This window comes from Parasteatoda tepidariorum, chromosome 6, assembly GCF_982258835.1.
Source record: "Parasteatoda tepidariorum strain Cologne lab strain chromosome 6, Ptep-v5.0, whole genome shotgun sequence".
In the NCBI taxonomy this organism is placed as follows: Eukaryota; Metazoa; Arthropoda; class Arachnida; order Araneae; family Theridiidae; genus Parasteatoda; species Parasteatoda tepidariorum.
The window spans coordinates 24,443,176-24,587,354 of NC_141760.1; the positions used below are offsets into that span (position 1 = coordinate 24,443,176).

Below are 144,179 nucleotides of genomic sequence, written 5' to 3' on the forward strand. Positions count from 1 at the left end.
GTAAATAACTTGTATTTTTACGAGTTGATTTGCTATTTTCCTTTTAAAAATTTACTCTAAATTCAGAACCTGAATATAAGTGAAAAAATAAAAAAATCCAATTATGTTATAAGAACTCACCATAAATTCAAGTTTATTTGCATTCTGAATAGGGAATTATACAAACTTTTTGAGAGTGTGGTTATTTTGTAATATTTTATTTTAGTGAGCCTGAGACAGCTTGGTACTGTGCCATAGGTGCTAATTGAGAGTCTAATCCAAGAGGATCTTAATCCCCTTTTCTGCAAAATTCACTCTCCCTAGTGATACAGTTAAATAAATATAGGGTATAAATAAGCTTAGAAACAGTAAAATATCTTGAGAATTTTACCTTTGGTTGAAAAATTTGAAATAGAGGCATTTTTAAAACTATCCTATGATACTAAACTTGATATTCCATCTGCACCACCTGTGGGAAGGTAAAGGGGCAACTCTGAAATACGAACCCCTGTTTTTTTATTACAGATTTGGATTCTCCAGAAAAAAGTATCTACAAATGGATTTAAAGGTTTATGCATTTTGCTTCTTAGGTGGCACTGTAACCAAGAAAAATTAAATAATGCAGTTTGTCTCTTCTCATTCATGCCTGGCAAGCCTTGAAAATGGGCACCTATTTTTGATTGCTTGAAACCTGTCAACTGTTATTTACAATCTATTAATTTTTGAAGTGAATTAACTTATTAAATCAAGTAATACTTTACCCCTTCAGTTTCTTTAGATTATTTATTTAATGTGTACAAGGTGTTTGAAATAGCTGTTTAGAAATTTTTTCCTTTGCAAAATTGGTGGTTTGTTCTACTACAAAGGTTTGAAACTGCTGGTTTTGGTTACTCCTATTATTTCATCTGGTATGTGTTTTCGTAGCTTTTTATTAACTAGGCAAATCCATAAACATGATGTTTTATAATTACTACCCTTTATACATATTTTTACAATATTTGTTAAAAAAATACGCACTTTAGGGATCATTGAATAATATTTAAATGAGGAAAAAACGACAACACTATTAAAATTTAAGGAATCACTGAGAGAGGTTGAATTGCAATTGTCAATTCCTGTTTTATTACTTGCGGAAACTATAAGGAGTTGGAAGGAGATTATTAATTTAATAACTCATCGAAGTTTCACCAGGCGACCAATCAAAATTTGATTCTTACAGCCATGCCTTCCACAGTAGTGATTTCAATAGGGTTTTTGTTTCTTCTTTTCATAAATATTAATTTTAAATTCTTGATGAAATTTTTTGACTTCATTATTGCAGGGATGAGATTCTTCCGCTTTTTAGCGGATTTCCGCTATTTTCACTTTTATCTCTTAAATTTCAGCTTTTTTTTAATCAAAAATTCAGATTTTCTAAAAATTTCATTTTTTTTATAAGTATTCCGCTTTTTCAGAAAATTCACCGATTTTCAAAGAGAAGCAGAAAATTCAAACTACATAGCTACCAATCCTTTCTCATTTTTACTTATTTTACCTATTTTCTCCCCTTTTACACGCAGCAGATAAGATTTTCCGAATTTTTTACCCGCCCTCCAGATAGATCCGATTTTCATAGTTCAAACGACACTGCTTCTGACAAGCCTTTTAGAGGTCCCAAACCTGGAATCTGCTAATATCTCGATTCTTATTCACACGATTTTAATATCAAACATAGCTTTTCATATTTGCGTGTTGCGATTCTTATTCACGCAATTTGAATATTGTACGTTGCGATTCTTATTCACGCAATTTGAATATTGTACGTTGCGATTCTTATTTACGTCTTTTTAAAAACCTATGTAGCGATTTGTATTCACGCAAGTTTAAAATTCAATGTGTTGATTTGCTCATGCGGTTTATAATGTCAAACATTGATTTTCGTATTTATACGCGATTTTAAAATAAGGATTGGGATTCGCATTCACGCATTCTAAAAGTTATGCATCATAATTCTTATTTATGCAATCTAAAAATTATGCATCATGATTCGTATTTGCACTATCTAAAAATTATAAATCGTGATTTGTATTTACGCGTTTTAAAAATTCTATATCCCAGTTTGTATTTTCTCATTTTCAAAATCGTATATCTAGTTTCATATTCATGTGATTTCAAAATCCATAATTGTGATGACAATAACAGGAATGGAATTTATTCAGTCGGCTGCAGAATACCCTGTATAAGCTGATTCAGATCACTATAAAACACTCCATATAAGCTAATTCAGTTCATTATGGAATACCAAGTATAATTTGATTTTGGTAACTGTGGAACACCTTGCAACCCTGTTTAAGCTGATTCATGTCACTACAAGATACTCTTATGTAATTGGTAACTTAATATACATTAATGTAATTTGCCTTTCTTAAGACACTTTTTTGACTTATTTTTGTTGAAGATTTTTGAAATATATAAATAGCTGATACAGGGCGGTCAGTACAAAATACCCTGTATAATTCGAGTTTGGTCTCTATGGAACAGTCTGCAATTCTGTATAAGCTGATTCAGGTTGCTATGGAACATCCTGTGTACAGGGTTCCCACGGTCCTTAAAAGTCCTTAAAAACTGCTTAGTTTTTATTTTGAAAATTAAGGGCCCTTAAAAGTACTTAGTTTTGATTCATGGTCCTTAAAAGTCCTTAATTTCTAGTATCACTAGTTGGTTGGAACAATTTTTTTATCTCAAGAAAATATCCACAATTAAAAAGTACGTCTTTCGCCTAGAATGAGACCCTGCATTGAGGGTAGAATATTTTGAATGCGTGTGAGGGTAGGGGTTACAAGCAAGTGGAAGAAAACACGTCCTTATTGTTTTTTTTCTTTTATTAATTGTTTTATTAAAATATTTCTTTCTGGATCACTCTGAAGGAAAAGAATTTAGTGTAGGGAGAGGGGAGGTCTTGACAGTACTTAGAGGTACTTTATCAGCTGAAGACCTGCATTGACCTTCTACATCCATAGGGTTGGAGAAATTCATTCTTCTGATAGCACACGTGGTAGCTTTGATACTTCATTCAAATGTGAAATTGTTAGAAATGCCAGGAAAGTGTGTTTTTAATAATTTATGGACACTTGATGAAAAATATAAGGAATGGATCAGTATCTAGTGATCGTCGCAAGACAAAGTGGATTTCTTTCATTGTATCAGGTTTTCTTCTGAAATTGAATTTTAAAAATGACTCCATTTTTTTAATATTAGGAATATTACGAATATTCGGGGAAATATAATTTTAATCAGGAAAGTCATTTTTCTCGTTTTCTCATCGACACTTTTTTTTTTAAAAGAGTGAAATGTTTGCTTTCTGTTTTCCCTTTTGCTGGGTTTTTTTTAATTTTATAGCGCGGCATTTTAACAGCGTTTCTGATATATTTTATCTCCACTTTTTCTTTTAAAGTTATACAGATAATTAGATAACCAGTAAAATAGAAAATTGATTTTCTACGTTGCAAGTTTTGTCTTAAGAATTTAGGAAAATTTTCTGTTTCTATTTTGTTTTTTTGATTAATTGTGTTTTTTTTTATTTATTTTGATAGCATATTTTAAAGAGCTTCTTTTTTGTCATTTTTTCTAAAAATCCGGCGATGGGAAGCACTTAAAGTGTATTTTTCAACGTTAAATTTTTCTTATAAAAATTGAGAACGATTTTTTGTTTTTATTTCGTTTGGCTTTTCCATTTTTTTTTTTAAGAAGCTCTTGTTTTTGTTATGATGCGGCAATTTTAAAGAGCGCTACTGTTAGACATTTTTAAATCGATGTATCGCGAATTATCGACTTAATGCACATCTCGGCAGGCCGATATAATTACTTTTATTTTAGGCGCTGCATCAGGAATCTGATTTAAGACGCTCGCGGTTTAACGTGCGAGGATTCTTGCCTAATCGATGTATCGCGAATTATCGACGTAATGCACATATCGGCAGGCAGGGCCGGCTTATGCATGTCGCGGCCCCTAGGGAATGCTCGTCTCGCCCCCCCCCCTTACCGTCTTCTAACTTCCTAATATATTTTTTCGCTAACACAACACTTTATTCATAATTACGCTGTTTTTTACTACATAGGTATATTATCACGTTATTCAATAAAAGTATTGAATCAAACGAAAAGAATATAAGTAATTAATACATATGCATCTAAAAAAAATCATACAATAAGCTTAAATATTAACTCTTTTAACTTTTTTTGTTACAAAATCGTTCAAGGCATCCTGAAAGTTAACCTTTTCCGATACATCATTTTCAATTGCCATTATGGCCGATGAATTTAAACGGTTTTGAGACATATATTTGCAAAGCTTCTATATATTTGCAAAGCTGACATTACATTCGGGAAAGTTGAGTGTGCCATGTTACCAATAATCAGTTTGTAAGACTCTTCGGCAGGCACAATTTTTTTCCGGCGTCTCTAATTGTAAGATGAAGTATTTATACTGCACCATTTCGTCTGTAAACTCAGGCTCAATGTCCTCGAAATAATGTTCCTTAAACTTTGTGCAAGCCTGTCTAATTTCAGCGTCGGATTTTGTCGAGAAATCTGTTAGAGACCCAAACAGATCATTTATTTCCCGGTAAGCTTCTAGGCGCCACGACAGTTCTGTACACAGCATGTCTAGTACTGGCAAATATGTATCAACTTTTAATTTCTCTTTTCCTCTGAGCACAACTTCTTTTGCAGGTCCGTCATCGTGATGCCTTTTCCTTTTTCGCACACGCTGATTCTCATCACTGCATTGAGTATCAGTTTTCTCATTTGCCTTAGTCTCGTAGTCGTCAAATAATTCTCTCTGTGAAATTAAAAAATCTAAAAGCGATTTTAAAAGATCGACTGCCGTTCGAAGTTCAATTGTTTTCTTTTGTAAAGATTTGCTGACACCATTGATTCGATCTAGTATGGCAGCCCAAAATACGGCCATTACAGCATTTTCTTATTTTGCCAAGTCATTATATATACATACCTATGGTAGGTACCAGAACAGTAAGTGTGCATTCACAACGTAGAATTTTGCGCTTCTTCCAAGCGTGTTGTGTTAAAAAAAGCTGCTCTTGCTGTATAGTCATCTGATTAGTCGGCGTTAAAATTACCGCGATAAAATTGCTTGCGATTATATTACTGCGATGAGCTAACTACCATAATATTAATATCTAATTTGGAATGCGTTCAGAAATGTACTAAAATAGCGTCGATGTAATATACAGAGCAAGACAATCGTCATTGAAATTTTGAATTAAATTTTTACTGTTTAAGAAACATTGTCAATTTTTTTCTCTGTAGCACAGGGCCCCTGAACGTGGCGGGGTCCCTAGGCAGTTGCCTACAGTGCCTAATGTCGGCAGGCCGATATAATTACTTTTATTTTAGGTGATGCATCAGGAATCTGATTTAAGACGCTCGCGGTTTAACGTGCGAGAATTCTTGCCTATGCTAACGCTATCACCGCGCTGACGAAGACTATTTTGATTTCATCTAGCTGCGAAGATGTTGATTACAATTTTAGCTACGAAGATGATGTTCGTTTCGTGATATTGAATAACGAAGAGTGAGGATCAGCGTTGAAATATAGAACGCGATGCATAGTTTCCTTATGTGCCATTTTTGACCTTGGGATTTTTCGTTTCTTGAAGATTATTTTCAGCGGGACTTATCTTGCGTTCGCTGTACGTTTTATTTCGACTTAATATAACGTTTCAAGTAAATTATTTTCAGTGAGACTTTTGCTACTTAGCGATCGTTGCGCATTATTTCGTCATTTTTTTTCTGTTTGGATTTAACGTTGTCAATTATTTTCAGCAGACCTACTGTTACTTGGCGATCGTTGCTCAATCGCTGTTATCTTCAATTTTCGTTCTGAAATTAATATATTACTGAAACGAAATCATGAATTAAAAAAAAAAAGATTCTTTATTGATTTTTTTAAAAGTGATACAATTTAATATTTTGTATTTAAGTAATTTATATTTTGTCATAAAAAGTAAATTTTTTTAAAAAATTTTTTAATTCACGTTGCACCCCAGAGCCCAATGTTAAGAAAACTGAGATGAGGACAGTAGGCCTTGGCCCTCTATGGGCTGTCGCGCCATTGAGTATAGTTTATTAAGTATAATAATTTGATTAGTTTTTAAACCAATAAATCTTCAGTCGCTTTTAGTTTAAAAAAATTAGAACAAAGCCTACATTTAATTAATTTCTTTTATTTTTGTGGAAATTGAAACAGAGTTTGTGTTCTTTCTTTTTTTTTTTTTAATTTGGTTGTTAGTTAAAATGACTAAATTTTTTAAAAATAAATAAATAGTTAAGCAATGTTTTAACGCTTTTCAATAATTTAACAGTAGAACTAACAACTTAAATATAGAATACATATATATATATATATATATATATATATATATATATTTTAAAAAATTCCTTCAATACATGTTCGTTTAATAATTTGTCAGATAGTGAGTATTATTTTTAAATATTTAGTCTATTTCATTTTCAGAAAGGAAAATAATAATAAATAAATAAAAAAACTTACATTAAAACCATTTGACCATTAGTCAATACAACTTTATTATTTTAAATAAGTAATTAACAAAAGCCTAACAATGTTTCAAAAGCAAATTTTTTTTCAACGAATAATTTCAAAAATGCTTTATTTATGTGGACATTTTCTTTTTTTTTTAATTGTAATGTATGTAAAATACTTTGTAACAGTTTAATTATTATTTTTAAAAAATCTAAGTCGTTTTTAATTTTAAAAAAAATTCAAATAAAGCTTGTGTTTGTTTTTACTTTAAGGCAAGTCAATCCTTAAGACAGTCTTATGTCAATCCATCTTTATTTTAATTGAAAAAATTAAGCAATGCTATAGATGTTATAGAATCAATTTTTTTTAGAATTAACATTTTCTTTTGTTATAAATTTATTTTTGATTCTCTCATTGATAAATTTCAAACATATGTAAATTGCGATACATCGCGATGTCTGACTGACGATCTATCACGATATAAAATTTCTTACAATGCCCAGGCCTATTTTTACATAAATAATAAAAATTCTTGAGTTTTTTTTTTTAAATGTTATTTGATTACTGGGTAGGTGGCCGTTTTATTTGGCCAGATATTTGACTATTCCACCAAATCACTATTCATTATTCCCTATTTTATAATAAGTAATATATATATAATCCATATTTGCATCCAATTTTCATTACCTTTGATTTATTTGACAAATTATTGTTTTATAATTTCAGACAATACTTTATTACAAACAAATTTTTTTTATCGTCGATTATTTTAGTTCCTTTAATATCTATACAAGACACAATACTTTTTAATTGGATAAATTCTGATTCCATCTTTTTTTTATGAATGATGTTTCTGATTCCACTATGTTTTGTTGTTTTTTTTCCCTTCATTCACAATAAATTTTGTACTTAAATGAATTATTTCATTTTCAATTTTTAGATATGGAACTTTTTCATTTTTATTTCAATTGATCCTTACATCCTGCCTTGTCCTGTGTTTCTATATTTCTGTTAGCACTTATTTTAACTATCATTTCTGTTTCTCAGTTCTTAATTTTAATTAATAAGTTTTCCTTGTAGTTCATTTATTTCTTTTTTCCTGATTGTTAGGTACTGAATATATTCTGATTTTAATCATGAAATTTTTTATATTTTGTGATTTTAATAAATCTTTAGCTTATTATAATTAGGTTTTACTTAGTTTAAAATAATTGTCTTAACCTCAATAAACTTATATTTGTTAGTTTCTTCTTTTTGTCTTGGTTTAGTATTAGTCACTCAAAATAATATTTTTATTAATTTAATGAATTTACCATCTTAATTTATATATTTCTATCTGTTTACACAATTTCTTTCTATTTTTAAAATAGAAAATTTCAATGTTTAATCTGAATTCTTTGAGTTTTTCTTTATATTCTTAAAAGCTATGTGAGGTGATTAAATGCAATTTAACCTTAATTAAATACAGATTATTTGTATTAAACATTTCTCTATTTAGTTTTTTTTTAAATTTTGTAAAGGATGACTGAGTTGAAGAAAAGCTATTCCATTTTTTTAATCTATTATTATTAATCTATTATGTTTTATTTGATGATAAATAATCATTTTTAAGGTCCTTATTTTCTACAAAAAAAGTCCTTAATTTTTTTGATAAAAGTCCTTAAAAGTGCTTAATTTTTACTTTGATAAAAGAGTGGGAACCCTGTGTGTAGGTTGATACAGGTCACTACTAAATACTTATGTACTTTGTGACTTAATTTACATTAATGTAAATTGCAATCCCTAAGGTAGTTTTTTGACTTCACTTTTACTAAGAATACTAAAAGTATATCCATTCAGCATTATACAGCATGGTCAGCATAGGGTACAATGGGCCAATTCATACAGGGTGATCTCTATTGAAAATTCTGCATGAAACTAATTCCCAAATGAAGTTTTGGAAAAAGTTCAAAAATTCTTTGTATTTTTTTTATTTTTACAAATCAATATTTAATGTCAAAATTAAACAACTAAAGATTATTTAAGGTTTATCCAAATAGATACCTCCAACACACCTGTTTCTTATCAACCTTCCTTTTATTGCCTTGTTCAAGCTTGTTCATTTGTCCCTATTGGTTAAGCCATTATGAACACGTTTGTCTTTTTACTTTTCCAGTTGTTATTTGGTGTTTAGGCACCAAGGAAAGGTCTTTTTTGAAGAACCGAAACTATAGTATGTTCATTTTTGTGCTTTATTTACATTGTTCTTTGCTTTAATCATTTAAGGTATAGTTTGGTAAAATTTGTCTCAATAAGTTTCCAAATGAAACAACGACTGAACAAAACTTTATTTTCAAAATTGACAAACATTCAAGGGCTACTTAGTGCTACTAATCCAGATCAAACAATTCTGTTATACATATAAATAATTGAAAATTCAACTGAGCACCCATAGCAAATAAACACAGAGCTACCACCTTCGTTTAAACCAGCAAATGTATATAAATAGTAATAATACATATGTACAACAGAAATTGCATGTTATGTACACAAATTATATACAAAATACTTATCACACAACATTGGACTATATGCAAACTGGCAACTTCAAGTTCTTTATATTTTGTTGCTAACATCAAAAATCTGCAGCAAATTTGAGTCTAAAATTATTTCTGAAACAAGCACTATAAAATACAGCAACGTAACAACTTACATTAACAACTAGGAAATCATCAATTGTGCAATTCTAGAAGCTCACGATTTTACACAGACGATTTGCATAGATATTTTGTTTAAAACAGATAATCACACACATAATTTGATGATTAATTTGGTACTGCATATATAATTTCATAATTTAAAGTATTTTTTTTAAAGCTTTAATTTGTTAAAAAAACTTTTTTTGTTACATAATTTTTATTACCATTTTTAATTTGTTAAATTTATTTACGTTTTAAAATTTTAGTAAGGAATCTCATTAATGTTTCGTTAAAAATTTTAAAATAAAGTTAACACTTTGTTTTATCGATTGTATTTATTATTGGAAGATTTAACAGGCAATTGCTGACGCCCTCATAGTTTTGTTAAAATTTAAGTATAAATATGCATTTATAAATTAAATAAAATGCAGCTCAGTAATTTGTGATATCAAATTGATTTTTTTTGACCCCCCCCCCCGAAAAAAAGGAATCTTCTTTAGGGAGTCATCTATATTTTAAAATAAAATGTTTTTACATGAAAAGATGCGTAAACACCTAACATGGATAAGTATTTTGAAAAGATAAGGGCAATAATTATCTCAAAGTGTGTGATTAGCTGCAATACGACGCAAGAAAACCATGTAAAATATTTCCATAAAATCTTATACACGTACAGTTTGATTAGCGTTATTAAACTTCAAACTTTTAATTATGCTTTTATCTGCAAGAGAGAACAAGTACTAATGCTGAAAGATATTAGCAGAACATTATTTCATTGTAAAGTGGGACAGTTTTGTCCAGTCAATGGTTTTGCTTCTAGTTTTATACTGATTATCCAGAGTTATGTAAATGATTTAGGAATTATGAATTATTATTTCCTTCGTTTAAGAATTTAATATGTTAACGTTTTGCTTACGGCTGCTACAACATGTGGACCACAGGTGATGGTAGAACATGGAACACCATAAGCAAAGGGTTAATGTTCAATATGCAAATTAATCAGTTAGAAATGGTTAAAAATTTTATTGGTCTGTGAAATATCGCTGCCTGAATTTTTAGATTTTTTTTTTATTTTTTTAATTGTTGTTTAAATAATTTCACTAAACTTTAATCCACATAGTCTCCAATTCAAAATTAAAGGTACCACAGCTGTACACCACCAATGAGAAAGGTGTTCTTAAAATGTATGTCTAATATAGAAGTATAGTAATAAAGAAGTAAGTATGTCTAATATAGATCATCGTATTTAGTAAGAATAATTCAGCATTTATTTTTTTTTTAAATTTGAAGTTAATCAAATTTAAAAGGATAAATGCTGAAGTGGTCTGTTAAATTTTGTTTTCTGAATCTAGGAAAAAATAACAATTATTGAATAAATTTTAAATTTTATTGAAAAATTTTGAAGCACTTCATTGAATTTGTTAACTTTTTTTTCTTCAATTATTGTATGGAATTTTGAATATTGATGCTGCTTTCTAGTTTCTTTGTATAAAATTAGTAAATAGTTTATTTCAGTTTGAAATGTTTCAATAACTTGAGTTATTGGTTGTAAAAAAAATGTTCTGTAGAAAAATTAGTTGTACTCTGTATATTTTATTGCAGTTTGGGGTATATATATATATATATATATATATATATATATATATATATATATATATATATATATATATATATATATATATATATATATATATATATATATATATATCAGCCCCATTGATTTTTATTTTTCATTAAATCTTACAACGCGGCGATCTCTAAATTTATCCAACCAGAGCGAGTTGAGTACTCGCATTTAGCATCTCAACCACAATGCTTGATTTCTCTTCATTTGTGTTCACTTTAGTCATTGTTGCCAAACATTTGATATCTAATATTGATTCGAATGGGTGCAAGTTTAGTTATATATATATATATATATTTTGTGACTGGTGGAAGCTGGGAATTTTGCGCTTCTAAGTTTGTTACTTTCTATAATATATTTCCCCCCTCGCTTGCCATTATTCTATTCTTGCATTTGGGTTTTATTCAAAAATATCCATGCCCCGAAAATTTCTCTTGGAAAAAATTAAGGGAATAAATTAACAAGGTGGCCACAAAAGAGGACAAATTAGGAAGAATAGGGAGGTTTATCAATCGTGAAATATCAGGGAACTTAAGTAAAAGACCCCAAAAGTCAAACGAATAAATTTATGTTTGTTTGAGGCATTTGCACGTCTTATATTTTAACTGAAAAAAATTGGTCTTGTTATAGATTTTTGTTTAAAAAATTGTTTATTTTGTCTTGAAGAATAAGGCGTAACTGAAAAATTAATAATACAACTTCTGCCACCAGGTTTCAAAACATTTTTTTTAGTGTTTGTGATCACCCTGATTAAGTATTTTCTATTCCATTGCTACATTTTATATTATTAAGGATGTCTTACTGACTGGTTAATAACGCAATCAAATTTGCACTCGTTCAAACTACATTAGATATAGCAGACTTGACAACAATATAATCAGTTCAATTTAACGAAAAATTGAGTAATGTGTTAAAGATGTCTCGCTCTGCTTGCAACAGGAGAGATTCTTTTTGAATAAATTCTGATATCGCCATACAACATGATGTGCATTATCATCGATATCTGATGATAACAATATAATCGATAATATAAATCAAAATAATCCTGAAGTTGCTATATTTGCCCAGTCTAACAAATCAATGAAAGTTCTTGCCAGAGAACATTAACACAGATGTCTGTTACTTCATGTGAATTATATAAAAAGCCTTAATTCATCAAAATAAATATATTTATATATTTTAAACGAAATTAAACTTTACTGTGCAGTTCACCACAAAAGGACCATTTCGTATGAATCTTTCTCTCAATATCTGAAAGACATCAAAATGATTGTATCTAGCCTACACGTGGAGTCCATTAAATATTTACTTCTAAAAAACCATGAATAATCTACCTTTGAGCAAAATAGATTAAGATATATGTATTATATATCTTCGCAAATAAACATTTAAGTCTAAATTTTTAACGTTTTTTTTATTAAAAAGTTGAAAAATTATGTTGTTTTTTTTAAACATTTTCACTCACTGAAACGTCACACCTCTGAATACCAAGTGAAGACATACAAAAATAGGAGAGGATTTCAATATTTGATTATTATTTTTGTTAGATATATGCATTTAAAAGGAGAAAGTTGAAGGCTTGTTTAAAACTGGAAGCGTTGAGTAGTGTAATAACAGTTGTTAATTAGAGTTTCACCAATTAACCCATTGGTGCCCACAAAGGACCGATTCTAAAAAAAGTATCATAAGGTGATTGAATTTTTTTTTGTGACAGAAATTACTTATAAGGTCTTAATTGTTCGCAATCCACTTTTATATAATGTCTTCTATAGTTTCAGAGTCAGAGAAGTTCATTCATGATTGGTAGTTGGTGAGCATGTTGCGCAGGTCTGGTGAATACCGCCACCATCTGCCCTCCGATCTAAATTATGGTAGAGCAGTGAGTGCATGCGTTATTAATGCCACCATAAGGGATGAATTACAGAACGCCATCTATAGCCCATTAGCATAAGTAAAGCGACGTTAACAATTAATACAAAATCTATAAGTTCGATATTCTAGAATCCTGACCGAATAATAAGGATTAAAAGGGTCGCTGTAAACCAATAATTTTCACTCACTTTAAGTTGTCTTGGCTAGAAAGGCAGGACAGCATATAGAATTGTCCCAATTACTCGATTTTTCTACTTTACATTAATATACCATATGTTATTGAAAAATTTCGATTCGGGGCACCAATGGGTTAATTATTATCATCAGGGGGACCGGAAGAATGGCGTCAGCATTTCTAATTTCTCCGATAAATGGGCAAAACGTCCCCTATAAATGGCTTAAGCTTCTCCTATAAATAGATTCAGCTTTCTCTACAAATGGGTACTGTTTTTCCCACAAATGGATTAGGTTTTCCTTCAAATGGCATTAGTTTCCTTACAGTTTGGTAAGATATGAAATCGTTTGATATCCTTTCTAGACTTGGCAACTTTGTAATTGTTTTCCTGTTAAAGCTCAATTTTCAAGCCTCATCTTTTGGAGACCATTCTTAGCAATCACTTCCTAATATTAAAAGAATTTAGTATCATAATTTTTTTGCTGACACCAATCTGATAAGTTTATTAATTGTTCGCTGTTATTACATTGTTATAGGTAAGTCATTTAAAGTAATTATTTATTGTTCAGTTTATTTAATCCTTTTATAACTTTTACAAAAGGAGAGAGACGTTGGACAAATAATCTATTTTAAATATCTGAGTATGCAAAAATGAGCTGTTTGTACTACTGAATATGACCTTAAAGATTTTTTCAGTGCTATTTAGCGAGCTGTTTCTTTTTACTGCTATTCATTCTAGTTTGAGTGATAAATTAAAATTTAAAAAAAAATGTTAATTTTTTTTTTAAATTTAAAAATCGCTATTTTGCCAAATTATTTTCATACTGAAGTTATTTCTGTCCATCGATATTCTATATTATCATCGATATTCTAATGATATAACGACGCATAAAAATCATGGCATTTTTGTTATGAATGTAAGCCTATATGAAAAGAAACATAAATAGTTGGATTAATTTCAAAATAATATAAGTTTCTAAAGCATAAACAAGAATCAATGTTCTTAATTTCTGAAATATTTTTGCTATACAAAATATAATATAATTGTCGAGATTATAATTTCGATATTTATTATAGATATATATAATTTCGATATATAAAATATTTAAGTTTATTTTTTCTGGATTTAAAAATAAATTAAACTTGTTTTAGTCTGAAAAATATTTTTTAATGTTCCAGATATTTTTTCTGTAAAATTTCTTTAATATAAATATGTTTTCTCTGAGTTCACATTACTAATTCATGGCATACATAACTTTGATATAATAATAGAGTTTTATAAAAAAAATTGAAAATTTTATTCTGAATTGATGTATTTTTTTAGGTTATGATAAAAATTATTGATATTGATGTTCTAATTAATATATTGATATAATTGGTAAACTAGAGCATGTGCTAATTTTCTTGACAAATGAAAACTAGGCTGAGTGAGAATGTTAATACTGATTTGCATGAAAGTCAGTGCGTATTAAACACTGGTCCATAATAAAAGGATAAAAAAGTTTCATTTTAACGTACAAAAATTAGACTTTATGGGTTATTCTTACGAATTTCGAAGTATGAATCAAGACATAGTATGGGTGGTTGACTGAATTTAAAGAATGACAAGAGTTCCCAAAACCGGAAGAAATTTAGAAAACTTCCTGTGTATCCCTCCGCCTGTGTTATGCTTATGAGGCGATGTGTGAACAGGCTCAATATTTTAGGAAGTTTCATTAATGCGATTTATGTTTAAATTTGCGTGTAACTTTAACCATTCATAATAATTTCCTGTAATTTATAAATTCTAACTGGTTTTGAGCCTTAAACAAATTTAAGAAAATTAATATCACAGCATAAATGAAGTGTAAGGTTTGCCACGTTTTGAGCGTTATCCCTGATTTGGCAATATTTGCGTAAAATATCACCGTTATTTATTTTTGGGATTGCATTTTGCATAGGATAACATGCTTGTGGAGTCTTCCTAATTCTTATGTTGTTTGTTTCATTGAAATTTAAATTTTAAAAACGCGTTTTATTTTAAACACTACAAGTATAATAATATTTGATGGTGTTCTTTTTCAAGCTTAATCATAAAAATCTATAGGAAATAGTAACTCGGAAGTCTTACGACAAATTTTAACCCCTAGATCCATCTGTAATTAATTTTACATGGTCAACCATCCATAAATTCCTTAGTATTTTTGTTAAAAACTTTTTAGTGGATTTCTAAGTATTTGATACGCACAGCTTCATGCATTAAAATATACAAATCATCACATTTTGCCGAAATTAAAGTCTTAGAACAATAAAAATTATCGCTACCGTGACAATAGCTTAGCTCTATTTAATGATAATGAAATAAAAATTTAATTTTGATGACAGATGTACTTATCTTCTAATTAATGAATTAATTGTAATTTTAAAATTTTCACCAAGGTTTAAACTGATTAGTAATTAAAATAAGATGAAACGATCAAAGCTTTTTAAATTTTATTTGAGAAAATAAAACAAGGGAGTCGTTTTTATGCTAGATTTCGTTACGGTTGTGACTTGCAGAATGTTACATTTGTGCTAAAATAATATTGTTATGTAGCCGGCAATATTTCTGAATACTTGAAATCAGTTTATCAATTTGCTTTCAGAGCCCCATTCTCATGTCACGTGGAATATACTGATAGTACAAATACGTACAGATAGTGCATCAGACATTCCAGAAACAAGAAACTATATATATTAGTAATCCTTCGCATTAGTCGTCATTTGTACGGATTTTTCACTAGTGAAACTTATCGCTAGGTTTGTATCGGTTTTACGTTTATTAGGGTTTCGCGAACTTATGTTTAGGGTTTCAAGCGGTTGCTGCTTCGAAAGATCTGAAAGCAAAATCTATATTAAATGGGTCATTTTCCCGACTTAGCATATCCCGAATTGCAATTTTCTCTAACGCCTGATTTACTGTTTACATTAATTACATTTACATCTCGATTCAAAGCCGTTTAGGTTTTGACATTGGACTGATATAGTTGGCTGAATTTATTAAATGATTCATATTTCCGACTATGCTTTACCATCAAACACGATTCATTTTTATTTGGAAGCTGCAATAAAGCTTAAAATATTGGAGCCAAGGTCTTTGAAATACCATACAAGGAAACATTACCAAATTCATGTTTAGAGCGTTGAGACAATGCACCATTCGGGTAAATTGCATTGTCGGGCAAATGAGCCATTTAAAGATGGAAACATTTTTTTTCTCGAAAATATGAATCATTCATAAAAAGTTGTAAAGATATTGTGATGTATATGGTGGGGATCGAAAATATTACAGGAAGAAACATAAAATAAATTGCTTCTATTTTAAATAAAAATGTAATGGTTGCCGAAAAGAAAATTGGACAAGTGTGATAGCCTGAAATACAGTATCGATAGCAACACTATCATGCAGGGTAAGAAAAAAAGCGCAGGAAACCAGGTGACACAAATTAACTTATCCACATGAAAGTATTTAAAGTGAATGTAAAGTCGTACTACGAAAGATGCATCCAGAACGGAACAATGCGAAGTAATATGATTTTTTGGGGGAAACTGTAACTGCCCAGTTCTTTTACAATCGTAAAGTGCTGCAGAGTATTGAATCGTAAATCTTCGATTATCACTAAACACTCTATCAACAACATCACTGGAATCTTTGAGATCAAGATCTCTTCTAGTTCTGGGCAGATACGATATTCATGTACGTCCTTCACGAAAACGTTTACACCATTTGTTCTCTGACCTTTAGTGTTTGCCATAAACTGCAAACAATCAACGATAAATGTCTGCATGATGCTAATTTTTATTGAAAATCTTACTATCGCGACTTATTCTGTTCTGGACGCATCCATCTTGCACGATTTTTCATTCTCTTTAAATGCTTTCATGTGAGCTCGTTAAACAGTAAACGCTATCTGCAATCCGTTTCTCTTATCTTAACTGAAACTATAAAGGGTGACGCTAATATAGTTACTGTATTTCTGGCTTGTTTACTTTTCATTTGGGCAACCGTTACATTAATAAAGTTTTGAATTTATATAAATTCTAAAATGAAATTTTTGCTCGTTTTGAAATACAGATTATGTTAAAACTTTTTTACTAGAACAAAATTTTGATACTAAAATTTCAACCCGACATTTCTGATATTAAACTGTAAACTTAGTTTCAACACTTGTAAAGTAATTTTAAAAACAATATAAGGATAAACTGACAATATCTGATTCCTTATAATCTTCAAATACTTTTTTGCCAACATTTAAATTCTCGTTGAATATTAATATAATTCTACTGGCTAATTAAATTACTAATTTATGTCTTGTATAAGAAAACAACGGTACATTAAAACTTCTATAACACAAATAAGAGATGTATATAATGCCTGTAATTTGCTTCGTCAAAATTCCCCTCTTTTTCTAACGCCCCAAGTAACTTTCTTGATAGAACGGCACACCAAACTTGAATATCTTTCATTTTTTTAAAAAATGTTTTCCTTTTCTTTTAAGTACTTATTTAGTCATATATAGGTCCCGTGAGAAAGACATGTTTTTCTTCAAAAAATTAAAGTTATTTTGATGCACAGTTATTCTTCGTTGGAGCCTCCAAGAAGATAGAGAAAAATAATTTATCTTCTTCTGTTGAAGGGATTGCTGGGACCGTTACTGGACTGTTCAGCTAAACCATCAACTTCACTATCAATTTCAATTACGCCATCTGCTGAAAAAAAGAGTAATACAGAAGAATAATTTCAGTAAAATATCGCCAATTCAAAATGAAAAAAAAAAAAAAAAAATTAATACTCTCTATTATCCGTATTAATCATTAAGAAGATGGACACGAAAAATCGAAAATACACGGATAATTTGAATTAGTTTGTCTTACAGTGGAATAATTTATAAATACTATTTAAATATGATAAATGATCATGAAGTTTCACAAAATGATACTCGTGTGTGGGAGGGTGGGACTTTGCAGACGACATTTCGATCACTTTTCGACATGCTAATACATTAAGATAATCTCTGCTCTTTATAAAGCTAGGTCGTAGCTAAAGGGGGGGGGGGTTGAACGTGCTTAAAACCAAAAATAAAATTTCAAAATTGAAAATTCCGTTATTTTATATATATATATTATATACCAATTGGATTTCCATTGGTATATATATAAATTTTAAGGTTTTCTGATAAAATTACAAAATTTCATCACATTTATTAAATTTTATCACACATTGTAAAATTATATTTTATTGCTAATTTTACCAAAAACATTAACAAAACGCTACGATGAAACTGACAGAGCTTTTCGGTATTGCAAGGTAAATTTTGCCATATTTTCGTAGTTTTAACCATATTTTTTTTCTCATTGTGTATAAATCGAACACGAATAATTGGGTGTTTGGTGTAGTTTAAATCAAGTTTTTAGACAGAAAGAAAAAAAAAATTAAAATAGTACCTGCTTGTGAATTTAGATGGGAGCCTATAGATCTAACCCCTAAGGTATTGTGAGTTTGTTCATACTCTAGGACTTCTTGGTATATTAATTCTGAAAATAAAAATAATAATATTATAATAGACATAATGTAAATCGGTAACCCCTAAGGTTCGGCGCGTTTCCCGTGTTTAAAGAAAAAAGTAAAATTTAAGGGCACAGCATACGTTTTTGAAAAGGTTTGTGGGACTAGTAGTTATCGACAATGTCGACCTTCATCTATTAAAAGGTACCCCACCATAGAATCGAGTTAACCTGTCTTATATACTAGTGAATTGGAATTATATTTTTGTAGTGATAGACACACTACACTACTCCCCCTCCAGAATTATATCTATGATGGAATTCGATGGACGGATACCACTAGTTGATTCATTGCTGTTTTTGTGAGAAGCCGGGAGAGCTGTATTTAGATCACCGTACTTTTGCTGATCGTGAGAGCTGTATTAAGTTCACGGTCGTGGTTGCTTCTGTGTTGTCATTAACAGTCGAGTGTATACAGGCCAACATTGCGAGAGAGCGAGACTGAGAAGCAACAGCATGAGGAGGACAATGTCGCAGCCACAAGTAGCAAGTACCTCCTCTCCTCCCATCCACTATTGGGGTTGGGGAGAAACCGAAAAGTTCTCCCTTTTTATTTATTGTTGGTTTGTTCTGCATTTTTGTGCTATTATAAACAGTATTGCACTATTTATTAAGATATTTCTTTAAGACTACATTTCGTATCATCCATGTTAATTAAATCTGCTAACATATTTTGAGATAGAAAGAAAGAATAAAATGGTGGTTGACAGCGTACGCAGCAATATATATACAGTTGTTCAACAACCTGTTCAGAGGTGATGTACCTCCTAACTGTAACTTTGCTTCTTATGAGCATGCGCTGGATTTTAGTACGTATGATGCTCTGCTATATCTGAGTATGCTGCTCGCCCGGTAAGATTTTTCTTTTGGTATAGTATACCGCACCGAGCACTGTCACATGTTAGTTACGTATATGAAGAGCTGGACCTCTTCTCCTTCCTATATTCTTTGACCCAAGGTCAAGAAAACTAGAATGGGAAAGATGGGCTTGGTTCTCTATTGGTTGTCTCATCGCTGAGTTTAGCTTTTCGTATAAAAATTTTATTTATAAAAATTTCACTTATACTTGTCCTGTCGTCTTTTTTTTAGAACATTTAACAGTACGCTAGTTTTTAATAATAAAAAACATTCATTTTTTACTCCTCTTATTTTTTATCACCTACTTTATAATTTTTCTTTGCGTGATCTCTATATTCCATTGCTTTATTTCTTGTATTTCAATTCATTTTCACTTATTAATTTATTAGGCCACTTTTCATGTCACAAAAAAGCTTAATATGGAAAAAGTAAGGAGAGAGCTGGGGATTGTTTTGAAAGTTGCTGTGGTTTGGGTTTAGTATGGAAGCATGAAGTCCCCTTGTTGCCCCCGAGCTGATCCTAAGTGGTTCTTTTGAAATCCCTGAAGGAAAGAAGGGGTCAACTGGGTAAACTGTACTGTTTCCCATGTATTTTTTATACTGAATCAAATGACACCAAAATCAAGTCAGAACAGGATCAAAAGCTACAATGGGCATAGTAACTATGAAGTATACAACTTGTCTATATCGTGAAATTTTAGTCACTTTTGAACCTAACTTTTTGGACCCCTCAGATAATTCAAGATAGCGTTTTTAGCTCATTTTGGGAGAACGGATAAACTTCAGGTTATCATATTTGACTCAAAACAAAACTTTTAAAATATTATAATCTTTTCCTAAATTATTTCCGTATTCAACTGGCTTATGGTAACAACATATTGGCTTACACACATTTATTGAAGTTTTTAAGCGTTCTACTTTTTAGAAATTAATTGCATTTGCAGAACTGATTCGGAATGCAGAAAATCGGGTTAAATGTAGAGATGTGATCCTTGTTTATTTGAATTTCTAATAATATCTGTTGTTGTTGTTTTCGTGTTCATGGATCTTCAGATCATATCAATGGTCTGGACTATTGCGGCCGCCAGCTTCGGCACCTCTTGACTATAGAGAACAGCTCTTAGATTGTCCTCAATTGGTACCCCTACCAATTTCAAAACATGTGTGGTGAGTGCGGGGCACTCGAAAATGTGTTTTGGTGTTAACATGACATCCGGACAGTTTCTGCAGGAAACGTATGTCCTGGTCTTGTATAATATCTGTTGATATTTTTCTTAAGTTTCAGAGAATATTTAGAAGCACCGAAAAAATTTAGTTAAACTAATTAATATTTCAATTAAATAAACGATTAAATAAATAAATTGGAAATTAGAATTTGTCTTCAAACTATAAAGACGCTAATAAAAATAAGGAATTATTCATACTTGGTGGGAAGAAAATGTACCGGAAAATGAAGATTTATTAGAATTATCGTAATTTTTAATTGTGTTTCGTAATTACGTAGTTTGTAAACATTAAATATGTAGAAAGTAATGGATGACTCGAAGTTTTATGGCTCAAGAGACGGGAGTAAGTAAGCACTTACGTTTTTGCATTCTCAATGCAAAAAAAAAAAAAAAAAAAAAATGCGTTTCTGAAACATTCCGTTGTGGGTCAGATGGTTAGATTAGATAGCATCTTGTATAATAAAACACATAAACCAATACAATATCTATATACGTCATTATCCATTGTATATTACCTTTCCATTGTTGAACAGTGTGCTCTCGTTCATCGACAGAGTGGTCGTATGGAGCAGGAGCAGGCTAAAAAACAATATGTAAGAAAATAATTAATGTCACATACAGTAAAATTTTACAGTAATTGTAGCATTAAAAAAAATATGTTTAGACTTATTTGTCTCTTTATTGCAATGTAGTTTTTGTTAAAATATAGGAAATATAGGAGTAAAAGTGGATTTGATTTTTTTATATCCCTTTCATTATAAAACCATTATTTATAATCTCTTTCATACACAGAAACGTTTGATGATTTGTTTAATTTAAATGTTGTTTATTTTTATCAAATGAAAAATAAATTTTGATTAAATTACAGTTTAAAAAATTAGTTCATTGCACCCCTAATTTTTTAACAACTATTTTTTAGGAAATTTAAGAAAAAAAGTTACTGATATGTTATTTACTAATTGGTATAGATGGCTATTATTGTTACAATAAATTGAAATGTTAGTAAACGATTCATTTTATTTATAAAGGAAAACATTTCTTGAAAAATATTTTTTTATGTGTAATTCAAAATTAAAATCCTCTGTTATATTATAATAAACAAATTTCAATAACTTAAATTAGAATATTTAATGTACATAATAAAATTAGAATATTATTTTTAAAATACGCTTTTTAAATTTGAATTTATACCAAATTGTTTAATGGCATATTGTACACTATGAAGAAGTTCCGGACCAAATTACGGTATAAAGTACTGTTATCCGTTAGCTGTCTGATTATCCATTACATACTATATCATAATTTTTACTTTAATATTCATCTAATTACAGTGTTTCAGAAGTTTTACGTTAATTATTACTGTAAAAATTACGGTATGTCAGATTTTTGTTCTTTAACATATTCCAGTAAAAATGGATTTTACTGTAAAAAGATCCGCAGCCTCTGAGTGCCGGTGCTTTTTACTGTAATTTCATCCGGAATTTTTTACACTGTAGCGAACTAACAAAATATTCCGTATTTATTTATTCATTAATTAATTTTATTAAAAAAAAAAGAAAAATATAGTAAATGTAAGAGAATTTTTTGAATGTTGATATTTTATTTACATGAGTAAACATTAAAAAAGCAAATGAAATATTTCAATAGGTTATTTTAATATCATATGATAGATATCGACAGTATTTTTTTTAAAAGTTTAAATCATATTTAAATGAGTAACTATTTACATGCAAGTTAAATAAATAATCATGCATTTCATAGAATATAAAGCAACAGTGATTGCAAGCAATTGCATTTGCAAGTGCTAAAACACTACATTGCAAAGTGTGGTGCACGTGTTTTGTTATTAGGTACTATTCAATGATCTTTTTTACACAGAGGAAACAATTCTAGTAAAATTAAAGCACTGTATGCTAATAATATTTCTGGTAAAAATAACCCATAATTCGGGTGAATAAAACTAAAATGTGAAGGCATTCATTTGGTAATTTTTCAGTTCATGTGGTAACAGTTTGCCGGAAAATAATTTTTTAAAATTAAATTTCTTATTTTCACACATTTAGTAAAAAAATACAGATCTGAAAAGTAAATTTAATCAAATAACGGATTTTTATGCCGTGCTCTAAGGTATCATGATAAAATTACCAAAATTTACTACATTTAACAAATGTCAACAAATATTATAAAGCCATATTTTACTGTCAATTTTACCATAACCATTACCAAAGGGCTTTGGTCATAATAATTCGGTAATAATCATCAAAAGTGCACCGAGCTTTTTGGTACTCCCATAGAGCCATAAAAACGGAAAATTTTACCACATTCTGATTTGTTCTTTGCATATTTTTTTTTATCTCAGATTAAACTTATGTAAAAGATTGTCAACACAATCATAATATGATCATTCAATCATCAATTCAAAATAATCAAAATATATTATACCGATTGTTATTTAAACTACTTTTTTTCTTCATTTTAATATAAAACCTTGCTGAAATTGGAAAGAAAACTGAAATTTTATAGTTATTTGAACTATTACTTGAATTTCTTTTATAGATAATTTAACTATTTTTATGTGGTTTAACATGACTCTATCTAATTTTACTTCCAAATGTTTATCAGAAAACAGTCATTTTTTTGTCATTCGTACAAGCATTTTTGTCATATTTTACTGATAATTAATGAATATTCTTGCCAATTGCTTATAGTTTATTCGAGGTTCTGATCTGATTCAAATCAGATGATAAAGCATCATTACTTTTCAACTTACAAATAACTGCAATGAATTTTAAATTAAATGAATATTTTCTTACGCGTGTAATTGCCCATCGACTTAGAAATTTATATTTTTGTGATTTGTAATTCTGCTTTGTTTTTCAACAAATGTTTTTCCAGCCCTCATTAAGAACCATTATTTATAATCAAATAGTCTTCGACACACATCTATGATCCTTAATCTTCAATTTGAAGCTGTGTGCTACAATTGAATAAAAATTCTCATAAGAAGCAGGTAAATTTTTATAAATATTTATACTGAACAGGCTAAGAAATTATCTTAACAGAAGGATCGCTAATTTGCGCATCTAGTTGTACAAATATCCTCACAAAATTCCACCGATATCATTGAAATATAGTATCTATGATACTTTTGTCTTGAATAAAAATAAATCGTTGGTACCCATATTGCATACTGCCAATATTCGTAGGCATTCTTATAGCTGTACAACATTTGTAAAATGTAATGTTTTATTGTACTCTGTGCTTTTTCGGTAAACTTTGAGTATTATTCCATGTCCAATAAATTTAAACTTTAAAAATCAGTAAGTGAATATCAGACAAAGCATAACATTTAATACTTGCTTGTGCTTGGCGGGATGAGTGCAGTGGGTGGGAGGCGAATAAAAGCGACACCGAGAAAGGGTTAATCTAGATCTAAGATAACTTACTGCTGTACTTACGGCATTTACTTCGGCTTCGTCGTACCACACGTTAATATATGGATGGAGTAGGGCGTTCTCGACCGATATCCTCTTCTCCGGGTCGATTACCAGCATCTTGCACAGAAGGTCTCGGGCTTGACTTGCTACAACGACCAAACAACTTTGTTAGTAAGCACTTTTCCCAAATAAGAGGGTTTTCATAATGAGGAAATCAAGTAGTTACAAAAAATAGTGTGGAATGATGAATGATCGTTTCAATTAAATGTTAAATTAAAGTCTTAGTTAAATACAATGTTGTAGTTCTTGATTATTAGAATCTACCACAGAAGATCTCGAACTTGACTAGATATAACCACCAAACATCAGTAATGCTGTAACTTCTAGTACTATTCTGCCGTCTTAAGCAAAAGGAAATTATCTTTATTTCCATTTTCACTTTTCTGCCTTTTTAGGTTAGTAATACTGTTAAAAAGGGTTTCTCAAAATGTGCATCCAAAGAGCAAAACGTTCCGAAAAAAATATAGTCGCATTTGAAAACTCATGTACTCGTTATTGAGTATAGTGACATACTCAGAATTGAATAGTTTAAAAAATCATGAACATCATGAAAAAATGATTCCTCATCCTCAAATGAGGCAAAGTTCAAATTTTAATAGTTGATAACAATCAAATATTCGAATAGAAAATCTAATTCGGTACAAGTTTACTGCACTTTTCTTCATTCCAAATTTATTTCTCGAATGTCTTCAGATCGGTAATCAACATATTTTTACTTTGTTTTTTAACAAATGAAGATGGATTTTCCAAAGCTGTTTCAATTTTGAGCAAGTCACTATGTTCAATAATGAAAATATAGGGTTTTCAAATTCAATTATATTTGTTTCGGGGTTATTTAGACACATCTTTGCTCAATTTTAGGAAACATTTTTTTTAGATTGAATACTTATTATAAAAATATAAACTTATTCAATACTGTAAGTTTAAGGATTACAACACAGTTTTAAATTTCTGAAAACCAAAACTATTTTCATGGTGGCTTAGTTGTGGAGATAATACTTTCCTTGTTAGGAAAACAGTGTTGTTTGTATTAAGTACTACTTTGAAGTACTAAGACACACATTTGAAGTATTCAGTAAGAGTTGGTCCTAGCTAACTCAGCCGTCTAATTCGATTTTTTAAGTTCAAAAATAGAGACACATTTGAAGTATTAAGTACTACTTTGATCCTCGGGCCGGGCAAGGTTGACTCAGCCTTTCATCCCTTCAGTGGGTCGATAAATGAGTACCAAGCATGCTTGGGAACTAAACACTAGGGTTTCCGCGTTCGGCTGACCACCTGACCGGAACATCTGCTCCTGCACCCCAGAGCCCAAGGTCAGTAAAACTGAGTTGGGCACAGTAGGCCTTGGCCCTCTATGGGCTGTCGCGCCACTGAGCTTAGTTTTTTTAGTACTATTTTGAAGTACTAAGACACATTTGAAGTATTAAGTAAGAGTTGGTCTTGTCTAACGCAGCTGTCTAATTCGATTTTTTAAATTCAAAAATATCTAAGACACATTTGAAGTATTAAGTACAGTATATTAAAAAATGTGTATTAAATAAAATAACAAGAAAGTATTGACCTTTGAGCCTGCTGTGTTCTGAGCTGTCGGCGGGGAAGAGTACGTCAGGGAACAGTTTCTCGAAAGCGTATCCCGTGTACTTGGGTCTGTTCTCGACGTAGTTCCGAACTGTGGGCTGAAGACGCTTCATAAACTCCTGGGACGGCGTGCCTAATTGCTCGATGATCTTGTTCCACTGGTCGATATCTGTTACACTTAAGTTAAGAATCACAACAACAAAGTATGCATCAAACAACGCTTAAAAAGCATTGCAGGTTTTTTTAATTCATTTGTTTTATGGTTCACCAAAGCTGACATTAAAAATCCCCCTAAGTGTGGTGTTTGAAATGAACTAGAATTTTTAGGCAAATAAGTGATTTAAAGATTTTGATGATATACATTGGAATGAATGATATGTAATAAATGGTAAAAGGTTTGAAGTGATTTAATGAGAACAGCCGCGAAGTGATTCAGAAATCCATTCCTCGTGATCAGACTTCACTGTCACTTGTTTTCTTAATTGATGCGAAGTTGACTCGAAATTTTTCAAATCAACAAGAATCTGCTGCACTTTTTCTTCAAGTAACCCCATACGGCGAAATACGAAGAGTTTGAAAAGTCCCATGATAGAATAATTGGTACACGGAGAAGGAAGTCTGGAAAAATTACAGTACTATATGGTAAAGATATTTCTGATTAATGGTAAAACGGTTTGAAGTGATGGGGCCTTCTTCATCAAGAACAGCCGTGAGATGATTCTGGAATTAATTCTTCGTGAGCTGTTGTTTAAGCGTCATTTTTCAGCTCAAGGAGTCTGCTGCTATTTTTCTTCAAGTAACCCCACAAACAGAGGTTGCAAGGGTTTGAAAAGTCCTATGATTGGCTAATTGGTATACAGAGAAATAAAAGTATGGTAAAATTACCGTACTGTATGTAAAACCCCCCTTCCCATAAGTTAGTTAATAAAAACGAAATATATGGTATTTAAATTATTAATTGGGTAATTTTTCTGTTCTTATAATAACGGTTTACCGAAAATTCTGGTTTTCACAATTATAGTTCGTAATACCACACATTTAGTAAAAATGCAAAACTGAAAAATAAATTAAACAAATTAAATGATTTTTAGGCCATGCTTTAAGGTATCATGATAAAATTATAAAATTTTGCAACAATTTTATCATATATTATAAAGCAATATTCTATTCCCAATTTTAAAAAAAATTATTTCCAAGGAGCCCCAATAAAAATTATATTGCTTTTTGATCTTCCCATAGAGTCAGAAACGTGATAAATTTTACCATATTCTGGCAGTCTTGACCGTACTTTTTTTTTCTTCTCAGTGCCGGATTCCCAATCAGAATTCCATGGTGTTATCGAAAGGCTGCCCTTTCCTCCGGATTTCAGCCTTTGCGATTTTTTTGTGAGGCTATTTAAAGTCCACAGACTCTTTTTGAGTAGGAAATGTACGTTACAGCAGCATTAAAAAAAAGATTAGTTGGGAAATATGCCCACCAGGAATGGATTCTAGACAAATGGACTAGAATGGACATCTTTATCATTTATACTCTATTTGTTTTAAATTTGTTTGTCTTATTAAACATTCTTGTTTGTTTCGAAATTCCAATACGTAATAAAAACAATTTACTTCTCAGAGACTCTATATTGCACAATAATGGCAATAATTAACCAGACCATTAAAAAAGAAAAATACTGAACAGTAAGATATCTACAATTGGAAATTGTAAATTATATTATAGGATTTCATTTTCTGAATAAAGAAAAGTTCGAAGATTCAAGAGTTGCTCAATGTATGGATCTTAATTTTAGGAAAGATGGAGGCTGCGAAAATAACCACATCTGTGTAATTCTCACCAAATAAGACAATTTACTGCAACTGCCAAAAGCGAGCTAATATCAACTTAAATTATGATTTTTTTTTGTTGAAGTTTGAATAATACTGTTATTGTTAGCTCTTTAGAATAATTGTACTGAAAATTATATTTATTTAAAAATGTATGTTGAGGTTCAATATGTGATTTTCCTCGCAAGTCATGAATTATATAAGTTTACACATTTTTCTCCGTTTAATTTTTTACTTCTAAACTACTAGAAGCATTCCTGGTGTATGTGCACAAAATTTTTTCCCATGTGATCAGACTCCAATTAATAATTAATATTAAAAAACAATTCTGTAAAAATAAAAAGGAAATTTTGTAAAAATATGTTTTTCAGCCAATAATTTGTATGTCATACGGAAATGTAATTTTTTCTGGACACTTATTTTCTTTCCTCTATACAAATGACGCTAGCGTTAAATATTTTTGCTTAAGTGTATGATTGATTAGTCCTTTCATGAAAATAATTTTTCCAGTAGAAACAGAGGAGACAGTTGCAGAGAAAAATCCATTTAAAGTGATTTTAAAAAGAATATCATTTTACTGCTCTCTCTCAATCATTGAATGACGCGAAATATATTATTCAGACTGAGCTCTTTTAACCCTTTCAAGACTGATTTCTAATTTTAATAGAGAAAGTTTTTCTTTCGGCTACGCATTGTTTCTTTACCATTGATAATATTACAAATAATTTTTTTTCAAATATGGACTCCCTTCCTGCAGTTAAGAGTTGGGATATTGATGTCTCATTAGTCTTTTTGGGTGACTAAAGATCCATGAAAAAGACTACAGGACCATTTACATCGCAAGGTAAATATAAGGTTGTTTTTATTATTTTCATCTGATAAACTCTCAAAATCATGCAAATTATGATTCAAATAACCGTAAAGGGATATAAATATTATTTGTATTATGACATTCACTTTTGTTTAGCTCTATTTCAATTACTTTCCTCACGAAATGATGCATAAATGTTCATAAACATGTGGTTTCTTCAAAGCTATGAAGCTATATCACCAGAACAGTTTTACAAGTCCTGTCAACCATTTGAAAAAGGAGGGAAGTTCAAAAGACTGTAATGTGCAAATCTAATCTTAAAATGAGATAGATTGTTGTTCAACAGTCTACTTGAGACGCATAAGTCCCGTAAGATTCGAAAGGGTTAAAAAACTTTGTTGTTAATAATAAAAAGCAAAAGTATCAGGCTTGAAAGTAAAAGAACGTGCTAGTAAAAAACTATCAAATTATAAACTGTCATTTTCCTTTAAATAATTATTCATTAATTATTAATATTATACATTTCCAGGAAAAATTATAGATTGTACAATGTTTGAAAACTACACTGCTTTTTTTAAGGTATTAATTAAGATTAGTAAATAAATGGTTTTTTTTAAAAAAAAACTTTTCTGAAGATTTTAAATTACAATTATTTTTCCAATGTGTATTTTTTGAGAATTACCCTAGATTTATTTAATACTTTAATACATTTACAGTTTTTTTTAACTGTCGAAAGTAAAAGAAGAATTCTAAGTCAAAGCCAAAAGAAACATCGCAAAAACCAAAGTAAAAGAAAATGTAAATAAATGCAAAAACTATTTGATAATAAATTGAAAAATTTATGATTCCAAAATCTTTGGATCATCATCCTCTATTTGCAATAAAGAAAAAGAACTGGATTGAAGATTAAAATTTTTTACATACGCATAAATAAGATATTTATTTATTTTCTGTGACATAATTTGTAATAAACTTAAATAACCTTACAAAGGGTAAGATTATTTTCGATAACTGGGTAAATGTAAACATAGAAAGAAAAATAGTAAATTTACATTTTCATTTTCTGCAGTCATTATTGTCTCGATCATTTCAGTTTTCTGTCAACAAAAATAAATATCATTATAACTTATTTTATGTTTGATAACGACGCCATTAATTTAATGAACACTTATAGAAATGTTCCGGAAACGGATTTTCCAAACTCGTTATCGAACGTAATCTTACATCACCTGCAGATAATACTGTCTTCTACTGGAGTTATTCTCAGCTTTTGTATTCTAGAACATTAACTATCATGTTTAATGAACTGTCTAAAATTTCGTTCTAGACAAATGAAAAAATAATGATTCTTAAATTGATTTTTCGTTTATGTTCTGGCTCCATTCGTTGCTACGATTTAGTGTATAAAACCGGGACATCAACGAAAGTGAAGATAAGCAATACTTTAACGAGGAATGTAGTAGTCAAATTTGAAACTAGTTTATAGTTGAGTTGAGAAAAAAATAATTCAAAAGCATCTCAAAAGAAATAATTCAGTTATGCGATTTACTTATTGGAATGAGTGAATTAAAACAGTTCATTATTGTGAATCAACTGGGTAGATTCGAATCCGGTAATTCAAATCATTGAATAAATTAGGTTGTATACGTAGAATGTTTCAATTTTTTTAAAAAAAATTGTGTTGTTTCTAATTCATAATGATGCAAAAATATAATCAACACATTAAAAAATGAAACGATAGTAATAATCGATTTAATATTTCTGTGTTACTTTCAAGTAATATTCAATTATTAACATAAATACATTATATTTGTAATTTAAAGTTTTCAAAACATAATTATGCGATGCCTTAGGTTATATTTAAGTTTAGCATTATAAAAGATCCATTCGCAAGTTTATAAATATAGCTGTTTATAAATATAGCTAGCTTATAAATAAAATTGTGTTGTTTCTAATTCATAATGATGCAAAAATATAATCAACACATTAAAAAATGAAACGATAGTAATAATCGATTTAATATTTCTGTGTTACTTTCAAGTAATATTCAATTATTAACATAAATACATTATATTTGTAATTTAAAGTTTTCAAAACATAATTATGCGATGCCTTAGGTTATATTTAAGTTTAGCATTATAAAAGATCCATTCGCAAGTTTATAAATATAGCTGTTTATAAATATAGCTAGCTTATAAATAAAATTGTGTTGTTTCTAATTCATAATGATGCAAAAATATAATCAACACATTAAAAAATGAAACGATAGTAATAATCGATTTAATATTTCTGTGTTACTTTCAAGTAATATTCAATTATTAACATAAATACATTATATTTGTAATTTAAAGTTTTCAAAACATAATTATGCGATGCCTTAGGTTATATTTAAGTTTAGCATTATAAAAGATCCATTCGCAAGTTTATAAATATAGCTGCTTATAAATATAGCTAGCTTATAAATAAAATTGTGTTGTTTCTAATTCATAATGATGCAAAAATATAATCAACACATTAAAAAATGAAACGATAGTAATAATCGATTTAATATTTCTGTGTTACTTTCAAGTAATATTCAATTATTAACATAAATACATTATATTTGTAATTTAAAGTTTTCAAAACATAATTATGCGATGCCTTAGGTTATATTTAAGTTTAGCATTATAAAAGATCCATTCGCAAGTTTATAAATATAGCTGCTTTGATTTAATAATTTGAATTTTGAAAGCTTAACATGTTGAGTAACATTTTATAACACTCAAATTCGCAAATCAATGGTACATGCTATTGGAATAAATTAATTTATTTGACCTAAGTATTGAAATACAAAGTGCGCTTTAAGTTTGTTTTGGTTGAACCCTTTTGTTGATGTGGTGGAGGAAGTTTAGAAAAAATATTGCAGATCAGGCACAAACCACGTCGTAGAACCCAAATGTTGATGCTTTTTTTTATATATATATATATTTTTTTTTTTAAATGATCGCTAATAATTAGAATCCTAAAAAACGAGTTTTACTATGGTTGTGTGGTGTGTATGTACTATTTTTCCATTTCCCTAAAGTAGTTAAAAAACATGTTCTTTTTTTCTCCCAGTTCCTCATTTATGACTATCAAATTCATCAAATTAAATGTCCCAGCGACTATTTTAATTAGGTTTTGTTATAGTTCCAAAAGAATTAAGAGCTAAAAATCTAGTCTTACATCAACTTTTACGATTATGTTTGTCTAATTTCCTTTCCCTGCTTTGAAGTAAACTTTTGAAATAAACTTTTCCAAAATCTGATTTTACTTTTTTCTGGAAAATGAAAATAAATTCTTTTATAACTTTATATAAAGTGACTAAATTCATAAGGCTAGCATCAATTTTAATTTATTCTTGGTGATGATGGGTAATACTGAAAAAAAAAAACTTTTTTAGTATAGTGAATATTTTAACTCATCAATGACAATGTTGTAATTTTTTAATTATATTTTTCTATTAATAGTAAGAATTGTGAAATCAACTTGAAAACTATTTGTAATATTCGTCCCAAACACTTTTATTTCATTTGAGTTTTTTTTTTAAAAAACTTAAAGATGTATTGCACACTGTAAGAAATATCTCGGAAAAAATGGTTAAATAACAATTTATTTAATTGTTATTTTACCATATGATTACAATATTAAAACAAAACAGTCAAATAACCATAAAAAAGATATTAATCAAACTGCTTACCTTGAGAAAAATCTTTTATTAGCTGCTTTCGTCTTATACGGTTAAACAAATAGAATTTTATCACACCTACTAAGCCCACCTCATTTCTTTTTAAAGCTACTAACTTCCTTGAAACTGCGGGCATATTACAGATGAAAGAGCTAATCTGTCAGTCTCATTACAAACAGAACGGGGGTTCGAGTCCCAGCGTTGACACCACAATATTTCCTCTATTCCCTTCAACACATGACGAATTTCCAGAGTCCTGCATTCTCCAATTTTCAGAACCTAACGAAAAGCCTAGCTCCTATGTCCAGTTACAATTCTTTTTTTATGGTTTTGAAGCCATGCTAGTTGTAAATGGTTAAAAATCGGCATAGTTTTGTATTCATGGTTTTATAACCATACTAGTTGTAAAAAGTTTCAAAACTGTAAAGGTAAAAAATGTTCTTTACTGTAAATCTTACCGTTAATCGGCCGGACAGACTGCTGCCGGTTATTTTACCATAATTTTAGAACGAAATTTATAACAGTGCGAATTACTAAAAATGAGCAAAATATAAAATTAAATCAGATCAAACAAAGCATTCGTACAATTTTATTCACTAAAATATTTTTTGGAAAAAAATAAATTATTTAATAAGTAATAAGCAACTTTTTTCGTTTGATACGAAAAAACTACTTAGGTGTCGGATTTTAAAAAAAAAACAATCAAACTTTTTGATGCTTTCTGCTATTGATAAAATTAATAAGAAATTAGTATTTGAAAATTTCATTCGAAAAATAAATAGTGCTAGTTAGGATTAATTGTAAGAATCGTCCCTAACAAGGGATGCTAGGCATTAATGGGTTAAGTCAACTTCAAATTCATTTGAACAAGAATAACAATAAACACTTTCAATGAAAAGGATACGATCTGTACCAGGGAACAAAACACCTCCACGAATCATTTCTCCCATAATGCATCCGACGGACCATATATCCACTGTAAAAAGTTATAAACACGTCAAAATTTTTCATACCTGGCATTGTTAAAACATTTTACTCTTTATTTTTAAAAACACAAAAAGAACAAAGGTAAATTGAACTCCTGATTAAATAAATAATTCCAAGAATAATAAAAATATAAAAACGGTAAAAATATAAAAACGGTAATAAAAGTCGACACTCTGTAAAAAAGTATTTCTCAAAATTGAGCAAAAATGAGTCAAAATAGCTCCGAGTCGAATTTGAAAACCCTATGTATTCAAAATTGAAACAGCATATACTAATTTTTGAGCAAAATGCATAGATCACAAGCGACATGGAGAGAGAATTGTTTTTGGCTGTAAGTAGGATTCGAACCTAGAACCTCTGGGTTCGTAGAAGAAAGCTCTAAATACTATAGTTGTATACCTCTGTCCTGGGAGAGCTAGAAAGCTTTATATAGTGGCTGCCGCAATGACACATGACATACTAATTTCCAGTTTCAACGGTACAAAGGGTGGCAATTGGCAAAATATGATTCCTATAGATTAGTCATATATAGTTAGTCCTATAGATCGGTTGCTTTAATTTCACTTTTTGCTTATTTTGCTATATTTCAAAAACTTTTAAGAGAATGGAATGTAAGTTCTGATGTGTTATTGCATTGACCAATATATAAAGCTTTCTAAATCTAGGTAGGTAGGTACTTTATTTACGTCGCGCTAGAGCTTCACACTGGGCTATTGGCGACGGTTTGGGAAACATCCCTGGGGATGATCTGAAGATATACCATCGCAATTTTGATCCTCTGCAGAGGGGATGGCTTCCTTCCTTTGGCACCCCGACGACCTGCACGCGAAGTCCAGCACTTTACGGTAGAACAGTTTAGCGAGGACCGATATCGTGCACCCTCGGTCCCTGCGCAGGCTGATCAAAGTGGTTACGTACCCGTTTACTGACCGCACAGCCAGTGATGTTTGACTTCGGTGTTCTATTGGAAACCGTGTCTTTACGATCAGTCCACTGCGGAACTTTCTAAATCTGCCTGGACTGGCCTGTACAACTGTGATGGTTAGAGCATCATACAACGATCCCGCAGGTCCTTAGTTCAAATCTGGCTTATGGCTTTACGACCATTTCTAGCACACAATTCTCCCTCCACATCATTTTGGAGACTATGCATTTTGTTCAAAAGTAAGTATAGGCTGTTTCAATTTAGAACACATAGGCTTTTCAAATTCAACTATCTTTGCTTCGGAGCTATTTTGATACATCTATGCTCGAATTGAAGGACCTTTTCTACAGCGAATTTCTCAAGCGTTCAAAAATAGGCTCCCATTTTCAAGATTTGTCGGACGTGAATTCAGAAAATAAATGTGATTTGAAAAATTTAAATGTAAAGTTGCCAACGAAGAAAGGAAAAATTAGGGTAAAAAAAAACTAGAAAAACCACAATAGCTGAGTGTGAAACTGAAAAATAAATAACAAAAATAATAACACGTTTTATTTGCAGAACTTAATGCTGATTTCCTTATAAATATTTATCGAATTTTTGTTTAAAAGCACATCAATGCCATGAGAATAATAATTAGAAAGAAAAAATAATTGTTAAATTTTAGTTATACTAAGATTTGACAGAACACAAAAGTCTTTGAATGAATAAATAATATTATCCAACAGAACAATGATTTTCTTAAAAATTTAATTTGTTAACAAATATTGAGCTCAGAGGGAAAGAATTAGAAAAATATAATAGCTTTGAATGCAAAAGGGCATTTAATATCAATAAAATGCTTAAAAAAACGTTTATTAACAATATCCAGAAATCTTTAAATGCAATTTAATTTAATGAAGTTTAAATTTTCTAAATTTGACGGTGATGCGCTTTTTTATTATAATTTTTTTTAAATCTTTGATTAGAATTATTGATTTCGAATAAATGGTGACTAAATAATTTTTGTAAAAAATACCTCTCAGAAGCAATTAGGGAAATTACTTTACATGTAAATATTGCTCAAAGCATTTTAAACCTGATGCTAAAAGAATTTTTTTGTTTTTTATTTATTTGTTAAAATTTTCTTTTCATAAAGAGTCATTTAATGTTGAGGAAACAATTAGATTATTTCCATTAGTAATTAAACTTATTTTGCTTAAATGGCATATGCAAATAATACATAACATAAATACTTCAGAGATTTCATTAATTTAAAACAATTTAAAGTTATTCATATCAATAATTTATGAAAATGACAAACAAATATATCTTTTATAATAAAAATTATTTAGCGTTTATTGTTTCAAATAAAGGAGGGAATTAGAAAGATCGCTTTTTTAAAATTCTTTTTTAGTTTCATAATTATTAAAAAAATAATACTTGTTTAAAAATGAGAAAAAATGGTTTTAAAAATGTAAATACTATTGATGCAGATCTATAAAGTATTTCTTATTGATGAAGTAGATCAAATATTTCTTTTATGTATTTGAATAATTATTTTTTTAATTGTATCATTCTTGTTACACAATTTAATTTAAAATAAACTTTAAAAAATGTTCATATTTGTTGCCTTTAAGATTAAACTAGATTTGAATAATCATTAATGTATAATTTGATGTTTTAAAAATTATGCTGTTAAATATTTATTTAAAATTTTTTAGTATCATAAAAATTTTAAAACAGTTTATTTTATACTTTTTCTCCAACAGTGTTGATTACATTTTATTATAAACATAAATTCAAATTTAAATTATGATTGATTATTTTTTTTATTAGTACCGAACTAATTAGATTTATTAATTTAAAATCTGTAAATGAAGAATGTGCTAATAAGCAAATAAAACAAGTAAATAAAAAAATCAGTAAAATGAAATTTGTAAAATAATTAATAAACTAAACACATGATTGTTATTTTAATTTTTAAATGTTTTGACAAATAAGAAAATGTTATGTGTTTATGTGCAATGTTGCTATATGTAAAACGACCATTTTCGATTAAATTTGAGGCTTAATGTTGTTTATTAATAGTTTTTCTACTAATGTTGCTTTACTGATAAAAATAATTTTTATATTTGTTGCCAATGTTTCCCCCTCCCCGGAAATAATAAGAATAATCAATCATTTTAAATCGATCTGAGGCCATCGACATAGCTCTTTGTTGAAATAGTCAAATTTGAGATCATTTTTCTAAGAAGCTAAAGGGCCATTCAAATACTACGTAGGCTCGTTTCGGGCATCAAACTTTCCCGATAACGATTAAAAATAGCAAATAAACGATTAAAATATCAAATAAAATGTAAACGACTATGCACTAAAAAATGTGCTAAAATGTGTACCAAAGTAAAAAGAACAAAACTAGAGGGCATTTATGCACACAAAAAAGGCAAAAAAATACTAAATTTTACCAAGAAGTACAAAGATTGCGACTGTCACAAATGACAAAAAAACCAATCAGATTTAATTAAGTAAATTGCATGATAATTATAATTACTCGTATAATATGTAAAGTTAAAGAAAAAAAACAGATACGTAAGTTTTGTCCTAAAATTATAATTGAATCCTCTTACGCAATCCATTAACTTACCGTTATCTTTGTACCCCATTCCTAGTATAACTTCTGGAGCTCTGTAGTACCGTGTCACGACGTATGGTGTCATCATGAAGGTAGTACCGGCAGTTCTTGCCAGACCAAAGTCCAAAATTTTCAGAGTACAATCGGATTTAACTACAATATTGCTTGGCTTTAGATCCTAGAACAAAAAATGTATAAATCTTTTAAATAAATACGATTTAATGTGTTTTGAAACATTATTTACCACCTTTAAAACAAAACTTATATCAGTCGTTCTTCAAGCTCTGTTTAAAGGTTGTCTGAACTGAAATTCAACTGGTAGTTTAATTTTATATGATTCGTTTTATTCTAATATCGTAATATTTCGAATTTATTTGTAAGCATATGCATGGACGTTGGGGGAGAGAGAAAATATCTGACAAATTACTTTTATACACTATAAAAAATTCGGATCAAATTGACTGGCACTCAAGGTTCCAGTACTTTTTACCGGAATTTTATACCTTTTATCGGCATTCAAGGCGCCAATACTTTTTACTGTAAAATCTTACATAACAAAAAAATCTGACATACCATAATTTTGACTGTAAAATCACTACATCACTGTAATTAAATGAATATTACTGTAAAAAAGGGTAAAAATGGATTTCAAGGTAAAATAAATGGATTTCGCGGTAAAAGGGATTTTATGGATGCTGCATTTAGAGTTGCAGTTCTTTATTTCGACTCGGAATTTTTTATTATTATGGTCGTATGAATTTTTAATCTTTTAATGACATTTTTATGGTAAAGGGCATAATAATAACTACGGAGCCTTAAATATCTCTTATGACATTTTCAATTATTTATAGAGTATTATTATAGGTTTTATTGTTATTGAGTATTATTATTGTTAATAAATATTATTGTTGCTTTTGAAATGAAGAATAAACCTAACCTATCAAGATATTTTCGAAGGGTGATAATCTCAATACAGTGTTTTTCTTTTTGCAATGAATTTTTAAAGCAACATTTATGCAATTAATTGCATGTGTTCTTTTTGCTGTTAACAATTAATAATTTGGTTTTTCATTAAGTTATGTACATTATTAAAATATTAGGTATCCTTTATACCTTTACATCCTTTATCATTTATATCCTTTATATCCGTTAAACAATGTAAGCAATTACGATTAATGTAATTAAATTAAGCAATATAACAATAGATCAAAATATGTAGAAACACGTTTTAGAATATTTTATCCAATATAAAACATTGAAACATACGCACAATAGACAAAAAAAGAACACTTTTGAGTAACCTTTGACCTAATGATCGGGATTCATGTTCAAAGACTTAACATCAATGGCTCGAGGATCTAACCTCAAACATGTTAATTACAGTTAAAAAGTTTAGTTAAAAATCGAATACAAAATCGCTCTGAATAAACATGTCTTTTTTACTGACAGATTCGAATTTCTGTCCCACACAATATTGGATAAGTTTATTTTCTATTCGAAAGCTGGATTTTTCAATTTCGGAAACAAGAAAAGTCTGTGGGGCTAAATCCGGAGAGTATGATAGATGATTCAGCGCAGCAACATCGGAAACTGAAAAAATTGCTGAAGGAATCAAGCATAAAGAGTTTAAAGGCTCTGACGTTAGAATTGAAGAGCATTTTGAAAAAAGACTTTAAAAGTTGTTTCTGAGTACAGCCGAGTAATGAAGTACATTATGGCATGTAGTGGGTGTTCCGAAACATAATTAATGAGTATTTTCCGGAATTTTTTGGATCAGTACAAAAACAGATAGTTTATAAATTTTATAGTTCTGTTTTAAGTAATTATTTTGTGTATCACCTAGCTTTATGTATTTATGCGTCATTATATTGCTACAACATCACCATGATTAATGTTAAATTTTTCAATACAGTTAATTTGGTTTAGCTTTGAACTTGCATAGTGACAATCTCTTTTGAATATAGTTCGGTTTTAGTCATAATTGTTTAAAAAATAACTATCAGCAATAAAATATATTAAGTATAAAAATGGTATTAAGTATAAAAATATATTAAGTTCATAAATATATTATGTATAAAATATATTAAGTATTGTTAGAACAATTCTTCCAACGTAATTATGCTCTTGTAAATCAAAACACCGTTTTTGAGTTACAAGAGCTACTAATTAATTAAAAGACGTGTCTAAGTTGTCTCCACTTTACTTATCTGTCCACTGGAAATCCATCAATGATCAATTAGTTACAGATAGCAACTAATAGGATTGCGTTTCTATTGGGGTATGAATATGAATCGTCCAATTGGAATGGTGCAAACAACAATTGATTGCTTTATTCCACTCAAGGACATAGTTCAGCCTCTAGCTTGGATATTTCTATTCTACTATTATAAATCTTTGTTCTTAGCATTTCTTTTAGCTTATAAGTAAACATGGTTGCTAGTCATTTTTTTATTATTAGGCATTTGTATTCTGACTTACGCTAACCGTATCAAACAAAGTTCAACTTCCTTGAAAGGACTAATAGACGCTCTTAAACAAGTTGCTATTTTAACTCACTTTGATTATCTTCGTCTTTAATTTTATTGTTAAAAATATTGTTTTAATTCTATTAAAAAAGAAAAGAAAAGACGTGAGTTCAATCATTAGACGAATACACTTTTTTATGTGAAAAATCTTCTAAAATGAGAGTGTTCCTCTTACCCTGTGAATGATGCCTGCCGAATGCAAATGCTTTATGCCACAGAGCATCTGGTAAAGAAGATAAGACATTCTTTCATGATCCAGGTCCATCTGTATCACTTGGCAGAGATTGGCATCCATCAGTTCCATCACCAGATACCTGCAGGAAGGGATCAATTCCGTCACGAAACAATAATATTTAGTCTCTTAGCGGTTTTTTTAAAGTGCATAAGATTTCTCACTATGCTCTTATTCTCTGAAAATTAAATTATAACTGACTGTAAGAAATCTATTAATGATAGCAAACTTGATTCCGATCTCTACTCTTTGACCACTAGGTAAACTCTCATGGGGTGGGGCCTGATTCGGAGAGGGGTTGAGATTGGTGTCACTAGATAGTTTTTTAGAAAGATAGTTTTTTAGAATATCAAAAAATTCTATTTTTTTAAAATCTAACTTTCATTCTATTTTTTCGATTTTGAAATAACAAGTTTTCCGCCATCCTTATCCAATCCGTCTCCTTGGAATCAAAATTCAACAATTTACGCCGAATTAGGATTATAGTCAAATCTGCCATAAAAAACAGGTATTAGTTTTAAGCTGCTGGTTATTTTACCGTAATTTCAGAATTAAACAGGACAGTGAAGCAACGTGCCCAGCATTACGCGCATGCCACCTCTACCTCCCAATAAAAGTGGATGGGCTTCAGCCCATAAATTATATTTGAATCTCCGTCTTTCACAATGAAAGCTCAATACCTTGAAGTTTTAAATGATAATGCCAGAAATGTTAGAATTAAAAAAAAGCATTTTCACGTGACAATTGCCTCGATCTGTACTTTAGAGATGCTATGCGTATAAATGATTTCGGTAAACTTATTGAATGCTTGGGATTCCACTTGAATAAAACTGTAATATGCAATTAAGAAAGATATAATGCAATCAGCCTAAAAAATCAACTATTCCTTGTAACAAACCAAGAATTTAAGTATTTGTCGTATTAAGTTGAAAATATTAAATATTCTCAGTTAAAATATGTATTTCAGACATGAATCTGACATTTAACTGAATTTCGAAACTTTTTGAATACAACTGAAGAAATATTCTTTAACTGGGTTTTCAGGTTTAACAAAGTTAAGCTTCTGATGCACTTCATGGTTTAATTTATGGTACTTTCATAGTTAATCTCTTTAACAATCCCATTTTGAATCATCAACTCTTATGGTTCTTGCAATCAATCCTTTAACAATATTTAATTATACGATTTTTGTAAATTTTATTGTAAAAGAAGAATTAAATTATTTATTCTTACACATCTTGAAAGTCTTCTAATGTTTTCTGTGGGGTGAATGCATTTAAAAGACCAATGATCTGAAAAACACAATCAAATTCAAAATTAGTAAATAAATGCATTTAAAAGACCAATGATCTGAAAAACACAATCAAATTCAAAATTAGTAAATAAATGCATTTAAAAGACCAATGATCTGAAAAACACAATCAAATTCAAAATTAGTAAATAAATGCATTTAAAAGACCAATGATCTGAAAAACACAATCAAATTCAAAATTAGTAAATAAATGCATTTAAAAGACCAATGATCTGAAAAACACAATCAAATTCAAAATTAGTAAATAAATGTATTTATCATTATCTACATACATTTATATACAATTACTATTTAAGCTTAACGTAAACTTAACTAATAAATTGAACTATATTATCGATTTCACTTTTTTTTTCTATGTAATATTGATTGGAAAGTAAATATTCGTTAATATGACATTAACATATACCAGGCACCCTATTAAGTTTGCTGCAAATTTGGACGAGATAGCTGTTAACGTGAACGCATTTCGGATAGTATTAAATATTCAGTAGAAATCCATTCTTCAATCCATCCAAATCCATCCTTCAAAATCCATTTATGGAAACTATTAACAATATCTCCTTTGATGGTGCTTGTTTATGCAGCAATATCGCATTGAGCATCAAGAGTATCATATCAAGTATCATACTAATATCAAATATTATATTAAGAGAATCATATAAATGTCATGTGTCATATTAAGAGCATCATTTGTATCGAGTATAAGAGTATACGCCGTATGCAGTGTTAAGAGTATCATACCAATAACAGTATCACTAATCGTATCATGCTGACTGCATAGTGAATATATGTGCCATTGTGAATGCAATATTCAGAGGATGCGCGTTACAAAAACTTTGCCATTTAGTATTTTGTGCTTGTTAGAAAATAAAAAGAAAACTTATTTTCATCATTGTAGTGGAAGAAAAGTCAGCATGTTTTGAGCGTCTAAAACAGAACGCTCTTTGTCAGGACAATAATACGATAATTTGAAAATAGAGAAGAGTCAGAATATTTTGAGCATCAAAAACAGGACGCTCTTCGTCGGGATTATACGTTGATTGAAAACTTAGATAAACTGGTTAAAAAAAGACACAGTTGCTAATGAAAAAGAATAGACTTTTTTTGGCAACTGCCACCTTTCTTGTTTCATGTTTTGTGGTCTTGACAAGGAGTGTCGCGTTCTGTGTGCCCAAAACATGTCAACTTGTCTTCCATTTATTTCTTTATTTTTAGTTTTCTAAAGATTATTCGTGTCATATTTTGCACAAATTTGTTTCCCTGATCCCCCATTTGTTTATTTAAAATATTAAAGTTTTAAGATTCATTATCAACCTATAATTTAAAATGTTAAGGAAATTTTGTACATTAAGTTTAGGGGTCTAAATCTGCCAAACCAAGATATTTAAAATATCAATTTTAAGCATTTTTATGCGTTTGTAATTTTATAGGAAAAAATTAAGTTTAACTGGCTGTCATAACTTTCGTAAAAGTAAAAACTTAGCTATTAGATTTTGTATTATTTAATAAAATTTTATTGTCCTGTGAAAAACTTATATTTTTTGAAGAAGCACCTACATTATTGTAACTGGTCGCTATGAACAATAATTTGTCATGATATTATAGACATTTCATGCTTCCCACTTTCTTTTAATTTTTAATTTTATATTTATTAATTTGATCCTTCTCACAATAAAAATGAACTTCAGTTTTTTTAATAAGGTGCAACTGACTGAAATAAAATTCTAAAAAATAGTCTTTCTTCATTTAATTATTTATTAACATAAAAATTCTAAAAGTTCTACGGCTAAAGGTCAAAGTGTTTGCCATCAGTATGTAATTTTAAGTCTTATATAGCAAATAATTTAAAATCCCTTAAAACGTCAATAGAGTGGCTCAACTTTTTAATAAATAGCCAAATAATTGATATTTTCCTATGAAGAGTGGTGACTTTTTATTCATTTATGTTTCGAAGCTGGAGCTAAGAAATAGAGGCAAATGCATATTACCCTCCCTACCGGCAATCCGCTGAAAACCATAACTTTGGAAATTTAAAATATAATTGAATATTTTCATCTCATTAGTATATCCTGGCAACTTCTCAAGATCTAATAAACGTCATAATCAAGATATAATTAAATCCTATACGAATTTCTTTTTTAAAATGTATATTTATTCTTTATTTACTTTAAAACTTTTTAAAAATAAATTCCATCTAAAGGACAGCACTAAAATAGTTTTTATCCTACATTTTATAAAATTAAAAACATTTTACCTCATTGACTTGGACCAGAAATATGCGTAATTACATATGATTATTATATTATTTATTAATTATAATGTATAACTATACATGATGTGTAACCAGCAACTATAGATTAACCAAATTTATTAATTTATATAGAATCTAGCAAGGAAAGGAGGGCATAAGTGGATTTCTTGAAATTTATTCTTGGAATTAATAAGATATTTTAAATATATAAAGGAACACCCTTATAAAAAAATCCGCTTTCGGGATTGTTTTGAGGCTAACAAGTGTAAGAAAAGAGGAAGAGCCTGAGGTAGGAAATGAGGCTATGTTTTGCACCAAAAATAACCTCATTCATAAATCTCAATTTCAACCTCGTTTGCACCTAATAAAATCAACCTCATATATAGCTCAACAATACTGCCAGTTGAAATCGGGTAGAATTATTTTCACCTCAAATAGACTTGTAGAGTAGAAAAAATGATTTGTACATTTCAAAAAACAGCTTTTCTAAGCTGGTGCTCTAAGGTAGATTAATATCAACCTCAAAACAACCTCAAGTGTGAATAAAACAACTTGAAACATCTTGATTATAAGCCTGGAGAGGTTGATTTTTAGGGTTAATTTTTGAAGACCTCCACAAATCAAACTTTACACCTGAAAACAACCTCCAATAAACCTTAAAAAACATCTCAAATTTTTGTAAGGGCACATAATTATTCATCTACAACAAGTTAAATCAAATTCGATCATTTTCTTGAATGCTGCAAACTAAGATAGGTAAGCATTGTTAAGTAAGAAAGGTAGGCATTCATAGGAAAATGTTCGCTTTAGCTTTATGGATTAAGGAAATGCATGAGTATTATCAATAGATAATTTGCACTTTATAAATTTTAAGTATGAAAACTATGGATTTTCTTAAAAATTGCTCTCAAGTTCCCCTTTTTATCCCATATGAAATCAAAGTACAAGGCATTTGATATTTTTTACACATTATTTAAACAGTATTTTCTCTCTCAATGGTAAAAAAATATATTATTGAAAGTAAAAATATCCATTAACGTTCTACAAAAAATAAATCATTTGTCAAGCGAATAAAAATAAGCCAGCCACCGCCGTTTATAGCCTTAGAGAATCTTTCCTTAAAACACTCAGACTTTTATAAATCTTCCCGTAAAAGCGAAGATGCTTCTAAACCCTTCTCCTCGCTATTAAAATAAAAAGAAATCCCTTTTAAAATGGATCCTTCTTTTGCATACTCGTTTTATTCTTGAGGAGTAGAATAAATTTAGCCTAATAAAATGGACTCTTGTTACTTTAAAAATCCATTTAGGGAAAAGGTTTTTAAAGCATTATGAGCCTTTCTTAGCATGTAATAGACAAGTAGATATTTTATCAAGAGTCACAATGACACAGAAAATATAGTAAGTGAAAATGTTTTATGCCCTTAGCTATTTGTTACAAATTAATTTGCATCTATTAATTAAGTATGAGGCTTAATATAGTCTCATTATGAGTTGGCTTCGAGCTTATTAAAATTTATAAGCTCACCTTATGAAGTGTCGAGAGATTAAGAGAAAAAGCTAACTGTTTACAAGTAATAAATTAAAAGTAAAAAAAAAGACTTTTAAAACGATTTTTTTATGCAAAGATTTTATAGCGAAAGAAAAATATTTTGTGAATACACTGATTCATCTATGATGATTTTTATTTATGGTTTAGATATAAAAAAAGAAACGTAAATGTTAAAATAGAGAAAACTTTTTTTATGGGCCGTCAAGAATATTTAACTAGCATAATTTTGTGTTCTTAATATTATAGGTTTATTTTTTATTTGATTTTAAAGGAATTAATTTAAGAAATTAGCATTCTATATATTTTAATATTTTTATTTAACAATGCATACTCTTTTCGCAAATTTTTATTCAACTTTAAAACTAAGAAAATACCATGTAATGCAAGATCGTCGAAAAGAATATATTTTTAATATCATTTAATTAAAAGAAATATTATTTTTATTTCTAAAAGTTAAGAAATTTAGTGTGACGATAATTCAAGACCATCATTTTAGTAAGATATAAACATATTTTTGTACGCATGTTCTCATGTTGCACATGAACTCAAGATCATCGTTTTATTAACATATAAACATATTTTTGTACGCAAGTTCTCATGACATGTAGTACACGAACTTAAGTTCATCGTTTGTGTAACATCAAAAAATATTTTTGTACGTATGCTCTTATGACACGTTGCACATGAACTTAAGTCCATCATTTTAGTAACATAAAAACATAATTTTGTAAGTATTTTCTTATGACATGTTGCGCATGAACTCAAGATCATCGTTTCAGTAACACATAAACGTATTTTTGTACGCGTGTTCTTATGACATGTAGCTTATGAACTCAAGACCATCGTGCTTAAGTGGAGTCCATTTTTAAATAACAGTATTTTTCTGTGAAATAAACGGTTTTATACTGGTACACCAGTTAACAATTTTTTCTGCAAATTTAACAATTTCACAGTGTAGTTAGTTACAGTGTAGCTGCTATTTAGTTCAACCATTTCGATACGGATTTAAATTTACGACCAGAAATTAATAGATTTATGACTGTGGAAGCAATTTTGCAGATGAACGTTCTTTTATTTTACCTCTGATATTCTAAACACCTTAATAAGTGAGTTAGAGGATAGTTGCAATTATTTTTCCATTTTGTTAGTAATTGTGATTTCAATAGTCTTGAATCTTGGAGCAAAAATAAAATTATTTAAAACTAATGAAACGGTATAACAATTAGATGGCTGAGATCATTATCATTGTCATCATTTTTTATAAATGCTATATCATTATCTTTAAGTTTTATTTCATTGATCAATATAAATTATTTACCTCATATCTTTTTTTAAAATAGTTTTGCGACTGACATAAATGTTTTTGCAATCATTGGTATTTTTTGTGCTAATTTTCAAGAAAAATAAATATGTTATATTAGTGACACTTTGCGAACTCTGTGAGGTACCTGGTTTCAATAATTTTGGATCTCCAAACGGAGTCGGAGTAGAAAGAACTGAAACCGTTGAAACAATATAACTTCTGATCAATTAAAATAACGGCATCTGAAATGGAAATTCTTAGAACCTTTTTATATTTTTTAGTTTACTTTTAAAATCAATATAGTAGCAGTAGTATCTATCAAGTAGTAAGCTCTATCAATAGTAGTAGTTCATAGTAGTAATTTCAATCTATGGTAGTTATTTTTATCAATGGTATAGTAGCAGTTATATCATTTCAACACTTTTGAATATTCCCTTCTATAATCCTCCTGCACAACTTTGATGATCAAGAACGACTTGATGTCTAAAATGTAATCACTTCTCTGAGCCAACTTTCAAAAAGAAGATTAGACCACGCATTTTAATCAGTTAGTTACAGCAGTTTGTCTTTTTAGCTTACATTTCAGAACCAAACAGGCTTGTCATCTGCAACAATGTAATCTATTACTCCTCCTAGGCTATTTTTATGAACAAGATTAGGTCCCGAGTCTGGAACATTGAAATCAGTTAATTATATCAGTTAGCCTTACAAGCCTGCTTTCAGGAACAGCTTATCGCCTCAGTTAGCTTCCTTAGACTATTTTTGAGAACAAGATTGGCCTCTCCTCTTGAGCATTGCAATTAGTTTAATCTCTTTGACTATATTCAGGAACTAAATTGACATGGAATCTAGAACAATGTCAGTTGGACTTTCAAGTCAAATTTCCAGAGAGGAATAGGCCTGGATTAAAAAAACATAGTAATCAGTTTAACCCTTAACCTAAATTAAGGAACAGGATCATGGTGTTGGAAACCATATAATTAAGATAACCATTATCATTTAGTTCTCCTAGTTTAATTTCTGTAAAAAAGATTAGTCTTTGCAAATGCAGTATTGTAATTAGTCGCAATAACTCTTTTTTATATTAGAAAACGGGGAAATCCTTGAAACAACTTTGGAGTTTTGGAGCTATTGTTCTGAACATGTTTGAAGCCTAATCTGTTTCGACCAGTTTTAAAGAAACAAAAGACATTTATTCAAAAGAGTTTTGCAATGCTTACATTTTTGTGGTTGACGAGCTTCATGAGCTTGAATTCCCTGTAGGCCCTTTTCGCGTGAGTCACATTTTGGAAGGGTCGGCTTAGTTTCTTTATAGCCACATTTTGCCGGCTCACAGTGTCGTATGCAGCACTAAAAATAGAAAGAAAAAAGTCATTAATTAGCAGTCATCGTGACCATTTACGTAATTATAAACATATTCAATGATAGGATACAGTCGGTACGAGCATACTGGTTTCTAAAATTCCATAATTCCCGGTGCTGGTTTTCCTTCATGCATGCAGTCAAGCTCTCATGCTGGTTTTTAAAATTCTATAATTTAGCTAAGTGAATCGGTACACTGAGCTATCCAAAATTCACGCTTACCAGTAGTTTTTCAAGCATTTCTGATACCAGTTCTTTAATAAATTTAATCTTATTGCTTCACATATTATGAACCATGCAACGCATAATTGAGTTTTATTATAGGCTTCAGAAATTCGGTTCTTAAGCTTACATGAGTAGTTTTCGGTGTCTTACTTTTACTGTCTTTCATTTGAATTTTTTTAGTGCCTTCATGTCTTTATCATCACAATATGTTTTAAACATTGCCTATATTTTAAGACAGTTTATTTATAATTTTTAAAAATATACTTGCGTCCTAACGCTGGTCAACACTTTCAACACTGCTGGGCTTAAGGATCATACTGATTTTAAGATCAAATATCTAACCAAAGTTGTTATTAAGAAATGATAAAAAAATCAAGAAAAAATTGCACATTTTTCACAATTTTAGGGCTATGTATTTCGCAAAGTATTCTCATCCTCTTCTATTCTTTAGTATTTTGACTCATTGTTTTGTAACTTAGCTTGCTCATTATATTAATATACCGTAATTTGAAAATTCACTTAAATCTTTGCTTCGGACCAAGCTAATGAGAGAGATATCTACGGTTCGAGAGTACTTCTCTCATTTTTTGTTTTAAAAACAATTCACAACAGTAAATGCATTAATTTTTCAGTTTCATTGTATACATCAGTTGCTCTGTTACCATACGTAAAATATATGCTTGATTATCATATGTATGATTATCATATGTAAAATGTGCTCATGTTGTAAATTTTAAAATACAACAAAAAATAAACTGTGGTGGTTGAGGTGGCCTTTTAACAAGAAGTTTTTTTTAAAAAAAAACTCGGGTTTTGCTGCATAGTCAGAGAAAGAAATTGGTGCGTAGTTAAAATTAGATACTTTTATTGCTCTGCCATAATTGCTAAATAAATGGACCAAAAAAAAATAAAATAAATCTAAGGATTAAAATATGATATTCACTTCATCATCATCATACTTTGTTCTCAAGTCTGTTTATTAAGAGTTAAGGCGAAAATAAAACAATCATCAGTAATGTAGTTTAATTTCTGAAATAATTTAAAGTAATCTAGATGCCTTCATGGTTGTGTAATTTGGTACAAAACTGCAATAAAACCGGATCTACTGGATGTCAGTTAGTTTTTTCCATCAAGGCAATTTGTAGAATTCCTCAAATTAAATAAAGGTTTTTTAAAAATTAGGCAGTTTGGTTTTAATAGTGAAAATGTGAGGAAAGAAAACTTCTGAAATTCGGTGCAGCAAAATTATTTTTAAAAAAAGTGCATATAGTAAAGAAAATAATTTGGGAAAAAATAATAACTGAATAATAAAAAATAAGCAATATTAATAAAAAAGGAAACAAAAAAAAATGATTTGCATTGATCGATGAAGTTTTGTAAAAGGAAAAGATAAAAACGTTTCCTAACGATTATCTATCCAATAATTTTTTTACTACTTAGGAACCAGACTGTCCCTTCTCTTGTTAGAATCTTTGGTGTCTGGCTGTCAGGTATATAATTGATATAAATATTTTTTTGCTTCTGCTTTCTTTCATTGCTCCAATACAACGAATGACACATACCAGACGAAAAGAAAGAGAAACCAGCCAAGTGCATTCATTAGCTACATTACCAAACAATTCTTAAAGGAATTCATAACGCTAAGCAAAATACAGAGCAAATTTATTTGACTTAACAATTCTTTCAACAATATTTGAATGAATGGGTTGCAATTTATGCCAATTATAGAATAAAAAATATTTAGTACACAGAATATTTCGTAACGACCACTCCTAATATATCAGAAAATAGTAAATCGAAAAATATGTAAGTTGAAAAGTTTACACATTCGGTATCACAATCTAACATTTAAGTTAGGGAAAAACGAAAATGCTATCGAAATCTAGCTAATCACTACTGAGAAGGGTGAGGTTTAAAATATCAAAATACGTTTGATTGCTGGAAGAAAAATAATTGTTATCAACATCAGACAATCAAATTGATTTCGATATTTTTACTCCCATTTTCTTCATCAGTAATTCGAAAGTTTCTTGTAGTATTTTTGATATTCATTGCTTAAATATTAATTTTTGACCCATAATGGGTATATATATTTGACTTCGTTCTTGACAAGGATTCTACAACTATATATTACAGAACACCCTGTTTTTTCAATTTTAATCATAATAGAATTAAAGCAATTTATGTTATTATTTATATTGCTATAACATAAATAATATTATATGTATTATTATTTATATTACAGTATTTATATTAAAGCAATTTATATTTTAAATCAATTTATATAGCAATTTATATAATTAAAGCAATTTATCTATACCAATTTATATTATTTGTAGCAATACATAATTTATACAGCAATTTATAATTAGCAATTTATCTATATATATACAGTTTGAATTGACTTGATTTTCTTAAAAAGACGTTTTTTAAAAAATAAACAATATAAGAAAATCTTTAAAACTTGTTTTAAAATACGTCATTTTTCAATGAATTAATATAATTTATTTCTTAAAGTTTCTTAGTGTGTGAAATAATTTAGAATGCTTATTATATTCTCTTGAAACATTAAATGAATAAGTTCAAAGAGTTTTGGATAGTCTTTTAGACATTTATTCTAAAAGAGAGTCATGTAAAAATATAAAGAAACATAATTTACTCGTCAAAGAACCTGAAAGAATTATTACATACTTGTCTCAATTCTTTCAAAGTATGTTTCTGCAAATATTGTCTAGGGACTACTTTATAAAGATATCTTTGTTGTGTCAGCCAAACCCTTCATCTTCTTATTCAGTGTACAGTTGACAGCGTCTTTAGATAACCAGCGAGAGTAGGACGTTTTGTGCAGAATTTAAACGAGTTTGCGCCTTATTTGTAACTAATACATTTATTTAAAAAAAAGGAAATTGAAGAAGAATTATTCAATAAACGCATTTTCTCCACTTACAGTTTTAAATTTTAGTTTTTAGAAATATAAGTTGTAGCTTAATATCTTTAGAATCTGAATTTTCTGGAATTTTTTCCTTTTTTATGACATTACAAATACCTGAATGGCTAATCTTAAATATTTTCATAACAGTTACACGAAGATGATTAGAGCTTGTATGAGACATATGTTTTGAAAACTAGTGTGATAAATCCTTATTTTTTTAATTTAATTTTCTCCTTGAGTTTTTTTCCCAAGTCTTTTGCTTATTATTTAACCTTTATAAGACATTTCAAAATAAATACGTCCTTTCCAAAAATGCTTTTTTTTGTTGTTGCCCAAATTTCGCGTGAGTTTCATAATAGTTAAAAAAAACAACAGTGAAATAGAAAATAATTACTAAATCAACAAAATATATAATATTATGGTCATTAATCGTTTCGACGATGAAAATACTTTTGCAATAATCCTGTTCTAGGATGTTGTTTGACAGAATTAACTCTAACACCTGAATGAGAAATGATATGCTTTTTTGGCTTGCTTGTAAAACTTTTAGAACTAAATTAAGCTCGTTTCGACATCAAACGCATCATGCGTTTGATGTTTTAAAATAAAGAGTAATAGTTTAAGAATAGAATTAAAAGAGAATAAACTTAGAATGATACTGGAATTTTAAAATTTTTTTACTGAATGTAAAAATACAAATGTTGTGCCGAGAGAAAAGAATATTCTCGTCCCATTATATAAACAAAGTAATTGTGATGGTTTTAAGAATAGAATTTTTAAAAAAATAGAACTAAAAGAAAATAAACTTAGGTCATAAAATAGGTCATAGTTTGAAAAAATATTTAACTTTTCCTAACTCGAATAATAATCTGTAATTTTATTTAATAAAGTCAGTTAATTTTGACTTCAATTTATACAATGTTTCTAAATATATAGTATTAGGTCGGTTATTATGAGAAAATTTGTATTGAATATGACTATAATTAATGCTATGCATATGCCATGCATCAGAAAACTATGGTTAACATAAGTATGATTATTATTCAGCATTTCTTATCATTTTATCTTATCATATTATCGATTATTGTATAGATTGAATATTCAAAATTTGATAGAATTCTAGTTTAGAGTTTCTTGGTTTTTGTTTTGCTTCCTATCGCTCACAAGGTGAGCTTGGATATTTTTGTAGAACCGTAATAAAAATTTCTTTTTTATAACAATTATTTTATAACAGTCGTTAAACTGCGGACCCATTTTTGGGCTTACGACTATCTATGTTTAACTCCGTAGCCTTATAATTTGGATTCCAACCCCGAAGACAGGGGATCTTAGATCAAGCATTGGGACAAATTACGATTTGAGAATGACTTTTTGATGAAATAAAATTACTTTAGCTTTACACGTAGATGTAAACCATGCCCGACGGTAAGGGGATTCTAACCCATGATTCTATCACTGAGGATATTTTTACGTCAGCCTTGTGGTGGGTGTGAGCAGGAAACATAATTCGTATCCGGAGCTTGATTTATCATAAGGCAAGAGAGGCCTGGCTCTAGGATACCGGCTTTACTGGCGGCTCTCTAAATATTACAAATATTTTTTTGTGTGTTTTCCCTTAAAACTTGTTGGTTATTAGAATGAGTTAACAAACTCTGAATAAAATATAAGCTCAAATTTACAACGAATTTCATTTTACTTATTTTATAAATAATTGAAAAAGTATTTTGTAAATAAACAACGTGTAAATTTCATTAAAAGTTACGACCAGTAGAGTCCCAACCGAATCTCTACCTTATAGCCCACAGATTTCCGGGCCCTGTTCGTATTCACCAGCCATCGCTCAACTTCAAACTTTGGTCAATTCCTTGATAGGTGAGAGCTTTATCCCTTGAGCCACCACGGCTCAATATAACAAATACTTTTATTTTATAACCGTCGTTGAACAGCTACACAAAATTGAGTTAACCACTTTGACAATGTTCAACTCCGTAATCTTGCAATTTCGATCCCAATCCAGAAGTCAATGAAGCTTCTGGATCAAGTATTGGGAAACATTTGCCATTGGGGAGGACATTTTGATGAAATTAACTAACATTTGCGTTACATGGAGAGGAAAACCACGAAAATCTTCCATGGTTAGCCAAGCAGCATGGGGACTCCAACCTATAATCCGCCTACCACTGAAGATATTTAACGTTAGCTCTGTGATTGGTGTAAACCAGGTGCGGAATTCGTTTCGACTAGCCATCGCTGGGGTTCTAACCTAGGTCATCTCATTGGATGGCGAACGCTCTATCTCTTGAGCTACCATGGCTCGAGAACTAATAATTTTAAATTATTTCATTAAAGCATTTAAACTAAAAATGTTTCTATGCTATAAACTTTAAGAATACTGTCTGCAATTTGAAGTTAATATCGTCCAACCTTATGATGATTACGGTGGAGAACGGTTAAGCTGTATTTAGATCAAACATCATCTGCGAGTCTCATTTAGCTCTTCACTTTACTTGAAGCATTAAATCTCAAAACCGAATTTACTTTGGGTGGAGAGGTTGTGGTTGTGCCTCTTATACTCAACAGAACCACACTGAAAGATAAGTTTCCCCGCCCAGTTTCAGAAAACAAACCAATAGGGAGACAGCAATACTTCCTTTCCTTATCTTCCCGTACAGCAGACTTCCCATCTATTCTCTAAATTTAAATGGAGGATCCTTGTTCAAAGTATTCGGGGGATTATACCTCGGGGGGAAATTCCTGGGAGATCCCTGGATCTTCAATCAAAGTTTGTGTCTTAAAAGGAAATAGGAGGTGTGTGTGTGTTTACTATCGGCTTTCTCGCTTAGATACACCGATTCCAAAGCATAGAGTTTTATGTAAAATGAACAGTGACTGCATTGATAAATTTTCAAAAAATGTAAATATTTTTGATTCACATTTGTTCTTTTTTTTGGTGAGCGAGGAAGTAATTTCAGAAGCATTAAGATATTCGTTTTAGAACATTGTATTTAAATGAAAAATTGTACAATACGTATTGTGCGCATGACCATTGAATTAATTGTACAAGATACAAATACAAATCGTGATGAAGATCAAAAAATGCATGACTCAGATATGCATGTTTTAATCTTTTATTATTTCTGTAAGAATTGCAATTGTTATAGAAATGAATAACAATACAGAGAATGAGTAAATAATATGATTTGCTTCATTTAGCATAATGATAAAGCTTCTGGGACGAAAACACTGAAATGAATTCATAGATTTGTTTCATTAAAATAATAATAACTAAGAAAACATCGAAATTCTGATAGCTACACGATATAACATGGTCAAGTCTGTATTATGCAAACAAAAATTGCATAGCATAGTACCTCAATTAATTACACAAACGAAATTTCAGATTTTCCGAATTTTCGGGAAACCAATCAGGCAATGGTTCCAATAGGTTGGGATTAGCGAGGTTAATAGAGATTGATTAGGAATACTGAACCCTTAAGGATTCAGAATTTAGGGATTTTTGGTGGTACTTAATGGATTTTCGATTATAGTTTAAAGATTTTCAGGAATTTTTTTAAGGATTTTGGAGATTTTTAGGGATATTGAAAATTTTTAAGGATTTCAGGCATTTTTTGGGTTCAATTATTAATAAACAATATATTTCTAACAAAAAATAAATCTCTGATTGAAAAGTAATAAAATTGTATTTATTAATATCTAATATTATTATCATTAAAAAAATTCCCAAAAAATCCATAAAATCCTTTAAAAATCCACCAATTTTAAAACACAATGCAAAAATTCCTAAAAGTCCTAAAAAATCCTCAAAAAATTCATGAAAATCTTTACAATATAATCAAAAATCCATTCAAATCCCCAAATCCTGAATCCTTAACGTTACAGTATTCCCTACTCCTATCTACTGAGATTCTACCATAAATAAACTAAAGTCGATGCAGTTGTGCTAAAGTTACTAAATATTTTCTAGCAGAAGAAAGGAACAACTAAATTTCTAAGAAGGTTCAACTGATCAAAGGCGGGGACTTTTTTATTAAGAAAAATAAAAGAACAAAATCATTTGCATTTCATGCAAAACGTGCTCATCAAATGTGGGAGGGAAAAAAATGCAGAAAAACTGAACTTCAGCCAATTCTCCTATTGCTCTGTTCCAACAGAAAAAAGCAAAATTCAATTCTCTTGGCATATTTACTTATTTGGCTTTTATAGAAGCATAGCTCAACGAGTATTTAATAGGACGAACGGAACATTATCATAAAGTTGTCACGAAACTACCAAAGAATAAGAACGGAAAGAATCAGTCTTCTTTCTTTCTATTCGAAAATTCCATAAAAAAGAATAATTCTTTTCCCTATTTCTACAATTCATTCTTTTTTTAGCATCTGAAGCTATTTTCTTTTGATCTCAACCTTCTGTTAGTCTCCATGGTGATCTAAAGCACCACTTATAACCTCCATTTTTTTTCCTGTGCTTTGCACAATGTAATGATGGAATCGATTTTCTTCTTGATTTGCCTACCGCTTCGTTCCGAGGGATTTTGTGTTCATGTATAATTTTCTACTTTTCCCTTCAAACAGGGGAAAAGGGGTAGAGAAATGTAAATATTTCCCCATTTCCCGTGTCATGCAACAAGAATTTGCAATTTCTACAGGGAGATGAAGCGTTGAAGTTTGATGTGATGTCTTTTTACTTGGCTTCCTTTTAACATCAATAAAAAAGGACGTTGACAAGTGTAAGAGTTTAAGTACTTTGGACGTTTAAAGACATTTTTAATAAAAAAGTGTTTTATTTAATATATCATTATTTTCCCGGGACGTGCAATTTAGTTATCTATTTGACGGTGAAGGAAGAAAATTTTTAATGTCTGTTCCTCCAGGAAAATTAAAGCCTTATAATAGTTGGCTTTATTTTTACATACAGAGTTTTAAAGTCTAATGAATGCATTGTTTTTATTATTTTGTCTTTCTGTTTTTGGCAGCAAAAATAGGCTAAAAGAAAAACTTTTTTTTAAATTGCAGAATGATTTGCGTAAACACGAAAGTAAGGCAAACTAAATTTTTTTTTCGTTATTGAAAATGTCCAATCATTTAAGCATGAAAATAGAAATCACTTTTAAAAGTAAATTTTTACCAAATTTGTTAAAATGTGCCTCATTATAATCACACACTATAACCATTTATTTTATAGAATTAAAATGAATGTTCCATCCTTGAAATATAGTGTCCCTGAGAAAGTTGAAAATAAAAACAATATGTCACCTTTTTTTATATTTAGAAACCTTAAACAACGGAAAAAAACAACCTTAAAATATTTGAATTATCTAGAATGCTATCTAATAAAAATAGGATGTTATGAATAAATAAAAAAGAAACGTGAATAAAGTACAAATAAAGGAACAAAAATGGATATACTATTGTTTCGGTTTTATAAACTGGAATCTTAGTCAGAGTCTAAACACAAAATGGCTAGAGAAAAGTAACGGGCAGACACGTTGCAATAAAGAACAAAGTATTTCAACCAATAATGGACGAGAAACAAGCTTGAACAAGATAACAAATTATGGAAGACCAGAAAAAGTTGCAAGGGAGTTGGGTGGGAACTATGATTTCCAGATGACAAGATGTCGAAATTAAATTAGAATGGATTTTCAAACATTAGGAAATAATTGGTTACTAAAAATATCGTTAGCTAAATTAGTAGAATTTTTCAAAATATGGAATGATTTCTTGAAGTCAAGATCGGTAGATTAAAAACAGTGTTGAATAATTTTAGCTGAAAAAAAAAATCAAACCTGCGATTTGAATCCCAACTATGTAAGGATAGAAAGTTCATTTAATCCTGAATTTGGCCATATCTTTCATGTTTTTTAAGTCGGAATTGAGGCGTACTTTTAGTTTATTCAATATAAACAAGAAAACACAGACAAGAAATTTTAAAAATGCCCCAGCTATTAATATTAGAAATAGGTTATTCAAGATTGATGAAATTTAGGTTGTTTACAGGTGAGAAAATGACTTTGAACTCAAATTTATTCAAAATCTTATCAATGTGAGAGCTAATTTTCAAATTAAATTTTTATAGTTCAAATTAGAGAATTTGTTGAATTGCTGTTTTCTACAGATGGAATAGATAATATCGGAAGGGAATCAACGGTCAACAGCGTGCCTCTAAGGTAAAACAGCTCTTCATTAAGAAGATTACTATTTGGAAAAATTTTTGAAGCACGTGCATAAGACTATCTTTGGATTACGGGGATTAGATGAAAGTTTTTGAGTGAGAAAGAAATCACAAATGATTTTCAATAAGCGCTAATGGGAAATCCAATTCATCGCAATTACGAATAATAAAACAGTCTCAGAAAGGGAAACATTCATTGTTTTCTTGCTCAAACGTGAATTGATTACAATACACCAGAACTAGGAGATTGTGTGAAATATATAATACTCTGTTTATTAATAAAAATAGTTTTTCTTAGTGTAAACGATTATTGCCATGCACTATACGAAAAATTATTTTTTAAATCAAGAAAAATTGATCCTTTGTTCCTCTATATGTCATACCTAGGGCGCATGTCTAGGGCACGTCTATAATATGTCTAGGGCAACAATCATATTAAGCTATTGTCTTCATTGAAATTCTTGTTGTACTATTCTTGTAAAATGAAATTCGTCTTTTATTGAAAACTAATTGAAGTTAGAAATCCATACAATAAAAACTTATTTATAATGAAATTTTCAAGTAGCCTGTATTAGTTAAAATAAATCATTAACAGAATGCCAAATAATAGTACTATTTCAAAGCGCTACATAATTTTATGTCTCAACAATGATTTTTTACAGGTTTTACCAATAAATAAGGACATTTAAACTACGTACACAAATAAAACGTTTTTTGATAAGATTACCGTACTGTATTGTAATGATATTTCCGGTAAATAAAACCATAATTATGGTTAGTAAAACCAAAATATTTGGTATTTAAACCATTCATTTGGTAATTCTTTCAAATTTATATGGTAACGGTTTAACGTAAATTCGGGGATTTCAGAATTACAGTTCTTATTACCACACATTTAGTAAAAAATACGAAATTGAAAAGTAAATTTAACTAAGCAAATAGTTTTTACGCTATGATCTTAGGCATCATGATAAAATTATAAAACTTTATCACAATTACCAAATTTTACCAAAATCATTACCAAAGATCTTCGGTGAAAATCACCGAGCTTTTTTGTGTTCTCATAGAGCCATAAGCATGATAAATTTTCTGAACCTTCTGAAAAAGCCATCTGATACCGGCCTGAAAAACCTTCTGATTCTCAGCATATGTTCTTTTTTTTTAGCTTTAATTCTTTATTTTTTATGTTCATATTATAATATCAAGCTTTATAAATCCAGTCACAAAATAGAGAAATATTCACCATTTCTCGAAATTGCAATAAAAAAATTTAGCTTAATTTTCTTAAAAAATAAATAAATAAAAAAAATAAAACACGAGACACGAAAAAAATTAATGAATAGTATGGACGAATAAAGTGCATTATAGAAGTATATTAAATCACGCATTATGCTAATGAGAAAAACTTTTTCTTTTACTTGGGAATTGGGGCAAAAAGAAACTCACATTACAAAAATTTTATTATAAATAAAACAGTTTTTACAAAATTTTGATAACTTCTACAACTTCAAAGACAACTTAAAAAGAACTGGAACTTCATCGCACAAAATTCACTCTTCGATTTTTCGATAAAGATAGTATAAAAGAAATTTGCATTTTGATAAACACTCTTTGAAATCTTTATTGAGAATATTCTATAAGCTGAGATCTGATTTTCAGCAGATGTTCTTTTTTTTTTTAGAATATTGATTTCTTATCTGAGCTTCCACTTTCTTTTTGTTAAAAGGATGGAAAGAAATTCATCTCTCTCTCATTTCAAATAAGCTGAGAATGATTTCTTTTGAAAGAGATTAATTCAAGCATGTCTGTCTAAATTATTCTTTCCACTTTATGAATTCAACTTCTTTTTAATAATATTTTTAACTTTTCAAGCAAGCAGGATTAAAATGAATAAGGTATTTTTTTTTTAGTATTGCAGGTACGAAAACTGACTATTGTGCAAGACTTCTTAATTAAGAAATAAAATCGTTTTAACTTAAAAGCAAATTATTAGTTTTAATATGTGCAAATATAGCTATCAGAGCAATTAGAAAAATTGTTTAATACTGTTCGAAAACCAAAATAGCTGTTTCGGAAAACTGACATCTTTATTTGCCCACATGCACTATTTTTTAATAATTGAAATGAAATGAAAAAAATTTGTTGAATTTGCTGAATCTGTGGAACAACGAAATATTGATTTTTTTTAATTAATTATCTTTATTTGTAAATATATACGCGATCATGATTAAGTGATTTCTTTTTTAATAAATCTACGTACAGTTTAAGTGTTATTTCAATTTAAACGTCAGCAAGACAAATTATCATACAGCTTTTTATTAGAAGTCAAGATCAGGATTTATGCGAATTAATGTGTGTAGATGATCTGGAGAATCTGAAAAAAGCATGTATTTTTAACGAAGTTATCTTTATAAGTAAGGATACATTTCGATGAGGTGACCCAGAGCCATGATGGCTCTGGGGAGCGTTCGCCTTCCAATGACATGAACCGGGTTTGAATCCCAGCGATGGCTGGTCGATACGAATTCTGCATACAGCGTGCACCGACCATAGTGCTAAAGTAAAATATCCTCAGTGGTAGACGGATCATTGGTTAGAGCTCCTTTGCCATCAGGCTAACCGTGGGAGGTTTTCGTGGTTTTCCTCTCCATGTAAAGCAAATGCGGGTTAGTTCCATCAAAAAGTCCTCCCCGAAGGCAGATTTCTTCCAATACTTGATCTAGGAGTTCCCATGTCTTCTGGATTGGGTTCAAAATTACAAGTCTACGGAGTTGAACATTTGTAGTCGTAAACCCAAAAAATTGCGTCGGTGGTTCAGCGACGGTTATAAAATAAAATATAAAAATCAATCATTCAAATCCTTTTTTTTTACCACACTTACTATTTTGGGGACTACTACACAAATTTTGACACATTTATTGACACAAGTATTCTACTCCATTAATTCTGAACAACAACACAGCATTTTATATCCACGAATAGATGCAAAGTTTAAAACGCTTCTGAAATCTAATGGTTTAAGTTTCTAAACCAATTCAATTTTGATAGTTCAACTAAAAGAAGATGAAATGTTCATAAACTTTTGCAAAGACCTCTCGATCTTTATAAACTGAACATAGCAAATTTATAAGGAGTTTTTTATTAGCACATTTTTAAAGATTCTTATCTTTCAAATATTTTATTTATTTAAAAAATATTCTGTGATATCTAACTTTAATGTGAAAGTGACAAATTTGCTCACCTCCAGCAAGCTTTCTAATCTCCATCTTGTCTCAGAAAAATCAATACTGCAACCCCCAAGAATAAAATATCAATACTATAAATCTCATCTTTTCTTCTCTTACTTTCCGAGAAAATAATTTTCAAGAGAAAGTTCATTTGTAACCCATCTGTCGCCGTTATTCAGTCTTTTTTATTTTTATCATAATCATCATCAATGCTCTGATTCCCCCTTTCCTTTAACAGGGGAGATTATAAAGAGCTTTTCCCTTTTCTGGGACCACAATCCACAATACTGAGAGGGAAAATAGGGAGGAATTATGTATAGTAATTAGATTTTAGAAAGGTCTTATATTCTAAACCCTCCACCCGCTATATTATTTCTCTTTTATTTGTGGTAAAATTGTAGGGGGAATGAGACAGCTACGAATAGCGTTATTAAGAACGCTGTATTTTAGATGCCCAAGGCAGAAATACTCACTTCGAAACTGTAAGGTTTATTAAATTAATACAAGATTTAAAGGTTACAAGCCAGCTACTTGAAACCCCGCCTTTTAATTATGTAATTACGCACGCTTTTCTCGTTAAAGTTCACGCAGGGCTTTACTGTTGACCGAAAAAATTATGTTAATTTATTTTAAGGGATATGAAATAGTGTTTGAATGCACGAGGAGTGAAGATAATCAGAAAAATGTTTCAATTTTAAACATAAAGAGGTTAAGGCTTTATCTGATGGGGTAGAAAAACTTAATTTTTTTTATTTATTTGTAGATTTTATTTTATAAAAAATCATTTAAATAATAATGTTATTAATTATTATTTGAATGAAAGTTTCAAGAAAAACTGTAATTCAAACAGTTTAAAAAGTATCTGCTCCCTTTTCTTCATCTTTCAATTCTTTTTCAATGGTAAAATTTCAAAAAAGAACTCATGTATGAAGCAACATATAAAGAAAACTGAAGTATTTTTGAATATTTATATATAAATAAATTAAAATTTACGTAAGTTAATATTTTTTCCCTAAGAATCCAATTTAAATTTAATTTTCGAATCTTCCTTATTTGTATAAATTTGTAAACGGATTAACAACATAAACAAACTTGTTCTCTGATCAGGCGATAAAAAAATGCGATTGGCAAGTTTCATTACTTTGTTCAAAGCCTTGGAGCGAGATAAGCCATAATATCATTCTAATTTGCCGCAACCTAACTATGGTAAGGCATTGTGACTCAAGGGGATGGAGTATTTGCCTCCCAATGAGGGGACTCAGGTTTGAATCCCAGCAGAGGCTGATTGGTACAAACATGGTACATACATGGTTGGTACATGGTTCAACGATGATTCAATTTTTCTGGAAGTATAGAGTGATGTAGCAAACAGAAAATTAATTAACTGTTTAAAATGTTAGACCGCGTAATTCTGACGCAACGTAAGTTAAAAGTATGCCAGTTCTGAACACAATACGCTATTTTAAAGCAAGACGTAATAAGTTGAGCTAAATTTGAAGGCTTATTTTTGCATATTTTTTAAAGAAAGTATACAATGGGAACTTTAATTCTGTTGTTCGACATAAAATAAACTTGATTTAAACCATAAAAGTTTCCATGGTAACAGCAAACTCTTACCATATTATGGTTCAACGATGATTCAATTTTTCTGGGAGTATAGAGTGATGTAGCAAACAGAAAATTAATTAACTGTTTAAAATGTTAGACCGCGTAATTCTGACGCAACGTAAGTTAAAAGTATGCCAGTTCTGAACACAATACACTATTTTAAAGCAAGGCGTAATAAGTTGAGCTAAATTTGAATGCTTATTTTTGCATATTTTTTAAAGGAAGTATACAATGGAAACTTTAATTCTGTTGTTCGACATAAAATAAACTTGATTTAAACCATAAAAGTTTCCATGGTAATAGCAAACTCTTACCATATTATGGTTCAACGATGATTAAATTTTTCTGGGAGTATAGAGTGATGTAGCAAACAGAAAATTAATTAACTGTTTAAAATGTTAGACCGCGTAATTCTGACGCAACGTAAGTTAAAAGTATGCCAGTTCTGAACACAATACACTATTTTAAAGCAAGACGTAATAAGTTGAGCTAAATTTGAATGCTTATTTTTGCATATTTTTTAAAGAAAGTATACAATGGGAACTTTAATTCTGTTGTTCGACATAAAATAAACTTGATTTAAACCATAAAAGTTTCCATGGTAACAGAAAACTCTTACCATATTATGGTTCAACGATGATTCAATTTTTCTGGGAGTATAGAGTGATGTAGCAAACAGAAAATTAATTAACTGTTTAAAATGTTAGACAGCGTAATTCTGACGCAACGTAAGTTAAAAGTATGCCAGTTCTGAACACAATACACTATTTTAAAGCAAGACGTAATAAGTTGAGCTAAATTTGAATGCTTATTTTTGCATATTTTTTAAAGAAAGTATACAATGGGAACTTTAATTCTGTTGTTCGACATAAAATAAACTTGATTTAAACCATAAAAGTTTCCATGGTAACAGAAAACTCTTACCATATTATGGTTCAACGATGATTCAATTTTTCTGGGAGTATAGAGTGATGTAGCAAACAGAAAATTAATTAACTGTTTAAAATGTTAGACAGCGTAATTCTGACGCAACGTAAGTTAAAAGTATGCCAGTTCTGAACACAATACACTATTTTAAAGCAAGACGTAATAAGTTGAGCTAAATTTGAATGCTTATTTTTGCATATTTTTTAAAGAAAGTATACAATGGGAACTTTAATTCTGTTGTTCGACATAAAATAAACTTGATTTAAACCATAAAAGTTTCCATGGTAACAGAAAACTCTTACCATATTATGGTTCAACGATGATTCAATTTTTCTGGGAGTATAGAGTGATGTAGCAAACAGAAAATTAATTAACTGTTTAAAATGTTAGACAGCGTAATTCTGACGCAACGTAAGTTAAAAGTATGCCAGTTCTGAACACAATACACTATTTTAAAGCAAGACGTAATAAGTTGAGCTAAATTTGAATGCTTATTTTTGCATATTTTTTAAAGAAAGTATACAATGGGAACTTTAATTCTGTTGTTCGACATAAAATAAACTTGATTTAAACCATAAAAGTTTCCATGGTAACAGAAAACTCTTACCATATTATGGTTCAACGATGATTCAATTTTTCTGGGAGTATAGAGTGATGTAGCAAACAGAAAATTAATTAACTGTTTAAAATGTTAGACAGCGTAATTCTGACGCAACGTAAGTTAAAAGTATGCCAGTTCTGAACACAATACACTATTTTAAAGCAAGACGTAATAAGTTGAGCTAAATTTGAATGCTTATTTTTGCATATTTTTTAAAGGAAGTATACAATGGGAACTTTAATTCTGTTGTTCGACATAAAATAAACTTGATTTAAACCATAAAAGTTTCCATGGTAACAGCAAACGCTTACCATATTATGGTTCAACGATGATTCAATTTTTCTGGGAGTATAGAGTGATGTAGCAAACATAAAATTAATTAACTGTTTAAAATGTTAGACCGCGTAATTATGACGCAACGTAAGTTAAAAGTATGCCAGTTCTGAACACAATACACTATTTTAAAGCAAGACGTAATAAGTTGAGCTAAATTTGAATGCTTATTTTTGCATATTTTTTAAAGGAAGTATACAATGGGAACTTTAATTCTGTTGTTCGACATAAAATAAACTTGATTTAAACCATAAAAGTTTCCATGGTAACAGCAAACGCTTACCATATTATGGTTCAACGATGATTCAATTTTTCTGGGAGTATAGAGTGATGTAGCAAACATAAAATTAATTAACTGTTTAAAATGTTAGACCGCGTAATTCTGACGCAACGTAAGTTAAAAGTATGCCAGTTCTGAACACAATACGCTATTTTAAAGCAAGACGTAATAAGTTGAGCTAAATTTGAATGCTTATTTTTGCATATTTTTTAAAGGAAGTATACAATGGGAACTTTAATTCTGTTGTTCGACATAAAATAAACTTGATTTAAACCATAAAAGTTTCCATGGTAACAGCAAACGCTTACCATATTATGGTTCAACGATGATTCAATTTTTCTGGGAGTATAGAGTGATGTAGCAAACATAAAATTAATTAACTGTTTAAAATGTTAGACCGCGTAATTCTGACGCAACGTAAGTTAAAAGTATGCCAGTTCTGAACACAATACACTATTTTAAAGCAAGACGTAATAAGTTGAGCTAAATTTGAATGCTTACTTTTGCATATTTTTTAAAGAAAGTATACAATAGGAACTTTAATTCTGTTGTTCGATATAAAATAAACTTGATTTAAACTATAAAAGTGGCACTACAAGTAAACCTATTTTTTAATGTATAAAATGTATAAAATGTGTAAAATTAGATAAAGGCCAATTTAGTAGTTAAATTTGCTGTTAACACCTAATGTTAGTCTGAAGTTAAAAAAAAGTATGGTCACTTTAGAATATTAAATTACATAAAACTTTTTATCCCATGATTTAAGGAAAAAAATATTGATGCATCATAAGATTAATTTATGGTTTAATGTTTAATTGTTACTGCAGAAATATATTTCCTCTTCACAATGTTCATTTTTGAAAATATACGAATAATTTCGGGGCATAAACTGCAAACTTTCTTCGAATATTGGTAACAATATTCTATTTTCAATATTTCGTGTGACCTCTTTATATATATGTACCTTAAGAATTTCTTGTAAATAAATATGAAAAGTTTTATATTGATAATTAAACCATTTATTGAAGACAACCCACGAAAGTCCATATATGGCTTCTCACTGACTTTTCAAGATACTCAAACTATGAGATCATGCAATACATTAAGGTTTGGTGCTTCGAAGATACCATGAGTTAGGAATTAACAATGCTTCAATGTGTCGTCAGAGTAACTAATTCTCCAAAGTTTCCTTTCTCCCTAGTCTCAATGGCACTCTCCATTACCTTTAATAAGAAACGTTTAGTTTATGATAGAATTTGTTTACCCTGATTATTTATTATTTATTTAACTCTACCATGAAACCCTACGATAAACAGGAAAAAGAAAAAACCTATAATGATATTAATCGAAAAGCTTTTCTGTAGCATTTATAAGCAATAACAATTATACGTATTTAGTTTTCATTAGTTTAAAATTACTTAAGTATAATTATATTCACCCTAAAAATAAATTTAAAAACAATTGAAATAAAGCGAAGTCAAAATATCTTTTATCTAATCGTAATTGATATTAGGTGTTCTGAAAATATGTACTTTGTCTTTATCTTTTCAACAAATTCAGAGCATTTTATATAAATAAAGTAAAACAAATAATCAAACAATCATAACTTTCCAAAAATTTCTTAAAAATAATTAAATAAATAAATAAACTAACGGGTTACGTTACTTTTGCGGTTGCTTTAGCATTAAAATACGCACTTTTTAAATCGTTCACTGTAGAGAAACTATGAAAAACATGTAGAATACATGAGAAGTTATTTTTTTTATTTGAGTTTGCGATATAAATAGTATCTACCCATAAATTTTTTTTTCAAGGAACATAATCTTCTCTTGCCAATACCATCTGTAATTGAAATCAAATAAAAACTAAACCAAATAAAAAGGAAATAATTTCATCTATCACAAAACAGGACTTTCTAACCTCAAACCAGAGGATGATATCACAGATATAACTCTTTCGTCTTTTATGCTCTTGACAAGTTGGAATCCGATCGGCGACTCAAGAGCGTTTCTTCATGTCGAAATTTCATCATTCTTTTTCTTTCTCATCCTTCCAGGAGACGTTGTCATGGAAACGGCATCTTCTCTACTATCGAAGGGAAATCGATACTCTTGACGATAGCAAGGTTCCACCCGACATGGCAATATGAATTTATCACTGACTTCAAATGGCTTATCATACATGTTCATACACTTCCCTTTTCTCTTTTTTTTGGGGGTGTATCATGAATAAATCGTTCTTGTTTTAGACACGGACTTTGGACATATACTAGATTATGTAGAAGAAGTTCTGCGAGCTATAATGATAGCAAGTCACAAATTGATACTGGAACCTTTAATCTTTTAAATCTTTATCATTAAAGAACTAATTATTATTAAATATTATAAATATTAAGTATTCATAGCTGAGCACGAAAAGATATATGATATTAAACGATTGATCATTAATATAAATTTATTAAATGTTGAAATTTTAAATAGTAAAATTACTCTGTAAAAATTCTGCATAAAATACCGTCACTTTGGGTGCATCAGTCGTAAAATCCATTTTACCGTGAAGTCCATTTTTTTACCATAAAATATTATACCGTAATTTTTACATTAATATTTATTTAATTAGAGTAGAGTGGTAATTATTACTGTAAACATTACAGTATATCAGTTTTTTTGTTCTATAAGATATTCCGGTAAAAATCTATTTCACTGTAAAAAGTACCGGATACTGAATTCCGTAATTGTTACCGTAATTTGATCTAGAATTTTTTACATCGTAGTTAATTTTAAAAAATTATTTTCTATGTGCTAAAATATCAGTCATTTTAATGTATTTTTTTTCTTTTGTATTGTAGGTTGATAATATGGTAGTTTTGAGTTTAAATCAGAAATTTTCAAAATTATGTAAATAAATAGTCCACTGAAAATGACGAATTAAAATTCATTTAATTTTATAAGAAGTGTTGATACATTAAAACTTAAGGAGATAATTTGGCCTTTAAAAAGTTAAGTGTCAAGGCACAATGTGTATGGAATTTACAAGATGAGGTTGCTTCATCTCGTTACTGCTATACAGTAGACAAATCATTTTTGGTTGCATGTTTTTCTTTCTTATTTTCCTTTACAGTAAGAATCTTCAAAATGGTTAGTATTTCCTTTTAATAAAATCCTTTTAAATAAATACCACGTGCATAAATAAACTTATGAAAAAGTTTGGAAAAAGAACAATAAAATCTCCATCGTATTTTTCGATTTAGTAATTTACTTAAGCTTGTCTCGATTGGAATATCATGAAAAAATCAGTACTTTGGATAAATTCCAGATAAATTTTAATTTCCGTTACTAATTATATGAATGAAAACTTAAATCTGATGTGAAATAAGCTAAGAAAGAATTAAACCAGTGCATTTTAATATATAATCTTAATAAGACAAACTATTTTTAAACCTAAATATCTAACTTTGAAAAAAGAATATACAGTTTTTTTAGTAAATAAGAACTATTGTACTTTTATATTTATTAATTTACTTGAGTTTGTCTTAACTGATATTCTTTAAACAAAATAGTACTTTGAATAAATTTCGACCAAAGTTTAATATGTTCAAAGTTTAAACACCTAAAACAGATATGAATAAATAAGCAAAAAAATAATTAAGTCCTTTATTTTTACAGTATTCAATTAACATAACCAGTGCATTTAACGTAAGACATTTTAACATTAAAAATTGTATTTAACGTAACAAATTATTTTTTAATTAAAATATATAATTTTAAGAAAGAAAGCAAACGTTTCTTAGTAAATAAAAAACGTAAATAAAAATATTTTAACCATCAAATAATTTATTTTTTTGATATGCATGTGTTTGTTTGTCAAAATAACAAAACAACAAAAATTTTGCGCCATTTAAAAATACAAGTATTACTCATTAACTTTTTTTATTATCTGTTCCAATAAAAAATAGATTTCAAGCAATGAGTAAAAAGTTAATAAATAATCTCACTGATAACATCGATTTGTGTGAGATAACTTTTGATAATCAGTATACAAAATGTAAGAATTTTCACGACTTTTTGACTTTGACACAGTTTTGTAATTAGTTTTGATAAAGAAATTCCAGGAATTAGAAATTTCAACTTATTTAGATAATCTGCATTTTTATTCATTGTGTCAATCTTTTCAAATAACGTTGTTGATATGATGAATTGTGAAAAAGTTTTTTTTTTATTTACTAAGAGATACTACAATCGTGTCTCATAAATCCAAAAATAACACTCATTCTAAAATAACAAAAATATCTGAATAGAGATTAATAAACTATGTTCTTCTGAATCTTTCTTAAGGTAACGAATCAGTTTACAGGGTAAATTACAATATTTTAGTTACAAGCATTTGTCCGAATAACGATATCTATTTAATACGATTTGGGTCACGTTTAAACTAAAATGTTGTTAATTAGTTGCTAATTTTAAACTAAAATTTGTTTGACCAACGTACACTTGTAATAAGTAAAATATTAACAACATTTGCTCTTTATATAACCTTAAACGTGATCCTCAATTCAATAAGACCATTCTACCCGAATCTTAAGTTTCAGACATAATGTATAGTATGAAAGCATACATTGGGACAAATCTTGCTAAAGAGAATATTGCGTGTTAAAAATACAATGAAGAAGGCGTTTATTCTTTATAAAATCCTGTTTCTGACACTTCATTTAAAAATAGTATTATAATATGCTATCGTGAAATTTTAGCAAGACATATGAATAAAGCTACCAATTTAATATGATTCTTTTTTTTTGTTGTACTTCATGCTTAAAAAGGCTTTATGCAATTCTCAATCGAATGATTAAATACTTTTTTATTTTTATTAAGGTGTTACCAAAGCGAACCGTATTACCTCTGTGTTCTGCTTAAGAAATCAGAGAATTTATTGTCGCTAAACTCCAAAAATTATTACAAAGACTCTCATCAGATGGTGTTGACTGTGAAAAATAATGTTAAAAAAGGGTAAAAATAATAATTTGAAGCAATAAAGTGGTGCAGTATAAAGAAAAAATTTTACAGATCTTCCTGCAAGTAATTCAGCTGGAATAGTCTGACACGCAACAGAAATCAATATTCCATTTCTTCAGTCATCAACGCCATCTCTTGATGATATTTGATATTAATATCAAAACTTGGTGGGAATAAATAATATGGCTTTTTAAGTGGAACGCAGCAAATTTTTCATCATTTCTTTGCGTTTCTAACTGATTTCTCATATCATCAATCATAATTAGCTATTGAGTCTAAATTACTGCTATGAGGAATTTCAGAAATCAAAGCAAAAATTAATCAACTCAACTTAAGTAAAATACATTGCAAAAATAGTATTAAATTAATACAAGTGCTTTTTTTTACTACTTTGAATAGTTAACTCTGAAGTTGCGATGGAATTTGGAAAATGCTGTTCAATAGTATAGGCAAAAGAGCTGTCGAAAGTATCGGCAAATCAATGTTAATTTCACATTTTGTGTATAGCGCCTTTTGTCTAGAACTAATGAAGCGTATTCAAAACACACTTTTAGTTTCTCTTACTTTTCACTTCATATAGTTTTAAATGTCAAGATCTAAAATTTGAAGAAAATCGATGGAGTAGTTCTTGAAAAGTAAAAATTCAAAAAGATGACTTTTTTGAGATGGTGAAATACTCAAAAAGTGAAATTAAAGAGGGCCTGTTGCGATCACAGTTTTCAGAAGGCAACTACCCCTCTACTATGATGACCAAAAGAGAAAAAGAAATATTCAGAGATAATGCGTTTTTGTGTCTGATTTTATAACTTTAAGTGTCGTTTGCTCAAGCTAATTTACAGATTTAAAGTTTATCCTTCATCTATTAAGATTGAGTTTTAGAATCTATATATAGTTATTTGGAAAAAAAAATGTCCAGAGATAGTGGGTTTAATTTGTATCTGGGGAAAAAAAACTATTCTGGACTGGAACACTAAATTCTTAGTTTCACCAAAGGCTGTGTGGACTAAAAGATTTTCCCAACTATTTCTCGGCGATTGAAGTATAGAAATTTTTTACTGACTTTAAATTAACACAGATACAGGACATGGACATTTTACTAACTAGGTTTAATTTAGTGAATTATTATTTTTGTTCTTTTTTTTAGGATGTTGAAACTGTAGAACAGGGTATTTCTTTGCCACTCGTTTTGTCCTTGTCTGTTAAATGCACTGAAAACCTAAATATTTTACTCAATTTTGTTCACAACTTAAACTTTTAATTTTGATCTGTTTCTTTTCAATTTACAATTGTACTTTGTTCGCTTACGTCTGTAAGCCTCATGTTATACTTTGTTGAGCATGAGGAGTTGTTTAATAATTTAAATTTAAAAAAAATCCTTTAATGTTAAAATATGTATTTATGAAATATCTTACATTTAATAGTTAACCATTTTAACTAGATTGTAGAGGGGAAAATATTAAAATGTTTTTATGTTCATAAATAATCTTTGATGATCTTACAAACGTGCAGCAATAAGAGCATTTTATTTTATAATCGAATGTTTTAGAATTAATGCTCTTTTAATGTTAATTTTCTAAATCCACTACTAAAATGTTAAAGCAACTCCACTTGCGAATTGCTAATAGTTCAGAACACGAATCTGCGATCGAATCCATTCTATGAAGTTCCTTCTCTCGAGGAAATAAGTAGTTAATCTTATCCCCGAAACAGGAATGAGTTAGGGGTGCACGACCCTGTTTATTCGATCGATCCCTCCAATCGCGAATCGGTGTCCAATACAGAACAGATCAAATGATTGATCCTTCGTTCTATCTCGTAAAAGAAAACAAGAGGAGCAAACAGAAAAAAGAGGAAACTCACGAAGAAAAACCGGAAAAAGGCTTATTGCTTTTACTTTCTTCCCCTTAAGTAGGGGTTGAAGGGAAATTCGAATTAGGATTGGTGCTGTCTAAAGCAGCAGCTCCTGCCTTCGAACTATTATTTGTACAGATGGTAAATGAGGGAGAGGAAGAAATTGCTGTTGAGAGAGGTAGTTGCTGGCATGGTTGGATTGTGGTCAAGAGATTTGAGATTGCATTAGTCATAATCTCGTTCTCGGAGAATGCTGAAGACAAATCATTTAAGTTATTATCATTTAAGTGAAGACAAGTTTTTTTAAAATAATAAATGATATAATTAGCTGAACTATAATAAATCCTTCTAAAATCCAGTTCGAATTTAAGGAACGTACCCGAATACCATTTTAATACGATGGCTATGATCAAGTGTGACTAAATCATCAAACTTTAGATTTTTAAGTTTAAAAAAATCATTCATTTCATTTTATTTTATGACCACCGTTAAACAGTTCATTTATTATTGATCTTACGGATCTCAATACTTTATTCCATAGCTTTGTAATTTTGAACCCAATTAAAAGACAAAAGGACCTAGATAAAGCATCGGAATAAACTAGCCTTCCTGTAGGACATTTTGATGGAACTAGCCAGTATTTGCCAAGGAAAAGTAAAACCACGAAGGCCTCTCTTGGTTAGCCCGACGGCAAAGTGATTCTAATCCATCGTCCGTCTGTTACTGAGGATGTTTTACGTTTGCACTGTGCTCTGTGCTAGAATCGAAGCGACATCACCGGGATTCGAACCTGGGCTTCCTCATTGGGAGGCAAGCACTTTATCCTTGGAACCGCCTCGGCTTTTCAAAATCAATTTGAATTTTGTTTTTATTTCAATTCAAGTAGAAGTTTAAGATAATTAAAAATAAAACATCAACTTAAATACCGACATATCAAGGCCTCTTTGTTTACTTAGCCATATAGCTCTATAGCTAATCTAAGTCTAAAGTCATACAGCTAAGGCTATGCTAGCCATATAGCTTTGGCCATTAGCCATATAAATGTGTTTTCTTGTTATTTCCTCTCTTTCTAAATGTGATACTTTAAGATATTTATGGAAAGAGAGAATATTTATTCAAAATCCGGTCAATTCAAGTTCGGTTTGCTTGAAATTTTACATAAAGTTGTTCGATGTATATGTTCGAAGGGCAAACTATACACTAATTAATTGAACTGTTATTCTATATCTTACAACTAAGTTAAGATAATAATAATAATTGTATTTTTGACAGCTTATACCAAAGCAATAAGCAATCAGTCAATTTTACCAATAAGCATCGCGATATTGGCTGCAAATAATTTGAAATAAATGTATGTCTAATGCATCGTCTATTTTCTGAGTTTATTATTTGAAAACGCTATAGAGTTAACATTAAAAAACAACATTAGGATTTATAACAAAGTTGTAAGTTCTGAAAAAAAAAACATTATTTTTTTAAACATCATTTTGACCTCTTTTCCCATCCCCTGAAATTTTATTTTTTTCTGATGTATTAATATCTCGTTTTTGTACATAATAAATCAAAATAAAAACAAATTCTAAATATATGTCCAAATATATATGTTCTATATATCCAATGAACAAACTATACTCTAAACAGTTGAAATGTTATTCGATATTTTACAACCAAGTTAAAAAAATAATAATTGTATTCACGACTGTTTATTTCCCCTATTATTGAAATATTATTAAATGCCAATTATTTAAATGCGAACTTTACATCTGACGCATAGTATATTTCTTAAGTTCATTATTTGCAATCGCTATGGAGCAAACAACATTAAAAAAAATAATAATAACTAATATCAAAGTTGTAATGCATTTTCGAAAAAAAAATCAGTTTTTTTTAAACATTGTTTTGAGCTTTTTTCCCACCCTCCTCAATTTTTTTAGTTCTGGTGTATTAATATCACTTTCCTGTACATAATACATGTATAAAATAAATTCTAAACTAAAAATCTGAAGGAAGGACCCTTAAATAGTTATACAATTTAGGAATACCAAATAGGTTAAATCTTCTATTTTTCAGAAAGTCAAAAACCTGTTTACTTTCTATAATATTTACTTTTACATACTTAATTTACATGCAAAAATCCTCTTTCATAATTTTTCCTGCAATCATTTAAAAAAGAACCCGTATGAAACAGCATAATAACTGATGTATTTCCACGGACTTCTATAATGTTACCTAATATCATTCTCTTATTTTTATCTTACCAGAAAAGTTCAATTATGGCGCCATTGAAACCAAGCCAAGCGTTTGGCTGATTTACTCTTGCAATAAAGATAGCAGGCGATGCAGTTATTTGAATAATACGCCAGAAAATCTCCACGCAAAGGAATGCAGACTTTTAATAACTTAATAACCACTCACAGAAGAGATTGCAGCTGTGGAAAAACGACCGAATTTTGGAGGGAAATAAAAGAAAGCTAAAAGCTTGTTGTGGGTGGGGTGAGCTCTTAGTTATCTAATTAACTTTATCGAGTCATGTTTGTGGCAATTTAGCAACAATTAATTATAATTCTTATTATGCAAATGTCGGAACGCTAGATAAAAATATAATTATTTTTAAGTCATTATTTTTTTCAATGGCTAATTAGTTTCTATGCTAGAAGATGTTTTTTTTAAAAATTTTTAATTAAATATTAAAAGGGGAATTCTGAATTTATTGTTTAATTAAGAGTATTTATTAAATATTTAAACCTATAATTTTGTTTTCCGGATTAATTTTAATCCTAAATACTTTATACAGTTTTAAAATGCTTAACAAAAGCCGGGTTTAAAAACGTTAAGTTTTGCTTCGGAAGGAAATTTTATTATATTTTTCTTTGACATGTTTTGCTGTTTTACGTAAATTTTCAATACAGTGACTATGTTCTATGAAATAAAACAGTTTCAAATTAATATTTCTGCTTCACTCTTTTTTTTTTTTTTTTTTTTTTTTTTTTTTTTTAAATCTTAGTTCGATGGATCGCAGTGTGGCGGTCTCTTCTCTGCTGTTGGCCTGATTTTGATGACGTCTTTAGCCGGAATGGCTCTAATGTCCTGAAGGTTCTGGTTCCTTCGCTTGATGTTCACAGGTTTAGTTAACTTATTAAATCAAACTGTGGTGCTATACTCGTATTCGAGGCCTTGTGCCTTGGGTCCGCGTAGCGCTTGGTATCTTGTATTTCGGCGCCGCGACGACTCGAATACTCTCGAGGCTAGGGTGATTTAGTCTAATTCTTATATTAGTTTCAATTACTTAATCTTATGTTATTTTTAATCTTTTACTTAATTATTTTATTGTATACTATAAAACGCAGCAATTCAGGGCAGATTGCTGTTTAAATCCGCCAACTATAAGACACCCTAGTTTTGAGGCTACACTTCATTGTCCAATACAAAGTATCATCCGTGACTGTGCTTTTCCATTGGTTTGATTTCCGATTTATACAATTTTTTTTCATTGCTTGATTGTACTGGTTTAAATGGTTTGTCAAACATTATCCGTAAATACATGAATAAAACCTTTGTTAATGATTTCAAAATTGTTGTAATGCAGAAAAAATTTATGTACTAGAGCATGAGCCTGCTGATATGACAGTCAATTTTGTAATTTTGATTGACTTTAATAATGCTTTGGTTGGTTGACTGATCGAATTGGGCTCTTCTCTCTCTCTCTGTGTAAATGTGTAAATTTACATTTAACCCAAGAAAAAACAATGACGCTATCGAAATCTGACAAATCACAATAGAGGAAGGCAAATGCAATAAACAATAGGAAATGCTTCATTGCTGGGGAGAACAGAGAGGAATATAACGTTGATCACTAGAAAATAGTAACACCTTTGCATTTCAACTTCAATTAAACATGTTTCGATATTTATTACATTCACTTTTCTGTACAGTAATTCTCCAAACTTCTATAGCGTTTTTGCTTTTTCTGAGCATTGTAGAGCAAATGTAGAGCATTGAACGAGTCGTTCAATGCTCTACATTTTAAATTGAAATTTTTTCCTCTATATCATAAGAATTAACTGCTCAAAAGAAAGCTTTCAAACCAAATATAAACTTTGAGTTTAAATTAATTTTCAATAATTATGTAGAAATTTTTATGATTTATTTCAGTATTGAATGAAACAATGTTGAAATGCAAGGAGCAAGAATTTTTCAGCATTCAATAATTTTTATATTATACAAACTTAATAATTAACTTTGAAAAAAATAAGCTCTTGAAAATTAAAATATATATTATTATATGTTTTGACGCTTCTAACGAAAGGTGTTCCGCAATTTACGTAAGATTGGAATTAAATAAAGAACTAATTAATTTAGTATTGGCAACCAAAAAAAAGAATACAGTTTGACTGCTGACATCATTACAGTATTTGTAAAAATGCTGCACTAAAAGAAAGAACGTTTTTATTATTGAATAATATTTCAAAAATAAAGTTCGGCTACTACAAATTTTGCACAAAATAGGGTCGGAATATTGACTGAACTTCGTTAACCATGAAGAGAGTTATTGAAAACGTTAAGGAGACTAGATCAATTGGGAACACAGTAGCCGCTTAATACGCTAGAGTATTGGATAATTTCACAAGGCGTTGCGACATATCATACCGCCAATGAATCAATCAAATCAGCCCAGGAATCAACTCACATGAGAGAAAAAAAAACGCTTGTCAAATACTGAAAAATGTAGTTAAAATGTTAAATACGTAGATTTATTGAAAGGACATATTTTACTTTGTGCGTGTTTGAATATGTATTGCTTCATACACAGTTTTCTTCAATATATATTCAATTCTAAATAAAATAACGGTACAACCTTCTCAAATCGGACATAAAATCGAACACTCACACAAGAAAAGAAGACATATAAGTCAAGCACACGGAAAAATGTAGTTAGTGTTAAATATGTACAAAAATAAAAAGGACGTAGTTAAAAAACTTAAATATGTACATTAATAAAAAGGACATATTTTACATTGAAAGTGCGTGTCTGAACATGTATGGCTTTGTAAGCAGTTTGTTCAATATATATTCTATTGTAAATAGGCTAATAGTGTAACCTTCACAAATCGGACATAAAATCGAAAGCTCACATAAGAAAAAAAAACATTAGTCAAACATTGAAAAACGTTGTTAAAAAAATTAAGCATGTACATTAATAAAAAGGACATATTTTACTTTAAAAGTGCATGTCTGAATATGTATTGCTTTATACACAGTTTTCTTCAATATATATTCAATTCTAAATAAAATAACGGTACAACCTTCTCAAATCGGACTTAAAATCGAACACTTACACATGAAAAGAAAACACATTAGTCAAACTCACAGAAAAATGTAGTTAAAAATTTTAAATATATACATTAATAAAAAGGACATATTTTACTTTGAAAGTGCGTGTCTGAACATGTATGGCTTCGTAAACAGTTTTTTTCAATATATATTCTATTGTAAATAGACTAATAGTGCAACCTTCCCGATTCGGACTTAAAATCGAACTCTCACATAAGAAAACATTAGTCAAACATTGAAAAATGTTGTTAAAAAAATTAAGTACGTACATTAATAAAAAGGACATATTTTACTTTAAAAGTGCGTGTCTGAACATGTATGGCTTTATACATAGTTTTCTTTAAAATATAGCTGGAAGCAGACAAAAAGCAAATACGTGAGCATGCAAAAGTAACAAATGAAAAGCGGCGGTCGATTGAGAGAAGGGCGTGAGTAAATTCCCAAATATAAGACTCGGCCATCGATTGAAATGTTGACCGACCTTCCATAGCTCACTATGACCGCAATTCCCGTTTCCTAACATAGCATCAGCACCTACCCCTCTACCTCCTAGTTAAATTCTATTCATAGAAACGCGCTTTTACAGTTGGTTTAGAGAGAGTGAGAGATTAAACAGTTAACGAATTTGAGACTTTTATTTAAGATTAGAAATTGAAGATACTTTTATTTAAGGTTAGAAATTACGAAAAGAAAGTTTTAATCCAAAAGAAGCACTTGCAACGCCAATAGGATTAATATTTTCCAGCAATGAAATGGTTTAAACAACTTAAAGAAAAAGAAAATGCACGAAAAATATGTTTTTGATTTATAAAAAACTGTTTTTGTATTTTAATAATCATATCAAGATTACAGAATAATCCAATAGCTGTGTAAAATTTTTTAGAGTACTTTAGTACTGAAAATGGTAGTAACTACTTCACACCAAAAGTGGTGTAGGAAACAGAAAAATAATTCGTTGGTGTTTGGTATAGTTAACACCATGGATGCTGCTTTTCACTACTTTCGGTACAAAGTAGTTGACCAAATTTTTGGCGTTCACAGTAACGTATTGAACATAGAAGTAAGAGCAATATCATTTTTTTCTTAACTTCATGTTACTTTTTTTTCCATTAAAATTGAAAAACATTTTCAATTTTACGGTTATAGTTCAGTTATTTATGAAACAGCTAAAATTCGGTGGTTTGCAGTAAATTCAAATGAAAGAATAATTCACAAATTGATATTGTATTAAATGTTATTCTAAAAAGGATTATTACTTTGAAATGCAATGTGTTAAATTAAATTATAGAAGTACATAAATTGATGAGTATACAGATACAAATAATTAAATACAAATAATGAGTAACTTTAAATTTATCATGTACGAATAAAGTTTTGGACAAATCATCCTTTTAAAGTTATGGGGAAGTCTCTATTTTTAGAAAGATTTCGTTTTAACTGATATTTCAGTTAGTTCTGGCTTAATGAAATCCTTCGTAGAGAAATTTAATCTAGATGGCACTAATCGATTATTTCAATAGAGAATTTAATGAGTATATTGCCAAGAAAAAGAACTTTAGTAAAGAACAAAAATGGGAAAACCGAAAATGGAGCATGTTCGGGAAGTATTCGAAAACGTTTCGATGGAATGTTTTTTTCTCTCATCACAAAGTTATACCATTAACCTAATTAATTGTCCTACTCCAAGATTACTTGAGAACATAAAATATACAAACAACCAATTTTAATCAGATAAGTGGTTTAACATCCTACGTGCAGATTTAAGTTTGGAATAGAGTTTCTTGTGGATTTTGAAAAGAGCTTTAAGAAAGTTTATCAAGAATACTTCAACTGCTTTTTTATTTTCTGCCCTAATTTTGTAAAAGTCACTCATTCCAAATTTAGTTTGGGTATTTTTAAAGATTAAGCGTAATATTTAATTCGTACTTTTTTCTTGTTTAGTTAAAGTGGCTGTTTAAAGTTTGATATAAGGAGAGACTCTTATTACAAAAATAAGAAAATGTATGTCCAAATTTTCGAAAAGTTACTCACTCAAAGTATATTTTGAATTTTTTTAAAGATTCAGGGCAACATTTATTTTGTAAATTTTCTTTTTTAAATAAGTTGGCTTTTTAAAGTTCGATTGAAAGATAGATTCTCACTACGAAAATCAGAAAATGTCTGCCCTAATTTTCAAAAAGTTAATTCATAATTTATAAAAGTTCATAATTTTAAAAGTATAATTTGGATATTTTTTAAGATTAAGTGTAAAATTAATGTTGTAATTTTTCCCCCTTTGTTAGGTAAGTTGGTTATTCAAAATTCGTTTAAAAGTTAGACTTTTACTATACAAAAATCAGAAAATGTCTGCCCTAATTTTTTAAAAAGTTACTCATTCAAAGTATTTGGATATTTTTAAGGATTAAGAACGGCATTTATTTCGTAATTTTTTTTGTGAGGTAAGTAGGTTATTTAAATTTCAGTAGAAAAATACTCTTACTTCAAAAATCAGATCAAATCTCTTTTGTATTAAACAAAATTGTTTTAGATATAGGTTGCCATCAATATTTAAAGCACTTTCAGAAGTATTTTCATTAAGGAAATAAATAAATTTTGCGTAAAGCTCTTCACAAAATTTGAAACTCTGAAGTAGAACACATAATTCAGTGAACAGTTATGATATATTTGTAGTAGTGAATGTTTGAGAGGCCCGAATCTGCTTTCAGGCTAACCCTGCGAGGTTTCCGGGGAGTATTTTCGTCATATAATGCAAATGTTAATTACTGTCATTCGAAATTCCTCAATAACGACTGGTTTATCTGGATGATTTACCTAGGGGTTCCCCTGATTGTAAGATTGCTGATTGAAAAATTAAAAGAATTTCATCCCATACTTGAATTGACTCTTTTTTAATAGTGATTAAATCTTATTGTATGGACTTCACACTTACACAGTTAACAAACTTCATTTATACTCAAACTGCAAACTCATTTCGAATCTAAGTTTCTTAAATCATATTTTTTATGATTTTTTTTCTCTTTTACCATCATATTGTGAATGATTGATTATATTGTGATACCATGATATTGTGATTGTGAATTTATATACCATGATAAATTCACAACCAGTATGCTATTCTCTAATCTTAATTACACGATGGAACTCAAATGGAAACGTGAGTCAATTCAATAACTTATAAAAGTTATAAGTAAGTTTGCACAACATCACTGTTAAAGGCACTGATATTATTGTTCAACATTTAACCAATTATTCTGAGAGTGTACAAAATATCGAAACCGAAGTCAGTCATCAAGCACAATGTCGTTGTTTCTGTCAGTAATGTTTTTATCCTGTTACTTACACTTGTTGTAGTTCTTAGGTAAGTAAATTAAAAGATACTTTGAGATAACGCTCAGAGTATCTAAAAAATAATAATCATTTCATATAGGAATGATTCAAATAAAATAATGCTATTGAAAGGCTTTAAACAGAAAAAAAGTCCTGTTTTTTTTAGACTTTCTCTGTACATTCGATGGTTTAAAGCTGTTTTGTTGAGAAAGCGGTTTTTCTCTGTGTTTCATTCTGATCATAAACTGATTAAAATTGCATTATTGCATTTTTCGATTATTTTGTTATTATTCATAAATTATTTCATGGTTTTGAACATTGTATAAATAAAATTGCGATTCAATTTGATTGTCATATTGCTACTCTACCTGATTATTATATTTCGTCATATATAATTTTTTGGGAAGTACAGTTTCCAGAAATTTTTATACGGATAGGCACTATGGTTTTCAACGTTTTTACACTTACTTACTTATTACATGTTTATGTTTTTTTTACACTTATTTCAAAAATTAAGACTTTAGGATAAAAATAGTTAAAGATTTTTCTTTATACTGAGAAACTTGAGCTAAAGTAGCTCAGAGGATAGAACTCTCGCCTCCTGGTTAGGTGACTTAGGTTCGAATCGCAGCGTTGGCTGGTCCTACGAATGCTGCTCTCGGCTCGAGCCACAATCAATGCTGACTTACTCTTATGGAATATTTTGTTAAAATAGCACAGTTTGTTAGTTAAAATAGTGGAGTTTGCTTACGTAATACTAGTGATTATCCACTTAAAAATAAGCATCTGCTTTTAAATAACTGCATTTTTTTGTGAAATAAATAGTTTCATACTGCACACAAGCTGACAGTTTTTTTTTCTCCATTGATTTAAAATATTTTGTTCTTCAGTGTAGTTATATTTTCAAATTGTTTAGTAGTGTATTTAACAGCAAATTATGGAGAATGTGGCCATTCCCGTGGAATTTACTTGTGGCCAATGAACACGTTTCTGATAAGTGGAAAATGCGTAAAATACCTATCTTAAAACAATACAAGAAGCTATCTTTATGTGAAAATTTTCCTTTAACCTCACTATACCTCAAACTCTTTAGTTATAACTGATGAAATTAAAAAAAGAACATTTGCTATTAATTCTTTTCAATACATGTAAATTTCAATCAATTCAAGACGTCAAAGCCTTTTTGTAAGTACAGATAAAAGAAAATTTTCAAAATTAGTTCTCATATCGTCAGGAAAAAAAACCACCCCAAATTTGCTAATATAAAACGATTTGCCATTAATTCTTTTCAATACATGTAAATTTCAATCAATTCAAGACGTCAAAGCCTTTTTGTAAGTACAGATAAAAGAAAATTTTCAAAATTAGTTCTCATATCGACAGGAAAAAAAACCACCCCAAATTTGCTAATATAAAACGATTTCTCAAATTTCGCACACGCATAATTTTAGTCATGCGAGCTTCTAAACCATATTTTACTACGCTGGTCGATATAACCAACGTCAGCAATCGTAAATCGATTTCCCCCCTGACGTCACACTCTCGTTCAAACGCGTAGTTTCGTGAGATCTGTATCACATAATTGTGACGTAAAAATCGTTTGGTTCTTCTTCGTTTCCTGATAATACATAGTTAGATGCTCATTTGAGATCTTTGATTGGCCTAATTGCCGTGCGCCGAATCCTAACGGCTTTTCTCGTTCGATCCTGTTATTATGGTTGGATTTGATTTTCGAATTCCTTTCCTTTAGAAGTTAATTAAAGTTAGTGCAATGGGGAATTAATGATATGTGGAAAAGAAAAGAAAGTTCAAATTTGGTTAAGATACGAAAATGAATGTATCAGTGTATTTTAAAGAAGGGTAAAAGGAATTAAATTATTTGAGTTGTTAGAAAGTGACATGTTTTCCTTAGTCAAATGATGTACGTTGTATGAACAAAAATACGTATTTTAAAGCAAGGTACATGAAAAACAGTACTTTTATTATTAGAAAATGATAAAAAGATATTTTTAATAAAAGGAGGTAAGGTATATAGAAAAAAAATTCAGCATTTTGCAGTAGAGTAAATGAAAATAAATTATTTGTGTTAAAAAATGATAAAAATATGATATTTTTTAAGGAAATGATATATGATGAGTGCAAAAATTCTGTATTTTTCAGCAAGGTACAAGGAAGTAAATTTGTATTGTTAGAGTTAGAAGCTGATAATAAAGATATTATTATTTTTAAACAGAATTATGCACAATAAATGCAGTACTTTACACTTTACAGAAAAATACAAGGTAGTAAATTATTTGTATTGTTAGATTTAGAAGATGATAATGTTTTATTGATGATAATATTTTATTTTTTATCAAAATGATGTATGACTAATGTAGTACTTTACAGCATGATACACGGAAGCATATTATTAGTATTGTTAGAGTTAAAAGATGGTGATAAAGAACAAAGATATGCTTTTTTTTAGCAAAATGATGGATAATGAATACAGTCCTTTACAGCACGACACTAAGAAGTAAACTTGTATTGCTAGAGTCAGAAGATGTGATAATAAAGATATGTTTCTTTTTAACAGAATGATGCATGATGAATGCAATAATGCAGAGATTTACAGCAAGATACAAATATGTAAATTATTTACATTGTTAGAGTTAGAAAATGATAATAAAGATATTCTTTTTTTTTTTTAAACAGAATGATGCATAATAAATGAGATAATGCCGTATTTTACAGCAAGATACAATGAAGTAAATTACTGTATTGTTAGATTTAGAAGATGATAATTAAGGTAAGGGTTTATTTTTATCGAAATCATCCATGGCAAAAATACAGCAAAGTACAAGGCAGCAAGATAAAAGAAAATTTTTTTAGCAAGATACAAGAAAATAAATTATTTTTATTGTCTGAAAATGATATAAAAAAACTTTATTTTTTTAAACATTGTATGCAAAAAATATTATATTTTACTGCAAAATATTTGAAGATAAGTTTTTTTTCAACAAAAAGGTGTATGCCGTATATAAAAAAATGAATACTGTACTTCACAGAAGAGTACAAGAAAATAAATTCTGTGCATTTCTAGGAAATGATAAGGACATATTTTCATTGAAAAATGTACTAATTTAGAGCAGGAAAAAGCGCAGCACTTTTGAATAGGGTACAAAGAAATACATTATTTGTATTGTTAGAAAATTACAAAGATATGCTTTAAATAAATTATTTTAAATGAGTAGCAATTTCCTTTATTTCTAAATTGAAAGCAAATTTTTATATGCAGTCAATAAAATATTACTTATTTTATTGACATGATTCTAACTCAGTATTTTTAGTAAGGGATTTATTTTTTACAACATTTGTTTTAAAGCTCCAAAATCCCCATAATTTTATTTTAAAAAAATGACCTGCATTTATTTATTAAAAATTAAAGAAATTAATCCTTATCAATGTAAAAATAACGCAATAAAGTATATTTCATGTAGTTTTAATGATGAAAAATCTTTTTTCCAAAACGAAAATAAATAATATAAATAAAACACAAAGTAATTTAGGAAATTTAGTCAGTTCTGCATTGGATCTAGAAACTATTTATAGCTCTTATGTTAATAAATCTTAAGGAAGTAAATTTCGCTTTTAAATTTTAATAAAATAGGGTAAACATTAACGTCAAAATGTTTATTTACTAAGCATATAAACCAGAAATGAAAGCGCTTCGAGAGAAAAGTTTAATATCAAAAATAAAACAAAAAAAAGCATGGAGTAAAGCATTTTATTAGTATTTTTTTTCCGTAAGTTTGCACACATTTGTTTTCTAAAACGTTGACTGGTTACTTTACATATTAAAAACATTTTTAGCACACTAAATATTGAAAAAAATATTTAATTTTGTTAAGAGAACAGTTTTTTATTTCATTACGTATTTTATTATTTTCAGTTTTTTTAGAGTTAAAGCCAGTTTACGCATTGCTCTTTTACTTGAAGTCAATGGTTGCTCGTTTATCATTTAAAATATTTTGATCCATAAATTACGCAATTCTTATTTATGCGAATAATTTATTTTAAAAAGGGTCTGAAACTAAATGAAATGATTTATGTGGGGTTGATTACATACATTAAATTGGAGACTTTTAGGAAATCTTAATCCATTGAAAATTTAAAAACTATTGAAAAATCGCAATAGTTGACAAAATAATTGTGTCACTTATTGTATTGTATTTAATTGTTATTGTTATTTATTGTTCACTATTGACATGTATGTGCCTTTTTCTAATATATCTAATTGTCGTAAAGGATAATTAGAATCTTACCAACTTGTGTGTTCTCATTGAACTGAGAAATTATTTATGATTCCCATTATTCAAAGAAGATACAGCTATTTTTGCTATATATATATATATATATATATATATATATATATATATATTATAAACTTGTACATATCGACAAAAAATAGACTATAATGTCATTAAGAAAACTAATAGCTTGGAGATAGAACCCGATAGCATAGCAGATTTGAAATAAGCGATACAAAAGTATCCGAGATCTGCTCAAGAATCTCATGAAACAGAAAAGAATATTTAAAAATAAGTGCGCCCTAGTGTATATTATTTTCAATTCGTAACTATACACCGTAAAATTTTGTGTTTCGTTATTCGGAAATAATTTATAGTGATAGTTTCAAATATTTGTCTTATTACGCTAAAATATAAGACTCAACAAAAAAATAAGTATGTGGGAGTAAGCAGTCTTTGATTCCTAATATGATTATCAGAGGAAGAAAGCCGTAGAAAATATCATTTCTCAATACACATCACTTTAAAAAGATCAAAGAACATCGTAATTGGACTATCAACAATTGTTAAGTAGTTGACTGAGAGAACAAATTTTGGTCTGGAATTAGATTTGTAGAAAGGTAAAGGAAAAAAAAATTAGGTTTGTGGAAAGGTAAGTATGAGTAATTTCCCACAAGTAATTAAGGAATACTAAAATCACAAAATTATGGTGAACGCTGTTTCCTTCTTTTTGATTTCAAAGAAATCAAAGATCCAAGAATTATTAATAACCTACTTTAAAATCAGTGCGCTAAATTAAAGCTGAGCAAAACTCAGCGAGTTCATAAGCAGGGAGTGAGCATTTAAATTCTTTTATAAATGCATGCTACACAGAGAAAAAAATCATGGTCAACGCTAGAATTAGTGTAAAATTCATTTTATTTCAGGCTCTATTTGAACACTTAAAAGCCCGGCAGTTCTTACGTGTAAAAACTACCGATGATACTATCTATGATACTAAAATCACAAAAATATGATGAAAGCTGTTTTCTTTTTCTTGATTTCAAGGAAATCAAGGTTCCAAGGAACGTTATCCATCATTATTAACCTACTTTAAAATCAGTGCGCTAAATTAAAGCTGAGCAAAACTCAGCGAGTTCATAAGCAGGGAGTGAGCATTTAAATTCTTTTATAAATGCATGCTACACAGAGAAAAAAATCATGGTCAACGCTAGAATTAGTGTAAAATTCATTTTATTTCAGGCTCTATTTGAACACTTAAAAGCCCGGCAGTTCTTACGTGTAAAAACTACCGATGATACTATCTATGATACTAAAATCACAAAAATATGATGAAAGCTGTTTTCTTTTTCTTGATTTCAAGGAAATCAAGGTTCCAAGGAACGTTATCCATCATTATTAACCTACTTTAAAATCAGTGCGCTAAATTAAAGCTGAGCAAAACTCAGCGAGTTCATAAGCAGGGAGTGAGCATTTAAATTCTTTTATAAATGCATGCTACACAGAGAAAAAAATCATGGTCAACGCTAGAATTAGTGTAAAATTCATTTTATTTCAGGCTCTATTTGAACACTTAAAAGCCCGGCAGTTCTTACGTGTAAAAACTACCGATGATACTATCTATGATACTAAAATCACAAAAATATGATGAAAGCTGTTTTCTTTTTCTTGATTTCAAGGAAATCAAGGTTCCAAGGAACGTTATCCATCATTATTAACCTACTTTAAAATCAGTGCGCTAAATTAAAGCTGAGCAAAACTCAGCGAGTTCATAAGCAGCGAGTGAGCATTTAAATTCTTTTATAAATGCATGCTACACAGAGAAAAAAATCATGGTCAACGCTAGAATTAGTGTAAAATTCATTTTATTTCTGGCTCTATTTGAACACTTAAAAGCCCGGTAGTTCTTACGTGTAAAAACTACCGATGATACTATCTATGATACTAAAATCACAAAAATATGATGAAAGCTGTTTTCTTCTTTTTGATTTCAAAGAAATCAAGGTTCCAAGGAACGTTATCCATCATTATTAACCTACTTTAAAATCAGTGCGCTAAATTAAAGCTGAGCAAAACTCAGCGAGTTCATAAGCAGCGAGTGAGCATTTAAATTCTTTTATAAATGCATGCTACACAGAGAAAAAAAAGTCATGGTCAAAACTAAAATTAGTGTAGAATTCATTTTATTTCTGGCTCCATTTGAACACTTAAAAGCTCGGTAGTTCTTACGTGTAAAAACTACCGATGATACTATCTATGATACTAAAATCATAAAAATATGATGAAAGCTGTTTTCTTCTTCTTGACTTCAAAGAAATCAAGGTTCCAAGGAACGTTATCCATTATTATTAACCAACTTTAAAATCAGTGCATTAAATTAAAACTTAACAAAACTCAACGAGTTAATAAGGGTGAGCAATTAATTCTTTATTAAAAAATCATGGTCAGAACTACCAGAATAGTGTAAAATTTATCTTATTTCTGGCTCTATAGAAGCACCTAGAAGTACGGTAGTTTTTACCGAAGCTCTTTCGTAATAAGTGAGGAAAAAATAATAATGAAATATGGTTTATGATGGGTGATAAAATTTGGTAAATGTGGTAAAATTCGGTAATTTTTATCATAATACGTTAAAGTATGGCACAAAAACATTTATTTGGTTAAATTTATTTTTCAGTTTTATATTTTTTTTACAAAAGGCATGGTAATAAGAACTATAATGATTTGAATACATCATATTTTGGTTTTATTAATCAGAATTAGAGTATTTTTTACCAGAATTATGTCATTGCTATACAGTACAGTAATTTTATTAGAATTTTTTTTATCTGCGCACAAAGATATCAGAAAATTGGTCTACTTTAAATGCTTTCAATAATCTCGTTTTTTTAAATGACTGTCTAATATATGATCAGGAAAATTGTTTTTATGACAGTTTAACTTGGTTTTAAAAGAGTTTCGGAGATTTCCACTTGCTGAATTATTAACAAAAAAGTAAAGTGTTAACTTATTACTCAGTATTAAGAACTATTCAATAATATTTCTACATTTTTTTAGATGATATGGTATTAATAGCATATCTTAATATGCATTATGTATTTATATATGTATATATTGGGGGAGTTTTATAGTGACAGAATATACGTTATTTAGGGAAATTGTACTTTCTTGTGGTTCAAAACTCTATAATCTTAAGCTATTTTCAGTTCATTTCAGCTTTAGAAGTTTTCAGTATTAAGAACTATTTAATCATATTTCTACATTTTTTTTAAATCATATGATATTAATACCATATCTTATTATGTGTTATGTATTTATATATGTATATATTGGGTGAGTTTTATAGTGACAGAATATACGTTATTTAGGTAAATTGTACTTTCTTGTGGTTTAAAACTCTGTAATCTTAATCTATTTTCGGTTCATTTCAGCTTTAGAAGTTTTCAGTATTAATTGTAGCCTTATAAATATACTTCTCATCTAATTAGAAAATTTATCAACAAAAAAAGTAACATTTAGTGAATCGAAATAAAGGTAAACAGTGAAATATTGATTTATATATAACTATTACACGGAGAAAAAAAATTCTAGTAAAATTACGGCACTGTATTGGTAGCGATGATTCTGATAAAAAGTAAACCATAATTCCGATAAGAAAAACCAAAATATACAGTATTTAAACCAACCATTTGGTAATATATAGTAACGGTTTGCCGGAATATTCATGTTTTCAGCATTATATTTCTTACTACCATACATTTAGTAGAATATGCAAAATTGAGAAGTAAATTACGCGGAATAAATTTATTTTTAGCCATTCTTTGATGTATCACAATTAAATTAGTAAATTTTATTACATTTGCTGAATTTTATCAAAGATTTTAAACTAATATTTTGCTGTTAATTTCACCAAAATCCTATCAAAGCACTTCGATAAAAATTATTAATCTCTTTAGTGTTGTCATAGAGCCAGAAATACGGTATATTTTACGATATTCTCGTAGTTTTGAGTATACTTTTTTTCACTCCTCAGTGTAAAATGTAACATAAAGGGTAAATGTTGATTCCAATTTAGTATATTCGACGCTTACAACTTTTAATTATAAAATGTCCCCAAATTTCAAAAGTGTTATTTGGTAAAATTGTAAGAAAAAATTTGAAAAAATTGTAAGATTGTCATGTACTGAACTAAGTATCGTATCAGACTACGATATAAAATACCGGCATTTTGGGTGCATCATTCGTAAAATACATTTTATCGTAAAATATTATACCGAAATTTTTACAGTAATATTTATTTGATTAGAGTGAGTCAGTAATTATAAGGTAATTATTACTGTAAAAATTGCGGTATAGTAGATTTTTTTCCGTAACATGTTCCAGTAAAAGTGAATTTTGCGGTAAAAAGTACCGACTCCCTGAGTCCCGGTACTTTTTACCATAATTTGATCCGGAATCTTTTACAGTGTTGCTCTGGAAAAACTGAAAAATTACCCTCGCCGTTAGTAGAGGATAGATAAATAAACTTTCTGCAAGATTATGCGATACTGCAAGAAATATTTTATTATTAAATTTCTATACCAAGAAATATTTTACTATAGAAACATCTTACTACGGCTCATAGCGGAGGAGATAGTACGAGAATTCGGGCTCTGGTCGCCTTCTTCCACTGGCATTAGGGAAAAGTGCCGCCCCCCCAGTGCCGGTACTTTTTAACGTAATTTGATCCGGAATTTTTTACAGTGTTGTCTTGGAAAAAACTGAAAAATTACCTTTGCCGCTAGTAGAGGATATACACTTTATAACAAAAAAATCGACGCACCAAGAAGAAATCATCCGATTGCTTTGAAATTTCGTATGCATGAATGTTTTGAACAAATCAGGCTGGAATGATGCCGACTGGGAACGTATAGTCTTTAGCGACGAATCCCGCTTCCAACTGTGTCCTGACGATCATCGAAGACGTGTATGGAGACGCACAGGGCAGAGGGCGGATCCTGCCTTCACTATTGCACGCCACACCGGCCCTCAACAAGGCATTATGGTCTGGGGTGCCATTTCCTTTGACAGCCGGACCCCTTTGGTCGTCATTAGAGGTACACCTACTGCACAGCAGTACGTCGACGACATCCTAAGACCTGTTTTGCTACTGTTCCTTTTGCAGTGCCCTGGGCTGGTTTTTCAGCAGGACAATGCCAGACCACATACGGCAGGTGTTGCTATGAACTGTCTGCAAGCTTGTCAAACTCTTCCTCGGCCTGCCAGATCACCAGATCTCTCTCCCATTAAGCATGTCTGGGATATGATTGGAAGGCGATTGCATCTGGCACGGAATGTTGATGACCTCGTTCGACAATTGGATCGAATTTGGCAGGAAATACCGCAAGAGACCATCCGGGAGCTTAATCTGTCTATGCCACGCCGTGTGGCTGCCTGTATCCAGGCTAGAAGCGGGTCAACACCTTATTGAACTTGTTACTGTAACTCTGCAATAAATTATTCAATTGTTCTGAAATTTTAATCATTTACTATTCTGTACATTGTCTTCCTATCCACCAATTTTTGTTTCAATCGGACAATTCCTTCTTGGTGCGTCGATTTTTTTGTTATAGAGTGTATAAATAAACTTTCTGCAAGATTATGTGATATTGCAAGAAATATTTTGTTTGAATACTTAATAGGTTTACAAAATTTATTTTAAGTAAGAGGAGAAATGGTTACTTACCATACGATACCTTGCGCTCCGGAACCAATGGGCTTTAAATTCTGATACCTCTTGAGGATAGTAAATTTGGTGTCCCCCACTTCGACTGTATAGAAGAGGGAGGGCAGCTTACTACTGCTCATAGCGGAGGAAATCGTACGAGGAGAACTCGGGCTCGGATCGCCTTCTTCCACTGGCATTAGTCCTTCTTCATGGTATCATGGTATGGAGGATACATTCTTTTTTTGGATCTAATAAAAAAAGAATTCATTTATTTGTCATTCAATACAAATATCTTCAATTAAATTTATTTGTCATTCAATTAAATGTCATTCAATAAGAAAATTGTCATTCAATTAAATTTACTGTCATTCGATAAAAAAACTATTTTTTATAAAAAAAACACATGTTTTTTAATGAGACTAAAAAGAAGGAAATAGTTTTAATTTTCTTACACCTTAAACATTAAACGTGAAGCCAATTTAGATCGTAGAATAATTTTATTGCAAAAGTGACGTACTCAATGTTTTTCCTTTTTAAGGGGTGCAATTTTTTTTAAATCGTATACTGTAAAAAATTCCAGATATAATTCCGATATAAAGAACCGGCACTTTTGAGTGCATCATTCGTAAAATCTTTTTTACCGTAAAATTCATTTTCCCCGTAAAATATTATACTGTAATCTTAACAGTGATATTTATTTAATTAAAGTGATTCAGAGATTTTATGGTAATAACTAGAGTAAAAATTACGGAGTATCGTATTTTTTGTTCTGTAACATGTTCTGGTGAAAATGGATTTTACAATAAAAAGTACTAATACTTCTTACCGCCATTTGATCCGGAATTTTTACACTGTAGAATTCACTTTAAAAATGTGGATTTTAATTTTTCTTTATTTAATCTTATTATTATTTTTCTTTTTAATTTTGTGTCTGTAAATTTGTTGATGCCGGCATTTGGACAAAGTTTTGGTTGAGGATAAAATAGTGATACATTTTTCTTACGATATCTAAGAAAATTTTTTAGTTTGTGTTGACATTAGGCACAGAGCTCCATTTTAGACTTGAACTTTTCTTCTAATTGGAATGTAGTCGAAATTTAGATTGCCTTAAATCTTTATTTTACAATAAATGTCATTTTGGTGATCAGAAAATTATTGAAACTTGTATTTCATTTCGGAAAAGACCCTGGTTAAAGTTTGAGGATTCTAGCTAATTGCCAATAGGGTAAAATTTCGATTGGAAGATCCAGCAAACAGGTACGAAAGCTAGTTAAAAAAAGTGGTAAAATGACATGATGGCAGAGTTTTAATATGGAACAGTATTGTAAAATATTCGCTATTGTAACAGAACACAAGTAAATTTGTCTTTATTTAGGATTATGCATACAAAAAACTGTTAGGTTGTACTGAATTAATGCTAACTGATAAGCAGAATATTAATAATTAAAAACGCATTTTTAGTAGTTAAATTTATCAAGAGTTCAAGTTAATATCAACAGCTTTTCTATTATTGGAAATAATATGGAGCATGAAACAAATTTAGAGAAAAAATACGCTATCAGATAATGAATGAAATAAATAAATAGCAAATAAAATATATATCTAATCATCAATCATTATCAAATATGCAACGCAAACTTATAAAGATAACAATTTATCTGCAAATGTTTGATATATTGTATAAAGATTTTGATTTAAAATCAATCAAATAACAAAATATATTCTTAACAGTTCATTATGATTGTATATTAATTTCAGGTTAAGAAATTATATCTTTTTCATTTGCACAAGAAATATTGTAAAGTAATAAAGAGAAATTTAAAACAAAGTTAAAATTTAAAACGCACAATGAAAAATTCATTGAAAATCAAGTCCTGATTTATTTGACAATTTCAATATAAGAATGAAATTAACCAAATATTTAAGAAAGGAAACCAAAAAAGTCTTTGAATTGCTTTTAAAGAAATGTATAGTGTTCAAAGTTTAATTTGTATTAAATTTAGTTGCAAAGAAGAAATAGAAAATTTCTCAGAAATAAATTGCTCAAATAAGGTTTTTCTTTTCTTCTTTTTTTTGCTTTAATCTTGAACAAAGCAAAAATTTCATTTTTATTTAAAAGCAGCATAAAACAAGTTCTTTGTGCTCACATGAGTTTCAAATAATTAAATTATGATTTCGAAATAAACAATTGTAAGCTCATTTTGTATTTGTTTGAAAATTATTTTTATAAACACATTCATTTCTTAAATTATATATTCTACATAAAGGCTTATTAGATTTTGAAAAGTTATTTTATAAATCAGTTCTATGTTTGCACTTTTAGAAAAATATGTTCAAGTTATCAAAAAAAACAAAAAAAAACTTTTCGTTATCAAAACAAAGAAGTACCACAATCTGTTTGTAGGATAAGAAGTCATAATTTTTTTCATAGGATATTTGTTAGAGTAAAGGAAATATTTTAAGAATAAATAAATGTATTGAGAATAGTTAAAAAGCTTTTCTAAAATGATGATTTTAACATCTTGCTAGTTTTTATAACTTTTCCGTGAAAATTTGAAAAATATTTTAGATGGTTTTTCGAAAATAAACGATGAAAATAAAATTATAAGAAAAACGCAAATCCACTTAAAATTTTCTTATTTGGGAAACATATCTCTGGTGTAGAAATAAAAAGATTGAAAATGATGGCTTAAATCTAATTTCCTGATTCCTTATTTGTGCTGTTCTCAAAAAGTGCGAATGGTAACGATAACAGCAGCTAATTCTGAATTATTTTAATATTTATATACATTTGTTATTTATGCAATATGCTTTTTTATTAAATAAAAATAATACTATACTGACTTTTTACATTAAACTTTATGACATCGGATTCTCTTAAATAATACATTTATGAGAAAACTAACGGAGTTGTGTAGGTTAAATGTTTTGGTCGATCCAATATTTCTTATGTAAGAAAATAGCATTGCATGTAACAAAAATATTTCATAAAAGAATAAAAATACAAATGCTAGAAATCTTGAGAATAGACTTTTGTAAATAATAGACTTTTGAAAGATAATAGTGCGGATTTGTACATTACCGTCATGTGGGGTTACTTTGTGCAGCGGGGGCTACTTTGTGCAAATTCGAATTTGGCACCTTTCAAGTGCTGCTATTCAGCATTATGTTTTTTTTCACGTTAAAAATGTGTGGAATTTGAAGATAGAAGTCTCCTCTATTACTACAAACATTTTTTTGAATTTTAAAACAATCTCAGAGTGTGTTTTGTTTATCCAATGTCAACAACTTTCCGAGAACGTCGAACGTTGAAAAGTGTGCGTGGAAACTTTAGCTGTGAAATGCAAAGACAATGATAAAACAATTGTCGTAAGTGCAAAATTTTTTATTTATATATGAATAAACAATTATATCATGTTAGCGTTTAAAAAATGTGAAAATTAATGACAAATAAACGGAAAATGAAAAAAAATGCACTGTACGGCTACTTTGTGCAAAGTTTCATTCCTTTTTTTTCCGACAGAAAAATTGTCAGACGTTATAAGAAAATACCTGGAGCGAGAAGCCACTATGATAAAAGCTGCAACAATGTTTGCAAGCAGTTGCTGGTGGTATGTCGATTGCAGAAGCTTCTCGGAAGTACAAAATCCACAGAAATACTATCTCTAATAAAATTCACAAGAAACGCGTGAAACGTGCTGGTAAACTATTATTTTTCTTCCACAAAGATTTTTCTAATGAATTAATCAAATGATTTAACACATCAAAATATATATTGGTGATTTTGACAGAAACTGAAGAGCAAGTTCTGTCATGTTCATTCAAGCAAGTTATGTTCAAATGTATCAATATTATAAATGTTAATGAATATGTAATAATTATTATTTTTAAAATTTCATCCATTTCAATGTTCAAAACTGTATATGGTTTCCTTTTGTTTAAACTCAAATGTTTTGAAATAAACATTCTTTTTAAGAAAAAATTCTTTATAAAAAATGGTTTTTTAACGCTGAAAATTATTTTCAAACTAATATCTTTACATATCTTGATGTTTTTGTTATAAAAAATGTCAACAATTAACTTTTTTAACAATTTTATATCAATATTTTACTAAAAACATGATTATTAAACTGAATTCCTATCGCTGCACAAAGTAGCCCCACTTGGGGGCTACTTTGTGCAAGGTATGTTTTGACTTATTATTTGTAAATATTACATAAAAATAATGACAATATTGATCAATTTCACCCGTCTGAGTCCAGTTATGAATTTAATATGGATACATTTTACTAAAGTTTGAATTAACATAGTTTTTTTTCATGTCAAAGTTCAAAAACTGCGAAATCCTGCACAAAGTAGCCCCACATGACGGTACTTTATATTTTTGTAAGCATCTAGATACTATAGAAATTTTTTTTTTTTTGTTAAAGCTACAAAAGCTCCAATAACATCATGAAAACCCAAAATTGGCTTTTTAAAAAAAGTATTTTATTTAAAGGTTTTTATAAAATTTTTTTGATTGCAATAGCTTATGTTAATTCTTGTCATGAGATAGAATAATAAATTTACTCTAAAATGTTTTACTATGACTTGAAACTAAACTTAATTGTTGTTTGAGATTAAAGTTAAGATCGGTGTTATGTTATCGGTCTTTTGAGTACTACCCATATAAAATAATAGGATATATTTTAAGATATATTTTAAAATTAATTATTTTAAAATTAGTTTTTAGTTTTAAAATAAATATAAAAATTTTTAATCTAAAAAGTTTTAATGTAGTTTATTTTATCGAAAATTATGTATGTAGAATTGCTCCTTTTATAAACTCATTCGATTATAAAGGGTTTCATAAACAATATGTAGTTGCGTTTTAGAATATTAAAAAATGCATTGTGCATGGTTAAGAAATTTAAAGCAAACTTTAAAGCATTACTCAAAGGAAATTTAAAGGTAAATTTTGTCTATACATTAAATCAAGATAAACAGTTGATTTATCTTATTATAGGTACTAATTGCAAAACGGAAAGATCACTACTTATCCGTACTATTGAGTAATAAAGTTAATGTTAGGTACAGTTAATATGTAAATAGTCAGGGGATATTTCATCAAATTTGTTTTAATCATGAAATTTACGCCAAATTTAATAATGACTGAATATGTCGTAATATTATTTGATGAAAAGTATTGCTCCCAATTGTTTAACTCAATTTGCCAACTTCCTCCGCCTTTGACGAGAAATTATTTTTAGACAAACTTTAATCTCTTGTTTCTTGTATAAAATAACTTTACTCTTTAATTTTAAATTAAATAAATTTAATTTCTAATGATTTTGACCACTATTTTACATAAACAAGTTAAACAAATATCTTTTAGACTTAATAATCATACGGAGAAAAAAAATCTGGGTACCGTACTGCATGGTAGTATTTTCGGGTAAAACAATGTATATTTCTGGTAAAACAGTATATAATTCTTGCAATAAAAGCAAATTATACGATATTTAAACCATTGATGAGGTAACGATTTCCATTTATATGGTAACAGAAACCATTACCATTTAAATAGTTTTATATAACGGTTAGCTGGAAATTCTGGTTCTCAAAATTATAATTCTAATCACCCCACATTTAGTAAAAAATTACAAAAATAAAAAATCAAATAAATAAATGGTTTTTAGGCCGTGTTCCAAAGTTTCCCAACATTGTCTAACTTCACCACATCTACTAAATTTTATCACATATTACAAAATTATCAATTTTACAAAAATCATTACCAAAGCGCTTCGGTAAAAATTACGGGGCTTTTTAAAGTTCCAAAGAAGCCAGAAACACGATAAATTTTACTGTACTCTGGGAACTTTGATTATACTTTTTTTTTTCTCGGAGCATGCAATTTCAATTTCAAGGACTACTAAAATTTAACAAATTGACTCAACCCTAAAACACATTAATTCATAAAAAAGTTAAAAAAGGTAAGTCACGTTACTAGTACTGTAATATCAAGGAAGATAAAAATTTTTATTTTTTCAGGAAAATCATAAAAATATTTTGAAAATTAAGAATCAACTCATGAAATTTTTAATTGAACTTACATATTAAAAGACGTAAAAAGAAAGGAAAATAGGTTAAAATAATTTATGTTATTGCATGTCGAAAAAAAGAATTTATTATTCTTATTCATTTTAAATACGATTAAATGTTGCAGTTAGTTAAGTATTTTTCCCTCATTCTTTATATTGTTCTCTTAGTAAAGTTAGAAATTTTAAATTCAAACAGATTCTACACTTCTTATTTTGGTTTTCTCGATGAGAAAATTGTTTAATATTTTTCGTGTGAATACATCAAGATATAATTTTGGTCAAAGCTACCAAAATATGAAAAAAATTCAAGTTTAATATGAAAAAAAAGGAAAGTGATTTGAACATGAAGTTAAGAAAAAAATGATATTGTTTTTACTTCCATGTTCAAAAAGCAAATATTACGATATATCCTACACTGAGAAAAATAATATGGTCAAAACTACCACAATAAAGTGTAAAGTCAACCGTATTTCCGGCGCTATGGAAACATGCAAAAGCTAGGTAATTTTGACCAAATCGCTTTGGTAATTATTTGACAAAATTATAGAAAAAATTTAGGTTTAATATTGTCAGATAAAATTTAGTATATTTGGTAAAATTTGGCAATTTTATCATGATACCATGGAGCAGAACAGGGTATAAAAACAATTTATTCAGCTAAATTTACTTTCCAGTTTTGTATTTTTTATTAAATGTGTGGTAATAAGAACAATAATTTTGAAAAGCACAATTTCTGGCAAATTTCAAAATAAATGGCTTAAGTACCGTATCTTTTGGTATTATTAACCAGATTTATATATATATATATATATATATATATATATATATATATATATATATATATATATATATATATATATATATATATATATATATATATATATATATATATATTATGTATATATATTTTTTTTACAAGAAAGGGCTTTACTATACAGTACGGTAATTTTACCAGAATATTTTTCTTCATATAATAGCTATCTAAAGAAAGAAAACTACTTGCTTTGTACAGGAACATTTAAATTTTGTGAGAAAATAATTGCTTCAACTAACAAAGGGTGAAATTATTGTTAAATTATTTTCAGAATACATAATTATTAATAAAAATGTGGCGTCAATATTTTTAATTTTGGAGCGAGGACATTTGTTACTGAAAAAATCCCCAGAAAAGTAACATCTAAAGATATTATTAAATATTTATAAAATTTTTATCTAATGTTGCTTTTAAATGCTATAATAAATAAACTGTATTAGTTTCCCTGTAAAAAATAGAGTTTTACCGAAATAAAATTTTCACATTCGAATAAAACAACATTCAAGAGCTAATAAAATCAGTCGAAAAAGTCGGAATTTATGACCTTTCCGTCAAGAGTAGGATACTCAAGTTACACTCATTTACAGAAAAATCACGCACATTCGCACTGTACTCCATAACATAAAAAATCTCATAAAAATAATAACTCATAAAAATTTCAAAATATGAGAACAATTTTTTTTGGTCATTTCAGCAATAAACAAAAAACTTAAGTACATAACTGAAATTTGTTTTATGGTTGAAAGCGATGGATTGTACATTAGAGCTTTATCTATCTTTTTCTGAGGCTTCAAACGTGATTTCTATTTAGAATCTTGTTCATGAGGACAAAACAACGTGTTTTTGAACTCACTTAAAGTCAAAGCGGTGAAGTGTAAGAAATATTTTCTTGAGAGTCATTTATTAGCCTTGCTAGTTTCTATAAGATTGAAGAGATCAAAAATTTTATATATATTGTAACTTAATTTATTAAAAAAATAGAATTGGATAGTTGATCAATTTTTGAAACTAATCAACGCTAATAAAATTAATTTGGTACCATAAGGTACAACGCGAAAACAATTAAGATAAATTACAGAGTTATATAGTAAGGACATTTCTGATAAGTATTCTGCTAATAAAAACGAAAATATACGATATTTAAACCATTCATTTGATAATTTTTCTGTTTATAAGGTTCATAAAATTCTGGTTTTCAAAATTATTGTTCTTATTATGACACATTTTGTAAAAATAGTGTAAAATAAATTTAACTGAATAAATAACTTTTATACAACGTTCTAAAGTATCATGATAAGATTAACAAATTTTATCGCATATTATCAAATTATATTTTATTGTTAGCATTGCCGAAATAATCACCAAAGCGCTTTTGTAAAAACTTCCTACCTTTTTTTTGGCTCTCACAAAGCCAGAAACACTGTAAATTTTACCATATTCCGGTAGTTTTAATCATACTTTTTTCTCAATGTATATTATGTAAAATGAAAAAAGTGAACACCTGAATAATTTTTGATTTAATAATTTAGTTTCCATGAACAAAGTGCGAATCTTTATGGGTTAAAGGGGCGACCCCAACTAGGCTAATTTATTAGTGCTAACTGTTACCTAATTTAAAGACACATACACAAAAATTAAAAAAAAATATGCCAAGAAATTTAATCAAGAGAGCAGTCGTGTTTCACTACATATTGGGAATTTTTTTTAAGCAAAGCGAAAAATCTTTGAAGACGTTTATAAAGTTAGTTTATCCATAGATAATTCCAGGTAAAAGTAATTTCAATTGCTTTTTATTATTTTCATTAATGGTTAAAAAATTATTGAATTTTTGTATACAAATATTTTTACACCTTTATAATAATAATATTATATGTGTGTAATAATATTATCTGCGTAACAGATGTGTTAACACAAGTACATATTTTTAAGTCGTACTTCAATCTTAAGCATTAATTTAGCATTGAATTTTTTATTATTATGAAATCTATCAAAATAGTTTTGATAAACCTTTAACAAATTCTAAATAACAATTGCAATATAGGTTATTAACTTGAACTTTAATTTTAAAAAGCTTTATTTTGTCAATAAATTACTCATTTAATGAATTATTCGTTATTATAATGAATAATTACTTGATGATAAATTATTCTTTATTCTATTTATCGTTATCATAAATTTTTTTTTCATTATAAAATCTAACAAACTTTTTAATTTTACAAGTTTTGTTTTAGCAAATGTACTTTTAACAATCCTAATATATGTTAATAAATAGTACTTTATTCCTAAAAAAGGCTTTATTTTTTAAAATAAATTTTTGGTTTAGTAAAAAATTATATTTAGAGTATCCTAGTATTATATGATTAAATAATTAAGTACTAGAACCCAACTGCTTAATAAGTTTTAATAAATATCTAGCCTAGCTCTTATCTAGTTCATTTTTTGGTTAAATTTAACGTTTCAACATTAATTAACATTGCAGTTTTTGAAAGTCCAAAAAATATAATGTGAATCAAAAAATAATTAAGCCCAAATGTAATTAGAAATTCCCACACATTATTTATATTTTTATTAATATTATTTTTTTATCTAATGTCTAAATTATTTCACATTTATCTTATAATATTATACATTTTATGTTACTTAAATCAATATTAATTTTATAATTTATAAGAAAGTAAATCTCCATCAAAAAACTATCATGTATAGCTATTTTTTTCAATAGTAATAAAAATATAAGATACTCTGCAGCTGAATATTTAATGTCAATCAAATGCCAAAAAAAGCATACGAAATATAAGACATCTACGAAAAAGTATTCCATTTAATGAAAAGTAAGTCATTTTTTCCTTTAACTCTTAATTAAAGAAGACACAAATTTTATTTTTTCCATCATTCGAAGTTACAAGAACATGATAGTGTAGATAGAATAAACTGTCCCTCCCCAATCAAATCATTGGCTTGACATCAGAACCTCTTTTGTTCTTTATTTTACTACTACCAAATATCGTCTGCGAGGCAGAAGACATGGCGCCATTCGCTCCCTTGCATCGGGGGTGCACCGGGTAAATGAGCAGAGGGATGCGAGAGGGCAAATCGATCGGGGACCCGTTGACGTCACAGACCACTATCCTTTGGAACGTTTGGTTGGTCAGGATCCGGAAATATCCGCTTTTCTTTCTTTCTTCCTCAAAACTATCCTGAGAACAAATTCTGAAAATCGTTTGGGAATATGCCAAAATTATACTGCGACTTCAGAATTTTAAGGTAAACTGCTGATGCTAAAATGAAAGCCTTTATAGTCAAAGAAAAGTTAGAGAAAACCACTTAAGTAAGCACATATAGCTTGTCAGAATTTAGGTTATAGAGTTAGGCTATATTTTAACTCATACTGTTTGCGTTTAATGCAATAGAATTGATTACATGAAATAAATACGTAAAACCACTACATTGATAAATTGAATAATAATAATTTTTTTTTAAATAAAGGAAAAACAAAACTAAAATTCTGCTCTTAAAGTTAATTTTTAATACAATTTGTAGATTATTTGTAGAATATATTTCTGTCTTTAAGTTACATTTTCCCAAATGCAGATTGAACAATTCCTTTAATTTTCATTCGCTTTATTAAAATTTATCTGAGTCAGAGTGTTTTATGCAATAACCGTTCCCAGTGCATAAGTTTAGATACTGTCAAAAACGATGCCATAAAAATACATTCTTTAGGGGTTGTGAATTATTATTTAAAAGAAGTAATATGAAAAAAAAAACCTGATAGATCATTAATATAGAGAGATTAAAATACCAATCCAGCAAGCCGCAATGAGTTAAGCAATGAGTTAATAAAAGCAAACAACTAAGTAAACAAAATTAAATAAATAAATATAAATTAATAATTAAACAAAATCAAACAAATAAATATAAACAAATTGAAATTAAGTATTTAAAAAATTTCAACTGATATTTGCATTATTAAAACACGAACTATTAAAGACCTACGTAAGTATGAGGAAAATAGAGTGAGTTATTAAATTAACAGTGTTTAGTTAAGCCAAAACGGAGGTCTTAACCTTATGAATACTACACTGAGAAATTAAGCATAGTAAAAACTACCAGAATGTGGTAAAATTTACCGTGTCTGGGATCACCAAACTATGGGATTTTGGAAAAATTAACAATAAAACATGGTTTTAAAATATCTGATAAAATGTGGTGAAAGTGACAAAATTTGGTAATTTAATCATACCTCAGAGCGTGGCATGAAAACCATTTATAGTTAAATTTTCTTTTTAGTTCTCTATTGTTTACTAAATATGAGATAATAAGAATTTTAAAAACCAGAATTTCCATTACCAAATGAATGGTTAAAATACCATATATTTTTGTTTTCTTAACAAGAATTACGTTGTTGTCCTTTTACTAGAAATGTCATTACCATACAATGCGGTAATTTACCAAGAAAATTTACCAATAAAATGAAAAATATGACAACCGAAGCTGACGTCGTCAGGGGGTACCTGCCCCGGAAGTCATAAATGCAAAACCTTTTCTATCGAGAGGGCACGACAAGTGTCTAAGTTGCTCTCCTTGTACCCCAAAGTTTTTGTCAAAAGTCCAGGTAGAGAGAAGATAAAATACAAATTACAAAAACCAAATACAAAAGTATAATACTTAAACTGATACGAAAGAATACAATGTTCAAAAACTTACTTAAAAATAGTAAATCCTAAAACCAAAGAACACAACACACTACAAATCTTCAACTAAAATGAAATTAACGCCCCCTAATTAAATGCGCAGAACGAAAAAAAATTGAGGAGAAAAAGAACAAGAAAGCTGTTGTCATCTTTAGTAGAAATGCTTAACTGGGGTAACTCAGCTAAGACTCGATCATGCCCTATTGAAAGAAAAATAAAACTAATAATTTTTAATCATTTCTTTAATTTTAAATTCAATATTGCAGAAATTAAAAGGAAAACCACCACTTTCCTGATTTTTCAGAAAATTACTTGTTGCCTCTTGAAATCATTCAACATTATTGCAAATTTTATTAATGCTAGACAATTAAGAAAAAACAAAATTTTTGAAAATTTTGCTGCTCAAATTGCTATCAAAATTACAGAAAAAAAAACTTAAAAGCTCTCCTTTTATCATAAACACCAATTTTAATTTGTGAAGACTATGGATGATTGCTAAATGTTCTACATTTAAGCAATTATCCTTAGTCTTCTTTAAAACCAAATCATTAGGATAAATAATAAAAATAAAATCATAATTATAACAATTAAATAAAATTAAACAATTAATATACCTAAAAGCATTAAAATCATCAAATTCCAGATATTTAGCATCAAAAACATGTAAAAAAATATTAGCAAAAGCGCCAGAAAAAAAATTACCCTGTGGAATCCCTATTTTTTGCTTATAAAAATTAAGACCATTAAAAAGAGCATTTTCAAAAAGATTAAATTTACAAATATCTATCCAATAAAATTTATCAATATTTTCATTAATTAAACATTTATCATATAGGCCATTACAAATATCAAGTATTTGAGCAAGAGGAATATTGGTATAAAGATTTTCAAAGTCAAATGTATTAATATTAAAAACCCAATTTTTTTTCAACAGAATTCAAAACATCAATGTTACTATTAATAACAATAGTTTTTTTACTGTTAATTTTAAGCAAAATAGTTTTAAGAATATTAAAATTTTTTTTACTAGTACCAGATATAGATTATAAGATTTAGTACCATAAGCAATAAACCTGAATTGTACTGGATTTTTATGAAATTTAACAATTGGAAATAGATAAGGAAAGGTAATTCTATTCAATTTAAATTTAAATTTTTTACAGAAAGCAATAAGTCTTTTTTCAATAAATTTTTTGTCATCCCTTAATGTAAAATAAGTGTTATTAGCATTATATTCCTTAATAAATAATTTTTTAAAGAAATATTTACGCACAATACAGAATTTGTTAGAAGCTTTATCAAAAACTGTAATAATGAACTTATTCTTAAGTATTTTAATTTTATCAAACAAATCATTATCAATAACGGTATCACTAGGATAAAAACAAAATTTGGAATTATTAAAATAATATTTAACTTTTTCTACAATCCTTGTCTTCCATTTTGTAAAACCTTCAATGGGCCAATGATATTTTCTAAAAACGTTAGCAATAAAGCAACCAAGATCTCCTTTAACCGATAAAATCAAATCATCATTTTTCATTTTAAACCTTGTTCTAAATTTAGATAACTCAAGTCAACTTAGAAAAGCAAGTTTTTAGTTAGATAATCATAGCCACAGACAGAAAATCACAGTAATTATATCGATTTTCTTAATGTCATTTTTAAGGAAAATGGTGGTTAGAAATAAAAATGAACTAAAAAAACATTCACCCATTCACTATTCCATTTACTTATTTAGGATATTTGGAGAAATATCCCCGATAAATTCGTAAAAATAGGTCATTTCGGCATAAAAAATTTACTTTAGAATAAGGACTATGTTTCTAGGTATTCTAAGGCTCGAAATAACTCATATAAAAGTTTTATCAATAGTCTAAATTTTTTTAAACAAAACTAATTTCCTCTATTGTTTAAAAAAATTAATGAGTTAAAAAGTCTTTAATCGAGCTTGTTGCAATATCTCTTATTTTCGAAATAGAGCTGGAAAACATAAAATAATTTTACTAAAAAATATCGGTTTGAAACAAAATGCAAAAATTTAGAAACACCGTTGGGAAACACCTTTCATTAAAAACACATTTCGGAACGTATTGAATCACGATATAGTTCAAATTTGCCACCTTAATACCAGACTGAACTATATTATCTAGTAAATTAATCTTTTCTAAACTTGATTACATTACATGATACAATGATTTAACTTTAACAGAAACACGGTTCAAATTAATAGCTTATTAAGTTCCCAGAAAATTTTTCAGGGAATTGTGGTTCATGCTACTAGTGTTATGAGCAAAAGCAGTAAATAATATTTACAAAGGTGAAACGGAACAATCGCGGCAAACTTACGTGCAAAGAAAAAATTCTGGTAAAATAACCGTACTGCATGGTTCTGTTAAAAAACACAATTCTGGAAATAAAAATGAAATATACGACATTTAAACCATTCATTTGGTAATTTTGCCATTCATATTATAGCGGTTTACCAGAAATTCTGGTTTTCAAAATTATAGTTCTTATTACCACAAATTTAGTATAAAATACAAATTTAAAAAGTAAAATTAACCGAATAGATGGCTTTTATGCTTTGTTCTAATGTATCATAAAACTACCAGATTTTGCCCAGTTTTATCACATATTATAGAAACCATATTTTATTGTTTATTTTGCCAAATTAATTACCAAAGCACTTCGGTAAAAATTAACATGCTTTCTGGTGCTCTCATAGTGCTAGAAACATGGTAAATTTTACCATCTCTCTCTCAATTATCTCTCTCTCTCTCTCTTATTTCTCTCAATATAAACTTTCAGTATTAATACAACGATGTGCAATGTTCCGCCACTTTAGAATATATATGGCTAATATAGTTGAATTGTAGTTAATAAGCTTTTTAAAAGAGAAGGCAGCAACTAAATTTAAGCTTCATTCATGAAAACATAGTAATTATGAAAAATTTAATAATGAAGAACATAGAAATCTCTTTAATTTGTTACATGAAAAAAAAAACACATTAAAAACGCGCGCTGGTGAAGACAAAAAGTAATCAACTTGGTTCATCTATTGGGACTGTAATAGTTTTTTTTTTGTTGTAGTCATTGGTATAAAGATACCTTATATCAGTCCCTGGTTATAGTTTAAACAATACTTTATATTTCTGTTTCTTTCATGTACTCAGTCTACAAGCTATTTTTTATCAACTGAAAATTCAGTAAAACTTATTATATTTTCCAAACACAATTCCAAAAACAATTGAAATGCGATCTGCTTTTCCTGATTTCAAGATATAAAAACGGAAAATGTTAACATTATCATTCTAAGTGCAACATCTTTTTCTGAGGGCATAAAAACATGGGAGTTCAAACTTTTATTTCTTACTTTCTTAATAGATATTGGTAAAAAAGGAAAAAATCCGAATAGACATTAAAAATATATATATAATTAGTAATTTAGATGGTTAATAAATAGAGGCATTTTGTATTTTCTGGAAAGCAGTTAGAAGTAGACAGAAAATTCTCCGTTTATTAAAAAGCAAAATTAGGAGTGTTTTTCATTGTCTCTGTCTTCCTAAAATACTTCTAAGATACGAAAGGGAAACTTAACTCCAATTAAGAAACTCGGTAAAAATTTGTCCTTGCCATTTCTCAATGAGACATGAGAAATTTTGTTATATGTAGATGGCGCTGCGTGAGCCACAATGGGAGAAAAAGAGAATTGGTCACAGTTAGTTGCTCCAATGGCGATAAAGGAATCTTTTGGGCTATTTTTAGAATACCATCCCGGTGGGGAGGTTAAAGGGTGAGGGTGAACATCGAAAAAAAAAAAAAAAAAAAACAAAAAAAAAAAAAAACATTAAAGGATGGCTTTCTAAACCATTTTATTTCGCAATTTTTCTTCGTTTCACTTTTTGTTCCCCTTCATGTTACATCTAGTACTATATTTCGTTCTAAATCAAGAGAAAAAAAATCGATTTCATATTTCGTTTAAGAGGTAAATGGTTTTTTGAACATAGTTGCAATGCGCTATGGTTGCATTTAATAAAATAACGAAAATAGATTGACCTTTTCTTTATTTTGTTGCTATCTATGAATGGGAAAAATGAAATAAATAGTTATGTAAATTTTATATTGAATTAGTTTTGTGTGAGTGTGGAATTCAAAACAACATTTCGCTATTGAGACAACACATTCCATTCAAAATTAAAAAATTCTTTTTTGTTTGAACTTCTTGTAACATTCATTCATATCTTATTTTCTTCAATTTTATATTTTGTGATTTATTTACTATTGCTTTAGCACTTTTAAAGTATCCTTCATGTAAATGTTTTTTTTTTAATGTTTTATTACTAAAATGCTATTTAAAATCCATTTTATTTCTTTCAAATATTATTTCCAGTTTATATGATTCTTTAAAATACTGAAAGTGAAATTTTGGTGAAAGGGAAAAGAGAATATTTTTAACTGAAAATACATTAATGATATTATAGATATTTTTATATTTAAAACATTTAGGAATATTTTATTCTTATTTATGCTAGGGCCATGTAAAGAATTAATTATGTAAGGAACATAATTCATTGAAAAAAAAAGTACGGTCATAACTTCCTGTATATGGTAAAATTTACTGTGTTTCTGTCTCTATGGAAACATAAAAAAAGTTTGATAATTTGTACCGAAGAGCTTTGGTAATGATTTTAGAAACATTAACAATAAAATATGGTTTCATGATGTACGATAAAATTTGGTTAATGTGGTTATATATGGTTAATGTGGTTATATATGGCAATTTTATTCGGATACTTTGAAAGATGGCATAAAAAACCATTTATTCGGTTAAATTTACTTTTAAGTTTCGTAATTTTTACTAAGTATGTGTTAATAAGAACTATAATCTTGAAAACAGGAAATATTATCCAGTGAATGGTTTAAATACCGTATATTTTGGTTTTATTAGTCAGAATTATGTCTTTTTTTCTGCTTTTTTTTACACCAGAAATATCATTACTATGCTGTACGATAATTTTATTGGAATTCTTTTCTCTGTGCTATTCCGTTAATTCTGTATTAAATATTTGTGTATGCTGTACTAAATAGCTGTATTAAATAGTTGTTGTATTAAATAGTTATGAGAATAATTTAAATTTAGTCTTAGAAATAAAGATTCATACGTTGGAAAACCAGTAACAAAATAAATTCGAGTGATTTTTAAAAATGAAAATTAAGTGATTTTATTTTAATATAATTATGCTATAATAGAGGAATCTTTTTTCGGTTGGCATTTTTACGTTCTCAAAAATATCTAACTTAAGTAGATTAATTACAATGAATCATTATCAGTAATAGTGAAAGTATATTTTTAAAATTTATTCAATATTTAATCGCATCATTAAAAGTTATTTCTAGATTTGAACACTATTCACCGGAATTGAATATTTAATTGAATTAAGTACATTATCGTATTTTTATTTCACCTTAGCGTATATTATTAATACGATAACAGATTACAACATTAAACTTAGAAATATTTAGTTTTAAAATAACTGTATCTTTTTAAAGCAATAAAAAAATCGAGTAATTTAAATACAATTGCTTCTTTTTCATTATTTCCGAATGTGTTGATGATAGCGTAATTATATTTATCCTTCCTCACATTTTTTATAAAAAAATATTTTACTGTGTGATAATAAATAAATTAACTTTGTTGCATCACTGTCAATTGCTTTTTTTTTTAATTTAAGACCTAACATTTATTTTAAGTCTTAAATTAAACATCTTTAATTCATCAAGATCAAATTTGCGAAAAGAAAAGTTACTGAAAAACTAACCATGGCAAAATTAACGCTACTTTTCTAAATTAATTTTGCATAATAAGAAAAAAAGATTAATAATTCAAGTACAAGCATGTTTTAAAATAAAATCTTTGGTGGCTAATCAAATTGCACGACAAGAATGTTTCTTGTAATTAGCAGTGAAAAATTCAATAACCAAATGATCACTTTTTCTCTCTATCTTTTATCATACGTATATTTCTTTCATAAATTGTCAAATTTAAGTTGAAAAGCTGTCAAATTATTATATTTATTCCGGCTTAAGATACGAAAATAATTTCCTCGAATATTGACACATTTTTGGTGTTTAAATTAATTATCAAGCTGATTAGAATTATGTAAATGCTATTTTGTTTTCTTAGGACATTTGAAAAAGGGAAAGAAATTTCACGAAGTACTAATGAATTTTTAAAAAAAGTTGGTCTACAGATCTTAACAACTTTTCTAGTTTTACTGTCTGAATTATTTAAATTTAGAAATTTTACTCCTTTAACTATATTTGAACCGAAATCCTTGATTTGATTTTTAAACTATTAAAAGTTGAACAACTGAGTGATAAAAATATATTTAGTTCACTTAATTCCAATCTTCTGTCAGACTACATTAATAAATAAAATGCAAATTTTGAGAAATATTATTGCAAGTTTTAGCAATTTAAGACAGATTACACATCTTTGTACTTCAGTTCCCTTTTTTTAATGTTAATTTTTACGAAACAATACTTTTTTTACGTTGTCTATTAGTAGAAAAGTTATTAAAGCTTTTAATATTAGCTTAAAAATGAGAATGGAATGTGTTTTGTAATATCCTTCAGTTTTCGCCAATGTTTTTTTTTTTTTCAAATTTTTTTTTATAATTTTTTTTTAACCTATCTGACAGAGAAGCAAATTTCAACAGGCATTACACTGAGAAAAATATATGGTAAAAACGACCATGATATAGTAAAATTTACTGAACACCAAAAACCTCGGTAGTTTTTACAGAAGTGCTTTGAAAATGCATTTTGTAAAATTAACAATAATGTACGGTTTTATAACATTTGATAAAGTTTGGTAAATATGTCAAAATTTGGAAATTTTTTCATGTTACCCGAGAGCATGGAATAAAACCATTTATTCGATTAAATTTACTTTTCGATTTTTTTTTTACCAAATGTGTTAGTAATAAAAACCATAATTTTGAAAACCAGAATTTCCGGTAAATCGTTATCATATTAACGTAGAATGATTGGTTTAAATACCGCATATTTTGGTTTTATTAAACAGAATTATGTTGTTGTTTTTTACTAGGAAATTTCATTATCATAATTTTACTAGAATTTTTTTGGTTTAAATACCGCATATTTTGGTTTTATTAAACAGAATTATGTTGTTGTTTTTTACTAGAAAATTTCATTATCATAATTTTACTAGAATTTTTGTCTCCGTGTAAGATCGCTTCTCAGATATTAACAAATTAAGTCATTTTTTTTATTTCGACATTCCAGTAACATAAAGCATAGAGTTTTAGTTTAGATTGAAGAAACAATTTAATTATTTGAATGATATTAAATACCTTTAGTTCAAATAACTGACGCTTCCTTTCGGACTACGCTAGGGTCTATTAAAAAACTCCTACTTTATTTAATTTTTGCCTTTAATTATTGTTTAATGTATAAATGCCTATTTAAGAAAAATAATAACGCAGGTTAGATTGTTTAGGTAGACAGCTAAGAGATTTATTAACATAGCTTCTTTTAGTTCACGTAAATGTTGTTTTTCCTTCATACGATAGTTTTAACAGGGAAGCAAATTTTAACAGGCATTGAGATGGCTTAGCGTCTCACAGGTTTAACAATCTTACAGCAAACTTTTTACAGTCGTCTTTTAGTAAAGTAACTTAGCTTTAAATTATTAGTGCAAGAGCCAAAAATGTCCACATGGTACGTAGCAATTAGTTATTTTAATAAAATAATCTTGGTGGAGACGTAAAGACAAAAAATTTAATCACTCGAATGGCAAAAAATTTGTTTAAATCACATAAATGAGACTTATTTTCTGACTATCGAGAAAGTACACCGAGAACAAAATTATGGTAAAAACTAGAAATTACTAGAAAATGGTTAAATTTATCGTGTTTCTGGCACTACGGAAACACCAAAAAATGTTTTCAGTTTTAACTGAAGCTCTTTAGTGAGAACTTTGGTAAAATTAACGATTAAATATTGCTTTATAAAATATGATAAAATTTGTCAAATATGGTAACATTTTGTAATTTTTTTATGATACCTTTGAAAATGGCATAAAAACCATTTTATCCGATAAATTTACTTTTCAGTTTTGTAATTTTACTAAATGTGTGGTAATAAGAGTTATAACTTTGTGAATATGAATTTCCAGTTAATCGACACCATATCGACGGAAAAGCTACCATACGAATGGCTTAAATACTTTATATTTTGGTACTATTAACCAGAATAATGTTTTTTATTTTTACTGGAAATATTATTACCATATAGTTTTTCTCTCCGTGAACTATTGTTTCAATGAAATAACATTTTACTAAATTGATTGTCTTGTATTAAAGTTTAGTATTTAAATGCTTATTTTTTAAAACTAATAGTATATGTGGTTTTGCCTTTTGATTTCAAAGAGATTAATAAATTAATCGAGTGAATAATAAAATCTCTTTTAGTTCACGTAAATACTGCTTTTTATTTTTACGCTAATCTTGAACAAGAATCAAATTTTAATCAACTTTTGAATCAAACAACTTAGCAAAATTAGGGAAAATTCATGAATTAAGAAAATAAATATATCAAAACAATGTAAATTTTCTTAAAAATAAATTTTAATTATAGCAAATTTATTTTCTTTCAAATTAAAGTAGCATTTAAAAATTAACAAAATATTTCCACTGTTATAAATCAATATTTTTACGTTACTTTCTGTGCTTAAGTCGAAATTTTCATAGCTTAAATCTTTGTAACTAATATTTTATAACTAAAAGTCTGATTTTATCTGACATGTAATAAACTAAAACCAATTTCTATACGAGATATTTTATTTGAATCATTGCTTTTGCAATTCGCATTTACCTACAGGTATGTATTACTATGTACCTTTTTTAGCAAAAATTGCAGTAAGCTCTCTTCTAAAGCTGTTCTCTAGAACTTATTTCATTTTAAACTGTAAATGGAAAGGAAAAAAAACCGAAAAGCTTCTCTTTAAAAAAAAATTTCTCATTTCATTATTACACATAGAAAATTCATGCATGTTTGCTAGCATTATTGTTCATTAAAGGTACACTGTGAAAAGAAAAGTATGGTCAAAACTGTCAAAATATGGCAAAATCTATGGTTTTTTTGGCTCTATGGAAACACCAAAAAGCACGGTAATTTTTATCTAAGCACTTTAGTAGCGTCTTTTGGTAAAATTAATAACAGTAATTAGCAATAGTAGTAGTAATAATTAACAAAAAATATAGTTTTATCATCATGTTTCTTTTAGTAGTTATTGTGGTAAAATTTGGTAATTTTATCATGATACCATGGCATAAAAGCCATTTGTTCGGCTGAATTTACTGTATTGCATTTTTACTTAGTGTGTGTAGATAAGAACTAATTTTGGAAGGCAGAATTTACGGTAAACTTTCATACGAAAAGTAAAATTGCCAAATGATTGGTTTGGATCCAGTTCATCTTGGTTTAAACGGCAATTTTTATTATTCATTATTTAATACTATTATTTCGTTATTAGCAATTTATAGTTTTTTATTTTTATTTTACCCGAAATGTCATTGCTTTGCTAATTTTACCAGTAGTTTTTTTTCGTGTATATGTATTGTTAGTAAAAACTATTTCCGATGAAATTATTGATTTAAAATTAACAGTGATTAATTGATACAGGAGTATAAAATATCAATAATGGTAACGAAATGTTTTTCAACACGACGATAGTAGTAATAGTTATGTAGAAGATATTTTTCATGATCAAATTAAAAAGTATATAAAAAAGACGCAGCTGATAAAAGTTTTCAACATTTTTGGGTTTAAAGTATACATTATAATTTAGGTTCTAGTGCAAAAGCATGATTTTGGGCAAAAGTTTCGAAATTGAGTTTATTATAAATTTAGAGTTCCTGTATTATTAGCTTTCTAAAAATACTTTTGTTTGTACTTCACTTATTTATAAATTTAAAGCTGTTTTAGTGAAAGGTGATAGCAATAAATAGACGAATGATTCTTGAGATGATGAAGTCTTTAAATGCGCTTTTCTCGAAAAACAGATTTTTTCCCATTTTACACTACCTTAAACACGATATCTCATTTTGTTTTTTAAAATAATTGTCTAAAATTTTTAATGAGTGTTTATGATTATAGAACACATGTTTTGAACTATAGACCAAGAAAATAATATAGAATTTCATTTTTTCTGCATGTTTTTTTTCAAACACAAGTGTGGAAATTTTTAAAGTTTTGCTTTTTTAACTACATTATAATCCCTAACTCGATATCTGTTCTTGCATTTAAGATAATAGTTCAAAGCATAGCTGATAGTCTTTTAAATAAAAACCACAAAGGATTTTTGTTTCAATCTGTAAAAATTCCTTTACAATGTTAAGCATACATGCAAAATATGCTTTATTTTCACCTAAAAATGGTCGCTTAAAATAATAATAATAATAATATTTTTTTGATAGTTTTAAAAGTTTTTGTGCATAATAAAACAAAGAAACTAGTTTTTCTAAAGTTTATATTAATACTTTTAAAAAAATTATCGAAATTAGTCGGATATTTTAATAAAATTTCTTTGCTACTGAAATAATTTCCCTTTGTTATGAAAAATATTTGCACCCATATCGACGGCGTAGGTTTCATATTCCAAAACGATTTCTGTCTGTGATATGATAGCTCGTACCAGTTTACGTAAATGTTGTTTTTCTAGTAGATGATAGTTGTTGCAAAGAAGAAAATTATGAAGAGCTATTTGTAAGACGTTTTTAATGAATACGAATGAGTGTAAATTTTAGTGAACCAAATTTGTATTATTTAAATAACTATGCAAATGTTGAAATGGAAATTTCTGAAAATTAATTATACAGTTGTTGTGACAAAAATGATAATAATTAGGCATTTTAAGATTTGTTTTCAAGCACATGGCTTTTAGATTTGCTATTTAAAGGCTTTTCTATTTGATTTTCAACTTACTAATTTCAAATAATTTACTGCGAATTGTTTAGATGAAGAAAATAAAACTGATGTTTGTAACTCTTCAACAATTACATCATAAATACCGGAATTATTACTTTTTTAAACAAATCTTTATTTTAAAGTTGAAAGTGTGCTTATATTTTAAACAAAATATGGTTTGAATGTAAAAGATTTTTCAGAGGAACTAACAGAAGATAATAAATAATTAGTTTTGTTTATTATTGAAAACAATTGGACAAGTACATTAACAAGGGTTATTTTGTTATAGATGTTTATTTTGTATAGTATAAAAGTAAATTGGTTCTTGTAAAAGAATATAAGTATTCTTTAATTATTTAGATTAACATCAACGTAAAAAGGAAGGAAAATTATCTGAAATTTATGTGTAAAACATTTTTCTGAAAACTGAAAAAATATATTTAACTTTATTAATGTTATTTTTGATTTAAATGAGAAAGGATATAGGGGAGAGAAAAATAAATTAGGGTGATTTCATTATTGTTTGAAAAAAATACTTAAAATTGACAAATAATTTCGATTCGACTCAGAATAAATTTTCAGTTTTTGGTTAAAAATTTTTCATTAGATAATTAATATATGAATTAAAAACCATTATTAATGTGAATCTAAAAAGTAAAATGATTTAAAAATTAATGCATAAAATGTAACAAAAAGTTAAAAATTAAATGCCACCAATATAGGATTATTTTACTATTATTTTTTTATAATAATTTACTATTATATCTCCAATTATGTATTTACAATACTATTTGTAATTTGACTGCCCTCAAGTTATTCTTTCTAGTTGTCGAATATTAAATATTCTAGAGATAAATACATTAAATAAGGCTTTTATTTTCATAAAATCAGTTGTAAGAGAAAATACTAACTAAGTAGCATTGTAAACCGAAACACTTTTAGGTTTTTATAATTTTTTGTATAAACATGTTGAAACAAGTTTCGCATGCTACTGCTCTTTAACAGCCATCAAACTCTTTAAGATACAATGTAAATTATTTTTTTATTCACCTCTTGAAAGTGTAACAATATGAAACTGATACATCTTCAAATTAGTTTTACATTGCGTGAAGAAAAGTATATTTAATTTACTAGAGAGGTCCCTGATTCCCAAAGGCGCCAGGAAACTACTTCTCAATTAATCTTGTTGCTTTTTTTTTTCTTGACTCAGTTGCTGCTTTGATTATAACTCTAACGTGGAGATGGTCAGTGTCGTAAGCAAGTCTTCAAGAAACTAAAATTTTCTTTTATTTTCATCTAAAATAATTTTGAAATATCTCCTTTTATTTGAAGAATTATTTATAAACAAATGTACGGTATATAAATTTCCTTCTAACTAATAATCAAAAATATGTGAGAAATGTAATTATATTTATTATGAAATTAAACAAAAATAATCAAAGGATTAAAGACGTATGGGAGAAGAACAAAAAATAAGAAAGTTTAAAGGTTAAATAAAGATAATTTAAGCTTTTGTGTTCTTTTATTTTTTGTGCTACACTCATTCTTTAATTTTTTGTGCTACACTCATTCTTTCATTTTTTTGTGCTACACTCATTGTTTTATTTTTTTGCTACACTCATTCTTTTATTTTTTGTGTTACACTCATTCTTTTATTTTTTTGCTACGCTCATTCTTTTATTTTCTGTGCTACACTCATTCTTTTATTTTTTTTGCTGAACTCATTCTTTTATTTTTTGTGCTACACTCATTCTTTTATTTTTTGTGCTACACTCATTCTTTTACTTTTTGTGCTACACTTTACTTTCTATTTTAATGTGTTTTTAAGGGTTTTATAAATGTCTGTTAAGGAAGTTTTGCTCATTGCACCAAACCTACGATTTTAGATGATAACTTTATTAAAGAAGAAATCGAAAGGAAGCAGAACCAGGGAAAAAAACGAAGAAAGAGTCACACTATCTTAAGAAAGCCAAGAAAGAAACAGGAAAGGAAATACTAAAATTGTCTTTCACTTCAATTTGACTACCGATTTACTTCAATTATTCGGAGAAAAAAAATTGATATTACTTTGGACGCATTTATTCTCCATATCAGTTTTTATGCTTTTAATTATTGCTGTATATATTAATAATTCCAGACCGCCAAACTCCAATTATAGTGGCTCTAACCAGTTTAATGCTTGACCTAATTTTTTCAGATTGATATCTCGTAATTAAAAAGAATAGTTTTAATAAATTAAATTTTAAAATTTAAGTTGTTTTGATGATTAATATTACAAGTTATCAACTTTCCATAATTTACAAAAATGGAATAGTATTTTTGGAAAACGAAAGCTAAACCTCACAAGTTTTACAAATTTTTTTCCTGCAAGTTAAACTTGAAAATGACTTGACTTGTAAACTGGTTTGATTTCTAAAAATTTACTTCGATCACATTAACTAATTTTGTGTTTAGAAACAATGGTTTAGGTATTAAAAATGTCTAATTTAAATAATAAATATAATAAACTTGAAAAAAAAATTATCTTGACTCTTTCCTTAAAATTCGATTTAAAAGGTTTTTGTCTTATATTTCGAAACAATCTTGACGCTCAATAACAGAATTTTTAATTTAAGAATTTTTTCTAGGCCCATCAAAATTTTTTCAAACTTGAAAAAAATTGGTTTGAAAAAATTGGTTGGAACTTGAAGAAATTGGTTGGAAATATTTGTTTACGTAGAAGATTTTATTCGATATTAATCAACTATCATACTATAATTAAAACCTTATTCGTTAACTACTTAGATATAATCAATGAAATATTTTCTCCTACATTTTATTAAACAAATTACTTAGCATATTGAAGAATATGCTACTATACTTGTTTACTTTAAAAAAAGCATTTTTTTAAATTTTTTACCTGGGTATATTTATTCTCTTTTATGTTGAGCAGAAATGACTGATATAGTAATTTTTACTAGCTGTAGAGTTTCGCTTATAAAGAATTAGATTATTTTTTTCTAATTTCATTTGTTTAATCTTACATAAATTTACTTATTCACTAGGGTTTTTTTATTGAAAAATAGTTGATAGTGTTTATTTGCAAACCATAAACTGGTAATTCAATAAAGTCAGGATTAAAAATTTTTAAATTTTGCAAAAATAATTAGAACTTTACAAATAAAGAACAATATACTATTAAGGTGTTTGAACTAAAGTGAGAGAAATGTTTGTATATAGAACAATATTTATTTAATTTTTTTAGGATTATTATATTTCTTTTTAAATTATGAAAATAATTTTTATATTTTAAATAATAAGAATTTCTACATGTGTTTTAAAGTTATTTTTTTATCTATTATTTTTGTAAGTGTTTTAAGTAATTAATTACACTCTTTATTTATGTTGAATAAAATATTCTTGTCATGCTGCGCAAATTATTCAGAATAAAACAACATTATAACATAATTTGAACATTTTTCCTATTGATCATAAATTTCGGAGTTTAAAAATGAAGAAAATATACGAAAAAATATATGTTGTTGTCATAAAATATTATCTTACGAAATCTTATTACAACCAGCTTAAAAATAAATGAGCTACATTAAGTCAACTGTTTTTGAAGTTAAAAAAGTTTAAAGTGTTATAATTATCCCTCTAGTTTAGTTAATGTATTTTTAGAATAATGAAGGAAAAATTTCGAAATGATATGTTTTCAAATAAGCTTCATTCGTACAATTATGCACTTTTTTTTAACAAACTAGCAGAGAAATAGTATAAGTAGATTTCATAAAATGAAGTCACATAAATTTTTGAAATGATAATTATCTTAATATATATTTTTATACAAATACGCTAATTTAATTATTATATGTTTTAAAGACATTTGTTTGATCAAATTTTAAATGAAAGAGAAGTATGTACTTCAAGAAAAGTTTAAACAAACATTGTATAAATAAGGAAATGAAAATTTTCAGCCCTTTAATATTAAATAAATAATTTATATCAAAAAAAGAAGTTCTAAAAGGAAGAGCGTAAAGATGAAATGATCGAATATATAGCGCATGTGCAGAGACAATTGCGCTCTGCTCATGTTTCAAAATTGCGTTGGCTGCAACGCATCTTAATTTCTATTTCAAATAATATAAGTTTTAAAGTAAGATTAAATAATAACTACTTTTATTTTAAAAAAAACTTCATTTTTTAGTTTTAATTTTTTAAACATTTATTGCTTGTTATATTCATATTACAACATAAATTGTGCTTTAACTGTCTATACTCTATCTTGTTTTCAAATTCATATAATCTATTTTTTTTTTACAAATTCATAAGACCTACTTCTTTTTTCTTTTTTAACGAAATGCATTTTTAGAGTAATTACATCGAAAAATATATTAATAGACTTAAAAGGGGAAACAATATTATTGACAAAACTACAACTTACCTCTTCTAAATAGATGGTTTCGGCCGTATGCGATAGAATAACGGACCTGTTCAATTAAAAATTCCAATGTGTTTTTAAAAATCACCTGTTATGGGGTTGCATTCTAATAAATTTGGAGAAGGGTTTTTCACGTTTCTTCAGACGATCGCCAGCGCGATGCATCCATTTGGCGTCCAGGAATGGAATCTGGGAAAATAGTGTGACTGGAAAGCCCAGAGATGGCGCGCAGTGCACCTGTCTTTCTCCCAAAACTAAATCAATTTCTGGATTAGGAACAGCAGGGACATCTATTGTTCTCGTAACGAGTTATAAGGTTCCAGTTAAGATTAATAGAGGGCGTTATCATACGGAAATGGAAATAGTTTGCTCTTTTGCCAAAATGTCATTGATTTCTTTGTTTTCTTTTTACACGAATTGTTTAATAAACAAAAATGTTATCTATGCTCGAAAAAAGACATACTGAAAAAAAAATTATTATCAGAAATCTTTTTAATTACGTAAATCTTTTTGATACATTTTCCCCCCATTTATATAAGGTAAGCCAATAAAATAGAAAATTTCAATGAGTATTTATCACAAGTGTTGTGTTTCTAGCTAATGGATAATGCATTTTTGTCTTAATTGCCTTCTACCCTTTCCATTTGATAACAAAATATTTTACATGAAAAACTATTAATGAGTTATTGAAGCAGCTAAAATATAAATAAAATTTCTAAAAAAATTTGTCGTTTGAAAAATAGGAAAGTATTTCTTAAACATTCAGTGTTTTTTAAAGACTATTATTGTGGTTTATATTAAGTTTATAAGATTAACTTTAAATAAATATTGCTATTATTATTATATTCAAATTATAAGGTTTGTTTATCTAAGTTTAATTTATTTAAATTTATTTAGGTTATTATTATTTCATTATATTTTTTAAAGTTTAATTTTATCGATTCTTAATTTTTTTTTAATTCTATAAGATTTGTTTTCTATAACGTAACTTACGTTAAATCACATTTGAGTTAAAACAATCCTTTTAGACTATTCATTGAATCTTTTAATGACTATCATAAATAAGATTAAAAGGATAATATTTTCAGCATGTGCAACAAGAATAATTTATCAGCATTTACTTGTTTTAAATTTCATAGATGATATGTTTGATAATTAATTAGTTTTTTTTAAATTTTAAAACTAAGTCTTGATAGTAACTAAGAAAAGTGAAAGCTTAGTAATTCCTCTGTATTTAACAATTAATACACTGAATGTAATCGCAAGATAATAATTTTCAGATTTAAAAAGCTTTGTGTTAGACTTAAAAATTTCAGGAATTTTTAACTTTTTGAAATTAAACAAATATATTTTTATTAAAATTTTTCCAAATGAATATATAGTAGTTAAAAAGACTTATTAGTACGTTAAATCGAACTTAACCCTAGCAGTCCTAGTTCTTGGGAGCAAAACTTTATTTATAAAAGAATCCAAGGAACTTTATTTATAAAAGAGACTTGGGAACTTTATTTTTGAAAAGTTTACTAATATATACTTATAATTTTTATTTTAAATATTGGTGAAATGCAAGAGCATAAAATTTTTTTTATAGTTCATTTATTGAATTTGTAATTTGCAAACATTTACTATTCTGAACATAATTAACAAAGATTCCGGCAAGGAATCAGATTTTTTTTTAATATTCCATAAGCATCCACATTTAACACGTTTAATTTTAATAAATTTCGTTAAATGACTAGTGTTTTATTTAAAAAATCTGAAAAACAACTAATTTAAATGGAAAGTGTATATAACATATTCTAAATAATAGTATATTTAAAATACGAAGGACAAATTATATTTTCTTACCAAAAAGTAAAATAGCGTTTTCTTCAAAAATATCAGTACTAATTACATGATCTTTTAGTTCTTCTTTATTCGAAAAATTTAAGGACATAATCGCAACTAAGTTTTTAAATGTTAAATAGAAGCGAGAACATAACACTTTTATTTAGACGAATTGTTCCATAATTCGATATCGCAACGAACTATAGGGGGCGTTGCTGTATGAGACGAATACCTGCGATTTCTATATGAACAGTCATTCACTTACTCTGGAGACGTCTTTAATGTAGCATTGTAACGTTCCTTCTTAAATGTGACTTATTAAATTTAAAAAAGAAAAGTTTTTGATATTCTTTCTTATGCAAACGAAAACAAAATGGTATCTCTTTTTTTTTTAGAGAAGGAACATCCAAGACACATCGGAAAAATATTTGTAAATAAACAGAAAAAAATATGTATCTTCTTATAAGAGTTAAAACCTAATGCCTAAGAAATAGTTTTACTAAATTTAATGATATAACATGAAAGGCTTATTTAAACTTTACATTCCATAGTTTTAAGAATCATATTACTTCAAAAATTAAAATGAACAAAAAGTATACACAGGCCTCATAATTTTATAAAATTTAAATTTGTAAAAAAAGTTTGCTTGACAAAAAATTTTATCAAAAAATTTTAAGTTTCAGTAAAAATTATTATTTGGAAACTAAAAAACGTAAAATAAGAAATGCTTACAAAACAAAAAAAAAGAAGAAAAAAAAGAGAAAAAAAAAACAATTCTTCTTTGACGTCATATTTTAGTGCTACGAAAATTCGTCCTTAGGATTTGTCAAAAACAAAACAAGATGCAATTTTATTTTTTTCAGGAGCGAAATATTTTACCAAAAAAACGAAAATGTACCAATTTCCATGACATGAAACTTTATCTTGGTAAACGTACGTTTTGGAAATGTTATTTCACTTGGAATCTTATTTATTAGAGTTAATATGGCGACAGAAATAGAGATTGTTAAGATAGAAAATAAAATAGAGATTGTTTTGAATCTATATTAAACTCTATATCGGCCCCTTTCCCACCGAAATCCGATTGACTACTTTGATTTTAAATGAAGTGCTTCATTTCATGATTTGTTGCAAAAATTTTAGGTGTCGATTGGCGGCACTTAAAAACTGCCAATTCTGTAGCTGCTGTGGCGTTAATACATAAGTACCGAAATTTTGTTCCATATGAATATGAATCTCGATATGAATTGGAACATCTCGATATGAATTGGAACATGTAGCTTAAAAACAGAATAGCTGAATTCTAGTTGAAATTATTCATTCAAAACTAAAAAATACTTACCAAGAAAACGATGAAAAAATTACTAATAATCAGCACAAATGAAACTATTTCAAGTGTTCGGATGATTCTTTTTTGTAGTTTTCCGAATTATATAGATACAGAAATATATACTATTCTATAAAGAAGAAGAATATTCCATAACTATCACAGTTCTGTATGTTCTGAATTCACTTTATTCATTGGAATGACGAAAACAATGTTAACTTCACTTTAATTTGTAATGAATTGAAGATAAAAAAAATTATTTTACCGTAATACACACATCTGTAACAGCAAGTTATCATGAAATCGGAAGTTATGTTGTTGGTAATAGAAAGGTAAAAACTATTGAGAAATTGTTCTTCAAATGCTTGGCGTGTTCTGCTTCAATGTTTGGAATGTTCTGGTTAGTTTTTTCAAGTTCTTCTATCTCTTCTTTGGGGAAATTTTGCTTCTTTTTTGCTGCTAAGAAAATGGCGTCCGTCATTGCCAATGGTTATGATGGAATTATTGCCCGATATTTTCAGGCTCCCGCTAGAGGGCGTACTCGAGTGTTGCGATCGCGAATATAGTCATAGTAACCTAAAATTTGCATCGTTTGTTTTTTAAAATAAAACGACACAAATTCCAGCTTATTGCTCACACACAATTGAGTAATGAATGGAATCTACTTTCAAGTCTCAATGAACTGATGTGTTGCCACTCACCAAATCATGTATGAGCGAAAATGACTGAAGTATCGCTTAACTATCTGCCACTCAAGTTCGATTTAACGCAAAGCAAGTATTTCACTCAAACATAGGTGTATTTAGTTTTAAAAGTTTTCAAATTAAGTTTTAAAAGATTCCACTCTCTTTTGCGTAAGTGAATGAACTCATTCATTTTAGGAGAGTACTTGGAGTGAAATGAACAGCTATGGTGGTTGGAGCATTTTACTATGGTTCCGTATGTTCTTGGTTCAAATCTTGCTGGCAGCCAGTGAAGGTCTCTTTCACAAATCTCTCCTTCCTCAAGAATTTTCATAATATACATTTTGTTCAAAAATGAGTTAATACTGTTTCAATTTTGAATGCACGGGGTTTTCATCTCCGTCTATCACTCATTCCTGAGCTGCTTTGACCCATTTTTGACACATGTTAAGATATACACCAAAGAGCCATTACATTATGACCACCCTCCATCCATAACAATGATCTCGCCCAGGTTTTCATGGTTTCTCGCCCAGGAACTATGTTTTCATGGGACACACATTAGGACCCATAATCCTCATAGAACAATCCCTGACGTCTGTAAGCTACTTGAACATAGTTGCAGACCAGGTTCACCCATTCATGGCAGCAGTTTTTCCTGCGGGGGACGGTGTTTACTAACAGGATAATGCACTATGTCATAAGGGTCGAATCGTAATGGATTGGTTCGAGGAACAGTCCAGTGACTTTCAAGTCATGTCTTGGCCCCCAAATTCACCTGACCTTAATCCAATAGAGCGTTTGTGGTCCTACTTGGAAAACCAAATTCGTGCTGCCACGCTACCCCCTCGCAATGTGAGGGAATTGCGGGACCAGTTGGCGAGCGCTTGGTACCAGATACCTCAGATTACCTATCAGCACCTTGTGGAATCAATGCCACGGCGGATGCTAGCAGTTTTCTGGGCTAAAGGTGGTCCTACATGTTATTAGCAGGGTGGTCATAATGTAATGGCTCTTCGGTGTATATTTATCGCTATTTTAAATAAATGTGCGTTATTGATTGTGTAATGAAATCGCATATCTTTGTGATTCGAACATGGTAAAAGGTCAAACGAGAGTTTTTATATCTAACCGTTACCACATTTCTCTCTCCCTATCACAAAATGCATGGTTTTTACGTATTTTGCTCGAAAAAATTAGTATGTGTTGCTTCAATACTAAATACACGGGGTTTTCAAATTTGACTATTATCTGTTTCTGAGCTATTTCGACACATTTTTTGCTCAATTTCGAAAAACCCTTTTTACAGCGAACGAATCGCTACTGTGAATGGTGGAACTAGAAACATGTTACCGAATAACGTAACTAGGAATATCAAAGAATAACGATAACTAATGAAAGACGATTGTGTAGTCTTGCACAAGCATGTTAATAACCAACACAACGAGGAATATCTTTGAACAACAATAACTAATGTAATGCGAGTGCGTCATTTTACCTCACTAAATCAAAATAAATGTAAAACAAAATATTGCCATTTTTACTGCCCATTCATAGAATTATCACCAATTTTCACTTCATTTGATAAAGAACAATAACGATAACTTGAATATTTATACAGAATACTAATAGCGAATTAGAATATTAATAAAAAATATTAATAATTGATGAAGAATTGCCCAATGATAAGCTTGGATTTCTGTTGTGTTGTTTTGGTGGTTGTTCCAAATGACACTTGGATAAGCCAAGCTTGCAAGTTTTTGGCTTTGCGAATTAAGTCAGTAAGGAGCACCTTTCGTTTGACAAAAGAAACACGCACTGGGAAAGCGAGACGCAACTCAGGTCTCACACCTGTTTTTTATCATCCTTTTTTATTGAAGTAATACTTCTTATGCGACTTCAAACAAGGTTGCGTTAAACGTTTAACGCTACATTTTTATTGGTCGGGAAATCACGTGGTAGGATCCAATTTTCCCTCATTCATTTCCATATTGTTTTGGTTCTCACTTGCATAAAAATAATAAAAGTCATAAAAGTGTTGTTTTTCTATAAATATTTTTTTAGTTTGATTTGATAGACACATAATTTAATAGGATAGTATTTTTTATTTTCAAATTTAGTGGATAACAATTGTAAAAAATGAGTGAAAACAATCCCACGGACAATGCGACGGATTTAAGGTTATGTCAAGGTACGTCTCTTATGAATATCAATTGATTGTTAGGTTTTCTCTTCTGAAATTACATTATGACGCATTCACATACATTATTAATACAAATACATTTTCCATGGCGAGACGATGAGGCAACCACAAGCACTTCCGCTGGTTCAAAAGGTCCACGAGGGAAAAATGCACAATATTACCGTTATTATACAGAGCACGGAAGCGAGCGGAGCAGGAAAAAGAGTCGTTGAATAGAACTTGTGATCCTTCTACGACTGCTGATTCTTCTACAATTAACGTCGCAGGTTACGAAGTTCAACTTCTTCCGCGCGCGGAGGGACTCCAAACACTATTTTTTTCTATCTTATTCAAACTTGTTGCTCTGACCTGATTGGTTAAATCACTTTGCACGTATTTATTTCTATACTTTTCTAACGTCATTTGGTGTTTAAACACTGAGCCAGATTTGGTCAAGAGAACCGAAACTTTAGTATACCCATTTCTGTACTTGATGTCTGCTTTATTGACGATGTTTTTAGCCTTAATCTACGAACCATAAAATATAGCCTATTCTCTCAGAAACTTCTCTTGGTAATCACTGCCATTATTATACATTTTTAAAATCCTTGTTAGAAATTAAGAAAAACAAATGAAGAAAACAAATTCGGCGTTGAAATTTTATATTTAGACAAGGAAAAAAGAACCAAACATTGTGAAAATGTGATAGATTAAGTATATAAACACCAAAGCCTCTTTGATTGCTGGTTAAAATTTAGGGGTTATCCAATAAATTGTTTTTCGACAATTCTCTGTTTCATTGCCAAATGAAGCAGGTTTTAATTCATTTATTCTCATTAATAATGCATCACATTTCGATATCGTTTTAGTTGCCTTTCATCTTAAATAACCTATTCATGACCACCAATGCACCAATTCAGTTTTTGAGATTCTAGCCGGACTAAAACTTTTTATCGCCAGAACATTGATGAAAAATTTCAAAATGTTAACGGATTTAGTATGAAGAACTTTTTGGTGACCGAAACCATAAAAGAATGTAGAAATTTAAATATAGAAAAAGAATTATTACAATAATAAATATTGAATGAAAAATTAGGCTGTCTTAAGGTTTCAAAGTGAAGGTGACCAGCATTTTTTTATTCAAATGAGAAGAAAAATGCGAAAGCTTGATATAGAAACTTCTCGTGCCGCCATTTTTTCTGACGCATGATAATCAAAGTTTATGCACTTTAATTCAAGACTCAACGTTTTAATAAATGAAATCTACTTTCCAGCTTTAAATATTTGATCACAAATGGTGAGCTGGCGAGTGGAAATTTCGTTTCCTGCTCAGAAAAAATTCCGGATCAAATTACGGTATAAAGTGCTGGCAGTTTGGGTGCATCATTCGCTAAATACATTTTACCGCAAATTCCATATTACCGTAAGATCTATTTTTAGGGTAATATATTATCTAGTAACCTTTACAGCAATATTTATTTAACTAGTGGGCTGCGCCCCCTGCTCGCTAACGCTCGCCAACCCCCGAAAAGTGCTGCGCAATCTTATGTGGTTTGCTTCGCAAACCAAGCTCGCTTCGCTCGCTACTAACTTAGGTACATTGCAAATGCACAAAATTCTAAGAATTCAAAACAATCATTCAAATCCATATAACAACTTTTTTTAAAAAGAAAACTTACATCTTTTTATTAAATACTAAGTCATTAAAATATATTTGAATTCAAATAAATGACATGTAATTCGTTAAACCTATTAGAAATGTGCTATAGTATAAAATCTCAAGATAAAATTTCTAAAACTGATATTTCTTTAAAAAGGTTAAAAGTTTGGCTATAATTAAGTCTATTAAAAATTGAAATAAGTGAATTGCAATGGAAAAACCTGCATAAACAAATAAATTCGAGTAAAACAAATAAATTCGTGATATAAATCAAAAATCGTCAAATAAATTCGTAATATATAAATTCGTGAAAAAAAGCGCTTTCGACAAAATACTAAAATAGAGATCTATCGACAAAGACTACTCACTTCTGCCTAGCTTATGCTTTCTCTGGTTATTTCAGTTTCCGTTTTTAAAAGTGCTATATGTTGAGCCATCTCAGCTAGATTTGGCATGTGACATTTTTAGCGGCAATCATTGGTCAATTTTCTAGCGTTGCCATTCGGGGAGTTGTTTTTGTCGCCGTGTAAGGGAAATATATATATAGATTAGAGTGATTCAGCGATTTTACAGTAATTATTGTTTCATAAAAATTACAGTATATCTGATTTTTTTGCTTTGTAACATGTTCCGGTGAAAATGGATTTTACAGTAAAAAGCACCGGCACCCTGAGAGACGGTGCTTTTACCGTAGATTTATCTGTAATGTTTTGCAGTGTCCCCCTATTGTGTACACATTTTTTTAATTTGTGATAATGATTTTAAAATGCGTTTCAAAAGTGATGTTTATTTAACATTGTTCATTTATAGTTATTAGACCTATTTTTAATGTAAAGATATATTGAATTAAAAAACTTATCTAAACCATAGTGTCATCAATGGATGATTAATGAACTTAATTATGAAACTAACTAAAAACATTCTTAGTTTGTATAAAAAAATTTTTTATGTAAAATACTTGCATTAAAAAACTCCTTTGGATAATTGCTCCTTTGCACAATTTTCCTAATTACACCTGAAAAAAAACAGATTCACCGTTCAAAGTATCAAAAAAAGATATATTTTAAATTTTTTTAAAATTTCTTAGCTATTAATATATTTCAAATTCCGATTACGTTCTTACGATAAAATAATAAATTAAACAAATTTAGTGATAAAGATAATAGACATAAGTTTACATTCAACTGTCTTTTATATCTTTAAAGCAAAAACATATGGAATAAAACAGATACATTAACCATGGTATCATCTACGAATGATTAATACAAATAGTAATAAATTTTTCTGATAGTTAGTAACGAAAAATTTACTTTTATCTAGTATAAAAAACGCATTTTATTTTTAAAAAAATGCTTATTTAAATCCTTTTACGTACTACTTCATTTACAGTTTCATTATTATTGCACTAAAAAGCTGGTTCATCACCCGAAAAGGTAAATAAATAAATAAAATAAAATAAAAATACAATAAAAAAATTTTTGTTTATAAATTATCAGTTTCTTATGTGAGGCTAATATGTTTTTACTACATGAATTTTAATCTCTTTACGTCTAGTAATTAAGCATAGAAGTATAAATTCTGCACTGAGAAAAAATACTATGGTAAAGAGCAATTTATAATCTTAGTAAGGAGCAATTTATAATCTTAGTAAGGAGTAGTAATCAATAGTAAGGAACAATTTATAATCTTTTTCTGGCTCTATCCGAGCACTTGGTAATTTTGTCAAGCACTTGGTAATACCTTGGTAATTTTTACCTGAACTCTTCATTAAAGATTTTGGTAAAATAACAATAAAATATTGCTCTATAATATCCGTTAAAATTTGGTAATTTTATCATGTTATCTTATAGCAAGGCATAAAAACCATTTATTCGGTTAAATTTACTTTTCAGTTTTGTAATTTTTAATAATATGTGGTAATAAGAGCTGTAACTTTCAAAACCAGAATTCCCAGTAAACTTTTGCCGTATGACTGAAAAAAGTAGGTATACCTAATAAATGGTTTAAATACCGTATATTTTGGTCTTATTAACAAGAATTTTTTTTACCAAAAAATCACACAGTGTATCATAATGTGCGGTATTTTTACAGCGTAAGTGTTTAACAATTGATATCCATAAAAGTGACTTTTTATTTTCTTTTTATTGTTTAATGCTAATAACGCTAAAATAAAATTTCAAAAAACTGATAAAATGAAATTTACTTTTGAAATTTTTTTTTGTGCTGCTATAGAATATGGTGCTATGAATATGGCAAACATTAAAAAAACTCAACTTTAATTCTTTTTTTATCGATTGCGTTGATATTTATATGGACCGGCAGAATTGAGTTTTAACTGTAATTTATATCTTCTTCTACCTCACTTGCGTGACAGCCCTGGGTTGGCCAGAGTTTCTTCTAACCTGTTTGGCGACTGTCCTCATCAACACTGTTGATCCACCTGAAACGTGGTCTTCTTTTTCGCTTTGTTCTTATAGCTTTTGATAAAAATATTTTCTTGCAGTTTTGATCTTCCTGCATTTAGATTAAATGTCTGTGTATATTTATGTATTTTTAGTCTTTGTATATTTTTTTACTTGACAGCATCAAGCTCCCTTAATATTTTATACAGCTCTGAAATAGTTCTTCTTCTCTATGAGCCGTTTCCCAGAGTTCCACTACAGATACTTCGCAGTAACCTTCTTTCAAAAATTGCAATCGCCTTCTAGTCTTTCGAAATCAATGCCCTGGTCTCAGAAGCATAAATCAGACAGTGTTGACGTCTGTTAGTATTTGTGATTCGTTTATGTATTTCAGTAGAATGGTCATTGTAATTGTTTGATTTTTTTCCTAGATAGGTAAAGCAAGTAGTTTATATCATTAAAAAAATTGTTTTTATATAAAACTCATACACTATTCATAAAATCAGCTACGAATAATTAATAAAATTATTAATAATCCAACTCGTTGGTTAGGGATACTAATAATACTTTTAGTTGTTGTATAAATTAGTAGGTGTTTTTATAAATTAAATTGAATTAAATTTCTTAGTGGACTAATTTTACTTACATTTTTCATAATTATTGCGAAAAAAAAACACATTTATAGCGAAGAAAAGTTATCATACTTAAATTATAGTTTTACATCACGATTATAATTTTATCACGTTCGGAAAAAAAAGCATTCTTTGTGGAATTGGCAATTTTTGGGTTTTTCCTTTGCTGCATTTGGCGTCTCAAATATCAGTAACTTAGGATAAAATATTTTTTCTTAGGTTAAAACATTGAATAGAAGGAGATAAAAAGTACAAAAATAAGAGTTTGCATAAATCCCTTTATTTTGAAAGACTTTTAATAAAATAAATTCTGACACAGGAGATGAAATTCTGATAATTAACTAGCCTCGCTTCCACCATATCAGACTCAACATAAAAGAAAGTTCGTGACAAAGACATGACAAGTTGCTAAGATTAAATAAGTGATAGACAGATGGGAACTGATAACTTTGTTATAAAAGTAAGTACTTTGACAAAACTGATAATATAATGATTTTGAGTTTGAGAGAAAGAAATATTCGAAACTCTATTGAAAAAGATATCTTCAAAGGGAAAAATAAATTAATTTTCCTCGCTAGGGATTATTTAATATGTTAGATTTTCTTTTACGATAATTCTTTAATAAATAGATGATCTTTATTGAAGTATTTAAGTAAAACACATTTCAATCAAAAAAGATATTCTTAAAGTATAAAAGTTATATGAATGTCATTTGTTTAATTAAAGAGTCTTAAAATGTATTGAAAAATATTCATTTAAAATAATGCTAATTATGAAATATTTTAACAAAAATGATAAGAAATTAGTTTTGAGTATAAGAGAATTAATAAATTAAACACTCTCAGGAACAATATCTTCTCGTGAAGGAGATTTAATTAATTTTTCTTAAAAATATGATAAATAATGATAAAATTAGAAATTAAAATTATTCTTAATCTAAGTGAATGTTTAAGCCATTTTATTAAAAATGATATTCTTTAAAGATAGAAATTTTTTTTAGCAATAGAAATTTTAGGAAATAATTTAATGATGGTTTTATTGACGAACTTAAAACCAATATAAGCACTTCATACAAAGGTAATATTTTCTAACATAAAATATTTAATGAATATTTGTGTTTTAATTCGGAACTTTAACAACATTCAATATTTTTCATAAGATCTTTCATTTTTCTTAAGTACTTTAATCAAATAAATTGAATTGATATCTTTTTTAAACAAATGTGATTTATTAAACTATTTTACCAAACAAATATTGTCTCGAAATCTAAGTCTATTATTTATTTAATCAAAACTTCAAAACACAATAAAAACTATACCCGAAAAGGAACTAACGTTAGTATTATATTCGTTGTTCAATTTATAATAAAATCGGATGATAATCTGAGAAGCGATTATACCCAAAATTATATAAAACGTTGTGTCCAATTACATGCGATGCTAATTAATACGCACTTTATTTTCTTTTAAAGGGTACAAAAATAGTAAAAACAGGAAGAGAAAAAAACTTTAACCGTCAAAAGCATTCCCAAAATTTTATCAAACTAAAATAGTTCCACATTATTTTGCAAGCATTATTATAGTACAAATTAAAATAAGAGAAAACTACAAATAGTTAATTTATTTTACATAAACATTGTGTAAAATACTTAAAACTAGGCCATTCTTGAACAATCTTTTTACAAAAGCAATTCATAGAAAAGTAAACATTAAGACAAGCTTTTTGAAGCATTGATACTTAATTTAAGTTCATTTGAAAATTAATTTCTTTGTTCATGAAAGAAAACCTAATTCCCATGCAGAAAATAATTTTAAAATTGGTTTTTTATAAGTTAAAGTTGAAATATGACATGCTTTTTTCTAATACACTGTAAATAATTCCGGACTGAACTACGGTAAAAAGTACCGATTTTTTTTTTACAGTTATATGTATGGCAAAGGAGCAGAATCACTATAATTAGATAAACATTATTGTAGAAATTATGGTATAAAATGTTACGGAAAAAATAAATTTTACAGATGATGCACTTAGGCTGTCAGTACTTTTTGCCCAAATTTGATCCGTGATTTTTTACAGTGTATATTTCGAGAGTTAAAATTACTTATTAGAAAAACACATAGTCTTTTTGGTCTACAACTAATAGAAAAGCGTTTCAGTTGAATTTTACTAATGATTATTGCATCAATTAAATTCAAAAACTCAATTCACTGTACATATAATTGTTTTAGAAAATTGTTCTGTATCGAATTAAGTTATCAAAAAATAATTCGAAAAATTTTTATCTAAGCATTGCACTTGGATACCTTTTGTGAGTTCAGTTTATACTTTTAGGACATTAGTTTTTAGTGTATATTGTTGGATTAAGCAAAAAGGAGAAGAAAATAAGAAGTAAAAAAAAAGAAAAAGAAAAGAAAAATAAGAAATAAAAAAAAAATAAAAAAATTGATTTTTTAGAGTTGTACTAACTATTTACGAAAATTACTGCTGGTACAATAAATATAATTTAAGCTATTAGTGCTATTGAAACTAACTTTATTAATCCCACATATGTATAGTTAAGCTTATATCAGAAAACATATTTCATCATTTCACAGAAAATCTTGGAAGTTCTGTCTCGAGTACGAAATGGAATTTTCGATTTCCTTTAAATGGTTCGATGCACGAATATAACTAATCGTATAGCACATCATTTGTTCAAGAACATCTGTCTGTCAGAAATGTACCAAAGTTGGTTATAAATAACCATCGCATATGGTCATTGTTGTCACTTAGTTCTCAATACCATCTGAAGTTGACATTTTCTTATCTGAAATCAATACAACTTAGTTGAGATTCTCGGATTTAAAGCGACTACAAAAGCTAATCGCATGAGAAGTTAATTATCTTTATATACGTTGAATTATTCCGACAAGAGAAGATATCAGAAATTGTGAATGCTTGTTTTAACATTTTTGATATTGCATTTACTCGATGATTTTAATATTAGGCAAGATCAAAATCATTAAATAACTGCAATAACAAAAATATTAAAACAAGTATTAAAAATCTCTGATATCTTCTCTTGTAGGAATAATTCAGCGATATATGATATGATATATGATATGATATATGATATGATATATGATATGATATATGATATGATATATGATATGATATATGATATGATATATGATATGATATATGATATGATATATGATATGATATATGATATGATATATGATATGATATATGATATGATATATGATATGATATATGATATGATATATGATATGATATATGATATGATATATGATATGATATATGATATGATATATGATATGATATATGATATGATATATGATATGATATATGATATGATATATGATATGATATATGATATGATATATGATATGATATATGATATGATATATGATATGATATATGATATGATATATGATATGATATGAATTCCGCACCCGGCTTGCACCTACCACAGTTCTGGCGTAAAATATCCTCAGTGGTGGAATGATCATGGATTAGAGTCCCTCTGCCGTCAGGCTAACAGTGGGTGGTTTTCGTGGCTTCCCTTTCCATGCTTCCTACAGATTCAATAAATGATAATCGTCACAATAAGCAATTGAGCAAAATGTGCACTTGAACTCATAATTTTTTCATCCAACCATTGGGAAACTTCAAAGATTGCTTTTTGGATCTTTAACATGCTATTTAACAATCTGTGAAATGTCAAAAATAAATAATCTATGAAAAATGAAAAACAGTTACGTTAATTTTTCGTTTAACAAATGAAAACTTCTGGGTTCCATTTTTTTAAAACTTTTAATGAAATTCAGAAAAAAAGATTTACTTATTAATATATTTAATATTAAGTGAATCTTCCTTACTTACTAATTTTTATTATTACTTTTTTACAAGTTTTTAAAAATATGTTAAAATGAAAATTGGAAAACCTATCTAAATTACACTGCATACATTTATTTTGAAATGTATAAAAATTTGATTTTGCTAAGGAAAACTTAGATACAAAGTTATTTCTCAACGTCTTTAATAAAAGGGTAGATGGGCACATTAAGGTAAGTTGAGTACCTACATAAATACTCACATGAATTACAACTTAAGAACTTGTGACCTGGGTCCTGAAAAATTTATATGTGAAACCGATAAATATATTCTGAGTTTGGTATTGAACCAGCTTTTCCTCCTGTTTTTGTATAGGGACAGACCTTTTAACAATATTGCCTTATCAGGACAAATATTAGGAAGCATTTCACTTGTGTTGGTATTGTAATGATGGAAAACCTTTGTTAAATTTTCATTGATCATGGTTTAGTCAAATCACTCTTACACTAGCTGGGCGTTGCGTTGGCGTTTAAGGCGTCGCTCACACTGTTGGTTGGGGAGCTGCAGGTAATGAGTTCGATCCCGACAGCCAACAAAACAACCACCGTGTATACGTAGCAAGGTGCACTTTGAATCGTTCGTGACTAAAAGTTCTCCCGTTGGTTGTGGTGGGGAAGTTTCGAGAGAATGGTATCAGCTAAGGTGCTGTCCACGTTACCTGATCAGGGTCAAAGTTACGTCGCATTCATCCGATGGCCGTTAAGAGATAAAGCCCTAAAAACCGGGTCATGGTTGTGTGAAGATGATGCTTCACCGGCTACCTATCTATGACGTGAGCTCGATTCTTTTGTCAAAAAAAAAATCTATATATATATTACTCTTACACGGCGATAGTCCCGCAGTGGACTGATCGTTAAGACACGGTTCCCAGCAGATCACCGAAGTCAAGCATCACTGGCTACGGTCAGTGTGCGGGTGGGTGACCACTTGGATCAGTCTGCGTAGGGACCGAGGGTGTGCGGTATTGGTCCTCGTTAAACTGTGCTACCGTAAAGTGCTCGACTTCGCGCGCAGGTCGTCGGGCTACCGAAGCGGGGGGTGCCATCCCTTCCGCAGAGGATCAAAATTGTGATGGCATGTCTTCGGATCATCCTCCGGGATGTTTCCCAGACCGTCGCCAATAGCCCATTGTGCAGCTCTAGTGCGACGTAAAGTAACAACAACAGCAACTTACACGGCGATAAAAAAAAGCCTCATTACAACTCTCCGAATGGCAACGCTAGAAAATCAACCAATAATTGCCGCTAAAAATGTCACATGCCAAATCTAGGTTGGGTGGCTCAACATATAGCGCTTCTAAAAACGGAAACTGAAATAACCAAAGTGTAAAATATTATGTGCTTATGCGCATCGTATTTTTTGTTAAATAATTTATTTATTATATATCAGTTTATAGATGGTAACGAGAAGAGTTTTGTGGTTGCTATGGTGACTAATTAGAAGGTAAATTGTTTTTTTGAGTGAGTGTGAGATTTATTTTTTGGAACTGCAATGCTGTAATTTTATTGTTTAGTTAATAAATCTTCCCTTTATATTAAACGTGATAGTAGTTTCCTTAATTATTTGATTCGAAGTCCTTGGAGTTTTATTTGAGGTCAGTTTATTTTGTATTTTTTGACAAGAGAGAGCATTCTCACCAAACGAGATTTCTTCCGAAATTCAATGTTTTGTTTATGCAGGGTTTTTCCATTGCAATTTCTCTCATTTAAATTTTTAATAGACTTAATTATAGCCAAAATTTTAACCTTTTTAAAGAGATATCAGTTTTAGAAATTTATATCTTAAGATTTTATACTATAGCACATTTCTAATAGGTTTAACGAATTACATGTCATTTATTTGAATTCAAATTTATTTTAATGACTTAGTATTTACTAAAAAGATGTAATTTAAAAAAAAAAAAAGTTGTTATATGGATTTGAATGATTGTTTTGAATTCTTAAAATTTTGTGCATTTGCAATGTACCTAAGTTAGTAGCGAGCGAAGCGAGCTTGGTTTGCGAAGCAAACCATATAAGGTTGCGTTGCAATTTTCGGGGGTTGGCGAGCGTTAGCGAGCAGGGGGCACAGCCCACTAGTATATAATAATTTTACAACAAGTTGAGGATAGTAAATAAGGAAAGAGTTAATAATACTGTCGTAACTAAGGTAAATTCAATGTTTGTTTTTTTTATTCTTAGTGCAAAAAAAAAAAAAATTCTAAATCAGGATTCTTCCAGAAAACACCAATCTCCTGTTAACCCAAGGAAACTGTTTTATAATATCGAAATTTCATCGAGTTAGACGTGCAATGGCCTGGGAATAGGTTGAGATGGGTATTTTACTTTGAGCAGTGCTCTTGCCCTCAAATAGTACTTTTGGATGTACTGCGTCGTAAAAAGCAATTTACAAACACTTGGTGGCCGATGCGCTTGGAAAATTGACTTTGCGAGCTTATGTTCCACATAACGCTTGAAATATCAAATTACATACATTATGAAATATTCCCAGAATATAATAAAATAAAAGCAGTTTCCTTTTTTAGCAATTTTTTGTTACTTGGATCTTTGTTGTTTTATCTACTTTTTTACGTTGTTCAAATTTTTCGAACATTATGTTGCCACCGAATGTGTCAAACAGAAATTTTGAGTGTGTGCCCGTCTACCCTATCGAACCTCCACTCCATAATTTTTTATTTATTACCTTTAAATCTGTTGAACGGATGAGATATTTTTGACGAATAACTAGAAATCCTATTACTTTTACACTTCTAATATATAAAGGGACAATAAGAATATCTTTCTTAAATCTTTATAAAGGGACAATAAGAATATTATACGAATAAAAGATGAATAAACGATAAAAAAAAATTTTGCGTTCCTAGTAGTAGTTACATTATAATAAAAATATTGGATTTTAAAAAATATGCATTAAAACTGAGTTTACCGATTATTATAAAGTGAAGTTTGAAGAAGTTTTTATTTCCCTTGTAGAATTTTTCCTTTTTAAAGCGTGGTGGGTTTTACTTCCTTTTAAAAAAGTTTTTCTTTTCATTCTCTATGATTGATGCCCTCTTTATGAAACTTCTTATGCATTCTCCATATTTTTTCATTCATTCTCCTCATTCGTTTTTTTCTTTATTTTTGAATTCCATATTGGAACTCTAACTCTTCCTTTTCATCCCTTTTATGGAAAAAGTCAATAACATCCTACATTTCAGAATGTAAACTCTGATATTTCGAGTTGGAATTGCATCAAGAAATTATTTTCCTTTTTTTTTTTTGCAAACATTTTATAAGAATTGTTCAATAATTTTATTTCTTTCATCAGAAAGAAGAGATGGAGGTATACTTCAGAAATTTATTTTGGTTTATAGCTTTGATATTATATAAAATATAATATTTTCTCTTTATTTAATCAAGCAAAAAAATAAGTTTTATTTCAAAATTAAGTTTTTTTTAAGCAAGCGAAATAAAGCAAAATTTAAGTTCTATTTCAAATCTTTCAATTAAGTTTTATTCAAATAATAACCAAAAATTGTCTGATATCTTTTTATTGATGGAATATAGAATATAGAATTTATAAGAATTTCAATGCATAAAAGGTACGTTTTGACCTAATTATATATCTCAATTATAAAGTTGATTGGAGAAAAACAAAAATCGCTCTATGTCTTTTTTAAATATTTAATAATATAATATCCTATAAGCAGCTAGTGCTACTTTATTTCGAATGCCCAGTGCGCCAAAAAAAAAAAATAAATAAAAAAAAAATAAAAAAAAAACGGACCACCCTGAATAACCGGATCTAAACGTTCTAGGACTCATTCTTAATGGTTCGATGGGGTGACTTCAGACATGCTAAAAAAAAAAAAAAAAAAAAGGCAGACGATATTTTAAGTTACGGAATCAGGCACAAAAATGCACTTTCTCTGCATAAACATACCTTTTTTTTTTATAGCGAATTCGAATTTCTGACTCCTAAAATATAGGGAGTTGCCGCAATCTGGAAAATATGGTCAGGAGAGTGCTCCAAAGTTCGAACCCCTTAATCTTGATTTCATTTCTTGCGTATTTTGCCATATCTCGAGAACTATTTGAGCAAGTTGAAAAATTTTTGCACACAATTATGAAATTCATTTATCCAAAGATAATTCCATGTAAAAATACTTTTAGTAAATATTTGTTATTTTTTTAATTTAAGAATGGTCGAAAAAGTTTTGAATTGTAAGGCATACAATTTTTTGCATACTTTTAAGGAATATAACGTTACATGACAAACTACAAAATGTGAGCGAAATTGATTGAATAGTTACTAAAAATTGAATTTCAAAAAAGTCAGATATTTAAATTTTGATTTCTCTGGAATTATTCAACCGATTTCGCTCGAATTTTGCATTTTGCCATGTAAAATTACATGCTTTAAAACGATGTAAAAAATTTATACCTTACAATTCAAAATTTTTTCGAATACTTTTAATAAAATAGTAAAAAATTATAAATATTTACTGAAATTTATTGTCTGCATGGAATTATTTTCAGATAAACGAATTTTATAACTATGTGCAAAATTGTTTCAATAAAATATAAGAAATAAAATTTACAAATACTATGAATAATGTTGAATTCGATTATTATGATTACACAATACTCGTTGTTAATAATTACTTTTAATAAAAAATGTATTGATATTTGTCATTGATTGTTAATTTGATATTTATCGTAAAAGATGGTAATCGAGATACATTCAGAGTCTATTTTTTTAATCATCGTTATTGTATTAAGTATGAGGATTGATAACTTGTAAAACACTGATGCATAGTCCAGCTCTATAAATCAGACAAAAAAAAGTACAATTTCACTGAAAAACACTTTTTCTGACCGGCGGATACTTGTTTCTGACCCTAAAGTTATGTTGAGGAAAAAGTAACAATCTAGAAAATATGGGTCAGATAATTAAGAATAGAAAGCGGCTTAAAATTTATTTAGGGGATTATTATTAAAAATTATTCTTAATTGCAGCAGGGAGCTTTTCTGTAATAAGCTTTACTGTTTTAATGTTTAGCAATATCTCTGAAAGTACGATTAATTTCAAAAATAAGAAATTAAAAATGCTTTTAACTCGTCCATAAAGTCATTTAATTAAAAATACATAAGCTAGAAAATATATAATTTAATAATTCTTCAGTTATTTTCAATTAAAAAAGATATCGAAAATATTTTTTTACTTTTAAATTTAAAAGTTTGTATATTTCACTTAATAATGTCATTTTAAATAACATAGTTTAAAACGTAAAACAAAAATAACTTTTTAAAAAAAGTAGTACTTTTAAATTTTCTTTCTAAAAATTAATCTTATTTAAATATTTATTGCTATTCCTTTCCAGCTTTTATCTAGCAATATCTTTCATATCAAAATCAAATAAGAATATTTTTTATTATCTCCCCATGTTATTGCATTTTCTATTGTCTGAACAATTTGTAGAAGTTCTTGACATAGTTCAAAGTTAAATCGAGAAACAAAATTTTATTCCAAGAAAAATCAGTGAAACCGGAATCCAATTTAAAGGAAGTCTTCTGTATTTATTTTAAACTAACCAATCAAGGTTCGCTGCTACTGATTTCAACATCAAAGATGTTTCGTTTCGCTCAAATTTCATGGAAATACTCTTCCAATTTAAAGTTATGATTTACCCTAATTCCAATGTTCTTCCTTATAAAATTTTAAAATATTAAAGTGTTTATATTTTATGAATGTTTATTTTAATTTTAGTGAAAAGTTTTGTGACAAAGATATTTATGTCATTAATGTTTACGATATGCAGTAGTGACCTCCCTTTATAATATTGAAGTCTTTATTAAAATTTAAAGTAAAAAAATGTATAAGCCCACGCATTAGCGGAGATAAATTAAAATTTGAACGTGAGTTAAAATTTGAATTTGAGAAGCAATAATAGTACCAATATCCAGATCATTTGTGAAAAAAGTTGTAGAAAAGATACAAAAACAGTTTAATGGCCATAAGAAACATTGCTATATTTCTAATAATCACCTTTTGATTTCTCGGTGCTTCCTACAGCAATCAAACAGGTTTTAATGTTTTATGCCCTGTCCTCACTAGTGAATCGTTCGATTTCGATATCGATTTTGCTTTTTCCTCGATAAAATATTAATTTCTTATTGAAAAACATTAAGCGAGTGACTAAAGTATATCCTTTTTGAGAAGGAATTTACATACATTAAGAGATTCTCTACTATAAGGGCAGCCATTAGAGAAGACCATGTATGTTTAATAATAATTATAACTAACTGAATAACCGTTCTTCGTATGGGGTAAATAAGAGATAATAATCAATAAATCAGCATTGAAAATTACGACTAAATCCTACACATAACTGAAAGATATATACTAACACAATCAATAAAACAAAAATAATACCATTTTCTTTATTTAATATTATTTTCTGCCATTCAGGTTGGCTTTGAGTCAATAGATTCAACAAAACTCTTTTTAATTAGTTCATCACATCAAAATAAATATTAACTGTTTTCAGTATCATTTAGCATCATTTTGCTCGAGAACAACTCATGGCAGTCAAAATTAACCAAGATCAAGTAATTTTCTTCTGTACAAATTCCATTCGAAAGACAGTAAAAATCTTCCCTTCACAGTATTGGTTTTGAAATTGGGCAGCATTGTTTTCTAAGAAGTTCCAATTTGATTTGATTTTATAACCAGCTTGGATTAGCCGATTCAATTCTTCGTTTACGAGCCTTGTCATTGTGAGACTAAGAGACTAACCCAGAAGACAAGGAAATTCCTTGATCAAGCCTTAGAACAAACTAGCTTACGAGGAGGACATTTTGCTGGAGCTAACCCGCATTTGTGCTACATGGAGAGAAAAATTACGAATAATCCCAAGAATAGATTCTAACCATGGGATTCTAACCCATGATCGGAGCAATGTGGTGTGTGGGAGTAGAATTCGTATCAGCCAGCCACCACAGGGCTTCGAACCCGAACCAGTGTTCACCTCATTGCGAGACAGACGTTCTTTGCCCTGGGCCACAGAGGCTCAATAAGTACCAATTAAACTAATACAATATTTTCCAACTAATACAATATAATGGAGGATATATAATATTTTTTAAATTCTATGAGTAGCATTTCTTATACTACGAAGACTATAATTGAATCCAGTGGAAATTTTTGGATTTCCTAACTTTAGACGGGGAAAAAACGTTCTGGAAGTGTTTATATTTTGTTGCAGGACCACTTGTTTCTGATGAAAGAATGATGAGTATCTACCAGAATATTATGACAGGAAGAATAAAGACTGAGTTGAACAAGAGGTTTTTAGCCAAAAATAGAATTTTTAAACAAATTTTGTTCGTTGTTTAATTTTTTTTAAGAGTAAGGAGTAAAAGAGTAAAACAGTGCTTCTTATGCTCCCTGAGATGTTAACTTATCTCATTTTAACCCGATTTTCCCCAAGAATTGAGCGTTATTTTGTTATTAACTTATTATGACATGGCATCCAGTATATTGGACAACATTTGCTGCGATTTTGTTGCCTAAAAATACTTAAGAATGTTTTTTTTAAACATATTTTGCAAAGCAAATGTTTATATTTAAAATTTTAATCAGATTTGTTGGATTTTGTTGATCGGATTTTTAGTTACAATAAAAAATTCATTACAGAGATTAGAAATTTATTCAAATATTCTTGTTGAAAGTGTCATGTCATATAACAGGGGTGGCCAAGCTCCTTGATAGTCGAGCCATTTTTCAAAATTTGAAATTTTTCGCGAGCCCCAGTTAAATACGTATATAAAAGGTATGCAAAAAAGGTATTAAATTTTTTTTTTTCATAAATTATATTTAATGAAAACACATAAGCAAAAGTAAAAAATATGTGTATTAAATTTAAATATTAAAAATTAAACACATTTACTTTACTTCTCTTGATAATTCTTTAAAATTTAGTGAATAAATGGTGACAGCACTTCTCAGTAATTTCTTTGAGATGCTGGTTAGTTAATACTGATCGGTGTTCTGATTTCACGAATTTTAAAATGGAATAAAATGATTCACGTAAGTACGTTGTTCCGAATATTGAAATAATTCGACAAGCAGCCTTTTTCAATTCAGGATACTTCAATTCTGGTACAAGTTTCCAAAATTCTGTAATCTTCGTCGACTTATATTTTAATTGTAGTGCTTGACCTTCTTGCATCTCTATTAATTCTAACTGTCCAGATGCTTTTTGTGTCATAATTATATTGGAAATAGAAAACTCACCTTGAATTGAACAACGATGCGCTTAATCTTTCACATTTGTTCTCAGTAATTTAAAAGACATTTTGAAACACATACGGACGATAATAATTTTTTAAAGTATAATAGCACAAAAATGAAAAGGAAACTCAGGTACATTTATCGAGAGCCATAAATAATCCTTCAAAGAGCCGCAGGTTGGCCACCCCTGTCATATAAATATCATATTATTTGAGTCTAGTGGATTTTGCTTCATGACCAAACCTTTTCAAAATTTTACGGCATTTTTGAGGCTTATTTGAGGTTGTTTTGAGGCATTAAGGTTGGTTTAAGGTTTATTTGAAATTCCGAAATCAATCTCCTTTTTACTCTCACACACCACATTGGCTTATAATCAAAGTGATTGAAGTTTTATTCACCCTTGAGGTTGACAGAAAACTTTCTCAGAGCTTGGAGAGGTTTGTTTTTAAGATGTACAGGTTATTTTTTCTACACTTTGAGTAAATAAGTACATTAGAGGAGTGAGTAATTTCACCTAATTTCAACTAAAAGTATTGGTGAACTATACATAAGGTTGATTTTCTGAGGTATGAATGAGGTTGAAATTAAGGTTCATTGAAGAAGTAATTTTTGATGCAAAACATAACCTTATTTTCTTCTTATTATTATTATTACACATGCATCAAAAACAAATTATTTTTCTGTAAGGGAAATGTGACGAAATACACTATAAAAATATCCTACAATATTAAAAAGAAAGCTAAAAAGTTAAAATTTCTCACTTTTTAGATAATAATTAAAAAAAATTAAAAAATATTAATTGAGTTATTTAAGTTCAAGTAAAATCACCTTTTCTGTGATTTTTTTTAAATTTCGGATATCTGGTGATTAATGTAATTTTCGTAACATAAAGGATAAATTGATTTTGATTTTTAATTTTTTTTAAAATTTAATTAATTAAGTACTTGTATTTTTTAAAAAAAATTTGACTACGCCGTTTAATTATTCAAAAATTATGAGCTCAATTCAAAAACGTAGCGTACAACGAAGTTTTACTTAGAAATTTAAAAGAAAAAAATTGAAAAATCGGTATTTGAGGTAAAAATTTCTTGTCTTTTGTAATTATTGCTTTTTTTACTGAAAGTATTCTTATGTAACAAAAAAGTTATTTACAAAAACTATTTTTTTTAAAAAAATTCTTAATTAAACATTGTTTTAATTAATTTTGATTCCTTTTCAAAAACTAATTTCACTAAAGTTTTGCAATAAATAATTTTTGCTAAATATAATTAAAAATATTTACAAAAAAAACATGATACCCACGCATGATTATTCTTTAAAGCCGGTTTTAAATTTCAATTAATACGATTAAGACGATGTTTTATAAATCGGTGAAAACCCAAAAGCGTATTTGATAAACAACAAACAATTTCCTAGAAAAAAGTATACAAAAAAAGACAAATTTCACTTTCATTTCCTCGCTATTCCTTATATTATTCATAGATAAAAGAAAATCAGCGTTCTCAAAATCCCTCAGTTCCTGTATGCTTGAAATTTTCTTCGAAATTCTTGGTATTGACATTGTTATAAATGGAATAATAATTTTTATCGCGTACTTTAAACATGTATTAAAAAGAAATTTTACAATATGCTAAAATCTATCAGTTTTAAAAGCAAATAACCATTTGGTGAGTAAGTTTGCAATAATCTTAAAAAGTTTTCTTATAAGGTTCTTTAAATTGTGTAAACATTAATTATAAAAAAAAAACAATTTCAACCCTTAAATTTTATTAAAAATTTTATTTTAATATAAACCATAAATCTGTTATCAAACTAAAAATAATAAGTAATAGTAAGTAAATAAAATATATAAGTTTAAAAATGATAAAAATGGTCATTTAGAACTCTTAATAAAAAACTTGAAATTGCAATAAGTAATTATGTTAGATTAATATAATATCATTACTCCGATATTAAAACTAAAAAATCTTAAATTTATGAAAAATAAATAAAATTTTGTTTTCAAATATTATTCATTTTAAATTTTAAATAATTATTTTACGACATTAAATCTTCAACAGGCTTCATAATTTTTAAAAATTTGAAACACAAATTTCAGAATAAAAATCAATGTAAATTCCAGAAATAGCATTGAAAACTCTATCTAGTAAATGTGTTTTCCAATTTTTTTAAAGTAATTTTGCAGGAAGAAAAATAATTCGTTCGGTAAAATTGTGATAACATTAAAGAATTTAAATTTGTTTAAAGAATACCAAAATTGCTACAATAAAACGCTCAATTTATAAATTATTTTCTTTTCTTATATTAAAAATTACACATTTTTTTTACAGAACTGTGTCAAATTATATTGTTTATGTTGTCTTAAATCACTTTCAAAATATTTAAAGGATTGGATAATATCTATGTAATATTGCAATTATAATTTATAGAACAAAACAATAGCTGTTTGAAGGAGTAAAAACAAATCATACATACAATTATACAAATACATTTAAAAAATTAATTTACATTGAGAAATAGTAAGAATGAATCCACTCTTCAATAGTACTAAAATATTAAAAAAATCATTTAATTGTGTATTTTAAAAAAAATTAAAATCAAGTTTTAAACAAATGTGCGAGAGAATAAATGTTTATGTAGTATTCAATAATTTCTAATGTACCTGTCTATCATATCTAAGTATCAGCATTAATAATTTTTATTCAAATGAAACAATAATTGTGTGAAAACAGTTGAAGATTGTTTTTGGCCAAAATGTATTTTGTGAAATCGTGTGATTAAATCTGCGCATTAAATGTACTACCTTATTTTGGTTTATTAAAAGAATTTCGTGACAAGGAGTAGATTTGTATGAAACAAGTTTGTGATATCATTAGAAGCAATTAAAGGTTTCAAACAACTAACTTTTATTATCGTTGTCTTTTCTTTATCCCAACTTTACTTATGAAATTGCCAAAGCTGCTATAACATTGATTGTGAAAATCTTTATTTTTAAAAAAAGTTGAAATCCAATGTTTTGAATAAGTGCGAAATAGATTTAATGTTTACGTTAACTTGAATAATTTCTAAAATTCTTCCCCGTCCTATATATGCATAAGTATTAATAATTTACACTTAAACGAAACAATAAATGTTTGAAAACTTCAGAAGTTTGTTTTAGTTTGAAATTTATTTTGCAAAATCGTATGATTAAATCTAAGCATTAAATGTGTTATTCAATTTTGGTTTATTCGAAGAATATTGTAATAAGTATAAGATTTGAATGAGACAATAGGATATCATTAGAAGATTTTGAATCTTTTAAACATATAACTTTGTTTAACTTTGTCTTTCCTGCTTAACTTAGTTGAAAAACTACGAAATTTGTTACAATATAAATTCCATTCCGTTAAACATTTGATTTGGGAAAAGTTGAAAATAATTTTCTGACAAATGTGTAATATAACTAATGGTTATGTTCTCTAGAATAATTTCTAAATGGCCTAACTGTACTATCTAAGTATCTGCATTATTAATTTACATTAGTAATAGTTATTTTAAAGCAGTAAAGCAATTTATTTGCTTAGCTTTTATTAGTTTATCAAGTTATTTTGTGAAATGGAATGAATAAATCTACGCATTAAATGTGTTATCCAATTTTCGTGCATCAGAGAAATTTCGTACTAAGTCGAAGATTTGTAGGAGACAAGTTTCTTACATTATAAGAAAATTTTAAAGTATTTAAAAGATTAACTTCATTCATATTTAACTTTATCGCATAACTTAGATTAAAAATTACTAAACATGCTATAACATAAAATCAATTTAGCATATCATTTGATTTTAGAACATTTGAAAAATAATTTTCATACATCTGCATAATAGAATTTGTGTTTTTATTTTCTTGATCAATTTCTAAATGAATTTCTATGTTTTCTTGAATAATTATTATCTATGTATTTGCACTATTAATTTACAGTAAATAATAGTTGTTGGAAAACAGTAAAATATTAATTTGTTTTAAGTTTATTTTGTGAAATCGTTTGAATAAATCCATGCTCTAAATGCATCATCCAATTTCGGTAAATTAGGAAATTTTTTTTAAAGTTTTCACATTATTTTTGTTTGAAGAATAATGAAAGTGCTAGAATATAACGTTTATTTTGAAAAATCATTTGCCTTTTTTAGTTGAAAAAGGTTAAAAAACAATTTTTCTAACAACTGCTTCATAGAATTAATGTTTATGCTGTTTTAAATATTTTTTAAAACATCTATTTATCCAACCTATATTTCGGCAATTATAATTTAAAATATTCATAGGATATCATAGATAGGATACAATAATATCTATGTTATATAACAATTATAATTTATAATAAATATCATAATACTTGTTTGAGGAGATTAAAAAATGTTCTTAAATACATTTATACAAATACATTTGAAAACACATTATTATTAAAAAATAGTATGAGAAAATCTACTCACTAAATGAAGTATCCAATTTCATTTAATTAGTCGAATTTTGTAGCAAGTAGAAGATTTCTACAAGAAATTTATAAATATTATAAACAATTACTTTGTATAATTTTGCTTTTCTGCTGAACTTAGCCTAAAAATTTTGAAAAATACAAAATATTTTGAAATAACAAAAATTTATAAAAAGCTTTTATTTTAAAATAACAAAATATTTAAAAATTATTTTTTTAAAAAATCGTAAACAAAATTTTTGTAAACAAATCTGCAGTAGAATAAATATTTATGTTGCCTTAAATAATTTCTAAAATGCGTGTATATTTTGTCTATGTATCAGAATTATAAATTTTTATTTAAACGGAACAACAGCTGTTTGAAAAGAGTAGAAGATTGTTTTTGGTTTAAATTTATTTTTTAAAATCACAAGAATAAATTTATGAATTAAAAGCATTATCCAATTTTGGTTTATTAAATGAATTTTGTTCTTTTTAAAAATTTGTGTGGGACAAGTTTGTGATATGATGGAAACTGTTAAAGACTTAAAAAAAGACGTAAACTATAAAAAAAAAAACGAAATATGCATAACTTGTTTAAACTAATTTAGTTAAATTTCGTCTTTTTTTATTTAATTTAACTTAAAAATGGCCAAAACTACAATATAACACCAAATTCGAAAATCATTTAATTTTATTTTTAAAAAATAAAAAAACAAATTTTGAGCAATTGTGAAATGGAATTTACATTTTGTTTGTTTTAATTATCTTTAAAAATGCCTATCTATCCTATCTATGCATCACCGTCAACTATTTACATTGGAACGAAACAACATTATTCATAAATTGTAAAAGATTAAAATTGTTTCACATTTGATATTTATATGACAAAATTGAAGTTTATATGACAAGACTGGGATATCGTTAAAAAATTAAAGGCGACTATCTTCGTATAAAATATGCGGAAGTAAAGATATCTCTCTATTA

At 28.4% G+C, this 144,179-nt stretch overlaps 1 protein-coding gene across 4 annotated transcripts; it reads right to left on the reverse strand.

Moving 5' to 3' along the window:
- Nucleotides 1–17,374: 17,374 nt before the first annotated feature.
- On the reverse strand, nt 17,375–116,107 carry LOC107452093 (stress-activated protein kinase JNK). Of its 4 annotated transcripts, none has more exons than XM_087165560.1 (12): nt 115,861–116,107; nt 88,873–89,102; nt 46,874–47,003; nt 40,470–40,528; nt 39,180–39,318; nt 36,492–36,657; nt 32,861–32,932; nt 25,597–25,782; nt 23,994–24,118; nt 21,051–21,114; nt 18,333–18,422; nt 17,375–17,597 (listed from the first exon to the last, which is right to left on the reverse strand). In XM_087165560.1, exons 2-12 carry the CDS (start codon nt 89,049–89,051, stop codon nt 17,506–17,508), a joined length of 1,302 nt encoding a protein of 433 aa, XP_087021686.1. In that variant the 5' UTR covers nt 89,052–89,102; nt 115,861–116,107; the 3' UTR covers nt 17,375–17,505. The 4 variants fall into 4 exon arrangements, with proteins under 4 accessions (XP_087021686.1, XP_087021684.1, XP_087021685.1 ...); XM_087165558.1 differs by having other exon boundaries at nt 23,982–24,118; nt 115,861–116,092; XM_087165559.1 differs by having other exon boundaries at nt 17,375–17,594; nt 23,982–24,118; nt 115,861–116,065.
- Between the last annotated feature and the right edge of the window lie 28,072 nt (nt 116,108–144,179).

Excerpts from the sequence above, each read along its gene's own strand:
- LOC107452093 (XM_087165558.1), bottom strand. The coding sequence starts at position 89,051 with ATGCCAGTGGAAGAAGGCGATCCGAGCCCGAGTTCTCCTCGTACGATT. Across the intron at positions 18,423-21,050 it reads CACTGTTCAACAATGGAAAG|AATTAATATACCAAGAAGTC; the intron begins GTAATATACAAT and ends TTTTATTTTCAG. Across the intron at positions 17,598-18,332 it reads CCATCTAAATTCACAAGCAG|CAGATGGCGTAATTGAAATT; the intron begins GTACTATTTTAA and ends TCTTTTTTTCAG.